The sequence below is a fragment of the Rhopalosiphum maidis genome, chromosome 4, assembly GCF_003676215.2.
Source record: "Rhopalosiphum maidis isolate BTI-1 chromosome 4, ASM367621v3, whole genome shotgun sequence".
Classification (NCBI taxonomy): domain Eukaryota; kingdom Metazoa; phylum Arthropoda; class Insecta; order Hemiptera; family Aphididae; genus Rhopalosiphum; species Rhopalosiphum maidis.
In genome coordinates, this window is record NC_040880.1 from 9,864,746 (window position 1) to 10,008,924 (window position 144,179).

The 144,179-nt window shown below is 26.9% G+C and overlaps 5 protein-coding genes across 10 annotated transcripts; 2 read left to right on the plus strand and 3 right to left on the minus strand.

Moving 5' to 3' along the window:
* Positions 1 to 43,374: 43,374 nt before the first annotated feature.
* Positions 43,375 to 52,326, minus strand: LOC113560301 (splicing factor 3B subunit 1). 3 transcript variants are annotated; one of them, XM_026966083.1, is made up of 17 exons: positions 51,870 to 52,058; positions 50,417 to 50,497; positions 50,210 to 50,351; positions 49,699 to 49,943; positions 49,280 to 49,514; positions 48,876 to 49,223; positions 48,194 to 48,807; positions 47,518 to 47,788; positions 47,214 to 47,446; positions 46,998 to 47,144; positions 46,811 to 46,936; positions 46,518 to 46,739; positions 46,254 to 46,436; positions 45,820 to 46,184; positions 45,445 to 45,717; positions 44,205 to 44,421; positions 43,375 to 43,700 (listed from the first exon to the last, which is right to left on the minus strand). In XM_026966083.1, the coding sequence occupies exons 1-17, from the start codon at positions 52,056 to 52,058 to the stop codon at positions 43,542 to 43,544; spliced, it is 4,050 nt and encodes a 1,349-aa protein (XP_026821884.1). In that variant the 3' UTR covers positions 43,375 to 43,541. The 3 variants fall into 3 exon arrangements, 1 of the variants encoding a protein (XP_026821884.1); XR_003406107.1 differs by lacking the exon at positions 43,375 to 43,700 and adding an exon at positions 44,504 to 44,640 and having other exon boundaries at positions 44,279 to 44,421; positions 51,870 to 52,325; XR_003406108.1 differs by lacking the exons at positions 43,375 to 43,700; positions 44,205 to 44,421 and having other exon boundaries at positions 45,576 to 45,717; positions 45,820 to 46,005; positions 46,091 to 46,184; positions 51,870 to 52,326.
* Positions 52,327 to 52,499: 173 nt separating this feature from the next.
* Positions 52,500 to 54,909, plus strand: LOC113549062 (etoposide-induced protein 2.4). Its single transcript, XM_026950211.1, has 7 exons — positions 52,500 to 52,783; positions 52,862 to 52,974; positions 53,642 to 53,888; positions 53,968 to 54,087; positions 54,143 to 54,366; positions 54,439 to 54,519; positions 54,604 to 54,909. Exons 1-7 carry the CDS (start codon positions 52,769 to 52,771, stop codon positions 54,719 to 54,721), a joined length of 918 nt encoding a protein of 305 aa, XP_026806012.1. The 5' UTR covers positions 52,500 to 52,768; the 3' UTR covers positions 54,722 to 54,909.
* A 3,993-nt stretch (positions 54,910 to 58,902) lies between these two features.
* LOC113548139 lies at positions 58,903 to 61,170 on the plus strand. The gene is made up of 5 exons (XM_026948859.1): positions 58,903 to 59,180; positions 59,341 to 59,983; positions 60,678 to 60,746; positions 60,823 to 60,915; positions 61,054 to 61,170. Exons 1-5 carry the CDS (start codon positions 58,903 to 58,905, stop codon positions 61,168 to 61,170), a joined length of 1,200 nt encoding a protein of 399 aa, XP_026804660.1.
* A 3,841-nt stretch (positions 61,171 to 65,011) lies between these two features.
* LOC113554006 (1-phosphatidylinositol 4,5-bisphosphate phosphodiesterase classes I and II) lies at positions 65,012 to 111,127 on the minus strand. Of its 4 annotated transcripts, none has more exons than XM_026957637.1 (18): positions 110,300 to 111,127; positions 84,423 to 84,500; positions 84,247 to 84,315; positions 83,927 to 84,064; positions 77,411 to 77,544; positions 75,767 to 75,851; positions 75,592 to 75,692; positions 71,955 to 72,286; positions 71,584 to 71,900; positions 71,285 to 71,498; positions 70,622 to 70,819; positions 68,897 to 69,426; positions 68,422 to 68,733; positions 68,098 to 68,323; positions 67,716 to 67,944; positions 67,264 to 67,611; positions 66,497 to 66,641; positions 65,012 to 66,156 (listed from the first exon to the last, which is right to left on the minus strand). In XM_026957637.1, the coding sequence occupies exons 1-18, from the start codon at positions 110,360 to 110,362 to the stop codon at positions 66,064 to 66,066; spliced, it is 3,612 nt and encodes a 1,203-aa protein (XP_026813438.1). In that variant the 5' UTR covers positions 110,363 to 111,127; the 3' UTR covers positions 65,012 to 66,063. The 4 variants fall into 4 exon arrangements, with proteins under 4 accessions (XP_026813438.1, XP_026813448.1, XP_026813457.1 ...); XM_026957647.1 differs by having other exon boundaries at positions 66,064 to 66,156; positions 67,719 to 67,944; positions 110,300 to 110,362; XM_026957656.1 differs by lacking the exons at positions 65,012 to 66,156; positions 66,497 to 66,641 and having other exon boundaries at positions 67,327 to 67,607; positions 67,719 to 67,944.
* An 18,997-nt stretch (positions 111,128 to 130,124) lies between these two features.
* Positions 130,125 to 137,872, minus strand: LOC113548145 (tubulin glycylase 3A-like). Its single transcript, XM_026948870.1, is given in 11 exon segments — positions 130,125 to 130,426; positions 131,946 to 132,199; positions 132,869 to 133,033; positions 133,223 to 133,313; positions 133,373 to 133,589; positions 134,589 to 134,786; positions 134,852 to 135,049; positions 136,507 to 136,724; positions 136,828 to 136,957; positions 137,439 to 137,731; positions 137,734 to 137,872. Coding segments are annotated over 11 exon segments (2,205 nt in total).
* Between the last annotated feature and the right edge of the window lie 6,307 nt (positions 137,873 to 144,179).

Here is a 144,179-nt window from a genome sequence, read left to right on the forward strand (position 1 = left end):
CCTACTCCCCCCCCCCCGGGCCGCTCGAGGACTTGTTCTTGCAGTCCGAACGTTCGAGATAACCGTACTATACCTACAACTGTTATTATAAATTACTTATTCAATCAGGCTTCCCGATTTCGCGTCCAGATAATCGCACACGCTCACGAATATGTATAGGTATTAATAGTTACCTATTTATACAACGTTACGACCGTCATGATATCGCGGCGAGACACGATTTTCGTTTCGAACGCGTATTATATTATTATTATTATTACTCCGCATCTACGGCAAAAAGTAAAAACGCATACTTTTCAAGTGTATATAACAATATATACATTTATATAAGAGGCGTTTCATAATTTCCACAGAAGGATAGATAGATTTAATATAATATTATCGTCTCGACTCCTCGCAGTCGCGCCGCCACCGCCACTTGTATACGTCTATATAGCCTTCCGTCGCCCCCTACCCCCCGAACGCGCCTCAGCCGCTTTCGTACCATCAGACGTGTAATTAATGATTTTTCTCTGTCACGTACAACTGTATTAGCTTACGATTATACTTAAATATAATATATATATATATGTATATATATACGCGCAGCGCCTATACTGCAACACGTGGATTTCGGACACGTCGCGGTCATCGCATAAATAATATTCTGAGCCGTACGACGACGATGACGGACTTGGCCCTCGGGAGAGCTATACCTACACGGCAGTCATCGTAAACACACGCGGTTATAATATTATGCCGCAGTCGATTGTCTGTGCCTCGGTGTCCGCGAAAACATGTACAATATCGGTGTAATTATTATTATTAATTGCGATTATTATGTCCCATGTTAATGGCTCTATTAAATCATGTTCGACGCGAGGCCATCACGCGCGAACCTATTACATATTGCGTAATGCAATATAAATATGTAATATTTATTATTATTATTAGTAGTAGTAGTAGTATTAGTATTTTCTCATAACACGCGGTTGTACGAACAGTTTTATGCGTCGCGTACGCGGACACTCCGTATTGTTCGTCATCGATATGCGACGACGTGTAGTCGTCGTCGGTCCGGTCCAAAATATAAATATACAATATAAATAAACTTTAGAGAATTTAAAATATAGGTCAGTCGCGTTATATTACGTTAAGTCCCGTTAGATGTAATTGATTAATATATGTACTAAAGTATATAATAATAGAGCCCGTAAAAGTTATAGGAACGCGACAACTATAACAATAAACGCTGGAAAATTATTGTTAGAAATAAATGACTAACTCTCGCTATGGAATATGGTTGGTTTTCAATACAGCGCGATGTTACTAATACCATTTAGGTTTGAGAGTGTTTTTTTTTTTTTTTGGAAATATTCCAAATAATATCAAGTAGAAATTGCAAAATCAATACATTTAAATTGTTCGGTCTGTTGCATTCGTCTTAAAGTCTTGCAAACTATAACAAATTTATAGGTCACTGGCGCCTATACTTTTCTGTACTCACTCCAAATTGTTAAGTCGTTTGAATATAGATCTGCTACAATAACTTTTATCATGATCGACTTTATAAACTCAATAATAGTTATTATTTATGCCCAAAATATATGTATAAATGTCAAGTAGACTGTCATTGCACTATATTGTAATATTATATAACATTGAGCGTAGGTTTGTTTTAAAATTATTTCATAGTTGAACACCTATAATATTAATAATAATACGTTTCGTTTTAAAGGAAGTGCAATAATAATTGTCTTTGTAGTATTTTCTATGATGCATCCATTACTATTTCAAAGCTCTTTGAATAAGATGATGATATTATTTATTTCGAACTTAGGTATCATAGGAAATAAAATACAACTGGACGTACATTTTTCGTTAGTAATTTTAGTTTTTAATCAAGACTTGAAGTTATAATTAAAATAGATACACAAGATACACGAATCATAATAAATATTTTTGAAAACATAAATAATAAATAATAATCACTTTTAAAGAATAAGAAAGGAATCTTGCTGGAGAAAGCAAAGATGGAATTAGATCCATTTATATTGTACATAAAAATACGTATCTGTGTTTTTTATTCGTAGGAGTATAGGTAATTAAAAATATAAATAGGTACTTGAATTTAAATACCTTCTCTGTTACATAATAAAATAGTAATAATACATATTAAAATCAAAATAATGAAATCAAAAATTTTAAATCAATAGCTTATTACAAGTCAAGAAACTCAATACAACTATAATTTTATTAAACAATTAATATAATACTAAAGCCGTAACCACACATTTAATTAAAATGTAAATCAATACAATTAATTTAATTTAGTCAAACCCACAATCACTATACTTTCGTAATTGTATATAACTGAAAACATAAAGAATAATAGACTGCGGTATAGTAATGGTTTTCAACGGGTAGTTATGGCGGTAATTTTATGTGAAAAACTACATAATGATTTATTGTAATTGCATATCTAGAATATCACGACGTATCGTAAGTCCTGGTATACGCAATGTTCGCGTGTTCTCTTGTTACAGTAATTGAAATTTAGAGGATTGCCAAGGGGCAATATAGATGAATTATTTCTCGGCAAATTGAAACTGAGGAATGCGGAAATGTCGTATATTCAACATTCGGGGCATATATTTAATTAAATTATTTGTTAATTTTTTATATTTTATATGTAATTTTGGTAATGAGTTAAATTTGAAAAAAAAAACAAATGTTCAGCATTTTATATGTATTTTGTAAATATTTGATAGTGTAATATATTAAGTCTCTTAAGCATGTATAGCATTATAATCTTCAAACAGAATCAGTTTTCGAATAAGTTCATATAAATTCATTTTTATTTTACTATGTCCAACAAGGAAAATTAAAACTAATGACCAAATGCCTTCAATTATTTTTTTTTAATATTTCGAGTTAAATCTATTTTCGTCCTGGAAATTGATTTCTAATATACAATATAATTATTACTCTATATTAAAATCAAGCACATAATAATAAATTGTATCTGTATGTTGTTTAATTATTATATTATAATATTTCTTAAATTAAGGTGATCAATAGTTTTTTTTTCCTTTATAAATAACTGAACAAGTACCTAACTTAAAAATATTTAGTTTTGTATAAAAAAATATATGATTTTAACAATTTTATTTTTGGTTGATTTTAAAAAAAACATTACCAAAAAAAAAAGAATTTGAAAAACATTGTCTTTAATAAATTATAATTGTCTTTAGTTTTTATCTTATAGTTGTTACCGTAGAAAAGTCTGATATCAATTTTGTTAAATGGAACACAGCTATATAATTACATTAAAATATTTAACACATTGAATTTTTTACAAATTATATCTATTGACGACAATTCTTAATATTTATATGTTTTTGATATAATATTTTCTATTCTTTACTTATATGTCAATATGTCATTAACCGCTTATTATGAAAGAATAATAAATGCTGATCAGTGATCTGTTCTGATTGAATTCATTATGTACCTATTTTGTTCCAATTATTATAATACACTTCAGTTAAATTATTTGATATGTGGTGTTTATAATAAAAAAAAAAAAAAAAATAGAGAAAGCAATTATATAATACGTCAGCTATACATCTATAAAAGTTATATTTCTTAGGGTTGTTGTGAAAACAATTTTTCTTTATAATATTATGTACACTATAAATATCATATTAATGTATTTCAATTGAAATACAAAATGTTTTTGGAATAATTTCAAACAATAAATAGTGTCAATGTTCGTTAAGAAAATAAAAATAAATTCAAGTGTAGCCCAAAATGTATTATTATCCTAATTTGTTATTAATTGTATGTAATAACAAATATTCGATATAATAATATGATGCAATTGAGTTATATAATGTTATGTTTACAATAGATTTAATTTTGATCCCATTTGACCTAAGATGCTACGCTTTCTAACTCACTAACTGGTTTAAATGAATGATTATGACTTAAAACTAATTCCGATAGTAATAATTACTATAATATGCAACCATTTAGAGCCAAGTCTTAATCCATGAAAAAAATATAAACATAATATATTGTATATTATAATCCGAAATGAAGACCAGTCATGACATTAACTGGCATGTAAAGACTTAAATACCTATGCGTGATGTGCGCATCCGGAAAACGCCGAGTGCATAATTAAGACTGTTTTATTGATCAATTAAATATTGTCTGAACTGCAACTTAACACGTATGACGTATGTATTATACACATTAAGCATGTTTCTGTGTATGTTTAAATGTTTAAACTTACGCATATCAACGTTTAAATAATACCTTAATTTATTGGGTGTATTCACTTTCTGTTTACGATATTATTATCCCGATGTATACTTGAAATCAAGGATTTTATATAAAACGGCTTTTTCACTGTTATAGGTACGTTTGTACGAATGAATCCAAAATCATAAACCGGTTTTTTATAACGTTATCACCTGTGCCCAGATATAACTGACATAAATCGAATTATGCGTAGATCATCGCATGCACTTATAAAATCACATAAGTACATGATATTATTATGTGTGGTGTGAATATCTTAACTAAAATATAATTTTTAAATGTTTACAAGTTCTGTTCCTTTAATTATTATATAACTTCATTTTAAACTTTTCGTACATCAATCTAATTAAATGTTTCGGTAGGAGGCAGATAGGTAAGTTTACTATAGTTTCTTTTACACGGTAAAGAAAAAAAAATGGAGGAAATAATTCGCAACGTGTAATTCCGTGATATATACTTCATCACCTAATATATATACCTGTTGCTATTCTTTTTAAATTTTTTTTTGTAAATATATTTTTACTTGAATTTTTATAATATAATTTATGTAATACAGCCTATAGTATATTTCTATAAAGCGACGTTTTCGTTGATTGATCAAAATGCAACGACATCAGTAAATCTATTTATATTGTGCGTCACATAAGATCGTATTGAACCGTTCAGAACCGCGTATCGCGGTAATAATATTACGTATCGACGAGCTTCGGGGATCGCGAAGTACACGTACGTATTATATTAACTATTATGTATACGTCGTGCATGTGTTATATATTATGTATATATGTACTTATTATAATCTAGCGAATTCGTTTCCTATATCGTTCGTCCCCGGAGGGCCTAAAAAATAGCAACCGCCGCATAACGCAGTCATGCACAGTGCAATTATTGTATCAATGCTGTGTTCCCGACGGTATATTATTATATATTTTGCCATATCGTTGGCCATCCACAATCCCCGGACACGTGTATCTCGATTCTCAACCACTGTAACACACACACACACACACACACACACACGCGCGCCTTTCGAGTGAAGATAATATTATTATTTATTTTTTTCGCCGTCGCCGCCGCCGCCGTCCATCTGGAGGCAAGCCATCGGGCATCGGTCGTGTGACCCCGCTGACCGCCGCATTTTACGTAAGTGCTGGCCCGTATAATTATTATCCGCCTTTCTATACATACGGCGAACAGACGCCGCCAACGCCGCTGCAACCGATGCCGTCTGTATATACAAAGATAACGAACGTAAAATATTAAATGTAAAATAAAAATAAAATTTTTTAAAATGAAAAAAAATGTACGATCCGTCCGACGGAAGTCGCACCCGGTCTCGTCGAGAGAAAGGGAACTTTTATTGCACGTTAGACGATACCGAATCATTACGCCGACGATAAATAATACAATTTTTTTTTCCTTTACTCTATACGAGATATATAGGTAGATGAAAAAGTGAAATTCTTGCAAGACGTTCTAAATTTATAAAATCTAACATTCATAATAATATATCGTGTCCGACATACATTTTTTGACTATCGCGGTAACCCGCAATCGACGTGTCGTAAATGATTTTCAAGACTTGGAAACTTAATTAAAATAACATCATAATACGAATTTCTGATTAACACAACATTGCGATGTTTGAAAATTGAATCGTTTCGTTTCTAAATTATTTCTACGACGTACAAAATATGAATTAATTATTTTGAGTCATAAATGTTCAAACTAAAATAGGTACCTACCTACCTATAATTTGTAACTAGGTTAGGATATATTGATTGAATTAAATTCTATGTAATCAACTTTAATCGTTTGATTAAATTAAATGATATGTAATCAATTTTAATAGATACAATTTCAAATAGGTGGCCATTAGAGTTAATAGTTAAGTAAATTAGGCATTTCATAACTTTCCTCATTTTGCACATTCACATATATACCTATCGTGTGAAATATCTTACTTGGGTTCACTTAAAAGTTAAATCATCAATGTTCAAGAATCTAGACAACAAAAGTTTGAATGGTCGTTAAGTAATAGAATTTTGCGTAATAGTATTCGTTCTTGATTTTTGTCCTAATATTTTTAGCTGAATCGTTCTATTAAAAGTTCTACAATTATGCATACATGAATAAAGCGTGATTATTTGTGAATATTCGAGAAATTTGCAGTGCAATATACAATTCATAATTCTCAGTATAATCTAACAAACTTTATTTAAGTAATTATGTATGAAATGATTCTAAAAATATTCCTCTCCAGTGAAAATTCCTTTTTGGTTTTTATATTATATTATATACTTTTACATTATAATATGACTTTTTGTATTTTGCAATAAAAATTATGATATTTGATATTGTACGATTTAGTTTTGTGATAATACTAAAATGTGTTTTTATTTTCCTTAATTTAAAAATAAGATGTTCAAATTAAACAGTTAAATAATGTATATTTTTATCCACCTATCGTTAAATAAACTTTTATAGATTGTATAAGCATAGGGACTTGTCAATTATCGACGGAGTATTACAACAGATACAAGAAATAAGATTAATCATATTCGATGTCAAATATTTTACATACATGATTTATTTATTTGTAAATTGCTTACAAAAACTTTCACGTTAAAATGAATAATATATTTTTTAAAGTTTTATACACATATGCACTCACGCCATAAGAATAAATATGTATACTTCTCTATGTTATAAGTTATACTACGTGCTGTTTTACATACATGAATAAATAAGCTAATAAAAGTACTTTCTGCTTTGTTTAAAAGTAATGTTTTCTTAGAAGAGGGTTTAAATTTTAATGATTATGCCTGTATAAAAATAAAAAAATATCAACCATAGAAAAAATATACAAAGATGTGAGTTTATTGTGGAAACAAATTTGAATAACGCCTATTGGCAAAAACAAAAGCGCAAATCTTTTAGAACTCTGGAATTCACGTTTACTCACATATAATTTACTATTAGTTATGCTGTTTATATAAGTCTACATTTAATTTAATGGTTCACATTATTTTTTAACAAAATATATAATTACGTGGTTAAGTTTTTCATATTTTATCAATTCAAACTCGTTGTCTATGGTTTAATTACTATATTTTCATTTTGTATTTTTTTTATAATGCGTCAATATTTCAAATAAAAACATAATATATACATAAGTATAGCCTCTAGCCATTACCTAGTGTATGTAATGTGCGTAACCAATTTTATCGATAATAATTTGTGAAAATCTAACGTTTATATTTTATTTTATGTGTGATTTAACAAATAATATACCTATAGAAAGTTTTTAAGATTCTGAGCGGAGCGATTAAGGTATTGATTTTACAATGATGTGTATTTTTTTTTTTTGGCTTCCGTCACAAATTTAATACAAGTTTCTCCATAATTTGTTTAAAACACTATGTAAAAATATTAAAGATAAATAAGCATGATTTTGTTATAAGCGTTTGGAATTAAAATATTGACAAAATTTGTCATAATTGTGAATATTTGCAAATAATTTTATAGCTAAAACAATATATCGACTTTTTAATTTTTATAGCTAACTAGCTATTGAACATGTAATACAAGGTTACTTATGAGGACTTCATACTGTAACCAATCTAATAAATCCAAACACAGTTTTTGTTTTTATATAAAAATATTGTTTGTGGGTACTTGAAACCTTTAAAATATTTTACGATCGTATTACATTTTATACATCCTATAAAATTTTAAAATATAATATTTTTGACCAGAGTTAATTTAACTTTCAATATTTCTAAACTATAGAAAAATAAATTACTTAAATCACAATATAAATATATCATAAAATATATTTAATAATATAGGCTGACAAATCGTATTCACTAAGAATGATTCTTGTGCAAATTATTCATCATTGGATTCAAATTTAACATACGCATTAACGCAGTGACTTACTTTTATCGAAGCACTTAAATTATTTTAGATCACCGATAAGTCTGAGTGCTTTCCTAAACTTGTTTTTTTGTTGATATATACTCGAATAAAATTACTTATTGTACTTTATGTGTATAGATTGTAAGTATTTTATTAAAATAAAAAGATCACCGATAACTAATTGATATTGTAGTTTATTTTATTCATTTATTTTTGTAGTTAATACGGATGTACTTGATTCGTCTCGATGTTTTCAATACATATTCACATAAAATATATGTATATATATATACACATATAAATATATATATATAAAATATAATATGTAATACATATTGTATATATTATGTGTCAACATTTTTTAACACTCGATAGTATTGGATAAAATAGTATATGTTTATTAAATAAAAAACGGATAAGTATTAAGAAATATATTTTTATTACTCGAATATGGTGTGTTTTTCATAAAACCTGAATAAATTTAACTTCTATTATAGTACGATATAATATAGATAGAATAATTTACATATTCTTTGATATCATGTATACATAATAAATGATAATATATAAAAAGATAATACGTCATTTTAAATGAAATATGACAGATCAAAATATAAACAATGAAAATTTAAATAATGTCTGACGAGCACACGTTATAATATTAAACGGTGTTTATTGTTTGCTCAAACCGTATAGTCGGTTTTCAAAATATTATACTATGTGAATTAAACACTATAATCGTTGACTTTTGTAACTTAGCTGGTTTTTACCGCATTATAAAAAAAAAAAATAAAATAAAAAATATTATTTTCAACAATTGTAAAAATTCTATGATAAATATTTCGTGTTACAATCACATATTAAATGAAACCAGATTATGCGTTTTAGTTTAAAACAATGAAAGTGTGAATATAATGCTTTGATTAGTTGCCTGTATATTTGCGTATCCAGTTACCTATATAATTTAATCATTTTATGCTTCATTTACAATATAATTAACTGACACGTCGACTGGTAATGTCTTATATTTTTATCTATTACAAGCCAAGCACAACGCTTATACGAAATAAAACCAATAGAAAAAATACTGAAGCAAAAATAACCTTAACTACTATTGGACAAAATATATGCAAAAATTTAAAAAAGTAATTATACGAGTAAATTAAATATTATTATACACGTATTACATTTTATTATCACTTATCTAATTTTACTTTTTACCAAGAAATTTTGGTGTAGCATAATTATTAGTGTTATATATTAAAAAACTTATTTTTTGATTTTAAAAATATACATTTTCTATTTGTATATAACCAACCACGACTTATTACTATTATGTACTTAACTATCCTTTTATTATAATTATAAAAAAAACACTTATTAACAATTATTGTTAATATGTGTGTAATTTTTCAATATTATATCTATATATTACCTAGTTTTTTAAAGAAACTTACTGCATTACAGATTTTTATCGTACAGAAATTGTTTTGGTGAAAATGAGTATTGGAGATGGAAAAAGGGAAGGTATACACATTTGGTGGAAACGTGTTATGCCCATTGCAAATTACAACACTGTAGTTTACACAGTGAACTTTACAGTACATAATATTGTACAATTTTATTTTTGATCACAATTAGTTTGTAAGTTATACTGCGATTTACTTACCAAATTTCTAACCTAAATAAGCTGTAGCAGTTTAAAAACCATAACAAAGACTTTATATACTTTGTTCATTCATTGGTGTTATTTCAATAAATTGAAATCGTTATTGTTCTTATTCACGTTATATCATTTACACCAAAAGTACATTCATTGTATATTTTGTAGGAAATTCATTCTAAATGTTCTTCTAAAATCGTACCAAGTTTTAAGCTCGCTATAAAGTAAAAGCTATTATTACCCATTATCTATGTCGTACATTTATTTATACAATTCTACAGTAGACTCTGAATAATTCGAAATTCAGGGGACCGAAAACTCGATGTAACTACTATGATACATTATGAGCGTTGAGCGCTATAAATTACGACGTCGTTGTGTGTGGACTAAAATCGCTGGATGTTGCACACGTCCCGGTCGCATTACTATATTATAATATAAGTATTAACAAATATTGTACAGAAGCATATACAAAGAAGTCAGTATTTTTTTTCTCTCGGTAATTCATGTTATTCGCCTTAAGTTATCTCGACCGCTGTCGTCAGATACCATGGTATAATAACAATCGTACATATATGTAACTATATAGACATATAATTGGTACTAAAATTTGATCGTAAATTGTAAACCTATTCACACGACGTTGGACAGGTTCGCGACGTCCGGTGGAAACATACCTATACTAATGCATTATTCACACGACCCCTTCGCCTCGATCGCGCAATTTCGCGAGGTAACAAAAACTCGTCGTAGGTATACCAATATATATTTCATTATGCCTATATGGTTTGAAACGCGTGATGTACACACACTGCTATACGCGTATATAATATAACATTATAATATTATGCAGGTATACAAAAAAAGTAGGTACGCAGAGAACAATAAAAAGTATTATTATTCGTAAGAAAAAAAATCACACCGTTTGTTGAATGTATATAGGTAGTTTTCTTAAAAATCGCTTACATAATTACGATATTACAATATTGTATAACCGCACTAACCGGAGTACTATACTATGACTAACTGGCGACTCGATGAGTATATTATTCAGCTACTATTCCGGTAGATTTGCGGTCATTGTTTCTGCAGATAGTACAATAAATACATAATAATAGAGAGTAATTCTTTTATCATTAAACATTTATTATTTCGTCAGATAAGGACTTTTATTGATTTTTTCAAAATATTTTGTTTCATGCTTTTCTCAAACTATGAAATTTTAATTGTTTTCACCCTTTTATTTAATAGTGAAACCACTTTCAATTTTTGATTTTCAAATAGCAGCCTATATTTAAAATTTACTAAATTAATATGGCTATTTTTTTTTTTATGAATTTTAACGTTTATATTATTATTTTTCATTAATATTTTAGCGAGATATAATTTTTCAAAGTTGGGCGGTTTTTAAGTGATACATATTATTTTCATAAGTGATAAATTCGCTATCGACTATCGATGAAGTGATGAACTTTTTACCTGTAGTTACCAATGCCTCACAGCCGTAATAACCTGTAGAACGAACATCTAAAAATCTATCTAAAACGATTAAATGAAAATTAACAACTTTAACGTTAAAATTCATAAAAAAAAATAGCCCTACTAAAACATATAGGTTTCCATTTGACATTTAAGAGTTGATGGTGATTTCACTATTAAATATAAAAGTGAAACATTTTTTTTAGAAAAGCGTGAAGCTAAAATTTTGAAAAAAAAAATTGAAAAAAGTAAACACTTTTTAAAATAATGGGTGTTTAATGATAATAAAATCACCTTGTATACACATTATATTATAATATGTACACTTGTATACACTTCACGAATTCGGTCAGATTTTCTCGTCAAATTTTCTGATCACTATAGTAATGATTTGTAATATGAACGAACTTCATATTGTCTATATAATATTACAGGTTGTCGCAATTCGGAAATACTTTATTTTTTTCAAACAAGAATTTACTACCCTTTTTAAATATATAATTTTAAAACCACTACATGGTGCTTAAAATTATAATCTGAGGAATGTGTTTTCGATTATATCATAAAAGGTTTTTCGGCGTAACCAAAGTCCAGTCTCACCTCTCACGAGTCTAAAATAGAATAAAATGTGATTAAATTAAAATGTCGAAAATACCTTTTTATTGTTTTGGAGGATAGCGAACAGTGGAGGAAAACGGAATCTCATTTTCTTCAGAAAATGGTCCCACCTTATTAATAGATGAAACGTTCACGACACAAGTACAGCGAATATGGTAAACAATTTTAATTGAGATTTTAAATACGTAATATACGTATTACACAGGTCGGGCACACTAAGAAACTTTGCAGTTAATTATGAAATAGTAAATCGGAGATGTTAATTTGATTAAAAATTACAGTTCTGATTATCTGCAGTATATATATATATATATTTATTCACTATAATAATATAATACGTATAACATTCAACATAATGAACATAATATATATAACATCTCATATACGTATAATATTGTTAACTTCTAGTTATCTCCGAGACGTATCGTTTCAAATTACTAGGTCGGCCAAGACATTCTCTACATAATATAGTATTATTACATTATCAAAATAAGTCCACGCCATATCAAACAATAAATTTCGGTTTATATTCACTTTTCTTGACGACGTATATCACAATAGAATAATAGACCATTACGGCGCTCATTATAATATTATATAAATAGTTTAGTTTTATTATTTCTTAGACATCGATTACAGAACTGAATTTTAATGTATTTTACAAGGCATTTATTTTAATTTTGCATCAAAAAAATAGATTATATTATTTAGAGCTTATGATTTGTTTTCTTTGAATTATATATTTTATTTATTAATTTATTAATTTCTCTAGTGAATTAAAAAGTAAAAAGTCAATTTCAATTATCTTTCAACTGTCAAAATATATGATATAACCCATGATGTACAACAAATCGATTTCTCGACGAGTAAGACTAGAGAACATTATTTCGATTATTAACAATTATAGTTATTGTTGTTATAACAAACAGTTGATGAACAATATTGCAAAAATCAACCGTAGAAATATTGTGCGGGCTTTAAGTACATGCGATACTTCGAGAGTTTAAACATATTAACATAAGGCTATTATGCCTGCGAGTACTGGATACGCATATAATAAGTTATAACTTGTTTGTCATGCGTGTATACACTGAAAGTGTACATTAAACGGTTACATCGACAACACAAACAAAATATGCGGAAGGATTGTTCTATCGTGCGTGTGAATTAATTTTGAAAATATTTTTCTACGATTTTATTAAAACATAAAAAGATCTATAAAGCACAACGTTAAAATTAGCAATAGCGCTAAAACTAAATAAAAGCATCTACGTAACGGGTAAATACGTATATATTATACTATTTGTGCATCGCGTTCGCCGTCGGGCATAATAGTATGATGTGATGCCCCACTGCATACACTTTGTTTGCATTTATGTACAAATAATATAACAAAATCTCTTCGGCTGTAGGTAATATACATAAAATATGTACGTATTTTCATTTTAACCGCAATGTTTTGTCGACTAATCCAGACAAATCACTCAATATATAAAACAAAAATGATTACTATTATTTAATATTTAAAAAAAAACAAGTCTCGATCAATTGGAAAAAAATAGTATTAACACTCATATAACTAAACTAACAGATATCATTTAATATTCCCCAAGTCAAACAATTAAAATACTGTTAGTATTTTAAAATTTAATATCTGCGGTTAATATTATTTTAGTTCTTGATGTGAAATTTGTAAAATTTGTAAAACTTAGAGTATAGGTATAAGCTTTAGATTGAGCCCAATTAAAGGAAATAATTCTTCCGGAAATAGTATCATTGAACTCTATATCATAAGCTAGAAATAAAATATAAAAATACATTTGAATGATAATTAATTTAATTGTATATGATTTGAATTTGAACTTCCAAAAGAGTTTTGATCATAATCTATAATCTCTATTGTCAATATTCATATTTTTAGATATTTTAGGATAATTTACTATGCATTTATTAGACATTTTCAAAAATTAGAATAGGGAATAATAGCAATTGCTTCGCAAACAGGCAATTTTATTATGGCATATTCACATTCATGACAGTGCCTAATAATTATCATAATTGCAAATAACATAAATATATATACTATATGCATTATGCGAATACACCACATAGCATACCTAATAGGTAATACCTGTACAATAGATTCAAATGGTTCCTGAAATTTCTTTTTAGAAGAAAATAAATTGTTTTTTTTATAGAATATTTCATGGTTATATATATATATATTTATATAATACATATACCTATATATTTATTAACGCCTGACCCTGATGACAAACTTTAATGTAAGCGTACAGACAATAATTATTATGTTTATAAATTTAATGAAAACGTTGAAAGATTTAAGTTACAACAACGTCAACAACATGACTAAACTTTGTTTTACATACATCTTCATTATCTATGTATACAATATATATTATAATTTGAAATATTATAAACTATTAAGCGTTACTATTAATTATTATACAATAGTTCTATTATGGCGTGTCGTTCATCAACCGTTGCTGGACGAGACCGACACGAACACAACGACGATGGTTTGCAACGAAATGATCAAATAACGCGGTATAATACGAAGAAAGCCGCCGATCTCGGTATGCTCGTAGATGTGTTTTAAAATTCGTGAATACCGCCGAACGTTTCCCATACACGTCACGGGACACTATTAAACACACTGTGCGCGCGGCGTGAGAAAGGCGTGCGGATCCGCGTATCCATATAATGTCAGGTACGTATATAATATGCATATAGCTAAAAATAGAAATTTGCAGCCGTACACGCGCGGCAGTGTTTTGCAGGCACATGCGTACTTCATACTTCCGAAGTTCATCGTCGCTGCAGAAGACGTGTGCATCATAATAGTACAGTATGTGTGTGTATTTTATACGTGTTGTGTGAATAATTAATTTATATTCGCGATTGAAAAAAAATAAAAATAAATTCATATAATAAACTCCATACACTACCGGGCGTTATACGATGACGAGATAAGTAATGATAATAACCCATTAGAAAGTCAACGAGGAATATAATAATACTATTATATACTATATGCGTATATATATATATATATATATATATATATGGTAGGTATTACACCGATCGACAATGATTCCGTTGAATGCCCCAAAGCGTGCGTATATGCACACACACTATAATATAATAATAATGCATGTGCGCATAGATAAGTATATATATACTCGTATATACTAACGCCGGAAATTCCGCGGCAGCGTATCGCGTGATGATTAAACATCGCGGTCGAGTCGACAAGACGTACTTACGCCACTTGAAGTAATAATAATAATATTATACGTCGCGATTCTGAAAGTGTCGAAAGCGCCGTTCGAGCGTTCGTCGCACGCGCGTACCCACTATATGCGCATACGACTGTACCATTGAATGTGCACGTGATGTGCTGCGGAGGATTTTCTGCGGTCGTGTGCCGTGCGACCGACGTGCGTGTGGGAAAAGAAAAACGAACAACGGTCGCGTAACAGGTGCAACAGGAGTGTCCCCTTATCGCGCTGGATCGGTCCACGTGGATCACGGCGGGCAGACCGAAGCGACCTGACGCTGCTTTCGGTCGTCGCTGCACCCGTTTATTATGTATTATAATATGTGCGCTTTCGATTCTCCGGAAAAAACTCGATTGTCTCGTGATCTTACATCGTTTTAAACGTCCGTGTAGTCGTTGATCTTACGATTGTCGAGTGTACCTCTAAACGGCATATTATTAAGTACTGTGGCAGTTATGACGGGCGCAGAGTGAAATCAATCGACGTCGAGGCGCCTTGCCCACCTTCGCCGCCGTAATGTTTACACGCGTTCAGTACCTATTGCAGGCAAGAGTACCTGCTTGAGAACGACCCGAACGAACTGTACTTTTGTATCTACGTCCGGTTATAGATCGATGAAAAAAAACCGTCTCTGTCGTGTACGATGTCCGTGCCTACAACGCCGACGCGCGAGTGACGACGAGTGGAATACTTTGCAGTTGGTTTAAGTTATAAATTTCTCGCACGCGTTACTACCCGTAAAATATTATGTTCAAATAGTGTAACTATATAATTACGTGTTTATTTAGTTTGACTATTCACAAACACGTTTACACATCGATCCTTGTGGATCTTTTTGAATTTTACTAAATCATTTCTAAATTATTCTTGAATGCAATAGAACAATATTAATATATATTATGATAATATCTATTACCTGCCTATAAGTTTACCTATGTGAGTGACACGTGAGTACGTGACAATATACGGCGCCTATTTAGAAAATACGCCAATAGAACGACTTAATAGGTTATACAATATAAAAAAGCTCGACATTTTCTACTCGAGGAAAAATTTGCATACATAAAATTGTGCTGCCTATACAACTAACGATTTCGCAAAGGTTAAGAAAGATCTACCAGCAAAATTACTGTAAAAAATTATCCATATTACGATTATTCAATTAACCTATAATATGAATCGCTATTTATACCTATTTCGTCGGAGCATTTGCGTATTTATAATATTATAGGTCATCGTGGTTGCGTCACGCGGTTACCTCAAACATAATATAATCTGTTGGGGATTTGTCGAAATAAAAATATCTGTTAAGAAATCACGTAGGAAACGTATTTAATTTTTGATCGCGTCAACCAAATAGAGCAGTGCGGTTTCCACTTACACAACGACGGACTACGGTTTTTATTCGTTTTTTTTTTTTTCTCTAACCCACCTGCAAGGACCAGCGACCGTTTTATTGCGTCGTCGCGGAACACTGTGATTTTTTTTAAGGACATACAATAAAAATAATCTAATCGACGCGCCGCTGTCCACGCATATACCTATCGGCTATCGTATCGCGTTATGAGGGTACCTGCAACTCGCGGGCGGCCGACGTAATATTATGCGCGCAATCGTTATGACTTATAACTTATAAAACAGACCACAATAAGCACCGCGCAGGGTCTGGTCACGAACTCGCACGCTCGCGAACGATCGTAAAAAGCGTAATATTATATATTGTGTGTTTGTTAATACAGTAACGCGTGGATGATATTACTGCGATGCAGTAGGACGCGTAACTTACGTTCGTTAAAACGATATTATATATATATATATAAATACAACGACGGTGTACCTTTATGCGTCGATTCTGTGACATAAGAAAATCCCCGTGGACCCAAGTAGGTATATATTACAATATTATAATTATACGACCTCGAGGCGCGTCGGTGGTCGGTGTAATAACTAATAATATACGATACGCGGTTAATATATATACATAATATTATTCGTATATATAATAGTAATAAAAAATATTACACGTGTTAGTACGACGACGACCATAGGCGGTGCTCCCTAGCTCCCTAGTGCAGACGTGCGGTTGCGTAACGTGAGCGGTGGTCGTGCCGCGGACACAACACGTTAATATAATAAAACTATGGAAAGGATTTCTATTAAATAATAAAACTATTTTATTGTTGTTTTAATATCGGAAAATTATCATTCGACGAGAAGCTGGTTAAGTGAACTTTTTAATGAATCGACCACAATTCAATTTATTTAATATGTGATATAATGGTTTTTTTTTGTTTTGTTTTTCTCGATTATTTTAAAAAAGGTACTACCCAGAAAAGATATCGAAACTCAAAATTAAAGCATTTCGCTAGGTACGCATATAAAAAAAACCGCACGTCATTGAAAAAATAATAATTTATTGTTCCGCTCAGAATCTAAAATAATGGCACTGCTAAAATAAATAAACTATAAGACGATTTTTATTAATTTTTAGTTTAAATATATTTCTATGATAAATTAATATAATATATTAAATAATAACTAATAAGCAAATATGTTTGCTAGCGATATTTATACTTTCACTGGCAGAAATATTAAATAAGTATGTACGAGTGTAGTCATCAAGACGTGTCGGAGGTGGTGGCAGCGGTCAGCTGTGGAATTGACGTGACGGCGATCATCATCATAATAATAATAATAATATAGTCACCGGAGCGTGCGGGTGGCTACCACGGATCCACGGAAACCGGTTTTTGCGGTTCGCGGACCGGAAACGGCCTCGAGGTGCTCCCAAAGGACGCGAGACAAGAGGTCTTCCAAGAATATTATTTTTTATAAAATCAGAAGGGCGGCTCTTTCCGATTCTCAACAGCCGGAGAAAGCTAGTCGTTGCGCTTACCGTATTAGTCGTGCACTTCGACGAGCCGCGTAGACGAGGTCACCCACAATTTTTTTACGTCATAATATTCTTCTAGCCGTTGGCCATATTTTTATACGGGGTATAAATATTTATCAGAAAACCGCTTCGCAGTCGACACATCCCGTTTCTATAATCTATTATAGGTTAGGTATAATAAGGTATGTTACGCCAGTACCACTAAATACAACTTTTTCGTAGTAATGGTATTATATTATATTTTATTTTCTATAAACAAAATAATTAATTATTCTGTTATTACCCGTTCCTCGTACTTTCAATTTACCTACTAGTTGTGATTGGCAACCTTACCCTGATGCCTCATTGTAACCATATTTTAAAGATACGAGTAGGTTTAGACCAAGACTTTAGCAAGCAATGTAATTCATTATATTTTGAATTGGTGTAAACCATAAAATATTATGAGAATTAAAATAACTCTGGGTCTCTTAAGTATTAATTTTCAAAAATTACGATTTAAAAATACTAATTGAAAAAAAATCTAAGTAATGAACATGTGGTTAAATTGCTCTTTCCCCTAAATAGACTAATAACTCATTAGCTGTATCCACGTCTACGTTCGTGAAATTAATAGGTATAATTTTTTTTATTAAATTCGTGTATGAATGAACTTCATAAAATTAAAAAAAAATTATTTACGATATACCTAAATATACAATAATAACTAGGTACAAATAGTACAATTAAATGTATAATTCACATACTAGGTGAAATATTTATACAATTATGATATTACTATAATGTAGCTAATAGTATTTCTAGTCTTAGAGATAAAAAATATTATATTACAATGATTAACGTTTAAAATGTAACAAAATAAATCATATTAAATGTACACAAATATTATCCAAATAAGCTCAAAATGGTCAGCTATAGCACGTAGTTGTCCTTATAGTGGAAAAAACTGCATAATTCTATAACTTATTATACAATATTTTATTGAATGGTAAATGGGCTTCCGTTTTGTTTCCGCGGACACTTCGGTGAAGTTACATTCATAAATCCTGATATATAACTGCGTACTATAAGACAAAACCACAAAATCCACTGGTATTAGTAAAAAAAAAAAATCACGCTTTACATTTATTTCGTCTCGCATTTCCGTTCTCCATCGTTAAACATTATATTATATGCGCAGGTTTACTGGGGATAACGAACGTTTTGAGACGGTGAGCGTGAGAGCTCCGCACGCCTTATTTCAAGTAGTACAAAATACATAGATAACGTAATAATGTATTCGAAATGCTATAAGGGAATTAAAGTCTCCGCTCTTCTATATTTCAGCGCACGACTGTTATTCAGCCTACAGGCACGTCCCCTAGGAAAAATAACTAGGCACTACATATTAATTAAACGCTTCAATACCAATCCGAAACAGCTTTTAAATAAAAACATGAAATGTTCCTTAAACATTTCGATACGATTTTGGTTAGGTTTATATCATTGGAATTTTACCGAAACATTTTTGTAAAAATAACACGACTGTTTGTAATATTTAGTACATTAGTTGAATAGAACGAAATGTAATTAAAATATTGAAATTAGGGAATAAAGTCAAGGTTGACAATAAAGGAAATTATAGGAGAGTTCTGAATAAGTTTAATATCGCGAGATAGATAAGTAAGTATAAGATAGGAAGCAGTTTTCTATAAACGCGACAGCAGAGGAAATACAAGAAGACATGAAAGAAATGTCATAGATGACTTCGTGCACGCATACAAAATGTAACGGTTATTGTTCGGAAACTTTGTTCGTTATTAGATCTATACGCAGAACAAAATTAATTTACTATGCTACTATTGAAATGAATAGTTTAGTAAACTGTATTACCGTCTTCAGAAATATTCACATAGTAATTGAAGATATTCAATACTTCGCAAATTAATTATTATAGTAATTATATTGTTCAAAAACTGCATTTTAACTACTTTCCAGTTTCAACTTTATTTAGAACCGAAAAATAACAATATATAGACTTAAAAAGTTGATTATTGTTTTAAACAGTTTACACATAAATACAAATACTATTTCACTATGCTTTTAATTAAATTCATATTATTTTCAGTGTTGTATTATTTTATTAACCTTATAGCATACTATGTTACTAATTTATTAGTATTATTAGATATGCTAAATTAATATATCATTAATATGGTTTCACAAAATAAATCAATGGATCACTTTATCAAATTGTAATTAATTTTTGACTAATGATTGTAATTTCTACTCAATTAAGTAATGAATATTTGATTATGTTCTACTAGTTGACTTATGGTAAATTTTTACACGTATGATTTTATAATTTTAACCAATAGAAATACGATCGTAGTACAGTAGTACAAAAAAAAAATTAACACATTTTCTTTTGTGGTGTACAGTGTACACCTATAAACCACGGGTTATTATAAAATGTCATTTTCAATAAGAGTATAAATTAGCTACTATAACTAGAAAAGGTTTTGTAAGTTAAGAGAATTATAGTTTAGAAGTTTTTAGCAATTCGATAGTCAGTGACTAAACAGTTGTAAATAAATTACCTATCAAACCGAAAAAATAACAATATTTACTATTTTAATAACTAATGGCCAATTATATGGATAAGGTTATGCAATATTGAAAGTAAATAAGTAGGTAATGCAATTTCGCACTAAATAATACATGAACAACAAGTCATAAATAGCCAAACGACTATTTGTATTCCCAATTTCATATTTAAAATTTAATCATCAATTTTTACATTATCTTTATATTACGCCATTATGTATAGCACATGCAGCCGTCTTGGTACCTATTATGTTGCAGTCAACAGCAGAAACGAAACCATACGTTAAGGTATATTAACTGGCCGCGTTCTTATCGTATAATACTATAATACATAATATAAACTATGAAATATATAATATATTATAATGTCATGATAATAAAAATAATACCAAATATTATAAATATGTCTGATCTCTGAGGATAATAATTAAAATAACGTTAATGCTAATTTACTGAAATATTCTATCACGGTTTTCCATTTCATAGGGACCAAATAGACGACGGATTCGCCGGCTATAGTTACCGCGATCTCTCGAGCGTGCATGAGCTGGTTTCTGGTCAGTTCACATAATTCGTCGGATTTAGCTTAGTTTTTTACCAGCAACCGGCTGGAAAAATTCGGTCACGTTATAGTGCTTGCAGTTCAGTACCTATTTTTAACCCAACAGTGAATATATAATCATGATTTAAATAGCAGTTACGATTTGTTGATAGATGTTACTGGGTAAACTTCAACTGTAGTCAACGCCAAAATATGTATCTTTTCGTTTTACATCACAAGTACGGATTAACATAGTACTTCATCACATACAGTACAATCTTAAAACGTGTTCATAGCTCACATGATAGAAAATACAGTATTTACTATAAACAATATTTGTCCCAATTAAAAACTAAAAACGATATTATACCACAGACAATAAGTTCGAACGAAATTCCGAGAAAAAAACTGCTAAAAACCACTGTATCCTGCCAATCATTATTTGTGCTGCAAAGGTGTACTGGATATGACGACTGATTTTGAGAGGATAGTAGATGATCAAATTTTAATCACGAATATCTTGAAAGAGACAACAGTTATCCCGTTTAAATGTAATTACTATACTGACATGATAGATTGTTATTTTTCTTGTATACGTGTATAAGCAACAAGAACATCAGACCTATATAATATATTGTAATGATTTATGTCTGCGTACCCGCTTTTTATTTTAAATTGGTTTGCATACTGTTTTCCGCCACACAATGATTTGTTATAGTTATTATTCAACAGGTCATTATAAAAAAAAAAAAAAAAAAGAAAACGAATCATTCGTTGGTATACCTACGCCTTTTGATTGTACGAGTGAAACAAGGTAATAAAGTTATATCGTTATTGGTGTATGTTGTATAATTTCTTGTACCCTTAAGTATTAAATAGAAAAACATCATCTGACAATATTTTATTACTAAAGAAATAGAAGATATTAATAAAAATTGAAAATCTATCGGTGCATATACGTGTAATGTAGAATGCATTTCAGCAACAAACCCAAAACTATAAATATCATCGGCTTACGACGATTAAAAAATGTGTAAGTATTATTAAAATGTACTGCGGTTATATTCAAAACTAATACAGACTAAAATCATTATGCATATAGTTATAAATAACGCGCTAATAATAATAATATAATGTATTACATATATTACGATATACCTATATGTATTTGTATTATTCGCGTACACGACATGAAACTGTTCAATATGTGGTAGGTGTACCGTACTTCGCGGGAAAAATTCATTCAGAAATACGTTTTAGAAACAAAAATAATTGGTTTTGAACACGAACTTTTATACTCGGGCCATAGTAGTATACGTAAGTATAATAATATCATATTATAATAATAACTGACGTCGTCCGCAGCCTTGAAAGGTTATTATTTTCCAAACGCGTATGTAAAGATCCACTCAGAATGACATAACATTTTAAGACTTACTATTTTTTTTTTTTTATATGGACGTGTGTTAAATAGTTTATAATGTTTAAGAGCAAAATAAAACAGGCGTAAAGCCATATTATTATAATATTTCGTTATACTGCGAACTATCGACGTCCCGCAAGAATTTACGAGAAAGCTGAAAAAGACAAACGTTTGACCTCTGACACTTCCACTAGGACCATGTTTACAACAAATCTTCACGTGTCACTGTGTCAGACAAAATTTATTAACGTTGTATAGGTAGTGTTTACGCCAACGCCTGCACCAGCCGTTATGTGCGAAAAAAAAACATAATTTATACGATTGCTGGATTTGCTTTCTAATTACTAACATTTAATTACAAATCGCAATATCTCATAGTATCCATCGTACATCATGTATAGTAGATATTATAATGTATATTAGTACATAATATAATATATTTGAATATTCATAGACATGCGCTGCACGGATGCATCGGTAATGCTTTCGCTGCGCCCGGGCGAACCGGCTCCACTTTTAACTTCAAAGATGGATTGGATTTAACCGATTTGGGCCCGATCTTCGGCCACCAGTTGAACGTGGTATATCGAATGCACGTGTAGTGTGAAATTGTTATGTTAGTGTACACATGCGAAATGGTAAATTCTTACAACTCAAAATACATAATTATGTAGTAACTGTTGTCAGTCAGATAGTTCAAACATAGCCAATTTTGATACGTACATAGGGTCACTCGTACGTACCGAGTAACGCTAACTAGGCATATTATATAGTCGTAATATTTTTACTTCATAAATAAGCATCGTAATATCTACAGTACAATCATATTGACATTTATAACGTGAAAAAACTAAAAAAATTCGAATTTAAAAAATTACTTCGATGCTATTTTCTTTATTTAGTGGTTGAAGGAATTTCAATGCACTATGAAAGGTCACAGGCTTGTTTAAAATAGTATACACTATCAAATCTAAGTGGTACTTATTATTTTATTCGTGTAACGTTGTATTAGTACCGTCACCACACCGTTCGAAAAAATCTTAATAACGAAATTTCGCTGTTATCTGTTCGAAACGTAGGAAAATATTAATTTTTGTTGTTATTACATAAGTTCAGGCAATCAACACGAGACAATAACGTGCGTCGTTATAATTAACAACACGTACCTACTATCGTCTCGGAATTTCTATTTTTTTTTCACTCTTAGTCATTATTCGTTTCCACGATTTCACGACCATATTGCATGATTTGCTTGTCCACCAATTTCTACCTAATATGCGCATAGATAGTTTTCAGAAAATTTTCTGCAAAAATATTTAACGGGCGGATTAATAAATTATTGTCTTTGTGACAGAAGTACAATAATATTATACTGTATTATATTAACATTTAATAACGACCCTATTGAATAACTTAAGACCGTATTAAGTTTGGACACCGTACGGTCGCGTATAAACGACCGATCCTAATATTATATAATGGTATGCACATCATGTTAATCAATCATAAACAAGAATTTAGTCAAATTATAGGAAGAGTAGGCTTTTTTTTTTAACTTAATAAGCTATTGTATTATCCCTTTGGAGAAAATTTCCGCGACGCGGTCGACACATCTGGTCGCGGTGGAGTCGTGTTTTCACAAATGTTTAAATGCCAAACATACTATATCGACGAATGTATAATGTCGACGTCATACTACAAACATTCAGTGATTAAACATTATATTGATTTATAATTACCATAAACGTTTAGGTACTTACCATTTTTAAGTTGAATTGTAACACTAATGGAAATCACATTTTTTTCGAACGGGTATTTTTAATTCAATAATCGAAACATATTTTTTTTTAGATTTCTATTTTCGAAATCGTGCACTTACTGAAAATTATTTTTCTAAACTAAATGTGGCTTAAATTATGTAATTAATATCAAATCGGGTCCTATGAATTGCGTAAACGTGTGTAATCTGCATTTGTAGACTATAATAAATTGCAGTAATTTATTATTTTCTCACAGTCAGATTATATTTACAAACAAAAGAGTATCGTAACATAACAAAACGTTATTTTAGTTTTAAAAATAAATGCAAACTCTTTGATAGTATTTCCGTTGTTTAGATTCACATTATATCACCATATTATAAAAAATAATTATTAGATTTTTTTTTTTACTTCATAAACACATTCTGGTTGAGTTTAACAATAATATAATAATACAGTAACGGATTGAAATCGTTTTATATTGAAAATATGATATTATTGCCCGTAATATATCACATGCACAGATGTGTCGAGCGTTAAGTTCTATAATGACAAATGTCATAAAAAAAATATGTATGAATTGTTTATGTATAAATAAGTATAGAATCTTCATTTTTCCAATTGCCTATTGTGAGAATCTGTTGGAACTAGAGGGGTCACGTCTGAATTTTGATTTTTATAAAGATTAACGACATAATAATATACGATGGTAGGAATTATCAAGTTGAATAACAGGAAATGTTCAAATTCGTGAAGTTGACTTATAATTTGCATGAAATGTACTCGAATAAAAATATGAAAATTTAATTTGAATAAGCAAACAAAATAATGCTGAACAATAACTTACTAAAAAATTAAAATTAAAATAATTCCAAAGTCACGGAAAAAGTAAAATTAAAGATGACCGAAAAGTTTAAGTTTATAAACGCATCATTTTAGTATGAAACCACCGTGTCCAATGTAGTAACCAAATGGTTCGTTTAAATTTGAACGCACCATTCGATTTTAAATTATAAAAAATATAGTTTTAAAGGCTTCTAACTTTCTAAAACACAATTATTCGACATTAATTTACAAATTCGTCTTAATTTCGCATAAAACGGAGAATTCAACACCCCTGAGAAAATATACAATAGATCGTTTAATGGTAAATCCAAGGTAAATTAAATTTAAGGTATAAATTTTTTAACAAACGTTTAATTCTATCAGCATAGACAATTTTTAACATCAGTGTCACAGACCACATGATTATGATAATAATAATAGTAATATTATAATATTAAATCGCTATATACACAATTGAAATACCTAGTTTAGCGGATACGTATTGTTATAATAATCAGCTGTACCAGTTTCAATCAATACTTTTCGCGCACATGAAACGTACTATTTAACAACCGATTTATTATTATTATTATTATTATTATTATTATTATTATTTTATGTAAGAAAGCATTTTTTTTTTTAATATTTCTGTTACGTATAACCCGAATATAAATAAAAAGCAAATGCCCAAAACTGCAAGTCATGATTATGTACATAAACTATAATATAATATATTAATTTACTTAGTCTTAAATTTTAAAAATTTGCGAGTGTTCAGGTAACCACTTACCTAATGGTAGACACACTATGATGCGTCACACGCTCACTTAGTACATTTCAGTATGTGTGTTATGTCTCGTGATAATACCCAAAGACGAATGATAATAATATATTATTATGTTACACGTGAACCTGTTCGAATGTCTCGAATGCCATTGCGATATCGGTATTTACTGCAGAAATCAACAACATAATATGCAAATCGATGTTGGTTATTAAGATACCGCACTAAATCGTATTATGTATAATATATTATTATGATGATTTGATATCGGATCTAATAATAATTGTTTATTAGATCCCGGTTAATTAGATCAAACGCACACGGCAGCGTTATTAAAATTCATTGTTATGTAGGTATAATACGTATTACTTAACTAATTTCTACACTGTGTACCTACTGTTTACGCGTACGCTGTTTCGGTTCGTGGGACCCCTAAGGCTAATACAACGAAATTTGTACTAAAATATAGTGTACCCGTAGTTTGGCCGTGTTTGTTCTCATACATTCCTATTCGCTTACTTATGACTAATATCCAACACATAATACGTAGCGGCTATATATACTTAATATGTCCCGTGACCAAAATTTAAAACACGGGCACAACTAGAGTTGCTAGCTAAACTACTGATTGGACAACTAGAGCACTTAGTAGATGAATTGAAATCTTGACTATTAAAATATATTCTATTCAAATTGCCTCTGTGTTGAGATCAGATTTTTATGTAACACGAAAACAAAATGCCTGTATACGTGTCGTTTCTTTTGTTTATGGGCATAACCGAAATATATTTGATATGTTAATAAACGTGACTTAACTGCAGTTGGTAAGTTGGTGTAGTACTTTTCAAAAATATTGATTAACAACAACATTGTTATTGAAAGAGACAATAGTTAAAAAGGATGATAGATCCTGCATAGCAATAATAATATACGTTATAAGATGTAAGTATAGTAGTACCTATATAATATAGATATGTGAAAGCCATAAATCTATAAATATGACAATATTTCGACGAAATCCAATAATATCCGTAATCGGGTCGTTCCTAACTCGGCTAAACCTTAACTGTTATTAATTCAGCTTAATACGTACGACACGAATGGGCATACAATTAAGTAGTACATTTATTATTCGTATTTTCATCGTCAAACGAGTACCTACTTGTATTTTTAACATTTTAAGCTCAAGGCTAATGAAAATCGACCATTCGTCTAAAAACGATAAAATATAATATTATAATGCACAGAGCATATACGCATAAGCATAATGTTTGCGTTTGATATAATCAAATCCGTTATGGGTAAACCAAGTTTGGAAAGAGCATAAATATGTATAATAATACGTAATATTTACGTACTCACACTTTAATATAAATTATAATATTATATACCTAGTTTTGTTACGTATTGCGTATGTTTGTAAACGCCTTGTGTTACACGCATCCTTCGCCAGCTACAGTATAATATATATGTATAGAATAGGCTGTACAAGTTTAAATATTTTCAACAGTAAAATAAAACGATCACGCGTAGTGGCATGGTGCTGTTATGTACTTGCTTTTATCTCTCAGATCGACAAAATTTGAGACGCCCACCAAAATGTATAATGAATAATGCATTTATTTTTAATAGTGAAATAATTTTCATAACTGATGGATTTTGCAAGATTTAAAGGATCGACGAATGTATGGGTCTTACAATGATATGTATTTTTGTGTGTCTATGTATCTGAACTCACGTTATGTACAATAGACAAAAATAATTCAATCTTCTATATCGACCGTGATGACGTATATCTATGTTATGAAATGGGATCTATGAGTCTCAAACAGTGAATACAACAATCTCCGCCTTTGCTATTATTAACCATAAAATAACAAACTAAAAACTTAAATAGGACTTAAGAATAATTTCAAAATGATTTACTCAGATGGGTTAGAAATAGTACTGAAGAACTATACGTCGTTGGCATTTGACTGACCATCACACTCTACTCTAGTCTACTCTATTATGGCTATTATCTAGCCACCGGGTACACCTTACTCAAATCACACTCGACCATAACAAAAACTATATTAATACGTAGTTATGATTATAAGTGTATCTAATGGAGTAGGCCAATAGGTTGGTATAATATTCGTACACATATTATACATTAAACACGTTCGGTTATTGTTTTGCATTTGGAAGAAACATCGATTTTAATGTGTTGTAATAATATTATATTATACAGTATACTTAACATACACGCGAAGCAATATACGCGATATCATTGAGAACAGATAATACTATTATAGTACGCTATATATATATATATATATTGTATATTATAGTCAATGGAATATATTATAAAAATGCGTGGCTATTGTTCTGTACGTCATGTCGTCGTGTTTTATGTACCCAGTTAATGGGTAATAAAACAAACGATAAAACTACAAATTATAATTACTATTAGACACCTATAAAAAATGCATCGTGTATTTTTCCATACGCAGTATTGATACATTTAAATAATAATAAACGGCTAAAGTATTATGCGTACAGCACAACGACGAAATTTTAACGAATCGTCAGCAGTATGGAGACTAGGTTAGATGTGATTATTTTTTATTTTAAGTATAAAATGTTTGGCTTTCAGAGTTTAAGACGTGTAGGTCCACAATATTTTTGTCATGATACCATAGCTGGTTTTTCTTTATTTTAATTCAAAATAAAATTTTTTTTTTTCAAATGTCTGTAGCGTTTAAAAAGATAAGGGTTAAATGCGATTTTATGTATAGTTATAATAAACACGATTAATTTAACTTTAACGTGTTTTAAGAAAATCCAGAATGCCGACCACTAGGTTTTCCTAAATATTTAAATAATGTAAAAATGAATAAATAATAACATAAATATTTTGACACTCTCAAAACAATAATTGTTTTCAGAAATCAAGTATAAAAAATTAGCTGGGAGAAAGTAATAAACTGGAAACATAACAAATTTCATAAATCGACATTGTTGATTATTTGTACACAGCCAGGTTCAGAAACAAGACGGATCAGAAGTTTAAAGGCGAGCCACTACATCGTTCGTACAATAATACCTATAATAATCATCGCGCCCGAATACGTAGGTATATACAGTAAAAGGAGCAATGTATGCACTATGCAGCCAACAATCGTCGTCAAAAATTAAAGATACCTACTCGAAGCGACAACCATTTATTGATGTCTTGTACAACTTTACAGTATACCAATATATAAAGGTATATCCTTGAAGGCACGACATTTATAAATTATTATTATATTCAATTATAACATTTTATTTTTGAATTTATTCAAATTCTGATTTTCGTAACATTTAACTATACTTGAGTATCATATTTTTAATTATTTATTTTTTATACCATTTGAGTTTTATGTGGCAAAACCAATTTATTATTTTCAAACCAACCTCTTTTTAAAATTTTTGAACAGATGATTCTTTTTGAACATTTTTATGTAATCAAATAAATTTTTTTATCGAATTCCTAGTTTCTGAGTTATTAATATATATATATTATACATGATTGTCCTTAAAAATAGTTTTTACAAAAATATTTATTATATTAGATTTCTTTTAGCCGTTAATAAGTTAGTTTACAACTTTTAACTTCATCTTCCGTTTTCACGATCTTCAGCAAGCCTCTTTAATCCAGCGTATCTGTTAATATATTGGATATAGTGTTTATTATAATACTAAATTACTAAGATAATATTTTTACAAATTATAAAAATTTAATACATTTATATTAATTAATAATAATAAGTCGTGATCATATGGGACCCATTATCCTTAGAAAACAAAGTTAAATACTAAAAAAAACTACTCGTTCAAATGTCTTTTTAAATGTCTTTTTGAAAAAATAAATTTATATCGCACAAAACACTTTTAAAATTTCATAAAATATCTAATTATTTGAAAATATTATATTCCTTAAGTAGGTATGCTTAAAACCTCTAAAAATCAGAATTGAAATAAATTAATTATTAAAAGACAAAATAGATGTGAATATGCGATCACTCTGTATAACTCCATTTATCTATCTAACGTTTTTTCTGCATATTATGCGATTAAAACTTGAAGTTGTTTGTTTGTTTTTTTTTTTATTTTAGAGCTTTTTGGAACAAACAGATCCACAATTAATAGTGTTTTAAAAAAAAAAGTAATGTATTGTATATAGGATGCAAGAGAGAAAAAAAACATAAAATGTATAATAAATATAACGGTTCTAATGATTATTATGGTAATTTACACAAGTATATTTATCAAAAGAATATTATAAAAATGATGGTCTGGTAATGTTTTTAAAGTCTTCTCAAGAATGTTTCTGATACGCGAGGTGGCCGACAAGAATTGACCCGTCGTAAAGACGTTCTACTTCTAATATTTTGTTTTGAATGGCATAAACTTATTCGCAACACTAAACTTTAGCTTAATTGGTTCAACTATAGAATAGTGAAGTAAAAAAGGTGTACAAAGGTGTGCAATTCATTAAATCTATTTTTTTTTTCATTTTTGATGAAAACTTATAATTATTTTAGTTTTTCTTAATATTGTCTATTTGTAATAAAATAAACGACACAAATATAAAACATTCATATGGTCTAATAATTATTGTCAATAGATAGTCAACATAGCTTTTTACAGAAGAAAACTATATTATGCTCTATCAGAAAAAAAACCCTAATCATGTTACTTGTCAATATAATGGAATCATTTATAGGTACATATTATATGTATATAAATTACGTATAATATCATTATACCGACGTCAAATCATACTCAAAATCTGACACAAAATGTTAAATATTATAAAGAAGTAAAGTACTATAACGAACGAGCTACTTCCATTATAGGTGTTTCTGTTATAGTAAATATCACGCGTGTTGGGTGTATTACGTTAAACCCGCGTTCCGTGAAAATGAAATGTAACTTTAAAATAAAATATCGTTGTGCTTATAAAGTTCGAAAACTTTTAGGAAAACTTATTGTGTTCATTTTTTTTCTTATTAACAAACAATAAAAAACAAATAATGTTGTGTTTTACTTTTAATTTTTTTATTTTTTTTTTACTTTATCTTACAGTCCTACACAGTGCATTATGTTTATTACAAAAAACCACTATTCTTACTCCACACTTATTTTCATGTTTATTGCTTTTTTTTTTTGTTTGTTTGATTGATTGATTGATTGATTGATGTTTGAAATCCATTAAAATATTTTGTAAGTAAAGGAATGAAAATATTTTAGCAAAACTAAATATTTTATTTGGTGTAACTATAAGGGGGGGAGGGTGATTTGGGTGATATACCCCCAGACTTTTTTTTTGTATATTGTGTTAACTGGTTAGTTATACCTACTGAAATTATTACTATCAAAATAAAAAAAAATCATTTTATGTATGAATTAATATAGGTACATAACAGGGTATAAATATTTGTTTGTTTTACTTTTTATAATTCGTCGCAAATATCCATATACATGCATATCGCTACTCACAAAATGGTCTTAGTTACACGGTTATACCAATACTATTATCTATCCTGTACATCAAAATAATGATATTTTAAAAAATAGATCACGATACAATATACGTCTATATACCTAAGCAATATCCATCAGCCAAATATTATTGTTTCTATAAACTCACAACTTACGTGAACGTAAGAATATATAACGTGTTATTCATAGGCGTGCGCACGGGTGTTGCAGGGTATGCCATAGCAACACCTGCGAGATGCAAATAGCAAATATAGTCACGGTTTTCAATTACAATTTTTGTTTTTTCTAACTAACTAGTAACTATTGTTAGAAGTTAGTATTGACAGTATTGTTAGTAGTTACAATTTACAAAATACAATGACATTACAAATCAAATTTATTAATAAATTATTTTAAAATATTTTACAATAAGTTTGTGTTTATTTATTTAGGAAAAAAATATTAACTCATGAGTAGGTAAGTATATTTGGTATCTAATATCTATACCTATTCAATAGTGTTTTATAATATACTCATAATATCCAGTATAATGTTTTATCAATTACATTTTCATAAACTACATTTTTTTTTTTTCAAGACTGAAGAAAAAGTCCTAGTATTACATTGTAAATGCTCTTTTCTTAAAGCTTAAACACATATAAATGAATAATTTTAAGCAACACCTACCAATAAGTCCCGCGCACGCCTATGGTGTTATTAATAATCAATTAAAAATGTACATGGTAAATTTTTTTGATTTTATAAGAATTCAATTATTTTTAACTTATTTTTATACTCAAAAGACATTCCATACAAAACTGTGATATTAGTTGCTTTTGTAAAAACGATTTCAATTCATTGAAAATCAAATATTATTAAATAATTGTAAATAGATACATGTTATAATTTTAACGTAGTGTAATTTCCGATCAAAAATGTCGAAAACGCTATGAACGTGAACGTCATGAACCTGTATAACTTGCGGTTGGCAACGGTGACGAATACAAAAATTATGCAGAGACGTGTATGCCCTGTGATCTGTGTATTGACGAATAATTGTCAATACGCGGCTACACGACATTAATTCCCCCGGACATATAATATTGTAATATGTATACGTCTTATAGTCGCCAGTAGGTTCTAAAATAGAGAAAAAATGTACCAATTATTGTATAATGTATATATACTATATATTTCGCATACGTCGTATACCTCTGGGGGATTTTAATTTTGGCTCGTAATCCTTACGGCAGAATAAAGACGTTTTCGTGGTAAGTAATTGTTGTTTATTCAGATTTGGTTTTAAAACAAAAGAAGAAAATACAATCTACAAAGAGACGATTTCTGTAATGTAAGTTACATTATTTCAAATATATTTTATGAAAAAAAAAAAATCGTTTATGACAAGATTTCGTTTATTACAAAAACGAGAAATAACGTAAAAATATACCATAAAATGCGTGTAATTGGTATAATAACAATATTATGTACGAATAGAACAACGACGACCATTATAATTTATAATAACATATTTTGTACTTTAAACAACAGCGCGGCAGTGCAATAACGTTGTGTGGACAACCGTTTTTATGAATGCAAAAATATCTTTATTCGAGAAAAACGTCTTTTATATTGTATAAGTCGACTAAAGCCGGGGAAAAAATACAGGGAGGAAGTCTCTGCAGCAGTAATCTGTGAATTACATGTATAACGTCAACAAATATTGAACATAGTTGAAAATTTAAACATTGCTTAACATACGATTTAGGTGTTTACTGAGCACGTATGTTATTTGTATATCGTGTGCAGCATCCACATCGCGTCAGTATATCCATTTCGTTAAATGGACGGCGTCTGCTGCGTCTATTCAGCAAAATTAAACCGCTCAACGGCGGCGGTTTACCCTGCACTTCGCGTAATTACACAATATACGAATAACATATTTGGACAAATGAATGCCTAAACTATTATACATATTACAGTGGAACTCTGCGTCATCTGGATGACCGTATATAGTGGAACTTTGCGATCCAGAAAAACCGAATAGACTATAAGGAGTATAATATATAGGTGCCCACATCTCACCGAACACCGCGTTAGTATACTTACTAGTTTTTTATACGGTGACAAAAGATTTTACTGCGGTAACCGACGGCTAACGTGCATATCAGAGTTACAATAGTAATGCGTTCTCGTATGAGTACATATTACAGAGAAGTTCCTATGATGTACACTCGCCCGTCTTATTCATAAATGAAACAATTTTAAGGTATCTATTTTATATGGACGTTAAGGCCGAGATGGCGAAGTGATATTAAAGTCCTTACTTTTTCCATCGTGCACTGTGCTACTTAACGGGCGACGCATGTGAATATTTGTATTTTGTATTTAATTTATGCGTATTTAGCGAGTTCGAGGGACGTAGAAGGGGCCGCCGAGCAAAATTCAATATTTCTAGTGGGCATGTATGATGTAGTGTAGTGTTATTTATTCACGTGGGTATGTTTGAAGGGTATATTGTACGTTGTGGTGTGTACCTGTGCTTAGTGCTCTGACGATGAAATAAAATGGTAAAAGTAATGGTGCATATTACATACGCATATACACTATGTGGTAATTATGTTTCTATATCAAGTATATAAATAATTAAATACCTTATGAAAAATTAATTTCACAAAAACAAAACATTAATAATCAAAAAACAGATGATGTCGTGTATTGTATTATTATAACACTCGTCTCGGTCGAGTTGCATCACGCGCCGACGACGGCAACGGCGTTAAAAGGAACCATCAACAACATTCGAACGGCACTACGAACGAACGTATACGAAGAAAAATGCTGGTGACCGTCACCGCGGCACCGCGTCGCGTGTCGTTTACACTGTTCATAGTGTTTTGGTTATCTAACAAACCGGCCTAGGTAGGTAGCCAAATGTCGGTAACACTACGTTAACTAAAATATCTTCAACTCGACACGACGTGGTATATATTGGCTTGACTTTGACGGAAAATACTGCGATTACCCGCGCTTTCGATTATACTGTGTGTGCGTACAATAAATTACAATATTGACCGCGTCGGTCACCGAATTTATACTTTGATCGATCGAGCGAAGACTGCCGTCATCGAATATATTTTGTAGCTGGTCAAGGTGACTGTGCCGTTAATTATAGTTTACGCAAAAGCGTCTTCACACTCACGTGAAAAAAAAATTGTCGTTCGCTGTAATCACGATTGGCTGAATCTTATGATTAGTAAGAACCCACGGTGTTTAAATTCCCATAGAATCTTACACATTTGAGGACGAATAATTCAATCCCACTTAATGCATAACACATTATATTAATCCAGTTATCAACAATATAACCACTTGAATCGTTTCACCGGAAAATAATACGGTTCCCGCTAACGAGGTCACAATAAGGTGTACGAATTAATTCACCCATTACGGGTGCGAGACGTAGGTACATACTGGTCTCGTCGTAACCGTACGATTTTACTATATTCGAATTGATCCCCGCGGATAAAAATATGTGGTGTTATTAACACCCGGTTACTGCGAGTTTCCATCAAAAATGTAGGCACAATATTGTCTTTTATACTATAGAACGAATTACATATATTTGGCAAACCGAATATGTTGATTCAGAATTTTATTTTTCCCGGTGCTCGTCCGTGTACATTTTTATAAACTGAAATAGAGAACCGATATGGAAAACATCTGAAACAAAGAACTACACTTAAAGCAAAGGAAAACAGCCAAAAAGGAAGAGTCAACTGATGAATAAAATAAATGAAAAAATTGAATGAACGCCAAATTTCGAGTTAACAAATCGTAAAATCTGTGTTATAGATGTGTATACATATACCAAGCGATTGTTATTTTATTTTTTATCAATATTTGTTTTGATTAAATCTGACTATTTTGGGTTGGACTATCATCATAAACATACCTTTTAAACAGCTCATATTGCTCATACGTCTCATGTATAGCTTATTTTTGATATTTGCAAGTTCTCCGGTCCACAGAGCTAATTTACAGTGTATATATATATATATATGTTATTACGTCACGCGTATATCAATTCACCGATCACCGACGACACCGTCAGTTATTGAAAAACCGCATACGCACGTGTACTCGTGCGTTATACTATAATTATACACTCGTCTTGTTAATTTACCAATCGCGGTTCGTTCGGACTGAACGCGTACACAGGTAGGTATATCTCTTGCACTGGCTCGTCTTGAAAACCTATAAAACGAAAATGTTGTACTCATGTACCTACCTATGTATATATAATGTATTGTAATGTAATGCGGTTTGCTAGTTCGGTCACGAAGAAATAAATACAATTATTAGGTATAGTCTACCAGCTATTATTATATGTAGGCAAAAAAATTACAATTCCTCCGGTCGGACTACGTGTCGTCGACGAGCGTATAAAGTAATTTCACGAACACTGTCGTTACCGTACATTATTATGTATAGGTGCCTACCTATGTATGCGCGCGTGTATATTACGCATACATTTCTTCAGTGGTGCGAATTATTCGATTAGTTCGGATTAAGCCGCCTGTGCGTACGGGGTCATACATTATAATATATTACATGCGTTTTACCCGTGGCACACGGTAATTTATGATGATGATATGCGATCAGACACGACGGAGCGCATACGCCGTATTAATATTACAAAAATATGACGACCCGACAGGCTATCCGATTGATTTGGTTTTTAGGTCCTATGCGCAGTATAATAGCGGTATATGGGTATTAAGTATGTGGTTGGGACGGTAATCTTATGAAATCGGGCGGTCGACCTGATGTACGAAGTCATTGGAATGACGGGGTTCCAAACGTGTTTTATTTTGTGTTAACCGTATTGGTGTAGGTATATTACGATCGTACACAGTACGCATATTAAATACGATTATAAATTATAATTGTTGTCAAGCCGTATAGGCGGCCATTTGAGTTGGATCGGAATGACATTAGACACGCATCGTACGCAGGCATACACACGTGGACGCGCGCACGGTGTACGGATTATTTTTTATGCAATACATGCACCATACTATACAATCGTTGTAGGCACACGTACAGAGTACAGATATAGCGAAATAGCCGGTCGCATTTTGCAGAATTATTTTTCAAAATGATTTTCGTGCTATTTTTAATGTGGTTTTTTTTTTTTATTTTACTGGTCTCTAATTTACTTTACGATGTGAGGAAGTATGAAATAGGACACATGACACGAGTCGGTTGTACTGTATAACGTAGACGAGAGAGAACGGATTTAAGAGACTTGTCGTACGAATAATGGAATATAAATACGAGAAAAAAAACATTGAGACGAAATATTTAAAATCATGCGAGGGATAAAAATAGTCCACTGCGTTACGGTTACATAATATCGGACACGCGTTTCTCTTATACACGCACCACGTTTAAAAACTGTGAGCCCGTCTAATTTGTATATTTTAATAACAACACTCGAGGCATGCGGGTATCGGAAGCAACCGATAACAACTTAAATCTACGATTTATAAAATAAGTCATTGATTACAGAGTGCGTTGATATATATTAATTAATTCGAACGCACGCGTGTTATCGCGTTACTCTTTCGATTTGAAATATTTTTAAATCCGAAATAGAATGTAACAAGAAATGGGACGTGTTTGATTCCACTGCAGATGACAACATTAATTGTCGGAGGCGGATCACTAATGTTATATTATGACATGTTTTCGTCCGTGAATTTTATTCCATAACATTATGCGTACCTGCCTAGATATTATTTTATTATATAATACGGACACAGTATATATTTAAGTTTTCGAATTTCAAATGCACAGGTACTTCATTACGAGAAAGGCGTCCAATCTGCTACCTATGTATATATTATTACTGTGGGTATATCGTTAATTCGCAACATCGTATATAATAGCTGGTTGCGAATAGTGCAAACGCAACGAAAAGTCGAATCGAGTGCACGATATGCGTTGCGTGTACCAAACTGCCAAATCACATGCACGGGCGCGGAGGTATACACGTTGATAGTCATTATCGTTCGGACATTATAAATTATAATAGTTCACGATAAACATTACTGACGTGCGAGTTCATACCTTGCGGGTACATCATCCTCGTCTTAGTAACGCGACCGTACGCATTTCCCGATGGAACTGTAAACCTATTTTCAATCACATTATTCGATACGCGTAATTATAAGATTTACAATAATTTACCTCACGACGTGGTAATGCTTACTCGAGAACATACAGTCTCGCCACCGCGGCTCGTCTGCAGCAGTCGAGATACTTAGGAGCGATTTGATCGTCATCGCCCAAGCGATGCTCATGCTACGACGACTGTACAACGGTCATGTGCGGGTTTCGGGTAAGGGACGAAGGAGTTCGTCGAGACCAATGCGATTCCGGTGGACAGTAGGGGTATAGCCAGACAGCCTGTTCGAGTACCTGTACTGCAAATCCCAGGAACAACGCCACGTCCGGGATTAAATGTCTTATTCGTGTGCATGCATAGTATATATTATGTTAATCTTGAAATACTGTTTAGATCAGTAAGTAACTTACAGAATTCAATATTTCATACGACGTGTAGATATATATTTAATATCATGCAAAAACATTCTATTTAACATCGATTTTCTTTTATAGCATTTTTGGAACACGAAACATTTTTACGATTTTCTCAATAGCTATAATTTAAAAAAAAAAATCGCAATCGAAATACCTACTGCCACAACGTAAAGTGAAATTTACAGCAAATCTTCCAGTTTTTTTTTTCTTTTTGTCTTTCACTAATCTCATAAGAACATAATGAAAAATCTTAACACCGAAAGTGGCAGACAATTTTCGGTCGTACTCGCACTCCACGCAACTACGCGATTCACACGCATGCACCACGGACGATTGCCATGTGATCGCGCCGATGAAAACACGCACAAATATAATGCGATATATCGACGAATCGAATCTAAATGTGTTCGATTACAGACATATTCCATAAACGCGTATATCCGTGTTTAATAGCATAAGTCACCTGCACACAAGTCTTATATTTTTCAATTCTCAGAAGGGAGATGATGAAAAGTGCTACGAAATACGAAACACAGAGCGTGACTTTCGTATAGTGAACTTTTAACGAACTAATAATATTATAATGTTTATTATAGGTATACTTACCCGCTGTTCGTTTAATTTAATGTTAAAATAATTTTTAACGCTAAATTATGTTGGTCTCGATATGATATCGAAACATTTGAAACTAAACGGGGTAAACTGAGGTGAGACACGTCTACCACCGTAATCGTTACAAACGTTGATGGATTTAAGTACCATCGGGTTTCTCAAAAAAATAAAAATAATTCGTTTTTTGTTGTCGACAAAAAAAAAAAACAGTGATTACGGCGATAATAACGGTCTAGAGTCAGATTGGCGGAAAACATTTACGCTCGCTGAAATAGGTAATATAACACGCGCTTGTGGTTTTATAGTTTTTATTGTGCGTCTGGTTTGAGTCGGTTTAATCGAACGTGATAATTTATGTATAGACTCGCCGCTGCTGACAATAAATTGGTCGGTAATTAATTATAATTAATCTCGTTCTGGCCACGCAAAGGGTCCATTGCGTCAATTATTATAATATTCGTTCACCAAACGACCTATATACGATCGGCCATCGGAGTCATAAGCACATAACCGTATTAAATATTGGCTGGCTTTCGTTGACACGGGCACACATGCATAATATATGGGTACTTATAGCACAATAGCTAAGGCGTAACTAAAATAGACCTTCAAGAAACTTAGAATGGTTCTGGCTATTTTTGACGGAGAACTAATAATAAGCCATTTTAATTACAAGACAATAAACCGTTTATTTGTTCCCGGACAGGAATTCGGGATTAAAGTCAAATACAAAAATATTATTTTAATTTTTCGCGATTTGATAAGAAATAAAAAAAAAAAATAACCACAAAATGTTGGTCTATTACGCAGTTTGTCTGAAATTTGAATAAGATTATACAATATATAGAAATAATCGGAATAATATTTTCTGATTCATTATACGAAATCAACATACCTATCGTGGTTGACAGTGAAAAAGTAAAAACTTAAAAAATGTTTAATTAACTCTGCGTTTTAGTACGTTTAGTTATATTCTTTGTAATCAATTATGTAAAAACAAAAAAAAAAAAATACCTGTACCTAGAATAGTCTATTAAGTGCCTACGTAATGGTTTTTGAAATAATGAATAAAAATGCACGAGTATATTGGATTGTAACTATTAACTAGTATTTGTTGCATCTACAAAAGCTAGTATACTATTCGATGTAATTTTTGGGGTATTTTTCTAAAATTATTGTGTAAGACTGGAAACCTATCAAATGCCGTAGCTAACTCATTTTTATTTTATTTTTCAAGTAACTGCACTTTTACTTAAAAGGACAGTATTATAGTAGTACAGTTTACGGCAACAAAATAAAGATCAAACCAACTAAAATCAAATTGTAATTAATTTTTAACCGAATACTAGATGTTTGGATCCCTACTATATTGTAGTGTTATGTTTATAAATATTGAAAGTTTTAAAATACATTAGGTATGCATAGTTTTTTTAATATACATTAATATTTAATATTGAATAAAAAAATTGATGAAACTGTATTAATATTCAGAAAAGAATGATTTTTCCCCTTACGATTTTAGTTCCTTTCTTGTACTTGTAATTGTTCGACACTCGACCAGGTAGTGCAACATAATAATAAATAATTTAAATTAGGTATAAGTAGAAGATTTGTGTTCAAATACAATAAAATAAAAATTAGATCAAATAAACTAATACTTAACTAAATATCATTTAATAACCTTAGAAGTTAAAATAGAGGCTTTATAGACTATTACCACTCCGAATAGAATTTTCGCAATGTTTATGTATTTATTTGTCATAGAATTCAAATTTAACATACACCTACGTGTTATAATGACTCGTGAAAAAGTAGATTCTAAACCTTCTGTACCACAGAGGGACTCCCCGATTGTAATTATATTGTTAATAAATTATGTATTTTTTAAGTAGTTTAACGGGGATGTGTGGGAGGGGAGTTTCAAACAGCTCTGAATAATTGTTTATGTGGGTAGGTACCTATTTGTTGGATATTACCGACTTTCTAGTAAAATTTAGTTCATGCCACTGGCTGGTATCAATCATTAACCAACACTTTCTCAATTATTAGACACGTTTGAAAATTAAATATTTCTAACAATAATGACATTCTCAAAATATAATTTAACAGGAGGTATACCAATATATATTTCAAAACAAATTAGATATTTATGTTATTTTATATATATTAATATTTTTGTTAATAAGTAGGTGAATATAAATCAATATAACGTCATTTTTGATAGATTTTTAGATTTTGGATGGAGTGATGTGTGTATTTTTTCTGTCTGTCGTCTCTTTTTAGGGCAGTAAACAATTTTGATTTTTAATTTTGAAGATGGTTTCTGCAGGTAGCAAATTAGATTTAAAAATTGTTCGGTACTTTTCTCAATAATCGAGGGAAAAAATTATACATAGTAGTATACATCAAAATAATTTGATTCTTTATGATTTATTTATAGACAACAATTGAAATTTTCAATTTTTTTTTGTATAAATGCTGATAAACAATTAACGAGTGAATACTTAAAAATGTATCACTAAGTTTCTAATAAGTTGTACATTTACCAAAATCGATTCTATCGAAAACTTCAATATAAGATTCCTCATTAGTTTTTCTACCTACATTAAAAATAAAAAATATTTTTTATATGTATTCAAAGTCCAAATTTATACAAAAAGTATTAAAATTACAACAATTTTGAAACTACAAATACATTATATTATAATAATAATATCCTAGAGTGCCGCAAAATTATTTGAAATATTTTTTTAGTCTATAGGCCATAGGGCGCTTTCGGATTTTTAGAAAATGACTAAGGATGCCGTGAGTTAAAAAAGGTTAGGAACCTCTGCATTATATTTGTTAATAATTAATGTATTTATTTTTATGATAAAAACAGTTAATCTGTTAAAAGTAAATTATTTAATATGATATCATTCATAAAGTGGATAGTAATAATACTATTTTGTTTAATCACGATAAAATTACGATTTAATACGAACTGAAACAGAATGATATTATTAATTTTTATAAGCAGTATATACTATAAAGGTACAATGTTTAGTGTTGAGTTATTGTGACAATTATTGTAAACAGCGATGAATGCCAAAGTTTTCTTAATAGTTAATAAACATAGTAAAAATTGGATAAAATATCTATTATGTACGGAAAATCAGCATTAATAAAAAATATCTTTGGTGGTCCCAAATTAATTTTTTTTTCTAATCAGCTGTAATGATGTTAAATAGTTTAACAGACAATATTATGCAATGTTGATACAATAATTATTGAGTCTGTGACAGTCAATATCATTCCTCACTATCAAAGGTAAAATTATTAATTATTAACATTCTTTGTACCAACATTATGCAATTATTTGTTTATTGTTTACATTATGTAATATTTACATTGTAACTCATATAAATATTTAAAAGGATGTAGACAATGGTTAGCGATAACGACAAACAAAATGTTTTATTTTCAAAAATAATTTTAATAATTAATTATATTGCATTTAAAATAAATGTAATAATTATACCCTGTCTCAAAAGAGAATTTATGTTCATTTCCACGCATCTTTCATTCAAAGACCCGTACTATTGGCCAGTCCCCAAATTAAATATAATAATGTTATTAATTAGGAATATTAGGCATTGTAATAAATGTTCGTACGTATAATCTTCGGAAAACATCGGTTAGCGAGGAGGGAGAAATTTGACGGGCGAATAGATATATACAATTTGGGCGAATTAGTATGAAAATTCTTATAATATACACTCAACAATTAATTAAACAAAAGCATGTCTGAATCGTAATTTTGTTTTCAATAATAGCAATTAACAATGATTATCAACTATATCTGTCACCAGGTTTTTACCTTGTATAGGTAAAAACAATTTCACTCACCCAAACGGACTATTATTTTTTTGGTTAAAATTATTACCATCGCCCAATTTGGCTGCTGTACTACCAGAGCGATTAGTGGGTAGGCGCGAAAAGTGATTATTCTCTTTTGAGACAGAGTATTAGTAAAATTGAGTAACCACGAAACAAAGAAATATAGATACTATACCTACAATAAGGACATTATTAGGTTAACGATGTAAATATGTCATTAGAAAAAATAACTCATAGGTACCATATTTTAAAATTAGAATACTTAATAGATCAAAGCTATATGTTTAGAATGAATATCAATAATTCATTTTACAAGAATGTTTTTTATCGATGAAACATTAAAAATAAAAATATTACCTACCTCAATATAACTATGCAAAAATAAAAGTTTCATGTCAATATAATATAATATTAAATAAAAACTATACATTATTAATAAATATGTAACGCTCATATTATCATTTATAACCCTTTTGTAATAAATAAATAATATCAGTGCTGTCCTATGAGATTATATTAATGTACCTATTTAACACAATATGAATAATGGACATTCATAAAAAAAACACTTATTGTGGACATTATTGTTGTCATAATATAGAACCCTAAACTATTCTACCCTCAAAATAAATTTATATACATAAATATATATATAATATGATGTAAGGTGAATATATAAGATATATTTAACTGAAATATTAATATTCCTTTCGTTTGTACATTGTAAAATATATAAAGGGATGATGGGGTTATAACACATTGAAATGGAATATTTACAAAAAAAAAAATATAATAATAATAATTATTTAAGAAATATTAATGCAACACATTTATAACGTATACATAAGTTCATATCGTACATATTGATTCTTAACATCATTTTCTATGTGTGGATATCCAGCAACTAAAGCATCTTGGGCACTAATGTAAAGTGAATTATAAATTTTCCAGTAAACATCACGTACCTTGCGAGCAGGATGAAAGAGTCCCTGAAAGAATAAAATAGTGAGTATCCAGCAACTAATGGTTGTATTCTTAATAAGGTTAATGTCATAGCTAATTATAGAGGTACTGAACCACATACTCAAATCCACTTCAGTTAATGTTTTAATAAATATAGGAATTATTTGAAACATTTTTTTGTTTCAAAAGAAAGGTTGTAACACATTTTAAAACAAAGTAGTTTGGTTTATTATTTGGCAATCAAATATCCAATTGATTTCTATGAAGTATATTTTACAACAGCTTTTGTGTATTATATTTTTATTTTAAGTAGAGAGGTTTTATTGAGAAAGGATAATTTTATGTCTTGTCTATCATAGTCTCACAGACTATGCAGATAAGATATTCTACACCACATATTTTATTATAATTATCTAATATTTAAAGATTGATTGTTTAATACTTAAAAGTATTACAAAATACAGGTTAAACACCTCTGAGATACAATAATATATTGAAAATTTAAAATATATTTTAATGTAGCTACTTACTTGAAGTGTATACTGTAAAATTTTTATGGGACCAAGAGCAACCCTTAAACCTTCAACAGCTTCCATAAAAGCTTGTACCAAGTGAGGGGATGTTTCAAAAATGTTAGGCCACACATAGTTCAACAAATGGATTAAGGCATCCTCACAACCAAAACCAAAAACTCCAAGTGCCATATGTTTAATAGCTGCGCATGCTGTTTGTCTGTGTACTAAATCTCTAAAAATGTCACATAAAAATTAATTTTAAAAAGATACATAATAAATGGATAATGGATGAAGATTATTTATATTGCATATACTCTGTCCAGTGAGAAAACCTGTCATGGTCTGGTGAAAATAGGATCTTCAGTACATCCCACACAACACCCTGTCATTATACAACAGATCTTAATAGCACAGTGACGTATGGATAAGTACAGAATGGTATATTTTCTCACTGAATAAATTATATAGTTATTTATAAAATTGAACATAATATATTTATATGATGAACAAATAACTATTCTTGATTATTGTATGTCCACACAAGTTTTGTTTATGTAATTACTAATTTCAGTAAAATAATTTATTCTAAATCTTTATAGTAAAACAGTGCTATTGTATTTTAAATACTAGTAAAAAAAAATTATATAGATATATTATATAAGTTAATCAGGTCGTGGTAGCACTTGTATAAACTAACATAAAAAAAAAAAATATTATTATTATTTTACCGTTTATGCGTAGATAATACAATAGAAATTGTTTAAAAAGATGTTCAAGGGACCAAGAAAAATAGGTCATAATAGTCTATAATCATAAATTATGACCCAAAACCAAAATAATTTAAAAAAATTATAAGTACATTGTATTATTATATTTAAATTACAAATCCTTATACCTATATAGACATATTATTAAAAAATAAAAAGTCAGTTTTGTTTATTAATTCATTATATATTAAAAAAATCTGTTATTTTGTTTGTAAGTAACATGCTTTTTTTTTTGAATTAAGCAGTATTGTTTGTATGATTATTAAGAATGTCATAACAACCAATACAAATAAGCATATACATAACATAAATTTGTTGGAAATTTTAATTTTAGTCATTAAACCTAATATATCATTATAACCATTAACCAGTATTATTAAAAAATGTCTACTGTATTGTAATATGATAACACTGATCAAAAATATATATAGTTTCAATTTGGATTAAATTAAAACATTTTTCTAATATAAATAATTAACTTATATTACCTGTCCATAAGGGCATCTTCTAAAAGAGGAGTGACAGCATAAATATAATCTTTGCCCATTTCACCAATGTATTGAAACAAAAATGATAGTGATTTAAGAACTCCATTTTGAACATTCAATTCGGGTACTCGATATTCATTCATTAATGCAGGTAATACAGTAAATGGAGAACACGTTTCAGCCACTATAGCAATGGCAACTGTTGTACAAACACGATTCTGTCGTTCTTGTACTTTTAAATTATTTAAAAGTGTAGCTAATACATCATGAGGTCTGTAGGCAAATAATAGTTAGTTTTTCAAAACAATAATTTAATTTATATTTCCATTCATAAAAATCAAGTAAATGATTTAATAATCAACTTTAAATGCTTACCCAATGGCTTTAGCAATATAACCAAAAGTATTTACTGTTGCTCTGCGGATAGCTTTTTTATGTGCTTTTAATAGTTCAAGTAGTTCGAAACATATTCGCATCCATTCTCTGGCAGGTACATACTCTGGTCCTCGATCAGCAATACGACCAACAAGATCGATACAATTTTCTTGGACTTTCTCGTGTCTGTTTTTCAAAATTGGCGTTAGCCGAGGTAACAAGTCTTTGATAGGCGGAGTCATTCTTGTCATGCCGATCACGTTTACAATACCTTTTAATGCTCCTAAAATGCTTCCCAACACTTCTGGATATTCTTCACCCAAGTATTCATACAACACTAAACCCAAATGTCCCATCAACTTTTCCTAAAACATACAATAATAATTATATCAAGTTCAGGTCAAAAACAATTAATAAAGCAATTAGGCATTTACTTCTTGGCAGATTTTCATAATACAAGCTATTCGAGCAATTAAATCTGCAGCTTGTTGTCTGATTTTAGCCGATTTGTTATTTAATCTCCATAAAATTGTACCACATATTTGAGGTAAATAAGGTTTAACACGTCGACCAAGTTGGTTAACGATCATACCAAAACCATTCAACATAACAACATCCTAAATAAAACAAAAATTAGAGTAATCAAATATGTACAATAATTATGCACTAAGTAGCATTTGAGAAATTTTAGTGCGTACTTCATTTGTTTGTTCTTGGAAAGCATAAAGAATACCATCAATAAGCTGTTCTTCAAGTCTAGAGTCAATGTCGGCCGCACCTAAATTACCAATTGTTTTTTCAATGGTTTCCATAACCATTTTACGATATTGTTCATTTTCATCTTTTAAATCGTCAACTATGCGATTAATAATTTCTGATGCTCCAACTTTATTTGCTATTTCCATAGTAGTATCAACCAACTAAATAATAATAATAAAAAAAACTCATTTAATATTTAACTTTCATAATTATTATATAATATAATATATACTTGTCTATAATTTCGTCTATCAAGAGCCATTCTGTGGTTCCAGAAGTGTCTAAAGAAATGAGGTAAAATGTCTTCACGAATATATTGTGGTTCCACACCATCTGTTCCACAACATTGTTTGACCACCTAATAATATAAATTACTAGTTAAGAATAAGTAAAAACATAAAAGAAACATTTATCAATACCTTCAATACAATCTTTTTCATTTCTTCATCAGGCGACTGAAACTCTCGAATCAAGATCAACATCACTTCTCTGGTATAATAATTAGCATACTCAGCGTCCATCAAAGGTATTAAATATCCAATAGCTTTTAAAAATGCAGCTAAACCCTAGGACAAAAATAAAAACTGTTAATAATGTTCTTAAAATATTATTATTATAATATTTATAAAGCTTACTTTTCCTCTATGAGTCCTTATACCCTTCCATAAAGGTTTAAGAACAGAATCAAAACTTTCAATACCATAAGGTGTTGCAGCTTCAGCTAACGCAGCTATAGCTAAAGCTGTGATAGTTCGCACTTTTTGTTGCTCATCTACCAAACCGTGCTCAATAATTTCCACCAAAGAGCGTAAATGAGGTAGAATAGCACATCCCATTAAGATTGCAATTTGTTGTACAATTTTTATACCTAGATTTTAATAAGATAAATCAAGGTATTAGATAAAAATGTTATTAATATAGCAATATGTAAATTATTACCTGTATGGCGAGCTTGCCATGATTTCTTGCTTTTACATACAGCTTTTAAAAAAGGTAAAAGTGATGGAATACCTAACGCTGAAGCAACAACAGCAAATGCACGAGCTGTAGTATTACGCACATATTCATCAATATTATCAATATCAGGTCTCATAGTAGATATCATAGTAGCTAAACCAGCTGCTTTAGCTAAATTTGAAATTATTTCACGTCCTTCAACACGAGCATAGTAATCTTCATCAATTAAAAGTGGTTCAATAACGACCAATATCTGGAGAAAAAAATTAATACTTTAATAATTTGTTCAGTATTTCATTTCTATTAACTGATATATTTAATAATTTAAATGAGTAGTTTTATAAATACTTTATTTTAATTATAAGAATATTCATACTAGGCAAAATGGTGATACCTGATTTAAAGTTAAAGGTAGTGACAAATGATATAAATAATTTGAGAAGAATACATGTTTTAAAAAATTGAAAAAAATAGATGAATTTAGTTTTGTCTATAACATTTATGAAACCAAAAACTTTAAAAATAAAATTAATTACCTAACATTCAAATTTTAAATATCGACATTTAGATAAGTTTTAAACATTTAGATGTATCTATTTTTTAAACAGTACTTGAATAACACACTCTAAAAATTAGTATAATATTAATTAAATCTTACTTTGTGGACATATGGTCGGACTAAGTCATCAAGTTTATACAAAATTCTGTCAATAACTTTAACTAATAAATGCCGTTCTTGGTCTTCAAGTGTAGGTGACATAAGTAAAGGCAAAATTTGATTAAATAATGGACCAGCGCCTAACTCTCTAGCCTTATCTGTTACTTGTCTCAAAGCAGCTTTTCTCATTGGTGGTGTACCATTTTTAATTTTTAAAAGCAATTTCATAATTTTTCTTTCTTTTTGTTCTTCCAATGTTAAACTTTCTTCATCCACATCCATCAACAATTTATCAAAATACTGGGCATCTTCTGGTTTTAACATAGGAAGATTACCAGGTGGTTGATTGTCAACTATTTGTGATTTAGTCGGACGATCAACAGATTCTTGCATGAAAAACCCTTGTGGTGTTCCAGCTATTGGTGTCGGTGTAGCAGTTAGTTTACGAGCTGGAGTTCGAATTGGTATATATCCAGCAGGTGGTTGAAGTACTTTATAACCAGGTGGAAACATTGCATCTAACTCATCATCAGTCAATGGACGATTGCGCTCATCAATTTCACGTTCCCACCTATAAGCCTGTAATTGTTCAGGGGTCATCGACAACAAATGACCTAAACAAATAATTAATTAAATATAGTATAAGGTATTAATATTTTATAATTATAGTTTTTGTGTATACCTGGAGTTGGTGTTGCCATACCCATGGCAGTATGTCCAATTGGTGTAGCGGCACTATTTGAAAGTACAGGAGTACGGGGTACCATTGGTGTCATAGGAGTAGCACCAGGTGTCATGCCACCAGGAGTAGGTGTCATAGAAGCTCCAGATGGTGTAACTCCTACTTTAGGAGTGGCTGCTCCAGGTGTAAGACTACCAGGTGTAGCTGATGGAGTCATTTGAGATGGTGTTTCATCCCAACGTGAACGTCTTTTACTCGCTGATGGTGTTGGAGTATCTTGAATTAAATCAATGCCTCCACGATCTGTGCGGGGAGTTTCAGCCCATCCACTATTATGGCCAGGTGTAGCTAAACAAATAAGTTTTAAAAAATGTTTCTTCTGATTAACCATAATTACAAAATACCTCTTTCTGTTTTAGGAGTTTCATCCCAACGATTTCTTCGCACTGATGTTTGTGTAGCTCCTATATGTCCTGGAGTATCACGGCCAGGGGTTGCAGCTCCTGCAGCTGGAGTAGTATGTCCCGGAGTTGCATCCCACATTCTAGTACTTTGACCAGGTGTAGCGCCAGGTGTTTCTGCTCCCATTTTAGTAGGTCCAGGAGTTTCATCCCAACGTGATAAGCCTCCCTTAGGTGTCTAAAATTAAATAAATTTATATTTAATTTGTAAAATCTTATATTATTATATTTACCAAAAGGGTGATTACCCGTTGATTTACAAAATAAATAAATACAATTTTAAATATATTTTGTATGAAAAAAAAAAAAAATAAAATTATAGATATTTGACATAAATAATGATAACAATAGTAGGTTCTTACTTCTTCCCAAGGGGTAGAATTTGTTTTCTTTTTCGCAGGCACTCCAGAAGAATCACCATTTTGCACAACTTGATCCCATCGTCCTCTTTTCCTGACTGTACCTTTGGCATCTCCATTAGTTTTAAGATTACCGTCTTTAGCTTTCTCTATAATTGTTTTTCGTACTTCACTCTCTTCACCCTTTAATTTTTGTTCTTGCATAATTTGTGAATATGTCCTGGATCCAACATCTGGAGTTTTCCCACCTAAGAAAAGACAATACAGCAAATTAAACAAAATGTATACAATCAATACATACTATTACTAATAAAAATAGTATATGAAAAATTGAAATGAAGCATACAATAATAATAATAAAAGGATAATAAATTGTAAACAATTAGAGAAAATGACACTTTTTATGTGAAAAATTTGTTTAAAATTATCCCTCTCCAACATAAGTATAATACTAAAATTTGAATTAAATGAGAATATTAAATTAATTTAGTTAAAAAAAAAAAATTAATATTACCTTCAGCAAACGGGTCAATACGTTCTGGCGATATAACCATAGGCCTACGAACTTGACGAGTATCATCATCTTTGTCTGTTGTTGCTTTTTGAAGACGTTTTCTTTCGGCAAAAGGATCATAGTCATCTTCATCATCTCTAGCCTAAAATAAATATAAAATATTTAAAATTTAAAAATAGATAAAGAATATTGAATTCAGTAGCTTACCTGTGCAATTTCTTTAAGAGCAGCTGCTGGTGCTGTTATAGGCTTTTTATTTCTGTAATGTTGATCATCAATATCTTCATCCTAAAATATTAAGTAATAATAGGTAGGTTAGTTAAAATCAATATGTGAGTAACTTATTAGTTGCCAATAATTTATAAAATATATATAACATCACTTATAGAGGTATCTGCATGATTAATATTTATTTTCAAAAAATATAATAATATGGGGTTATATTGATTGTATCTTTCAATAAAAATGATTTCTGAATTATAGCTAGTTTTTTTTTGAGATGTACCTCTTCTCTTATTGTGCTCTTTTTTTTTTTGTGTACATATTATAATTGTTTTTATAAATTTTAATTTTAATTAGCATGATACTGGAATATAATAATTATGTCAAATAGAATCATTGAATAATAAGGTTCTAAAAAATAAAATTTTAACATGTTGCCTATAAATGTATACAAGACTAGAAGAGAATAATTAATATAATAAATTAATAACTAAATGTTTAAATGACACATACATATTTTAAAATAGCATTGAACATAAATTTAAAAACAATGGTAGAAGAACCTAATAGATATTATATTTTGCTTGAGCAAAGTACCTAATCAAGTAAGTTCTAAACCCATAAGATAAAATTTTAGTAACATATTTTCTGAATAGTTTTGAGTTTATTAAAGTTTAAAGATAATAATGGTAGTTAATATTCTTCACCTCTTTACTACAGCCCAAAAATAAATTCCTTAATATTAAAATGCTACTAGCAAATGGATAATCTAAACATTTTAACTTTTAAAACTCAATTAATTCACACTTGTAACAATTAATTTGATAATTATCTACATACCATAAAGAACCTACTTTTGTAAAGGATTTGAACATTCTATTTTATTGAAGACATAATACAGTTAAGGTTCTCTTTTAGTTGGTATAATTTAATGAAATAATGACAAGAGATAAGAAGAATTATATGAATTAATAAAAAAAACTCATAACAATAACTTAACATACCAAATTAGGCCAATTATGATTATTGTATAATAAACAAGGTAACTATTAAGATAATTTTTTATGGAAATGTATAACCTAATTATACTACAATTACATTGTCTAATCAATTATCAAACCTCATTTGATCTTTAATTTCAGCTTGACATGTACCAATTACATGTAATATCTGTTAAAACTTGACTTTGACCACAAGTAATTTACACAGTAAATGCCTAGGTATAGACAATTCAAAAATATGTCATGGTGTGCTGAGAATAAGAGCTAACAGCAATAATCTCAGTTAGCTACAAAAACGCGGTCACGCTACAGAACACTCGGAATGTCGGTGGTCAGGCACAATGTTACACCCTTATATCCCGATAGATCTTGTACGTGGGAATTACATGTAGTTTCCTCATGCCGAGGTCTGTGTATCGTATAGTGTGCGTACTTACATCGTACTCGTCGTTGGGGGCGATAGACGTGACATAACCCTCGAACTTTCCACCACCGTTATAGATGTCTTGGTCGAAAAATCCGGATGCCCCGAGACCCACATCGCTGTCGTCTTCTTTCTGTTTCTCATCTTTTTTGCGCTGCTGTATCTCGCGTATTTGTGCTTCGATATCCGCGTGCGTGGTCATGGTGAACGGCCGCCGACAACAGATTTATACTAAATTCCCGGTATTTTTTTTTCTTAATGATTATTATTCGCTGTATGTACCTCCACGATACTATAAATTCGGTAACGGTAAGACGACAACAAACCGAACAAACAGCGGACACACGTTACGATTCGCAAGTCCAAGCGGTTACAAGCGTGAGGGCGAACTTGACGGTGATAAAGCCGAACTATGTTATTGTTATATATTATATTGTTATAATAAATATATTGTATTATTAAATAATAAACGCGTGAAAACGATTAAAAAACACGATTGACCAAACAACAACCGATGATATTTGATGGGATAGCCAACCACCCGCTGGGTTGGCAGTACCGGACTGGAATACGTAATTATTATCAGTATTGTGATTCGTGGTGATAAGTGATAACTGACTATGATTATTAATGATAACAAAAATATTGTCAAATGATCCATAAGAATTAAAACTAAAAAAGCAGAAAACAAATTGTAGTGAAAAATGAACTGAAATAATAAAATACTGAAAACTTTACCGCCAATGACAAGGTCGTTCATAATTTGTAAATAATAATGTCAATATTTCAATAATATATCAAAAATTCTTGCAACGCCTTTTTTTAAAAATTTTTTTGACGCTCCATTTATTATTATCTACAAATAATATCTTGTTTAAAAATTCGACCATTACCTAAAAATCTATTTTGAAGATGGATGATGTATTTGTAAGTTATTATTTGCTGTGTATATGTAAATTTATGTTGATACTACTTTGACGCCAATGGCACAATATTCATTTGCAGGTGTTATCCAAAACGGTGTGCAAAGGTGTTATGGATAGTTTTAAAGGTGTCACTGTATTGTTTGTTCCAAACAAGCGTCCAAAGAAAGTTGGCAGACCAGTTAACTTACCAAAGTATGTAAAATTTTTTATAAATTATAAGGCAATAAAGTATAAACTTCAGAAGTGCTCCATTGCTATTTGTTTATAAATTCAATTTTAAATACTATATAATTACTTAAATCTTGGTTGGGTTATTTTTAAAAATGTATTATTAGCAAATGGCTTGATCAATTGATTAGTCTCAAGAAATACCAAAATTATTTTGTTACATGATTATGATTTGATATTGAAACTAGATGGGAATTTATTATTTAATTTGTCAATATTATAAATTTTTACCAAATATATAGCAAGTTATTCATAAAGTTATTTAATTTTTGCACTTCCTAATATTATGAGCATAATATACTTCATATCGTATTGTTCCATATAATCCATAATGATATTTATTGATGGGCTTTAATAAGTTATATAAATTACAGAAAAAAAAATATAACTAAATACTAAATTAAAAATTATTAGTTAGTATAAATGAAATATGTTTCCTATTCATCTATAGTTTTTAATTTGGTATGTTAAAATGAACATTTAAAAATAAATATATTTTATTGATTGGATGAATAATAATAATTTATAATATTTTAAAAATATAATTATTTTGTATCATTTAATTAAAAAAATATATATAAATATATAGTATAATTTAATCTTAAATATGTTGGTTATTTTTTTTTTTCAGAGATCAAAAAATGTTACAACGAATAATTCAATGTTGTACATTAAATGGTGGCATATTTTGTTTAAGTATAGTTATTTTTGAATATGTTATTCTACCATCTTTAGGATCTATAATGTCGATTACATTCGGGCATTTTAATGAAAATATTTGGTTATGGACCCGATCATTATTATCATGGACATTTGGAGCTGTATGGGTCTTACCAATATTTTTATTAAGCAAAATAATAAATAGTCTATGGTTTCAAGTAATATATATTTATATATGAACATTTAAAATGATTTTATACATGGTTGTATATTCAACTATACTATAGGATTTTTTAGGATATCGCAGATATAGCGTATAAACAAAAAAAAGGTGATCCACAACAGTTGACACGTATAAGTAAAGTGATTGCAGACTTTTCTTTCAGTATAGTTGTTCAATTCTTATTTCTCATTCAAGTAAGTCAATATTTTTATTTTCAAGTTATCATCGTATGAATAATGTGTATTTTAGAGTTACTTAGTGAGTATGGTGCCATCAACAATTCTTAGCAATATTCTCAGTATTTTGCATTTATCGTTACTTTATTCACTTTACTCATTTGAATATAAGTGGTGCAATATGGGTATGGAACTAAACTCAAGGTTATCCATTATTGAGAACTGTTGGCCATATTTTCTTGGATTTGGACTACCACTAGCAGTTGTCACATCTTGGCCAGAATCATATATTATTAGGTAATAGTTCATTATTTCTATTTTCTTAAATAATTTTATATTTTAGTATTTTACATTTTGTTTTGTTTCCAGTGGTTGTCTGTTTTCAATTCTATTCCCTGTGTTTATCATCAGTGCTAATGAAGTCAGTCCATCTAAGATAAAAGTATTTAGGTGAAAGTTATTTTTATAAATATAAAAATATAAAATAAAATATACTATTATGAAATGTTATTTATGCTATTTCTTTACTTTTAGATTGAAATTATTTGCGCCGGTTTTATCTATAACAAGTACCATATTCAATCGCTCCATTGGTCCAGCTATAAAATCTTCAATGAGTACTGTTTCAAAAGCTCAAAAACTGCATAAATGAATAAACATGGTTATGTGTTAACATATTATATATATTTTTTAATACCTTTTTAATTTATAATTTGATTGGAAATTGATGCTTTTTTACACTTGAGGCTGTGTTACTAAAAATATACTGAAATATATTTATAGTTTATATGTTTACTCTTATGTTCTCAGGAATAAACTGTGCTTTTTATTTGTGAATAAATTTATTTAAAATTCAATTTAACAAATTGAATTGCATAAGAATTGTAACTAACAGACTTAAATAACATTATAATATATATAATATTTTATTTACATGTACAACTATTAAAATAAAATAAACATTTATATAAAATATGCTCATAGTATTTATTATTTTTTTAATAAGAATATAAATATATATATATATTCTTATTTTACAGATTAATAACATAAATGTTAGAAAAACAAATAATAGTTACCTACCAAAGTCACAATAACTTCATGAATAAGAAGCCAATCATAAGTGACTCTAGGCTCGGAGTTAACAGGTTAAATAATAAAATTAAAATTATATCACAATACTACTTTGAGTCTGAAAAAATAATTTTCAACGATGGGAAGGGTATAAATTGTTTATTAGTATTTTAATTGATTGATTATTGCAATCTTAGACATCAATATCTTTTCAAGTAGGAATGTGAATCTAATTTGGGAGTGAAAATATTTTGATTCTAAAGTAAAATGAAGGAAAAACTAAAAATTTTATACAAAACTAGTTTTTGATAAAATCGATTTTATTTTTGTAGTGTAATTCAAAAATGAATAACAGGAGATACTTAAACAATACTTTTGGTAAATATATGAACATGTTTTGTCAAAGTTAAAATATAATTATACTTATTATATGTATATAATTTCTAATTGTGTTTTTTGGTTTGAAATTTTTTTTTTTCACATTAATATTTGATTTATTAGAAAAATTAGTGTACAGAATGATTCAGAATATTCAGCTCTATCTTTTAACAATGGCTTAAATTAAATTTATGTAAAATTGTGGTGAATATAAGCATATGACTTATTAATTATTGTATCTGTACAAATACTAATGACTAATTAAATACTAATGAGAAGCTTTGTTTTATTAGTTTATTTTATTAATTTGTATGGGTAAAATAGATTAAATGAATTTTCTGTGGACTAAAAACATTATACAAGATCAAACATTTAACAGTGTAGTTAATAATATTTTTGTATTCGCTAGATGTTCCATTAATTGATAATTAAACTATACCTTTTTTTGCTGATAAATTTATTGGTAATACAATAGTTTAATATCCATTTACAATAAAACTCATAATGCTACTACGGAATTTTCTATTCATTAATCTATCAATTAAATATGAGGGAAAACAACTAAAATTAAAAATTAAATTATCCATTCTTCTTTATAGTAAATACAGCAATCATTTCCTATAATTTTTAATTAAAAAAAATAAATAAATAAAAATAGTTACTAGGTATTCATTTAATTGGTTTTATTTTTTATATGATATAAAAATATCACTCATGGAATTAAACATATAAAAATATTAAAAAATATATTATTTACGAATATTAAAATTCTAATAAAAAAATTATAAATAATTTACAAGAGGTTAACATAAAATAAATAAAAATTAGATTAGGTAGTTAAATTGTATATGGACAAAGTTCTTGGTGAATGAGGTCATCCATTTATGAAACTTAACTACGCGGAGACAGTGCAGTAGGATATGATGACTGATATGAGGGAATATGAGAATTTTATGTAGGTAATAATAATATTATTATTATTATTTACGATTAATAAATTATTCAATAAGTAATTATTTGCTGATTAACCACTGTTTTTCTTATGCACCTAAAAAAGCTTAGATTCTTGAATTACCTATTAAGCAAATATTTATGTTAGTATTAACTATAGGTACATTCTAGTATAATTTTAGTCTTTTTAAACTATTTATAGACACTTGAAATTTTCATTTGGTATGTTTTATGTATGCTTGCTGAATTAAAAAACTTAAAAATTGAATTCAATCTTACATACATTTTTCTACCCATAGGTTAGTTACTGGAAATTCATATATTATCTGTTTATGAATGTTTGAAGTTTTTAAATTTTTATGACATTATTCACTATTAAAATTATAATTTTCTACACACGTTAAAAAATATTTAAAATGTTTTTAGGTATTCTATAAAAAAAAATCAATTTATAGGTAGGCACAAGAAATTTTAATTTTTTTTTTCAATTATAAAATGTTTTTTGATTGGTCTGTAATAATATTGAAAACTTAATACAAAATCCCTTATAAGTTATTATAGTTTTTTAAAAATATTAAATATGCATTTTTATGATTGTTTTATAGGTAATGATTTTAAGTTATATTATAATTTTAGTACAAATAATTTATGTTTTAAAATTTACCTGATAAATGTTCAATATTCTATTTTTATGTCTAAAGATATATTATTTTCTCTTTGTGTATATGTACTTAATACTATGCCTAAGATTTATCATAACTAATTAACTTTAACTAATCTAAAAAATATTTAAACAATGTATTTTTTTATGTACAATTTAAGTTCAAATTCAAACACAATTAAATTTTTAATCAAAATTTCAAGTATTTATATTTATTTTAGTTTTTTGTTATAATTAAAAAACATTTTTTGCACGTAGTTATGACTTTTATATGTATATTATAAAGTTTACTACACGCAATGACAGTTTCAAAATATAAAGATAATGTATATATAATTTTATACCACGAATCCACGAACCCAATCACACTGTTTTATAGTGAAATGGTACTGACTCAAAAGTTAATATAAATAATTTAATATTGTACTTTTAACTAAATATTATTATTAAAATAATTAAATATTAATAATATCATAGTTGCAATGTTTTCAGCTAAAATTAAATTAACTTACCATAATTCAAATAGTTAAATAAATTACTTGATATCAATATCAAAATATATACTTAGCGATATAGGATGCAGATCGTCTACACTCAGAATCGTAAATCGTATAAGTACACATTAATATCATTAATCTTTAAACTTAAAAGTTAAGCCAATTAACTTCAGAAATAAACCCACATTTTATCTGTTAAATATTAACAATAAATATATGTTATATAGTCCCGCTAACATTTTAATGTATGCTGTTAATACTCTAATAAATTTTGATTTGTTCACTTGATAAGTTTTATAATTATTTAAATAATACTTACGTAAGTTTAATTGTATTACATTTTTACTTAAATGAGCGTATGTTAATTTATAATATTATATTATATTTAACTGTTTATCATTAAAAGAAATTAGCACGAAACTACATTTGTATTACTCTATAATCATTATACTCATAGGCGGAACTAGACATTTTCATTAGTCTGAGCCACTCATGACAGTCATTTTGCTCCTGTCATATCCAAAGGAAAGGGTGGCGATAGGGAACATCAATGTTTTTATTACAGTACAAATGTATAACATAAGTAATTTATTTTATTACATTTAAAGTTATACGTTCTTAGTAAATGTATACATTAATATGGAGCGATTTAGCCTAGGCCATGGCCCAGTTGATCCAGTCCGCCCATGATTATACTTCACAGAATATATATGTATTAAGTTGGAATTAATTTCATTAATAGTATTAGTATAAGTATTATTATTATTACTATCATCATCATTAATTCAAATTTAACATATCCATTACCTACACATTTAAATTCGACACTACAGTACTTACTTACTGTATACAAAGTGGTCCTTATCCAGTATCCACTAGCCTACCATTTTAAAATTAATTTCACTTAAATATTTATTATAATAGGGAATATTGTCCCCTATTATATAATTCATATAAATTACAAACACAATATAGTGTACACACTATTATTGATTATTTGGTAAAATAATTAAATTTCCTTACTTTCCTAAACAAAAAAAAAAAAAAAAATATTTACTATCAGATACATTATTTTATTATACCAGTATTGGCAGTATTTGAATAAATAAGAATATTATACATTTTATTTGTCTACGAACTACGACCTATCTAATTATTAAGTAAATAACCGTATATTATGCATGTAATAATTTTAATTTTCAAGTTTTAATTTTTAAAATCAATAGTTTCGCTTTCCTTTTGTGCTAGTTGCATAAAAAACTTATTACTAAAATGTCAACTGTTTTCAAAACAACGCTCGGGCCTATTTTAAGTTTAGGCAAGATTTTAGGATTAATTAATATTTCACATATTTTGGAATCTGATGGATTACTAATTAAAAATATAAATTCACAGTATTATACATTTCTTGAAGTTTCAAGAATGATCGTGTTGATAATATGTACATACATTGTTCATACAAATACATTTTATTACATAATTGAATTTCGATTAGTTAAATTTTGGTTCGTAGTTATTACAGGAAGGTTATCAGAAAAATGGACGATAAAGTGAGATTACTAAAAGTCTATAACTACTTTTTAGTTTGAATATTTCAATTTTCAGTCGTATACTAAAATATATATTTTTAATTATGTATACCGCTATTAAAATTTGATTTAAATACCTGTATAGTTATAATTTCGTTATAATCGTTTTTAATTTTTTTAGGTTGATTAATAGCATCATAGAATTTGATGAAAATATTTCATTACTCTCACCTGCAGTAATATTGAATGAACGCAAATGGTTTCTAAGTAAAACGAATTGGAATTATATTTTAATTTCATTTTTCGTATATTTTATTGGATTTGAAGTTTATGCTGTTTACATATGGCCACCGAAGGATGTCAACATTTACATTATTATCGTATACTTTTTTGGTGTACCATATATTACCGATTATGTGGTTTTTATAACAGTATTTTTTTATCTCGTCAACATCGCATATAGATTTCAAACAATAAATAATTATTGGAAATTCCTTCCGGCTGGGCTAGTCGCTACTTCCAGTGAATGGGCTCATCATGAAATAGTTATGTTGATAGAAAACATTAGAATGTTACACGCTAAACTATCTGAAATTTTAAAAATATTCAATTTGGGTTACGGTTTATTGCTTTTGCACTTCTTTGTATTCAATTTTATTGATATGATGTATTTATTTTATACAATGATTAAACATGAATTTCTATCACCAAATGTTAGTTTTATTGAAGGTATTATACATAATTTACCATTATACATTTTTAAATTACAAATAGTAATTTCTATTATGTTAATCATCGTTGCAACCTCTTGGATAAAAGAAAAGGTACGATGAACTTATTATTAATAATAATGACGATTTAAAATCATATTTTATTTTTAGAATTCGTATTTTATGAGTTAAAAATAAACTAAAATTTGGATAAATTAATAATTTATGAAATACGAATAGATGCACTTTATAGTATATTATATTGCATTTATGAATCAGTATCATTCAGTCATCGTGTAAGTACCTATAGGTGGTGTAGCGATTCAGAGAATTTTCCATTCAAAATTCGTTTGAATAATAATGATTGATAATTAAAAACAAAAAAACGTTTTATTATTATAAAAACAACATTAATTTAATAACACTTCATGGAGTAGGTATTAGTAATATTATGTATATTAAATTTAAATTCAATGATAAAACATATTACTGTTATTAACTTAGTCAATATATTGCGATTATACGTATAATGGCGTGAATGGTATAAATACCTAAAATTTCTTCTAAATATTTTGAAAAGTGTAAAGAAAATGATAATGTAATAGCAGAATGTTTTCATGGTTCATATTTTTTGAATCACAACAAAATAATTAAAACTGTTTGAACAGAAATTTTTCCCAAATATTCTATGTTATCAAAATTGTAATTTCTAACATATATAAAAATGAATGTGGCTTTACGTTTACGCTTAACTTTTTTTTTTAAATATTTTGCGTTATAATATTATTTTACTTAAAAAATGTTATAGAAAAATAAAATCGTATCATATTTACGATTAATTCAGATTTCAAATTTACCCGTTGACATTAAAATTCAAGTAAAATGGATTTATATTTCATAATATTTCATTTAAAATAAATAAAAAAATAAATAATTTGTTCTTCTTAAAATAGATTAAAATGTTTATGGTTCAAATATCAAATTCGGAATTGGATGAAATATCTGCATTTGGATTTTTTAACATAAATATGAATCTAGTAGTATCAGTGAGTATTAATAGTACTGTGAATAACTGACATTATTTATGTTTAACTTTAAAAATTAAGAACAATATTGATTATTTTTAATTAGACTTAACGATATTTAAATATAAAGTTACCTAAAATCTATAATATGTCTTGCAGATGCTTGTATTACTAATGACTGGAATAACAACATTAATACAGATGAAAAATCATCCCATTATTTCAGAAATGTTAAATAATACTGTTTGGTATCGTAAAAACTGGGTAAGAAACTAGTGAAAATCCTCATATAATAAACATGTGCATAGCTACTCATTACTTAGTTTATAAAATTAAACCTCTGGTCTAAAAGTATAATTTATTAAAACAAATATAATAGAAATACAACAAATAATATTATTTAAGTTCTTTTTTAATGTTACAGATTCAAGAATTACAATTATTTTTTAGGTACCTAAAATTCATTGTGATAAAGACAATAATTTAATAATAACTAATTAACTAAATTAACTTAATTAACCGATAAACAATAATAATACAGAAATACGAAATAATAAGATATAGTATAATAGGTTTGATCCAATAATTGAATTATAGAATCCATTTTAATAAAAATAAATTAAAAATTATTGTATTTTACCTCCATCATTCTAAGCGTATACGTAAAAATGAAAAAAAAAGACGAATATTATGATGAACTTTATAATTAATATAGAAGATAATACATTGCTATATAGTATGCATTTTAAAGTATATTTTAAATTTCAATTTAAAAACATTTGTTTCGAGTAATATTAATATAAAATGGAAACCCAGTACAATGGTCAATGCCCATAATGAATCATAAATAATTTACATTATTGTTAAATAGTTATTAATTTTTTTTCTAGGGAAATGTGTATAAAAATTAAGAAAGTTAAGCCATTAATATGCTATTTACAACATGTTGCTTAAATTTAAAAATAAACATACTTTTTTGAACATTTGTTCAATAAAAATAGGTATTATAGAGAGGTCTGTAATTTTAATACAACTAACTATGTGATGTATAATTGTCTAATAAAATAAGATCGTTTTAAATTATTGAACTTTTCTTTAAAATGTTAATCACAAATTTATTCAGATAGATATTATACAGACTAAGTATGAATAAAAAGTTTAATAACTTTGTTAAACTAAAGATTTATAATATGTATATTACAAAATATCGGATTTGTATTTAAATATTAGTATAATAAAAAATAAACCGTATATTTTTATACAAGATTAAAATACCTAACTAAATAAAATCTGCGAAGCTACGAAATTATAATATATATATATACATTAAAATAACAGTAACATACCTATTTATTTAATTTTAGCAAATTGTGTGTGTATAAAATGTAAAAAAGAATTTAAAAAATGTTCAATCGAAAAATCATTGATAACTTGAAATCTACTTCACAGTTGCACTAACACACGGCGTATAGTGAATGCAATAGTACTACAATGGTAGCATACATTTTTTTTTTAACTGCATAAATCAATTTATTTTGGCACTTATGTGGTTAATCACTTGGTGATATAGCTTATAACATATTTTATAAGAATATACTATAGATTAATGCAGCGATAGCTGCTTGAAATTGATAACATATTTCATAAACAATTTTCAATTATATAGGAAATAGGCACATAAAGTTTTCAATTTTTATCGCTCAAAAATATTATCTAGTAAAAAAATACTGAAAAAATTTACGCTAAAATTTTACTTTATAAATTAACCACAATTACATCTAAAAATAAATAGTTTATTAATACAGTTCTAATTCATCTATAATAGAAAATTAATTTGATTTAAAAAGACGGTTTCCCAAATTATAATCAACTAGTAACATAATGCCAAATATTATGACGGTTATTTATTAGTTATTATGGATACAGTGATTTTAATGTTTATATTATAATGAACAAGAGTACAAAAATAATGACAAAATAGAAAAAGTCTATTTGAATATTAATTCACGGTAAACCATATTTTTAAAAATGTATTGGTACATAAAATTATGATTGTTTGAATAGCATAGTAAAACGAATTCAAACAATTCGATTACTAATTATTATACAAACAAGAAACAATTTAGTTTTGTGTTCTTGTATTTGAGGTGGTACTATTGATTAAATAAATAATAAATTTGAAATAACTTACATTGTCTTTCGTGTAAAATAATTATTATTTCAATTATTCAAATATTTATCTTTATAACACAAATAACGATAGTCGATAATTATAATAATTTGCTGTTTAAAACCCTACTAGTGTATACTATTAAAAGAACCACTTTTTTAGAAAACAAACCTTAGCCCTATTTTAATTTTAGGGTTAATAAACATTTCATATAGCCATATAGGTAAATTTTAATTTGACATTCTTGTCATATGTACAAAATATCATAAACTCAGGATAACGTTAATTTCTTTAAGTTTTAAGAATGTTCGTATTGATAATATGTATTTACATTATTTTTCAACACTAAAATCACAAAATATTTTGATATTATTGCTTCATCATGGCAATGTGTATGAAAATGACAGGGTAGTTTCTATATAAAAAAAAAACATAAATAAAAATATCTTAAAAAAAATTTCTCTGATTTCTACCTTTTGGTATATTCATTTTCGTAAGCGTCGTTGTTTTATTATTCACTATTCAATTATAAGAAAATACGTATAAATCATGTGATGTACATAATGACTTTATCCGAAGTTACATCTTATGGGAGTTCACTGATTTGGTATTTTTTTTTTTTTTAACAGGGACATACGAAAGTGTATATTTCCCATATATTTTATATAATTCACTATTTTCAAAATAGTCTATTTCTTTTTGTATTTTTTATTAACATTTAAAAATATATTGAGTTGTTTTTATCGATAATAAATTATCACATATGGTTGTGAATAAAAGTGCTTGAGTTTGATTGAAGTTGGTCCTCCCGACATTATACAAACGATTCAAAAAATAAGCCAATATTTTGTAAATAATTTCCATATTACGTTTCGTACGTGAAGAAACGGTGATTATTATACACAGATCTCAGTAAAATATTTTATAATTGTTTATGTAAATAGTATTTTCGATCAAAAATTGTGTTCATTTTTTTCGTAAATGTTTTACGTCAGACTTGGATTAATTTAAGTGGCTTTTAAACGTTCATGCATACCTACCTGTGAAAATAAGCAGTATAACAATATTAAATACTATATTATTGTATTACACACAAAATTATTTTAATATGTTTCATATTACATTTTATATTAGTAATGGTGCAACATTAAAGTCGTATAATTATATGACTTTTGTTTTAAACTATATTTATCATTTTTTTATTTAATAATATTTTCATTTACCATATTGTTTTCTTGGATAACTTATACAGAATTAGTTTTAATATGGATAGTAGTAATTATTTTAGGTAAATTATTATTTTTAAACCATAGTTACGACAGTTATAATAAGAATAGTGATTAGGTAATATTATGGTAAATTATAGTAAAGAAGTAAGTAGCCACTATTGTATTGAAACATTTGAAAGCAAATGAAATAATAAATATACTGCTTACTTAAATTTGTTTGAGGCTAAAAACCAAGATATACGAGTGTCCGAATATAGAATATATAATTATTATATAATTATGTGCATAATGATTAATTACACTTCATGTATAAAGCGCTTACCTGTGTAAAAATGTGTGAAGTTGGTACAAAAAAGGTTTTGAAACTTTTTGGTTTTTTACATTTGTAAAATTCTTGTCTGATTTGAAATAAGGAATATAGTAAAAGAAACTGATAATATATTATTTGTAAGTTATACAAATTGAAATGTATTTGTTCACCACATATAAACAATAATATATGTTATATATTATATACTTAAACCAGGCTAATAAATATTATTTTGCAAAAAAATTGGAAAACAATTCCACTAAAATTTTTAACCAATGATCATTAAATTGCACTTTTTGGATAAACATTTTTTTGTTTCATCAACTTTTTTTTTAAAAAAAAAAAATAACGCGTAATATATTCATGATACATAACCATGCATTAATGGAATAAATTTACAAATATTAATATTAGCGTGTTTAAATTGTCTTTATTATATTATTAGTTTGTGTATTACAAAGCAATACATTAATTATGATCGACTACATAGTCAAACGTAACAGGATCTAAGGTTTTATTTCTGATTACAAACAATGATGTATATAAACGCCAGCGAGTACAATTTAACATATTTTTAAATAACAAAATTAAATTGTGTACAAGATAAAACAAATCAGACTAGACTGATGTAAAATTAATTATTGAAATCTATCCGGTACCAATATCTGGTAACCTGTATAATGTATTTAATAACAATAATTTAATAAAACGTATAGGTACACAACACATATAATCTAGGTAATAATATAATGAAAAATTCGACGTGAGTATAATAATAAAGTAGTGTAATAATTATTTGTATTATTGTAAACTATGCATCAGCCAGTTAATATAATAGGTAGGTACACTATAATATAGCCATATCATGGGTACACAAACATAGATAGGATAAGTCTAATCAAATCAATAGTAAAATAATAGGTATTCTATTGAAATTATTAGGAAAAAAAATGTAACTGAAAAAATAATGATTGTCAATGAATGTAAGTAATATAGTATACGATGTGAGGCTGCGTAACAAAATTATCACAAAATGTTTAACAAAATAAATATAGATATCACAATAAAAAAGGTTTTGTCGCCTTCAATAACAAAATAAATAAATAAATAAAACCAATATATTACAACATTACAATACACTACCACCGGTCGCTGTAAAATTTAATTCACAAAACTTGTACAGAACGAGAGAACAAATAATTAAAATTAAAAATAATTATAATAAATGGCAAAATGATTAATCAAATTAAACTACAATAACGAGTTAAATCGATCGGTCAGTCTTTAGGGATCGACATTGAAATCGGCGCAAGTGTTTCTAAACTTACTTTTCAAATGCATCACATGTATAATATTATTTATTGCCGCTGATTAGAACAATGTTTTTGTTTTTTGAATTTACTAGGTGCCTAGTGGCTATAGTACCTAACTACATAGCTAGTTGTACGACTTTATTCGTGTCATTGTTCAAATTCGGTCTTAGTGCTTGGCCCGACCCCGAATTCAACGTTTTGTAATTTGGCCTCGAATTCTTTGATCAATTCCGCTTTTGCCTGGAAAAAATAATTCAATCATATAAACCATGCACGGGACTTGATTTATATCACTTTTGCGCTAGAACCAGTGTAATTAAACCCACAGTACTGTATTTTATAAACATGTATAATTCTGGGGTGCTCGGGTAAAAAATTGAAAAATGGTAATTTAAAAAAAAAATTTTGAAATAAAATAAAAAAAAAATCTATGAAATACTCATAATAAATATAAAAATGGAGTAAATAATGAAATTTAAAAAATATTGTTACTTTTGTAATAAAAATTATTAAAATTTCAGAAATTATCCGATGTAATCCATTTTACTCGAGTAGAACAAGATTACGTGTATCTACTTACTTTTTTCTTGAGATCATTAAAATTTTGTCTGATTTCTTCGTGCTGTTTTTCTAGTTCCTCAGTCTTCTTCTCGTAGATCTGAGCTAAGCGCACCCGTTCATTTACACCCTTTTCCACCATTGAACTAGATACTTCTCGCTTGATCCTATACAAAAACAACAAAAAAGAATAGTGTCATATGAAAGTGTTTTTATTTGTAAAGTATAACATTTCTTTTGACATTGGTAAACTATCAAATCGTTAATAATTATTGTTATGTTTGAAAACAATAAAAAGTTGCTCATAATATAAGCTTTCAAATATTTTTGGGTGGAAATTTCGCGGTACATTTATGTTAAACATATAATATAATACGCGGTGTTTCCGAACTGCGTGCGAAAATCGTTATCTAGGTCGAGTTGCGTGTATAGTTTTTTCACGACTGAGTCTAGTAGCATGCGGAATTAATTGACCGACTAACTAAGTTAGTTCGGTCAGATTTCAAAAAATTTAAAATTGAGCAAAATTTCAGTAAGAAATTTACTTTATTACACAAAACACATATTATGAACAAACAAATAGATTATTTTGTTCAAATTATAATGAGTTATAGCTTTATAGGTTCCTATTTGTATGAGATATTGTTTTTATATTTTGAATAGGTGTTGTTAAATTATTTAAACGTTTATAATGTAACGAATGTATTTGAAATTTTCATCAAATGTTTATTTTATCGTTTTCTATACACGATAATTTAATTTGTTCTGTTTTTTTTTATACTATCATACCTTCCAATCTCGTCTTTGTCCTTGTGTATTTTTGCCAACGATTTCATTTCATGTCGTCGGCGGTCCTGCAGCTTTTTCATTACTTCCGCGGTCTCTTTGTCTAACAGTACGCGCAACATTTTCATCTGGTTCGATTGCGACAAACGCATCACTTTCTCCAACGACGAAAACACGATCTCGTGATATTTCTCACGGAGGTCCCGTTCTTGTATCACGTGGTCTTTGCTAATCGCCAACAACCGTTCGGATTGACTTCTCGACATTCTCGGCATCGAGCTAGTGGAATTGTCCGTGTCGCATTCGGAAGATTCGGACGCATCTTGGTTACTCTGCAGTATGCTCTCCTGGCTGGGGAACATGAAATTAATACAATAAAACTTTTTTGTTTCATATTTTTTATATATATATATATATAATATGTGACGTGCAAACGTGATCACAATAATTATTACTACATGTTTTTTATCGATAGCCGCTTGACAAATCGGGAACTCATTGAGAACTTGGACATTCGCTTCCGATCCGAATCGTGAGACGGTTTCAGATGCTGAACGCGATATCTGTCTTTTTCATATTTTCTCCGAAGAACTTCGATCTTTTTCTCCAGCTCCATTTTCTTATCCTTAACCAGTTTGTTTTCGTTAAGCTTCGAAAGAGATTCGGCGACTACGCCTTCGCTCACTGTACGCACAACAGTAAATAATATTATACATATGTTATATATATGTTTATGGTCGACGGGAGTTTATTATAATGCTGCAGTATCGATAATATTATGTTTGGTTTAATGTTTAATAATTGTCGTATTTAAGTGAAAACTCGAATTTAACTCACGAGAAGTAGTCAACAACGTCGGAAGATTCCTTTGAGCGACTTTCGGGCCCTTGCTAAAATCATCATTGACCGAATATTCCATCGTTGACACGGGATTAACGGTCACCGACTTTCGGTGCGATGCCGGCAACGTAACAGTCATCTGATGGCCGGTGGGCAAATCTGGGCAGCTGGTTTGGTGACGGGTAACTGGTTTTACGTCGCGTTCCGCCGGTGCAACACTCGCCTCGATTAATAACACACACGCCACAGATTAGATTATGATTAGGTATACTATTAAAATATAAATAAAACGAGACGATATAATTTGTTAATCATGCTTACTTCGTCGACAGATTGATCCAATTCGTCTGCAAAGACAGCTAATTGCTTGGTGCGTTTATCCAGATCAGATTGGAATTTAATAGGATTAGCCAGGGCTTCGGCAAAATCCGATAAGCCGTCTGGCACATAGTCTTTTACCGTGATTTTTAAGAACAACGTTCCACAAGGCAGGGGTTGACCCATTTCATTACGCAGTACAACGTGCCTGTATCCCGGGCAGAGGCCAACTACTGGAATGACACGATGGCCGATCAATTTCCCGGACTCCTCGAAAACAGCTAGACGCAGGGATGCGAGTTGAGGAAGGACCACCTGGAATTAGCACAAACATTTTTGTTATAAATTAAATGTTTTATTTAAGTGTATGTTATACCTAAATGATTTGTTAGTATTATGTATACAGGAATAGATCATTTAGCAAGGAATATGTACACATTATTATTATTATTATTGACAGTCAGAGAAGAAAACTTACTTTTTTGAAAACAAAAGGTTCATCGCCGTACACCGGATTAATGCCGTTATACGGTACCGTCCGAGTACGAAATTTTTTCCTGACCGTGTCGGCCGGCAAGCCGTACATCTCGATGTCCACGTAAGTTCCGACGCGCTTGTCTGTGAGCAATTGACCGGATATAACATCGACGGTCAATGTACCAGCAATGATTCCATCCACAGTGGATTCGGCGAACGGGTCGAACGTACGGTCGGCGCGTCTCATGAACTCCGGTTTCAACAAATAACCACTGCGCATATTGTACTCGAATATTCCTAAATTTAGCTGCATCGCCACGTCCATGGTTTGATAATTTAATGCAACTAGCTGACATCCTGCGTTCCAAAATACTTGCGGCATGAAGTTGGACGAGTCAAAGCGCGTTCCGGCCGGATAAACTCGACTCAATTGATTTTTATTATACTTGACAAACTCCATTGGCCTTTCTTTCAGTAGCGTCATGGCTTGTTTCTCGTCAAACGATGACATCTCATAGTGGCGGTTTTTTTCTTAAAACACATCATAATAACGATATAAAAATAAATATAAAATTATATACGCTCTGATTATAAGCGTGTCTAAGCATAAAAATAAAATTTAAACTTAAAATGTTTAATATTGATCATATATTTAGTGTTTAACAAAAACATATACAACGATTTTGATTTAAGTATAGTATATAATAATTGATTTCCATTAAGAGTTATTAAATAATAATATGACATCTTTAACACGAAAAAAACCCCATGTGCTAGAACATAATTTTTTTAAATATACAATAAAACTTTAAAATAATAAATTGTTATTACATGAAGAAATAAATTTCAAAATTTTAAAATTTTATTTTGGTCAAAATTTAATGTTGATGGAAATATTGTATAAATTGTCAATGTTTTGTCATTCTGAAGGTTTTATTATACATATTTTATGTTTTTTACAAAGCTTTAAAGTTACTGTATAATTTTAAATTCATAATTTTTTATTGGTGTAATATACATTTTTAATCACAGAAAATATTTCATAAATGATTTATAGTATAAAATATTTATAGGTATAATATAGCAGGTTTTATTTATAAGTTTCCATTAATCCTACAGTGAAGATAAGTAATAACACATAAGAGCTATTATCAAATTATTTTTTTTATTACGTATTTTTCAAAACCTCAAAATCATAAATTTGGCTCATAGATAGGAGAATTTTTTATGTCAATGAAAATGTTTTAAGAGGATTATGTGACACCCACATGTGTTGTCCCCGTCTAACAAGTCTATAAAATAGAAAATTTACGTTCAATAGTTCTAAACAAGTCCCGTTAATCTTCATTAGTTTTAGTATAAGAGTGAATTTACTTATAATTGGAGTTTACAACATCTATAATGAATTTTTTAGAATGTTTTTTTCAATATTTTAATCTGGAAGTGAGTTAAATATTACAAGTCTTAATATTAAAATTTAAAAATGTTTAAAACTCGTTTCAAAATTAAAACATCGAAAAACACTTGTAACAAAATATAAACATGTAATTGCCTTTATGTTTAATAATAAGTAAATCTTATTTTACGTAAAACTAACGAAGCAAACAGCAGAACGTATATTTTTTTCGTTACGCATTTATAAGGCAGGGGGAATAAAACGTATAGAGGAGATAATTTCTTAACATAAAACTTCAAAATTATATTATAAAATTATTATAAAACTTACTCTCCGCGTTTTCAAATGAGGTGAATTGCACTGATTGACAATAATTCACGAGAACTGAAATTTCTGTACCAGCTTCTGTCTCTTTGGTGTTGGATACTTTATCAACCAAAGGCTTACCTTGTAACACATGTTTTAAATCAACTGTTCTATCTATATCCTCTTCTTCACCGTCTGTATCACTACTGCTGTCATCGTCATCTACAATAATTGTTTTAACGTCGTTATTTATGCGTAGATTTAATATATTTTTATAATTTTTCACAGCTTTATAGCTGAATTGAATTTTAGGTCTGAAATTAGGTGAAATCATTATTTCTAATTCCAATTAATATTCTATAACAATATCAAAATTACTTTTTTTTTTGCAACAAAAATGCGCCCTTGTATTTTTTAATTACACACAACACATATTTATAAAATATAAATTATACACAGTTAGTGTTTTCAATTTTTATTTTTTTTCAGACCCGTGAATTTTGAAATGTATTAAAAATATTTTTTCTCATTCGTAAAAAGTTGATATAATATATAAAATAGTAAACAATAATAATTACACAAAACACATATTTATAAAAAGTAAATATACAAAAACATCGGTTCATTTTTTACGTTATAATATTTAGTTTCCTATTAATTTAATTATATTATAATTACTGTTTATACCTTCATCATCGTCTTGATTACTGTCCTTGCTAGATTGTCGAATAGGTCCTCGTGGTAAATCTCCATTACCCAACACCATAGTTGCAGCTGTAGCAGGCTCCAATACTACACTAGCTGTAGGCTTTTTATGATGATGGTGATGTTTTTTCTTATTTTTTATGATTATTTTGTTTTTCAGCATTGAAGGAGGTGGTAACGATATGCCAGGCTCAAGCTATAATAACGTATATTACAGCGTTAGAGGTAATTAGACACACGGGACAAAAAAAAAAAAAAATAGTTGTGTTTATAATTATTACTTTATGGCTGTCCAATGGTTCATATAACAACATATCACCAAAATATTCATGACAGTATTGGGCTATTTTCGCTTGTTGTTTAGTGTTGCAATGATTTTCAAATGATAATATGACTGGGTAATCCGACGATTTGAAAGCCGATTCAGCGATTGCCTCTATTACTTCTCGAGCTGACACTTCTGGTACAAATGTATATCCGTGCAGGATTACCGGTTCATTTGTCTTTCCATTCCACAAATCTAATTCAACGCATCGACATCCAGACAGTAGGCACTGTCTGTAAATCTCTACGGATGACTTACCAGTCAACTGGTGACCTAGTTAAAAATTAATTTTAGAAAACTATAAATACTATTGTGCATAATTGTTACCAGTCAAATAAGTATTATGTGACGAATTTATGAAATAATGTGGTAGCGGCTGATCCATGTCGTTGTTTAATTCAAACGTAGTAGACGATACTATAGGGTTGTCAGCGCTCATCAGATACTTGAGAAAACCGTCAAAACTCAACAAGCCTCGTTGAGCGCTTTGTTTATTAGGTTCAAATTCACGAATTAGATCTTTTGCTCTGTCTGAATTTGCATATGGATGAAGTATTTCATTTAAACGAGGATCTCTTTGAGTACGATTCAAGAAATCAACGAACTGATCAACTGTCATAAGTTTTTTCTTACCCGAAGCTCCGCGATCACTACAACATCTAAAAATAGCACAAGACACAGATGTATACATTTGTATGAACAAATGTTATTAAAATAATAATTAATATATTTTATTTATTATGATAATATAATAATAACTTGAATCGGCATTGGATTAAAAATAAAGGTTATATGATTTATGTACTTAAAATATTATATTCTCGCAAAATTAAGTGCTAGGTGTAACCAATTCGTCTGACAAAAATAACTAAAACTTTAAAGAAACATATGAATATTGCTATAAGTATTTAACATTTTAGGATACTAATGTATTAAATTCGTATTTATTTTAACTGAGAAAATAGCAGTGGATAAAATACATTATGAGTGATAAATATTTGATATTATATTGTTTTATGTTTTTCATAGAAAATTAATAAAATTATCCAACTGCATACAAATTATACTATTTCAAAATAAAAATTTATTTTAACACTATTTTCGAATCGACGCATATTGAACATATATTTTTTTATAAATTTCATTGTAAAGAATATTTTTTTTTTTAAATAATTAAGATTTTTCTAAACAGAAATATGTTTGGATATTTAAGTAAAATTAAATAAAATACATAAGGAAATTTACTCCTTGTAAATCTATTCAATCATGAACATTTTTTTTAAAAATATTTTTATTTAACTTTTTCACTGACAGACTATTTTATCCTTGTTACATTCGGCTTGAATTTTCATAAGAAATAAATGGATATTTTCAATTTTAACAACTCAAGTAATCCTGTCTAGTCCCTAGATACCACGAACAATATTACAAGGAAGTAGGAAATGTCCTAGATTTAAATAAAAAGCTCTAGTCAATACCAAAATTAAGTATATTTATACAAATGGAAAATAAATTAGTTCTATAATTTATACATATTTTTGCATTAATCAAAATTTTATTGGCTATGAATTATGATAATAATATATAAGATAAAATAAAAATTGTTAAATATTTTAAGATAAAAATTTGTAGGGTTTTTATCTATTGTGGAACTATATATAATAGAGGAACTATGTGATATATTATTAATATATTATAAATTAATTACCTATATAATATTAAAATACTAACCTGTTTGTTCAGTTTATGTTTTCTATTTAAAAACAACTATAATATAATAGTATTATGAGTATTTAATGTGATTGAAAATCATAGCGGGAATCCCCGTCTTTCATTATTTAAAATGTATTATTTAGCCTTTATAATTTTCATTAGTTGCTAAAAAACAATCTTTAACGATGCGACAAATTGATAACTATAACATACATTTTCATGTATATACACATAGTGTGTATACACACAATAATACACGTAAATATAATTAACAATATGCCAGAGTACATTTATAAGAAAAATCTAATTATGATGCCGTTGAAAGAAAGGTTGTTATGTTTTAAACATGAATTTAAACGTTAGAAAATAACAAACGTAAAATTTTTCGTCTTATTAAATTGTATTATTTCTTAAACTCTAAACTCTAAACTAATATTATAACTACATTTTCTAATCAATAATTATTTATGGTTTGTTTACAGTTATTATGTGGTGAGTTTATTGGAGTGATAAGACCCCCGGCCTATCTAATTTTATCATGCAAAAAAAACCTATCCAGTGTTGCGCATATTATATTGTATTTTAAATACAACAATGCGTACTATCTAAAATTAAAATTATTATTGCTTAGCGTCTAAGCCTTAGACAATTGTCATTGTAGTTTTTAAAGAAAAAAAATTATTATTTTATACATAATAAACATTATAGTTAAATTATATTAATTTTATTACTTTTTTTATTGATCTCGTAAAAGCATTGATTTTAAGGCTATTAATTTCAATTTAACTTCTTAACAGTGTTGATTAAATAATCATTACAGTATTCAATTTAATGTATAGTTATGAATGAAAAATACTAAATTATGATAAAAAATTAAAATTAATAAATTTTATTGTTAAATAAAATGGAAATTTTTTTATTGTTTCGTTATTTAACATCTTTGGTTTAATTATATTATAATACTATGTATTGGCGAGTGTTGAGTATCAATTATATGGTATAGAGGTCGAAGAAGTTTTAATATACATTTTGGAATAGGCCATATAAATTCATATAAATGGTGAATAATAGTTTGTTGAAGAAAAATCTAACTAATTTTCAAATTGAGGAAGTAAAGTATCAGTGTAACTAGAGAAGTTAGGGGTGCTTAAAAATGCAAAATTTAACAAATATTCTCTTTTAAAAATATATTATGTGTGTGGAATTATAAAATATAAAATAAGTTTACTATAAAATAAAAAATATAAATTTTTTTTTATTTTTTTTAAATTTTGGTTCTATGATTTATTTTAAACTTTTATTTTCTAAGAGTCAAGCTCTTTTAACAACAACAAATCCTAGTTAAGCCTTGTGTATTTTTTCACATATCAAAAATTCAGTTAATGAATCCGTTAAAGTAAAATAAATACTTAATTGCTTACATTAAATTGACTATAAAGACAATAGAGACATATTGGCTTTTTTTCAGTATTTTCGATATTATTCGAGTACCAGAATCGGAAAAATTTTAAAAACTAACATACAAATTCATACAGTTAGGTATGACCAAAAATTATTTAAATAAAAATGTTCAAGACATTTTTTGGTGGATCAGCAGGGGAAGTATGTATGAAATAAATTAGGTTTTAAATATCTTTATGAAATATGAATACAGAAAGATAAACTATAATACCATGTGGTATTTACGTATAATTTTTTTATAAATATGTTTTTAAATCAATCATAATTTTTAATTATTACATTTAAGAATATTTCCTTTAAAATTGTAGATTAATTTTCAATACAAATATTATTATAGGATAATGAAAGGATAATAAAAAATACATGGTGGTCTTATAAAAAAAAAAACACAAACCCAAAAGGTACAAATATCATTTTCCGGTCCTGTAAATATTGTTTAATTTTATGACCCTTTGATAATTCATTAGAATATACATAACCTATTCATTTCATTTACTAAAGGATAATAATAATAGTATAATATGATAATCATGTTTTATAGTTAAAATATACAATAAATTAACATCGTAACACAAAATACAAGAACGAGAACCAATACAAGGTACATTATCAATTAAATCAAAACTATATATCATATGAACTATAAGTCTATAAAGTATATTATTGTTATATATAGATATTATTAACTAACTTTTTGTACCATTTATGTACTGTATTAGTATATACATATTACCACTAATTTTATTAATGTTATAAATTGTAATTGATTTTAATGTTGAAATATACTCACATGTCATCAAATAATTGCGCAACTTCGGGTCGAGTCGTGAGATTTTTGTAGAAAGTGAAAAAGTCTTCGAATATAAACTTTGCCGGACTAACAAAATCATTCTGGATAATATAACATCAGTTACTATTGGTCTAATTAATACAATTTTAATATAACTTCTCATTGTATTTCGTACTTTATTCGATGGTAATCCAGATGACTCCAGGGCCTTTTCGATTTTCTTCCTATCATCTTTGTTTTGCGCGAACGTCTTGAGAATACTAAAATTATTACATATAAATATATAAAAACTAATGTCATAAAATATGTATACATAGATACAGAGCGCTTTGTGGTATTTTAATTTCGTATATTATATAATATTAAATAAGCTTATAGGCACTGATTAAGTTTGCAAGATATGATCAGTTAAAAAATACGCAAACGCTAAGATACCCAAAATAAAGAAATAAATAGTATACGTATTATACAAATAGAATCAATTTTTCGCGTTATTGATATTTTCTCTGACTATGTATATATAGTTTTATATCACGAATCCGGATAGATAAATATGCGTAGATTATAATGTTTTCAATACCCGGGATTATCGCCTTCATTTGATTAAACAAATTAAAAATATCAAAAGTAAATAAGTTTTAATAAAATTAATAGATAAATTAAAAATTGTACAACTCATTTAGATGTATCGATGATTATATACCCGGACATTCCATTAATCATAATTTTTTTAATCATATTTTACTCGACGTTAGTTTGACATGATCTCGGTAATAAATATAAAAAAGTGATGAATTGGGTATTGGAGGAGTCATATATGCTTATATTTTAAAGCAATAATAATTGCATACAAAAAACCGATTTAGAGCAGAAACCAAGTGTACTTAAAAACTAAAATAATTGCTTCCAAGCACAGTCTATAATCGACTTCTAATATATTATGATGTAGTGTTATAAAAGCACATAAAAAAATATTTATGTAATATAGATTAATTGGACATGATTTAACATCAATGCACTATTCTAGTAATTAATTAATTAAATTGAAATTTTTGTTGAGGTGTGTGCTCATTTGTTTTGAGCGATGTAATTAATAATTTATTGAATAATGAATGGTTTGTAGGTACATATTTATAATCGTATATTATACAAAGCACACAAGGGTTTTATCTAATACTTCATGAAATTAATGCAGATGAGTTCAAAGTGAAGTGCCTAAATATACATAAAGTCAAGTGAGACAAATCGTTTTACTTTGTAACTACTGTTTAAAAGAAATTATTCATTTTTGTATGTTTTATTAACTTGGAGTGTAACAATTATTTTTTGATGATAATAATTACGATAAAAATTATAGATACCTACACAAAACAAATAATTTATTTTAATAGAAGTTTCTATATATACATATATTAAATATCTCTTTCATAAAACTCTATTCGTTCGAATAAAAAATTGCGGAAGTCAATTCTGTTGTATAGTAGGATATCGCGAATAAATAAATAGCTAGGTCATTGTAAAAAACTTATTAGTTTTGAATTCAAAAAAATTATTGCATTTTACAAAAAAATTAATCATACATTTTCATAATTTTGATAAATTCTGTCAAAATTAAAACTTCAAATGCGTATATAAAAACATAATGCTTGTATATTTTCAATATTTATATATAACTAAAAAAAACTAATAAATCAAACTAACACATACCATCGATGTTTCAGATGTTTAATTTAATTCATGGACACAGTTTTAAAAATTCTGTTTAAATTATGCCATACAAATAAATGTAAATAAAATAATATAAAAATGTAATAATCACTTTTTTATTGGAATTTTTCCATTCTTGTCTACTAATAAATTCAATTTGGTATGCGTTTTGTGCAAAAACGCTATTGGTGACCAATTTAGCTGCGCCAAATTCAGAGCAAGCTTCAAAAGACCATCTGTCCATACCTAAATGGTGTAATAAATAACAATTAATGACATGGTAACAATGTTTTGCCTCTGTTAATTCTGCTAAATGAATACACAATATTAAAGACATCATAATTCACTGAAATGACACTGAAAAGGGTCAAGTACACTACAATATTGTCAAATAGATAATTGAAATCGATTAGTAACTCTACAGACCTGTATAAATTAACAGTTCCTGTGTAATTAAGTTTTTGTAAAATGATCGATTTTTCGTATCAATATATTTTACTGTGTACCTATACCTCAAATATAATTAGTTCAAATAAGTACATTATATATTACATTATTTAAATACTTCCAAATATTTTCACTATCAGGTTGAAATAAACCTAAAAGCCAAGTAAAGCGGCTTACACATATTATTTTGGAATAATCTAACTAAGTTATTTGAAGTTGATGTAACTGCTTAAGAAGACACACGAATAATATGAATTTTAATTAATTAGTTTCGTTTTACATGCACACATTACATATTATTATACATAAAAAAAAATAATTTACGTTCGTCATAATCAACACGATTTTGTTATCTTTAATACTAGAATTAAAGAATATTTTATCTAGGAAAATATAAAAAAATTATTGGTATTCTATCATCATTTCATGTTTTAAATAAAGATAAACAAATAAATAAAATACTAAAATTTAAATTTATGCTTACATACGTCACTCAAATTTTTTCGAAAAAATTGACGAAAAAAATATTTTCATAAAAACTTATGAATAAATAGGTAATATGAAATGTACAAGAAATATAATAAATCATTCGATTTTTAATGAAAAATGACTTTTAAAATTGTATGGGAAATTATAAAAAATTGACTAGAATATAGACATGGCTACAAGATAGTTATAAAATTAGTTTAACAGTAAATCGTAAATAAATTTCAAGTGGGTATTTATAATTTTAAAAACAAACAATAATATATTAACACATATACTACAAAGTACGTATAAATGTTTTAGTTTGTTTATTATCAACATTTAAATTGTCTTCATAAAATACTAAAAAAATTTAAAATCTGTTTATTAAATACTTATTAAATTATAAAAATAAAACATTATAAAAGGTTTCAGTAAATATAGAAACTCTGATAAAAATTTTGTAAAAATAATCGTAGTTTATTCGATAATAAAATAATACATAATTATTTCGTAGCAAATAGTTGTTCATAATTTCCCAGCATTACAATACGTAGACATTATTTGAACTTAAGAATTGTTATATTTGTAAAATTATCCCCGAGAGCAATGCTCAGCACCTCCGAATTTTATACTTGAATTCATTCAAATTTTGATGTTTTAATGTCTTTAATACGTACAATATTATAGAACCATATTCTTAAATAATTATCATTATTATACATTATAAAAAGTTTATGATGTAGCGATACAAACTTTTTTTATTTCTTCAAATGAGAACAACTTCTTTTGTTATAAACTATTAAGATGAATTTTTGAAAAAGTTGATGTTTATGTATAAAGCGTAAATAATTAACATTGTTATTGAAAATATTATTATTTTTATTTATTTTAAAATCTGAAAAATGTGAACCTTGCTAATAAGAAAGAAAAAAGGTCACCTTAAAATCGAAGTGATCCGTGACCTACCGAAAGTTCTCTAAGTAGTTCGTAGTGTCAAAAAGGTCGTAACACTATACTAGATGACTTAATACATTACATCAATTTTATATTTTATGTAAACCCATTATAAAGGACTATTATTCTTAATAATATTTTTATGTACCTATTACGCTAAGTTTAATAACATCGGAACTACTCGTTTTAGTTTCAAATACGTATGAAAAAATATATATATTTTTTTTAATGCGTTCAAATTTTCAAACAGGTCATCTTATTAAACATATATGTTGTACATTAAAAAATTGTGGTTTCCATTAAAAAAATATATATTTTTCTCGGCACCAGAATAGCAGATACTCTATAAATAGTATAAAATATATAAGTATTTGAAAATTTGATCTTAAAGTATACTTGAACATTATAAAAATTTGAGTTTTTCATAAATAATTAATTATTAAAGGATAAAAGGAGGTGATCATGCTTGGTGAATCATACAATATATAACATGATATATATTTATATATCCACATTTTTCTCATCGTGTATTAGGTGTTTTTTAAATGCATTTATTAATTATAATTTTAAATTAAATTAATTAAAATTACCTATTTAACTTAGTTATGATATATATATATATATATATATATACTGAAATTGTTAATGATACAATTTTAAATTTAATGTATTCATATTTTTTTGTTATTTTTAAATAATAACTGTTGATAGTAAGTTTTAAGTATCAAAAAAATGTAATAACCGTCTAGGTTAATTTTATAAAAAAATCAATATGAAATACCGATGCAATTATTTAATTTGGTCAAATAATATCCAATTTATTACTGCTGGGTATTAAAGTAATTTTTATTTTCACCATTTCAATGTGTTTCATATAAATATATTATAATCTGTAAGTATTTACTATCAAATACATAGCAATTTATTCGAAATGATTCTACATAAATAATAAAAAAAAACTTTTGTTTATATTTTTTTAATAAACGAAAAAATAAATACAAAGTCATTTTGAAAATTATTAATAAGTAAATGTACTTAAACTCTTTATATTTAAACTGATAGTTAACACGTAATATTTAAATAATAATTTGAAAGCTTAATTACACGAGTCCCATATATTAAAATAGTTTAAGTATGTTATTCATTTGAAAATTATTTTATTATAATGTTCACATTTATGCTTATTATTATAAGTACATATATCGTAATATACAATTTATTTTAAATTATCCTATTGCATAAATCTTAATTGAAAATAATGAATACACGTAATGTTGAATATTATACAAATTGATGACCACAATATTTTATTTATTTTTAAATAAATTCACGTTGGGATTAATACATATAAATTAAACATATTTTAAATTAGTTCAATTTAACTCAATTCCAGCGCTCGAACTGTAAATAGAGAATGTCCTCCCTCCATGTTTCAACTTTTATTTCTTTTCATTTTTTAATTAAAAAAAACAAAAGTGAATAAACATTTCAATTGAAATTTGATTTAGAATTTCACCTTTATAATAAAAATGTGTTTGATTTAAAATCAGATGTGACCAGTTAAATTAGAAACATATATTTAGATGAAAACAAAAAGCTTTTCTTGTAATATTATTTTTTGTATTTTAGCCAAGTCAGTTATTATTGCGTTTTTATAAATCCTTTTCAGAACGAAGATATCCCGCTGATATACAAAGATGTATTCCCACCCCAAGAGAAATCTTGGCCAAAATCCCGTCTTGTTTGAAACGAGCACAATACATCGATATACTTTAACATAGTTATTCTAGGGTCACACTCAGTATATATATTATAAAAGGAACATTACACAACCAAAAGGGGTTTCTAGTTTGAGTTGTTATTTTTAACGCATACACAAGGTTTTTTTAAAAAATTCACCATGAACATAATTTCTATTACTTAGGAATACAAAATATAAATTTATTTCACTCGTTATCATAAATATTACTACAGGTGATTATAATTTAGTTTATATTTTCAATTAAATTATAACCTTGAACTATATATTATTACCTCCTTAATCAACATCAGTGGACTCATGTAAAAAAATATTTTTAAATTTAAATAATTAATAATACATTCAAAATTTCCTCTTCAATACTATTGTACTTAAGTTATAATAATAATAGCAAGAATAATTAAATAATTAATATAATGCTAAACAGAAAGTTTCACACCGTAAAAGATAACTATAAATTATAATACTTTATATTTTAAGGAAAATCTTGAATCCAATGCTAAAAATAAACTAACATTAAATAATATGTGAATATGTGGACGACATAATATTATTATTTTGTATTAATGAAACATGTAAACAAACATTATAAACAATTTATCTTAACTAATATTTAATCCCTAAACTAATTTAAAATATTTATTCACATTCTCAGATTAATATTTTAAAAATGATGTTTAAACAATCGCATTAATCATAATCGTTTAATCCGCATTATAATTTTAGTTATTGTATTTAATTTTTTTCTAAATTATTTACACTATAATCGTGTACAAAACAATAGTTCTCAAACTTTTTCCTTTATGTTATATTATTAATATTTACTTTAAAATGATGTACCCTTACAATATAATTGCAGATTTTTTATTATTTTCAAAATTATTTTTGTAATTAAAATCAGGTAATGGATTAGTAGCATCGATGAATTTCTAACTAGTTCATTTCAGAACTAAGGGCTATGCTACACGAGAATATAGATAAAACTGATTTACAGAAGTTAAAGACGAACTATATAAGTAATAACTAATAAGAAGTAAAACAAGAGCAAAATTATTGTAATTTAGTAAACAATGACAAAGTCATTCAATTTGCAGATGCCTTTTCGGGTTGTTTTCATTTTTACATACCTAAACAAATAATCTAAGAATATACGTGTTTAACGTGTTTACTATTTAAGACAATTTTAAACACACTTCATTAACAAGCCAGTTAATAATTTATCTGCATAATTTTTCTATTGGTAACAACAAATTTGTAACATTATAACGTAATACTGGGACTGACCAACACGCCTCAAACCGTTATCTAGTCATCGTTTGTAATTATAATAATATGTTAGTTTGAAAATTTTAATTATAATTAAATATATGAATTTATACTTCTATGCATTAATTAGATGATTAATAGCTATTGTAGTGCACTACAACTAATTTATGATTACCTCTAATGTTCCTTATGTTTTTATTATTATTTATGATATAATAAAAATTTCAATTGAGATTTATTGAATATAATTTACACGTGATTAACTGAAATTAGTAATGCTTTTATTAAAAGTTATAAATACATAATCTTAATCGAAATAAACTAATTTTTATTTAAAGTCGAAATAAATATAATATATTTTATAAGTTCATAGCCTCATAGGTCATCAGTTTTTTAAATTAATATAATATGAAATTAATTTCAAATAGCAATACATATTATTATTATTTAAAAAAATTAATTTTATCAATTAAAATGAATAAGTTATATTTTAATACAATTTGGAGAAATATTTGTATACATTTTTTACCTTATACGATATTTATAATAGTTATTATACGGGTTTCTAAAGAAAAAACAAAGGGAAATCGTAAAAAAATATCAATTATTCATATACACTTGTAATAAATAATCAAATAACTTAATAGGTAATATTATTAAGTAAATAATTTATTTCTAATTTAAATTTCCCTTATCCTAAAGAACATAGTTATATTAGTAACAACTAATTACTTATGAAAGTACTTAGAAATTTAACAAACAAGTTTAATTTACTATATAAATGAAGGTAACTAGATATACAACGACCAATTAAAGTCAACCAAGGATTACCTAATTTCATATTTCTATCCTTATATACGTAGACTTTATCTTTTTTTGGTCGCTCAGTTTTAATTATAATAACTTAAAAGTACACGAAGTTTAAAATTATATTACATTATTAATAAAATATTAAAATACTCAAAAAAACAGTTTGTAAACAAATTTCAAATGTAAAAGAAGACAAATGTATAAATTAAAAATTGACTTAAAATACAAAAAAAGCTTTTAAACATAAAAGCTAGGACGTTTATTTTTGTATCATTTTGAAGCAGAAAATATTATTTTACAGTAAGTACAATAAAAATATTTAAATATTAAGTTAATTTTCAATGTCTTACAATTAAGGCCCAGCTGCAGATAAGTTTCATATATTTTACTACAATTGTGAAGTATGGACATGGAGTCCATAATACCTTTTCAAGTATATTTAAAATTATTGATCTATTATAATATTTTTTCCTTAAGGCAAATGCTTTAAAGTTTAAAAATATAGTTATTTTCTAAATCATACACATAATATAAATAGTGCTGAAAGTTTATTTAAAAAAATTCTCTCGTCACTTAATATTATGTATCGAGATAATAATTAGTGGTTACACGCATATAATAAATGCAAATTAATGCAATATTGGAATAATATCCTTTTCAAAACTGTATTTATTCCGAGAACTAATGAGTATACAAGGATTATATACATTTTAATTCATAAAATAATAAAAAGTAAGTAAATTTACTTTAAATGTTATTTTTATTTTTAGTGTTCAATGCTAATAATATTTCATATCTATGCGTCTATTTTTACATATTAATAAAAGTATTATTAATATTAAAGTATATTTATATTCTATTATTAAATTGGTCACGATATTGTGATAAAAAAATAATTATTATTATGCAATATATTATGCTTACTTGGGCCGTTTGCTTTTTATTGCAACAGAAATTAATGAACGACACGTTCACAAAATCCGTGGCCACGACGACGGTAATCGTTTTATCGCCCAATGGCTCTTGGGACCCCATACACACGACACTTCTCAATTTCGTGTCCTAAATAAAACCGAGGGACATAAAATCATTCATCAAATATCACCATACATACTCCTACATAGTACATGCGTGCGTAAAAATGCACATATACATTTATAATTATATACACACACACACAAACACACACACACACACACACACACACATAGATGCATATATTTATATATAATAAATAAAAATACTTTTGGGACCCTGGCGTATTTTCCTGTCCTAGTGTCTCGTATCGTCGACATGTCAATCACTTCACAGTCCTGACAAAAAAAAAAAAAAAAAAACAGCGAAAATAAATGGTAATAATAAACGCAGTCATTATAATATAGGTTAAGTCACAATAATATTCAGGAAGCAGTGCTTTTACTTTTTTTTGGTCCATCCAGTACAAGAAAAATCCCCGTTCGTCTACTTTGATAGTTACAGGTAGCCCGATTCCGCTCTCCTGTAAAAAAAAAAAAATACATTCCTTTATTAATTTAAATATTCGTACGTATAACAATATTTGCCAAAAAAATATTAACGGTTCCTATTGATTGAACATTTATATTAATATACACGATAGAATAATGTCAATAGCTTTCAACTTTGAATGTTACATCAGTAAATTACCATAAGTAAATATAAGTCTGGTAATATTATTATCTATAACCTATGATTAATAATCGTTCTAATAATTTGTACACACAAGTTTCACAGATATGGTTATAAACTAATAAAAGTAAATATCAAATGAATAACCAACATGATATTAATACATTTTATCATATGACCTATTATATTAATATTAGTAAGCATTTAATAGACTATTATATATTTACGTTGCCACAAACATTAAACATACTGTATATATATAGGCTTTATACTTTATAGGAAATTAAATATATTGGTAACGTTTGTGAACTGAAACATAATTGTAGTCTATAAGTACTTATGAACTATACATTTGTTAAAATATAAGCCCCGTTTAGCAAATCAATCGAGTTGAAAAAAATCAAAATCAATCGTGCAAAATTGACGTTACCATAAAGAAAAATACAAATGAAAAGAAACGAAGAGCTTTTATTATAACTGCATATTCTTTGAGTAATAAAAGCAACATCTTAAAAAAATGCAGTTAAGAACTTTCAAAATATTAACGGAAATAAACTAAAATAATTTTCATACAACAATAAAACATGAAAACAAAAATTGTCGTTTTTATCGAGGAAATAAAGCTATGTCAACTTTGAATATTATAACATTCCATCCCTTGAGCCTGGAATCATTATAATAAGAATTAACTATTCTAAAATAAATAATTTCCTAAAAACCCATCAATTTAAATACTGCTGAGCATTCAAACATAATATTTTATACTTATTATGCATCTATAATAATAATAATAATAATAATAATAACAATAATAATAATAATAGTAATAATCATAATAACAAATCAATTATTGTTGACTTGAGTGCAAAATTAATTAATAACTATAAAGACGGCCGACTTCAATACACTTTGAATTTAAATGTACCTACATTAATTTTAACACCAAACATTTTTTCTCCCAGTAAAAATAAAATTGAACAACTTTCATCGGGTTTAACCATGATTTTGAACTTCCCAAGTGCCTGTTCGCATTTCAATTGGAAGTTTATCTAGAGACAAAGTTTATACATTTTTAACTCGATTTTTAACTATATACACACTTCACACAACAGCCACGACGAGAACGTTAATTTCGATAAACGAACGTTGCCTGACTCCATAAACTTTAAATGGCCAAACGCTGATTATAATATTTACACTTCATTCCACTGTAGCATCAATTATATATATAAGTGTATACGTATAAAGTACTTAAATGTATTATATGTATAACTAATAAATTTAAAACTTAAATATAAACATGATCATACCTTGAAAATATTTTGAAAGCATTTCAAAACTCAAATACATGTATAAGCATCATTTCCAATGTATGAAATAAAGAACTCATCGATATGTTAGCTAATAAATCACACAAATGTAGGACGATAGTTAGGTACCATAGGTATATATGTATACAATATACATTCACCAAATAAACCGTGTAATTACAAGTTTCGTTATATCTTTGCCTGAGGACTAAGGCCCTTATTTCAGATAGATATGTAAAGTAGGTACATAATACATATAGGAGGATGTATATACAATTTATTATATTGATGAAATATCATTCATGTACGTACATATTATAGGTAATATTATTATGATATTAATTATTACAAGACAAATACTACATATGCTGATCCAGACATCCTTTTCACACAATAATTTAAAACAGATACAGAGTTACCAATAATTTAAAACTATATAAAACATTGTAGTATGTATTTATAATTCAGTAAGGTGATAATTTATAATAGAAAAAAAATTAATCAAAATATTAATTTGTAAGAAAACATAGTTCACGAAAAATAAATGCTCAATGCCTATTATTGTGTTAGGTGTACGTACATAAAACTATTATTATTATTATTGTTACCAAAATTCATAAGAATAAAAAAAAGTTTTTTAATATACTTTAAACAATTTATATAAATCAAGACGTATGTATCAAACGTTCTTATTTTTTTTGTATATTACAATTCCAGAAACATATTATTCCTATAATGACAACTGATAATCAATAACACAACTTCGATTACGCGACAACCACAACCGGTATCGACCAGTGACCAACTAAGTAATATTAACATTTATTTTCAATTATAAATCCTTGTTACAAAAAACTAAGCACGCAAATGTTCACAAACGAAATACAATTATTTATATATATGATCAATATCAGAGGTACATTGCATTGTTCTTATAAAAAATAAAATAAATATTACATTTATTTAACATGAGAATTATAAATTTTGTATCATAATTTATTAAAAATATAAAATGTAAAAAAAAATAGATTTATTTATATATCCGGAATAATTTACAGTTATAATAAACACATGGTTGAACCTTGACACTAAAATTCCCAACAGTGTAATTTATATAACTCAACCCTACTGTGTTTAACTACTACAACAAAACAATTATTGTTCCAAAAATCACAATATTCACGTTAACTGATTATTATTTATTGTTCATAACAATAATATAATATAATATATAGTTAGCGTATGTTACCATATACGCCAGTAAATATATGCATTCTAAAAAAGGATAAATAAAAATGATCAAAATAATGGACACTGAAATGTTAAGAAAAATATAACAATAATTTTTTTTTTTTTTGATTTTGAGATAAGATAAAATGTATATTTAACTGAATAGTATAATTTTTTAGTAAAAAACCTTAACTTATAATTGTTTTTTTTTTTTTTGAACACAATGATTTGTTGTTGCTTTTAAGTATAATGATATTTACAATCTACTCTGTAGTACAATGTAATTAAATTAAAAAGTCAGCCTATAGTGCTGAATTAGGTATTTTTAACTCTGTATAAAGTAGTATAATAGTAGTACGAAGTTTTGTGACCAGATTGCTCGTATTTATCGTCGACAAAAGTAAAATTTTTTAAGTAGATTAAATAAATATAATACCTGAATTTGTTAAATACTAGGTAATTTATTACTAATTATTATTATCAGCATTGACTGATTTTCTAATTAAATTATTTATATTATATTATATCGATTTAGTAGGTAAAATAAATAAACAGGATATTAAGCAACTATTCAAATATTAAATGATCTGAACCTAATGATAAAATTATCTTTCGGCCTCTGTTTTTTTATTAACAATTTTACAATAATAATAATCTCCATCAATCGCAATATGCATGGATTCTGTAAATGAGAATGTGCATGGAGTGCAGGTGTGGATTACTTAATAAGTTGCAGATATACTAAATATAGAAGAGTGTGTCATTGTATGTATTTAAATTTTGTTGAAATTGTTTGTGGCTTGTTGAAGTTAGGTCGGAGGTTATATATTTCCATCTTAAAGTATTTTCTAAAAGTGTCGAAACACAATATGCGCCGACTAATAGCGTTAATAATTACTTAAACGTCATTAGTCTCAGCAAATAGCATATTTTGAATGCTAATAAATAACTTGCATACCTACTATAGACACACGTAGTTATTCTAATAATTTGAGAGTTTTAGTTTTTTTTAGATGATCCATAAGAAAAAGATACTTTAAACAACCATTTACTTTGATTTTTTTTTTTCAAATATATTTAATGTATTTTTCATATTTTGTTGGCCATTTTACATAATTTACACAATTTATTTATTTATTCTACACATCTAACGTGACATATTTATGAGATATAACACCTCAAACAAGAGGTCACTTTGTTTTATAAGCATATATTATTATCATTAAAAGGAATATTTAAATTGAATTTGTTTTCCACGAAATATTCACATCGCACAATCGCTATTCACTAAACTCAAATACCTAATAATATGATAACTTAACGTCAAAGCCATACCGCAAGCTGTAGATAATGAAAACTACTGAATAACTTTATTTTGTATACTATAAATCTATAACTTACGAGTGATATATTATCATTGGAATTGAAAAAATTGTTCAATCAATGAATAGTGTTCTATCAAGTACGGTGCGTTTGTAAATCATTTCAACAGTTAATAATTCAAAAATTTTCAACCAAACAGTTATGGTTTTCCTTTCATAAACTAAAACACGGGGATGATATTCTGCGTCTTTTTTTTAGAAAGGGATAATGCCCTAGTCGTTGAAAAATTACCGGAAGGTTTTAACCGTTTATTCACATTATTCAATGTTATTCAAAGACACACACGAGGAATTTTTTTTTTATTTCAAAGGTGGTTCGTGAAGAAATTTATCTTCGTTAGACAATTTATATTCACCATTGTTGTGTCCGGGTTCGATTTGGGGTTGAAGTTTTTAATTTACCGTCCACGTTTGGATTATTACTAATGGTGATTAGTGTCGATTACTGCAGTTGCGCCGACGGCGTATGTAACAAATTGGTTATTTACATTAGCAAGAAATGCGTGGAAAATAAATTATACAAGTTTTTATGCCGACTTTTTTTTTACAAATATCTCGAGAACGTCTATTCATCTAGAAATAATACTTTTGCAATGTTTTTGGTTTTCTTTATAGTCATCGATATTTCGTCCATCAAACTTAGTGACTAATGTTATGAATTTTTTAAATTACATTTACAAAACTCTATATAGTTTTTTACATTTTGACATTCTTCGAAGAATCGCTGACGGGGTGTAGTTTTTCCAAAACTGCCAACTGATACATGGTATTCAAAATGGTCATGTGGACTGTTATTGCCTGATATTATGACCTGTTTTTTTTTAGTTCTAAATTGTCTGCAATGCACATAATATACCTAGAAACTGATTTTTAAATTACGGAGAAGCGTTCCAATTTAAAATAAATCTTATCTAATTACTCGTATCTTTGGATATTATTGGTATTGAATGAATTGTTTATTGACTAAAATATTGGCTTATTCGTTTTCGTCATGAATTACTAAGAATCTACATTTTTCCAAATAGGTGATTAGCTGAACCGTCAAGATTATTCTTTATCTAGTAAGTATACAATATTTTATTTTATAGATACTGTTAGAGTGTTAGGAAAATGTATATATTTTTTTTTTTTTTTACTTTCAATTTCGATTGTCAGTTATACATTGCTTTGATATTTAATTTGTAAGTTCAACATGATTAAAACTCATGTAGATGATTTTATATGCTTTTAGTGTAGTGTTTTAAATTTATTTATTCGAAAATTGCATAGCTATAAATATTCTGAATTGAATTCATCATTTAGCTATCCAAATTACTTTGAAATTTAGTTATTTTTATTTATATTTCAAATAATTTTATCATTGGCCGTTATTGGTACACGGTTACGCATTTATATTATTTATAGTAGGTTTAGAGTTTAGACGACGGTATTCTATTATTATTATTATCAGCATTGTTTCGTTTTCGCCATAATGAACCTAATTACGTTTGAGTGGATTTTCACCTAGGGACTGAGACATTCTTCATAGACTCTTGGTTGACAAAGTTATTAGGTATCATATATATAAGACAAATTTAATTTGTTTGAAACCGGGTTAAACAGGGATTATATAAAATAACAAGAACACGGTAAACTATAATGTGAGTACATGAATGCTTCGGCTAAAGGGTATCCAAGACGTCTGTAATAAATATAAAGACTTTTAAAAAGTTATTAAAAAAAAAATTAACTAAATATTATAATTGCATAAGTTAAAGGCATTTAATTTGATAGTACATTTTTATCATTGACTGCTTTTTACTCAATACACCATTTCCTGACAATTACCTTTCACTTAATATTTTTGATGATTTTCAAGTATTTTCAATTATTTTACAATGTTCCCACTTAAAGCTTTTACTTTTCATAGTTTTTGTTAATGATTTTTTCCTAGTTATTTGATAATATAGTTCAATTATTATTATTTACAGATTATGCTAAATTGTTCTGTTCAATTAAATCATTTTCAGATTCTGAGATATTACAAGAACAATTAAATACATTTTACACTTAAAACGTGAAGAATTTCCTTTAATTAAATACTAATAAATGTAAAGTTACTAATTAATTTACCCGTTCTAAAAATCCAACTGTATTTAATTATATACTTATTAACGAATCAAATAGAATAGAGAATCATTAGTTAAACAATTTTATATACACATTATGAATCAGATTTATCAAATTAAATTCAACTATAAAATAATTTTAAATAAATCTTGCAAATTCCAAATTAAAAAAAAACTTCTATAGCCAAGAACTTTATATTGTTTCTTTGTATAATTAATCTTAGATTTTGGATCCACAATTTGATGTTAAAACGCATCTGTACATAAAAGTTCTTGAGTTAATCAAAAGTATTTTTTTTTAAATATCACTTATGCTACACATAGAATTGAGTTCAAGTATTCTTATAAAACCATTCAGGTATAAATTGGTTAGAATTCGCTAAACCTAAAAAGAGAATTTTTTGTTTTTAATTAATTTAGGATTTACTAAATAGTCACATTGATGATCCCTATTTACTTTAATAGTAATCAGGGTTCTCTCATACTATTTTAGAATCAATAATATATTATTTATTCCACAATACCCAAAACGTTATAGTGCAGAATCTTTTTTTTCATCGAACATTACTTTTAGTTAATAAAATATACACTCCAATGAACTTTTTTAAAATCCAACCGTGGTTATTGTAAGTTTAATGTTATATTGTCGTTAAGGACACAATACTACGATTAATAAAAATATATTTCTATTTTATGTTTAAATTATACGAGTTTTTTTTATATATTTTAAATTTAAGTCTATTACCTACTTAATATTTTGTTAAGTTAATCTTGATATTTTTACGTTATGTTTTATTTGTCATTGTAATTATTTTAAGTGTAATTAAATCATATATTCAAAATGCTTTGTCCGTAAAACAAATTTATACATATATAATTAAATAAACTAATTTATTAATTTCCAAATTGGGTTTAATCAAAATGATCCGGTTAGGTTTGTAGAAGCGCTCAACAACAAACTTCGATGACCAAGAAGATAATGCACATCTTATTGTTGGCTTAATAGAACGATGCTATTCAAAATGGTGAAGATAATTTATTTTAATCTGATTGAATGTTAATGCTAGTAACCATTTTCAATTTGAGACTGCATATAGTTTATACACTTTGATATATCACTGTGTATAATGAAAATTGAGTAATTGTATCAACAATATATGAACGTTCTCTCATCGATATGACATAAAATGGAACATATATTTGTATGAAGAGCAGCGAGGAGAAATCTTGTTTGCACGATGTATTGTTTTATGTATTCCATAGTTTCAATATTACCTTAATAAGTTAATATGAGACTCATTAAACAATATTTTTTTCGGATTTAAATTTCGGCAATACATTTTTTAGATTTTGAACTGAGTAATGAATGTATATTGATTTTACAACGATGATGAATATTTCGTTTGTTTTGTTTTTGTCGGTCATACAATTTTGGAACAGTAAAACTACTTAAATTGTAAACTTTGAGAGTGGTTTTAATCGTTTTAGGTATATAGGTATAGTTGAATTTTGTTGTTACTACGTTCAGAATCGTTTTTCATCTTATTTACCGATTTATCGTTTAATTCAAATTGAACACACCCATTGCAGTAACTAACTCAATATAATAAAATACACTCAACAACTACTATTAGCAAAGCGACTTCTCCCATTTTTTTTTTTACTTTACATGATATTAATTTATTTTCGAAAAACTGAAATGAATAATAAAAAGGTGTTAAAATTATTAAACTTAATGTAAATATATGAAATTATATTTTACATCGGTATTATTATTATATAATTTAAATTTTTTTACCCCTAAAAATATCCAACTATAATTAAACCATAATATTTACTGTGTTTTTAAATCTATTAAAATAATTATAAATCGTGATTACTCGATTGCATTAGCAAACACTTGAAAATACCTACAGTTTTAGTATTCATAAACTTGAGTATGATAAAATAAAGTAGGTATACTTAAACTTTAGCGTATTCTTGTAAGTATACATTTTCAAAATAGACAAACAAAGAATACAAATACATTTTTAATTGATTTCATAGAATTAAATATATATTATCTGTACTAGATAGAACTTATAGTTCCTGAATAAAAATACTTTATAAATTTTAAATTTGCTAGAAAAAATGGTCAAACACACACATCCTAAGCTTTTGTTGAATGGTGACAGACCTAAAAAGGTTCAATGAATACTGATCGGTGCAAGATATAGGAGTTGAAACCACATTTTATGTACTATAACACTGAGGTAAAAAAGATAATCCCTTGAACGTATTATACTGACCTGACAGATAATATAAAACACGGAAAAAAGAATTTGTGGCTTTAAGAGTGGGTTTAAAATGTCCAAAATGAGCATTATATATTTGATATATGACCCTTATTATTATATCAATTAATTTATTAATCTTACAGTAAAATAATTTCAACTATTATACATTGTAAAGCGCGTACAGACATCATTCTTATACTGACATTTGAAATAATTGTTATCATATCTATCGATATACGATGGCATTCTCTACATTTTTGTAAACATTTATTGTTTTGTGCGAATTATGGAATAAAATATTCTTATCAACCGATGAAAAAACTAATGAAATCTTTTATAAAATTATTTATCTTAGTTTTTTAATTTATTAATTATAATACATTTTAATCAAAAAATTGAATTAAAGATAATAGAATCATGCAGTGAACGAACATTCTAATGTATAACTGCAAAGTGCAGATATTGTTAAAAGATTATTACAATATTACATTGTATTCAACAATAAATTATTTTGCTCACAATATTTATTTAAAAATAACTTATTACGTTAAAATTTTCAACAAGTTAAAATAAATAAAAAAAAGTACTTTGGTAGTTAACATTTTAATTTGATATCCTAATATCCTATTGAATTGATTTTATAAATATATCATTGCAATTTAAGGTTTTAATGTTTTATATATTTTAATTGGTTTTCAAATTATTTCTTTTTTAATTTAACTTGAGTTAAAAAAAAATGCATTAACAATTTTCTAATTACATGGTTAAAGTTATTATCTAGAAAATAAGTTTATTTACCAAGTTTTTCTAGAAAAATGTTTAGGAGTAAAGTTTTAACAGTTTATATTGCGAAATTGTCTAGCATTACAATTATAAATTACAATGGAATATAATAATTTAACGGCAAAATAATTTTTAATTATTTTTGGATATATTTTATGAATACTTTAAAATTATTTTTAATAATTACAATACATTTTAACACATATTTTATGGTTATGTAATTATGTAAGTAATATCAATTTTATTTTCATTATATTGAAATCTCAAATAATAATAAAATAGGTACTGACCATATCGTATCAGAAAATCCAGACAAAACAATAAGACAAGTTTCCAACTTCTATTCAATTCTCGTCAGTATACTATGCGCTTATTTATGGATAGAAAAAAATTAGAAAATTGCCATGCACTACCTCAATTGATCGAAAATTATACACAATTGTTTGTAATTAAAAAAAATTATTTTTTTCAGAAATAACTAAAATAAATGTTAAAATTAGCAACAATTTTAATATTAGCCTTGATTGGATAAAACGATTTAGCTAGGTTCCAAACGTTTTTTTTATTATTAATTTAAATGGTGATTACGGTGTTCTAACTAACTCTTGTAAGTATATTTTATTTATTTATTTTTATTCTTATTTCATTAAATGTACCATTATTTAAATTATAAATGTATGATATGTACCTATGTATTCAGGATAATTGTGATATTTAATAAGGACCTTAAAATATTATTTAATAACAAACAAATCACATAAAAGTTTTTTGTCTTAATATAGATTTTATACTATATGGTTTCAGTATGATCTACTTATGAGGAATATTTAAATAAATTTTTAAAACTTTGATATATAAAAAAAATATATTGCAAATTTGTAACTACATAGTAGTTTGCAACGGTTTCGTGATTTCGACGAATTGCATCAAAATTCTAGCTTCAAATGTGAATTTAAAAAAAATGTGCTTATATATTTTTAATATTTTTATATAGATATATAATTATATAATAATAATTTGCACATTCTAAAAATTTTTAAAAACTTTGTCGAAATTCTAACTTTAAACACTTATAAAAAAATATCGTGAATATAGATTTTTGATATTTACCCAAGAAATAATTTAAATAAAATTTATAGAATAATCGTTAAAAAAAATCGAAAATATCTTATTCGCATTAATAGCTGAAAAAGAGATGAAATATCTAGAAAAATTTATTTTAAATAGAAAGTAATAATAATAATAACATTTGGTGAAAATATCTAGTATCTTAGGTAATTTGTTTTCGAGCATAGGCGTAACTTGGACACTATTCACGTGGGGGAAAAATAATTTTCGCAAATCTCTAGACATTTTCATCATTTTATTTAAATTTAATTTTTATAATAAAACTGTTATCATTTTTACAACCATTTTTCATTTAACTCATTTTAAGACATTTTTTTATATATATTATAAGTTTTATATCAAACAATAATACAATTAACTAATTAACTAAAAGTAGGTATAGTTCAGTTGGTTTATATTTTCAAGTACCGTATACTAAAAAAATTAAATCGATTTTTTCAAAATGTTTCGTTTATAAATAAATGGACTGATAATTTCTAATTTTGACCTGTTCAAAGTACAAGCTGCATTTATTTTTTTTACTTAAAACCACCCTCAAAGTTGAAAATTGAAGCAATTTATCGAATACTTATGGAGTACACTAACATAAAAAAAAAAATAATAGATAAAACACACATACTTAACTATTGTAAAATCAGTACATTTATCACTCAGCTCAGAATCAGAAAAAAATAAATAATAAGAAAATCCCATTAATATAATGTTTTTTGTAACATATATTTTTCTATTTTATATAGTTAATTGGGAACAGTTAACTTTATGTTTATATATGATAAAGAAATACCAACTAAATATACCTACAGAATAATAATTGTAAGATTTTTTCCGTACAATAACTTTCAAGGATAGATTAAATCATATAAGCTGACCTAGACTTGGATAAACTTAAAATATATATACTCTCTCCAATTCAGAAAACAGTAAATTAACTCGTTACTATGGGTATATAATACGATTATAGTGTACCCAACCACACTCAACAATTAATACAATACATAAAGTAAATAAATTAAAACAAAAATACGATATATTTTTGAAGTATTAATTTCATAAAAATAATTTATTACACATTTAAACAGAACAATTTTTGATATTGATAATTAATAAAATATACAGTTTTAGATTTCTATATATACTACCAATATAATAAATAATGTATACACATTGTGTCCTTCGATACAACTTTTGTGCTCTTTTGTTCTTAAAAACTAACAATACTATTGTTGATAACATTTTATGTAACAAATAAAAATACATTTTAATTTTTGACATAAAACCCTTAAGAATCGAAATCTTAGTTGAGCTAATATATTATATCTTTGTATTGATGTCACTTTTATAAATTTATGTTGAAACATTAATTTTTGAATGCGAATATTTATCATTGCTTTTTATTTAGAACAATAAAATACTAATTATCTATAGTTTGTACCACAGTTAACGAAACGAGACATGAATCCATGCACGCTTGGTTTTATATTTTATATATGTTTTTATACACGATTCAAATATATCCTTTCGTACGATAAGTGAACAATTTGAATATTTGATCGTTTATTTTATATGCTTTAGTTGAATAAAACACACTGACGTTATGTTAATCTGAAAATATTTTGACTGAATCAGATATAAGATATCAAACACTCTTTAATTCACTATAATTATATTAACTATACTTGTGCTAGACTAAATAACTAAATATATATATCATTTCCGTCAGGGACTCTTCAAGGCGATTATTTATTACCTATCTATTTTTTTTTTCGATGATCTAAAAATGCATTCTTGTATTTCTTCAGTTAACTACTGTTAATTAACTCTTCAAGAGGAATTAAATATCTTATCTAATTGGTGTCAGACTTGGAGCATGAGCTTAAACATTAATAAATGCTGTTCAATTTGCTTCTACAAATCCTGTGAGCACATACAGTACTTATTGTATAAATAATACTAAACTTAATGCTGTGTCATCCGTTAAAGACCTAGATATAACTCTAACCCATAATTCAAATTTTCAGGAACATTATAGTGTGTATGGTAAAAAAATCTCTGCGTGTATTAAGCTTTATTAAATGCCATGCGTCTGATTTTAAGGACTTAAAATCATTTAAGTTACTCTATTGCGCTTCAGTTAGATCTGTCTTTGTGTATGGATCAACTATTTGGAGACCTTATATTAAATCTAATATTTGTATTATTGAAAGTGTTCAAAACCGATTTTTAAAGTTTATAGCTTTCGAATTTAACATAGTTATTAATCAGAACGACTTTACGTAAATAAGATCACTCTTGAACCTCCCATCCTAGCTTATAGAAGTGAATTATTGGATATTTCTTTTTTACCTTAATGCTTTTTATTCATTATAAAATATCCCATTTAATATTCCAGCTTATAATAACCGATCTACTCTCATGTCTTACTTGTCATTACACAGCACAAATTATTTGAAAAATTCTAAAAATATTATTGTATTGTTATTATCCAATATCTTATATATTACCTGTAATCCTGTACTGTTGGGCAATTGCCCGTTTTATTCATTCGAATAAATGATTATTATTAAATAATTGAAATTATCTTACATCAATAGAATATAAATTGCAAAAGTATATTTCTCTACAAATAATGTTCTATAGATATTATTGTGAAGTAATTTTTTTCGACCTAAGTTTAAAAAAAATACAAAGACATGTATTTTCAAAAATAAAATAAGTACATTAATATGATGGATAATTGTTTACAGTTTGATAAAAACTGTGTATAAGTGGTTTCTAATATAGTAATCAAACCAACTGCGGGTATCTATATAATCAATGAAAATTAATTTAAAAAAAATTCTTCCCGTTAACAAGACCTCCCATAATATACACTATTGTAGTACCTACCTATAACATACTCATTTGTGAACAAGGTCATAAAATCATAACTTAATATTTTAGATATACAATATATATTAAGTTTAATATACATAAAATGGAATTTAGTCAAATCGGTGAGATCAAAATTTCCATTTTTCTCCGGAATTGAATTATATACCAAATGAATATTTTTTAAACCCCGTCTAACATCTTATATTGAAAAATATAAAACAATATAAGTAATAACATTTTTGAATATTTTTGAAAAATCACTGTAAGTGACAATTAAACTAATAAATATATATAATTATCAATACTACAAATAAATTAAAATAAGTATTAACATATTATTAATACACTATTGCTGCGAGTCATACAAAAAAAGAGTAAATTTAATGATTCACTAAAATGTATTTAATCGATCATGAACCATTAAATCATGTTAAGGGACCATTAGTTCACTATTGATTCATTAAATGTTAAATGATTTTTATTGCAACCAGGAATAAATTTTTTTTATTTCTTTTAATTACTGAATGAGTTGTGTTTTATTACAACTAACCTAATTATATAAGTTTATTCAAATACCTACAAGTTTTCAGGAAAGCCTATATGTCGAGATTCTAGTAATTAATTAACAATCCAAGACCAACCATAGAGTTCACGAACTAAAGTATAAACTAGGAACTACATCATTATAATTTTAAAAATATAAATATTTAAATTTAAATTTAAAAATAATTTTTAACATCGAAGTTATAATACACGGCATATTAAAAATTATGATACAAGACTAATGATGCAATACCACATTATAATTATAATATTATGAAATATTTAAAAAAAATGTAATATATAAATTATTTAATAAAAACATGAAAATTTGTGTTGGAAAATAATCCATACATTAATCTTAACCAAGTATTTTTCGGACATGGCGAAAACATAAAAATATATTATACAAATGGAATTAGATGAAGTGATAGACGCATTAATTTATAGTCATTGTCTCCTAACAGTAATCCAGGGGACTTAGTGGAAACTCAAGAACTAAATCCAATCGCTGTAGAGTATTCGTTAAACAACCGGCCTGACAAATTGTCTAAAGGACAATTCTGAAATCTAATACACTACTAAACAAACTTTAATAACTTTGGCCGTGGCGTATATAGGTAAACACGTATGCAGTTATTCCGTACAAGCGAAATTACTAATTTTGGTTACAAGTTATAACTTTATAACACACGCAGAAGTTACTAAGATATTCACAACATAAATCCACACGAGAGGAGAAAATACTCAACAATTCGCTGCGTGTACTGTATAAAACACATTCTTAAGACGCCGAGACTTTTATATTACTTCGGTGACTTTCCAGAACTCAACGTGAGAATCCACTTTGTTGTCCTTGTCGCGTTATTAAACAGCATCGCCACAGTTTGTAGTAAATTAAAGCACTTTAAAACATTGGTTTTTTGGAAAAGTATAATATTCAGAAAAAAATATTAATACGATTAGCGAATACAGGACAAACGAAATCAATGAACATAAGACATTCGGAGAAAAATACAAGAAAATTAGTTTTGTTGAAGATGTGACAGGCAGTCGAGGAAAGAGGTTTGGCAAACTTCACTAAATCAAACTGACATGGTATTCATATTCTTAAAGATAGGGCTAGAATCTGAGGTATTTTTAAGAAACTATTGCAATTCTGTATTGGACAGTTTCACGGTCACTATCTGGTGTGTTCGATATTATATTCGTTCTGTTATGTATATAAGTCGTTTACACGTCATTTGTTTTATGAATTTTTACCCTCGAGTACGGCCTCTATATGTTCGACTAAAGTAATATCATCAAACTAAAAATCATAAAATCAAAACTTACTGTATAATCATCACCATGTTCACCAAATTACAAAGAAAAAACATGTTTCTACTCGCTCAATCGATTCACCGTGCTGTGGACCGATAAGAACAATACAGTTGAATTTGAAATCTCGTGTAAAATATTCAACGATCTTGCTCAAACTTTATCGAACAAGCAAATTGTCAACCCCTCTAGGCTTTGTCAATCTACACTAAAACCATTAATCTAAACTTTACAGTCCACATTCAAAACCATCACGTTAGTGTGGGACTCACTGATTTTAACAGTGTCTCGTGTAGTCGTGTAACTATGTAAGTCATGTTTTCATTTTTGATGAACCGTACTTACGGTTGTCTAAATTACAATGCCATTATGAATCATTTGGTCCAACAAACATCAGCTACCATTCATCTCTACCGCCATTATGACTTTATAGAATTATTATTATCAGAAAATTGTGAAATATAACCCTCAATTAGCCAATTCTGAAATTTCTGTGGCTCTATCAGACATCCACTTGCTATTTTTTTGGTCGACCTCAAATCTGGCAATATTAATAAGTATATTATCAACATATCTTTACTCCGCGATCAAAGATGAAATACTTTATATAACTAAGAGTGATCCACTAAAGTGCCGTATAACTGCCAATCTTATAGAATTACCTGCCTCAAATCACTGTCATCATCCTTTCCGCTGTGTCAAGTGCAGGGAAGACCACTTCTTAGACATCTGTATCAAGGATAAAAGCAGTTTAACCAAGTATCACCTACTTATGTAGAAGTGACCACACTTCTAATAAAAAATGATATAACATACAACATTATATTATATGTAAATATTTCCTTCATTACATGTGTATTACACAAAAATATATTATATTCTTTTTTGTAACTTTCAATTATTACTTAATAATATTATATAATAATTATACTTATTTGAATACGTTATTTCTACCTGTACATTTTTAATTTATATTTGATTTAATATTTATACTAATATCACACGTTTTATCTTATTATTACTATTATTATTTTTCACTATCATCACATATATATATCGTTGTGGTATCAACTATAATTGTTGAGTTGTATTATTATCGTGTTTTGTAATTATTAAGCTATAATAATTTTTTGATTAAAAGCTAGATGCAGAGAATAAAATATAATAGATCATTCTTTCTTCTGCAAATTACTAATATTATGATTTTAAATCATTTGTAATCTCATTGACTTATTGTGCAAATACATGTACAATAGTTGTATTCATTTAAATAACAATAATAATAAAACAATTATCACAACAATGCATATTTATTTAAATTAAATTGTTTAAGAATACCTATAATTAAAATATTAGCTATTACAAAATGTAATGATCGATACAAAGTTTAGCACATTATTATTCGTTCAATTTTAGGTTGTTAAATCAAACTGCACCAATCTATAACTCATGGCGCGTAAGTATATTTTAACGTGTATATTCACATGCATATTCAAATATTCAATCATTTCAAAATTCGACGTATAAACCAAATTTAAAAAAATTAAAATAATAATATGAAATAAAAACGGATTATATATAAATGTCTATACGATAAAACAGTAACGCGTGCATTAAATTATCTTAGAATATATGTATATAATAACCTTATTTAGATAAAAATATAACGATGTAGCTGTTCTAAATGTTCTAATACACATTACAACAATTTTCCACGCTTCAAACATTATATACATTTTCTAAACATGTGTAAAATATTATTTTTCAAATACATAAGATATATTTAGTTATTATTTCTATAAATAAAAAATTGCATAATTTATATTTTTAAAAGACAACAGTTTAAAATGTCAATAATAAATTCGTGTAATAAAAAAATACAAAAATCATATTTGTGTATTTTATTTATTTTAATAATAATCAAATATTATTCTACGTTGTTCTTTAATTAATATATTTTAAGAATTAGATATATATTAACAACTATCGACTTAAAAACGAGTAAGTCTTTTCTCGATCATCGAAAAAATAAAAATTATATTAATTAAACAAATCCATACATGATAGATTTTCTTATCAAACCGTTTTCACAAAGTTAGTTATACTTAATAAAACAATAGTCTTTTTTATAATTATAATTATAATTATTTATATTAGATTCCAGGCTTTTAATGAAGATTTTTTTAATAATTCTATAACATATATATATATAGGTTGTTTAGAATTCACAAAAATATCATATGTTACATTATATACAATATATATATAAATATTGAATGAAAACTAATAATTATTATCGTATGAGACAATATAATTTCCAATTTTTACCTACACATATTTAATTAAAAATGTTTAATTATTTAAATAATAAAGTATTAAATAAGTAAGTATATTGAAATAATTTATAAAACTGAGTCACAATAACATAAACAAGTAAATTAGACGTATTTAACTGTTATTATATATGCGTGTATAAACTAAAAAAAAAACGAATACGTTGTATTGTTACAGTTTTAAATAAGAATAATATATATTTTAAATTACTACAATATGTTACATTTTATTTTACCTATATTGTAGAAAAAAAAACATAAACAACAAATATTAATTAAACTAAAATTGGAAAATAATATAAACATTTGAATCGCTTATTTCAATGAAGACAGCGTTGTCATTAGGTACTATAAATTTTAAAACTGTGATGAAATTGTATTCGAAAAATCATCCTGGGCCAATATCAGTTTATTAATTATTATACATTTGTAAAATTGTAAACCTGTAAATATGTTATTTTTAAACGATAATCAGCAATCCTAAAAAAAGTTATAAGAAACACTTTAATTCATAAACTAATAAATTTAAGTAGATATATAAATAATATGAGGTACAAATATAATATAATATAGATAAACCTTGAATTAATATGTCAATACTTGACGTTTACACATTTCATCAAAAAATTTAAAAATAATGTCACCATGGTTTATTCATAAAATTAATAAATTTATAAACTTTAAATCATACAAAAAAATATGTAAATTAACAATATTTGATATTTTTAAATTACTGAATAACAGATTGGCATTGTATTAAAATTCAATGGTTAAGTGTTTGAAGTCAAATTATAAAGTTTCTAAAATCTATTATAAATCGTATTATTCTTTATGAGTTAATTTTATAAATTATTAGTTATTTATATTTTATACATAAATAATATAAAATGTCCAGATAAATTTTCCGTAAAATAATAATTTTAATAACATAATTTTAATCCGGTGATATATCACATAGGTGAGACATTCTACTAACTATAACATTCATAAAACAAAAGTTTTCAAAATATTAATATTATACCTGGTTGCAAAAGGTACTTTATAAAAATAATAATTAATATTATGATGAAACAAACATAACGAGTTTAAATAAATGCAAATAACATCACCAACGAATGTTGATGAGCTATTGATGTTTAAAAATGCTATTATTAACAAAATAACCCATAAATCATGTTTTCAGAACTGATATTCAATCGCCTAACATTCGTTTTGTGTAATAATAGATTTTAGTTATTTAACATTATGAAAATAACGAGAAAGTTAAAATGTAATAGTTGTAATCAAATATGTAGTTTAGGCCGCCCTTTATTTTGGAAAGAATAATAAATGTAAAATTATAAAACATTCAATACCTTAAACCACTGAACTTCCAACACAAATTGTACTTGATTTTTTTTTTTAAAGCTCAGTATTTTAAAGATACCTCTTAGAAACTACGTACATTTTTAGTAAAATGTATAATAATGGATCTATGGACCCAACATGCGCATAATAAATGATAGCTTAACTATATTTAAAATAACCAAGAAATATTACAGAAGGTACAACATTATAATAAAATAATATATAGGAACCTGAAATTACAAAAAAAAAATTAATATGTATTCAACAATGACACTGTAAAAGAAATAGTTTTATTTAGAATTTAAATACTTAGATATATTTACTTGTACTGGATATAGTGTTGGGGCTACATCATCAAATAATTTAAGTCGGTTATTATTTTTAGTTAGTACACTTCACTATAGTTTACTTTGTAAACAATTGTAAACGTAATAGTATCGTTAAAAGGTGATGCAAGTAAATACTTCATCAACAATTAAAAACATAAAAAGTAAATGTATGATGTTAAGATTATAATTAAACATTACAAAATCGTGTAATTTCATTTAAAATCTATGCTACAAAAACATGTTCTCATATAATTCTCTATATTTGTATCTGTACTTAGTTCTGTTAAAATTTAAAATTCAAATTTTTAAGTCTAAATCAAATCAATTTAATAGAATCTAAAATATTCTCACAGACAACGATTTTGTATACTCAAACAAATTTATCAAACACAACCCCTGTTTGATTTGAAAAAAATCAAATTCATGTATTTCTTACCCTACTACCCTAGCTATAATATAACATACAATGACGAATGAATAGTTTAACTAATAGCAATGCAGTAAGTACTTAAATTATTATAAAAAATAAATCAAAAGAATATTTTCGTGATTAAATTAAAATAAAATGTAATAAAATATATATAGGTAGACAAACTCAAACTAAACATGTACTATTTTAATTTATTTTGTAAAACAAAAATGTTAAATTGAAAAAAAAACATTATTAAATTATATTTTTGAAATTAATAATAAATTTAAAATTTAAAAATGTTGTCTGAAAAGATAAGTACAGACAAATTTCAAACATATTAAAATCTAAAACACCAAAACTTTGTTTAATAAATTAAAAATTACTAGCACAACCATATACTTATTTCTAATCAAGTAACCCAATACTTTTATTAGTAATATAACAATTTTATTGAACATGGTTTAACCTAATCTAACTTGGAAACGATTTTATTTTTAAATACTATCACGTATTGAATGTATCTAAAATGTATTGTTATTATTATATTAAATAAATATTATCATGTTATCAGACATTTATTTATTTTGTATTATGAATTGATAAAAAAAAAATAAGCATACGATATTATGATAGATTACACATTTTTTACTTCATATAACCTATAGGTATGGGTATGGTATATTTTAAGTACGTTAAATATTTATCAAAATTTAGGAACATAAAAAATCGTAATTGTAACCTAAGTCCCAATGATGATTATTCACTTTAAAATACTCTTTAAAAAAAAAAAACTATTAAAATGCTATTAAATGAAAATGAATAATGTGTGAAATGTATCCAATTTCAGAAAAGTACTTACTGCAGAAATGTATTATATCAACGACCATCTACGAGTAATAAAGTACTGTAAACCATGTCTTACCTTAAAGACAAGAGGCTTATTTTCTCACGGATAAGAAAAACGAAATTTTAATTTATAATAGCTACATAGGTTCTAATAAAAACTACTTATTAAAATCTAAAATAAAATATTATATAATTTATGAAGTTGATTAATTAGTAAAGAGGTATTTGAACTTTTGTTTAATTAAAATTAAAATTAATTTAATTTAGATCATAAATAATAAACATATACTTGTGTTATTTACTAAAATATCTTAAAGATATTTTATTTACATTCGACAGAAATATTAATAATACAAATATTAAGTAATATAAATGAACGTTTTACATCGATTTAATAGAAAAAATCTTTAACCAATTATATGTTTTCTGTAGATATTCAAAAGAGATTTAGTAATAGTAATGTAAATTCCGTTTTTATTTTATTTTTTTTAGTGGATACAATCAAGTTCTTTGATTGTATATTTAAGTAAATAAACCCTTAATATTAAAACGATAGTCGACATTACCGATATTAATAGTGTACTATTATGCTAAATTTAAAAGCAAAGTACTACATCACATAAAAAATAATTGGTTGGGTTAATTTTTATTTAGCAAAAAATAATATGTAAAATTAACCTTTTTGTTAAAACGTCAAATTATAATCGAAAAATACAGAAATCAAAACATTATAATATTAGGTTTTTACTGAAACGAAAATTCAAAAAAATAGCATTAAAAAATATACTTTCCATATTATAATTACATATTTTAAAACTAATAATTTTAATATTTTAATTTCTTAAAAATATTTTAAATAATAATCATATCGTCAAAATTGGAATTTTAAGTCTAAACAAAAATGTTGAAATGTATCCATTGGGAAAATTATTAAATTAGAATTATTTTTTTATATACTATACTTCCTTTGTTAACTTTTAATCATTTTTTTTTAGATATTTTCATCACATTATTGTATGATAAATGTATGAATAGTTTATGCAATTGAAAATTTTGAAAACAACAATTTGTAAAATTTTTAAATAAATTGAAAAAGAAGTTTAAACTGCAATTTATACTTAGTTTTACTATTAATTAAGTAAACAAAATGTACTTACCAAAGTGAATGTCATATTTTATATAATATTTATCGTATGACATTGTGACATAAGTACACCAACAAAAATAAACAATTATATTTAATTATTTTAAAATTTATTTCTGTGAAATATTAATTAACAAAACCAATAATTTGACATTTAAATATTTTTGGTATACAAGCATAAAAATAAATCATTGTTCTACTTACTTAATAAACATTTCATAATTTTTTGAATTTGTACATGTTTTCACCTAAATTCAATGTTAAATTTTATTTTGCAATTATTCATTTAATAGTTTTTGATGATGATTTATATATTTAACTACGTTTTAGGGAGTTTTCACTTTTCATTATACCTATGTATTGTTATTTAATTCTAGCGGGAAACATTTAAAGTATGAGCTAAACTTAATTTTTAATCGAAAGACAAGAATATTTTTTAAGTACTCCTTTGATAATTTAACTCTTCGCCTTCAAATATACAAAAACGTACCTACTGTTTAGAGCAGATATAGAAGGGCGTGGGCGTCACCCAATGCGGAACTTTTATAATATTAACAATTTTAACTTGGTTAGGAATATAATAAATATTGTTGTATAATTATAAAATATACGACAAGTTAAGTATTAGCCCTTACATGATAATATATTATTTTTTTATTATTTAAATTAGTACGATTGACTATAGCTAACTAGACTTACAAAGAACCTGTAAATAAAACAGTCGAAATGATGTGCGTGTTTTTTATTATGGAACCTAATCTTCGGAAAATGAGCGACGCGTTTCGTTGGATCGAAAATAATTGTAACATACGCAAACCACTTGTTCAGCTATAATACCATCGTACTAATACTGCATACAACTATGATTGTACGTAATAATGGACGAAAAACGGCTTGATTGAACGTGCCGATATACGTTGAGAAAAAGGCTGATGACGAGTAACTTACTACGTTCTCCTATGACTTAAGACGACGCCACGCCCATAATATATTATGCTATCTTCGTTTATAAACGTACACCATAATAGTCGGTTTAAAGTTTATAAAAATCCATTTTATTCTGTATTTTTTAAAATTAGAGTGAATTGACCTATTATAAAATTTAAACTTTAAAGATAAGATTATCTAAGGCATCTAGGAGTCTTTAATTGATATTTTAATTACGAAACGAGTTATGAGCATTTTAAAACTATAAACTGTACAGGAAGTGTCATCCTTTAAGTAACTTTATTTAGTAACCATCTAACCAACCACACAACGAAGGAAGTCATTGAATATTTTCAACTATTTCGTACATACGATTTTTTTTTTTTTTATAAGTGTAAAACGTCTTTTTAATAAATTTATTATGGATTCAAAATCGTTTTTCCACTAATAACAAGAGGATATCAATATTAGAGCGGATAAATAATATAATCTAAAGTATAGCTTATTAAAGTACATGGCATTATGTTACACGGCAAACTTCACTTGTTAACCAAATATTATATTATATAAATAATGTTAAAATGAAAATGGTAATAATTAAATTGAGGAGGTCACTCAATTTTACAAATGGTAAAAAAAGTCTGTAAACTTTTGCAGGTACCTATATTTACCAAGCTCTTATATTTACGAAAATAGCGTCTTTACTGCTGTTATTTAAAATTAATGATTGCAGTTGAACATTATGTGTATTGTCAAATTTTAACAAAACCTTGATATAATATTCGAGTAATCACTAAACGCAAAAACTTGAAAATATTATTTAAAAATAATATTATTAGATATGGATAAGTACTTAAACATTTTGAAAAATGTGTACTTGAATGAATCCACAGTTTAAGTACAATAAAGTATAAGCAGTTTGTACTTAAATGATTTTGTACCTCTCTGTGTATATAATATACACGGAGACCATTGATGTATTTATATTTTATTTTATTTATTTTTTTGGCGAGGTTGATTGCCGTGGATGATATTTTATTATATGGGCATATTTTTTATTACAAATTTTGTTAGAAAATCTTTATATTATTAATCTAGTTACTATTAATCGATCGTGGAACAACGAACTTTGTTCATGTTCTTTTTAGTACCGTGATTTGAGGCTGCTTTATTACTGTGATCATATTCCTCAATAATAAGGATAGAAAAATATTGTTAATTTTTCTTTGTTAAATTTATTTTTCTTATTTAATTATAAAAAATGTTTGGAATTAATTTTACTGTCAAAAATATACTTTAATATTTATTATGATTGGGCAAAAAATTAGTAATGACTGTTCCGAAACGTTAAAACTGAATTTACAAAAAATATATCATTGTTGAACTTAATTCGCATAAGCATAATATATTATACCATGGAAATTTCTCAAATTACAAACCTAATACAATAGATACCTAAGAATTATTTTAAGATGTAAATTTATAAATTTACAAAAAATATTTAAATATTCACATTTTTAATATGACTATGAACATATTTTTTGAGGTGAAAATTAGGTTACTTAATTGCTTACAGAAAAATTTACAGTAACTACTTATATATGATTTTTTAATAAACTTTAATTCAGCTAAATAGAAGATAAAATAAAATATATTAAGAAAAAATATGCTGAAAGATAGTAATCGTCTTCTGGAAATAAAGAAAAAAGTTAGGTTCCAGTTATAAAAAAGTTCACGTATTTCAAGGCCATTTTAATTTAATGATAGGATTCATCATGAAAAAAATAAATAAAAAAAAGGTTAAATATTTTTAGGCAATGGGATATGATATTTTGGTTCGACTTGCTCATTGATACTATTTTAATTGGATTTTATGTTTTTTATTATTTGTTTATACAATTTTTAAATTATACACACCCGCTGAAAACATCCTATGAAAGTCTCTACAGTCTGCACTAATACCAAACTAAATCAAATATATAATAATTATAATCCTCAAACCTAATATAGTAACACAAAATGTCGGACACCACGTCAACTTTAAGTGAAACAGAGCGTTTAAAAAGTTTTTCGAGAATATTTAAGTGTATAAGCATACATTTAAATACTGTCACCGGCTATTACGCCGCGGGCAACATATTAAATATTTATTTTTTTTATATTAAAATTGTTATAATTATGATAGACGTTATGATAGACTAAAATACAAAATTACATTCCACGTATTTTATGTAAAAAACAATATAAGAACTATATTAAATACGAAAATTTAGGTGTTTAAAAAGCAGTAAGCTCACCGCATACTCAATTAAATATATTTTGTGTGTTATGTATTTATATCATATCATCATATACTTATAACTTTATAATATATTGGTACATAGTACATATACCATATAATATGTAGCTATTTACATAAGTAGTATCGTTCTATTTCAAAAAACACTTTTTCGTGGATACAATTGTTCCTATACCCGCTCACTTTCACGCGTTGACTTAATTAATTGTGTATTCGTGTGAAATTATTATAATCATTTTTCACCATACCAATATGACCTATAGAACTATAAATGTCATCGGCGATGTGGTGTATAATAATAATAATAATAACATCGTAACATGTTTCGATATACTTTCTATTCTCTCGAATATCCTATTATCATCTCGTAACCGTTGCGTAAATAATTCCGTGTTCGGAAAACACTGCATTATTAATATATACAGTATACACATTTTACATTAACAACGGATTTACGCTATACAGTATAATACAGTTTACATTAATATAATACTGAGTACAAATTAAATACTACATACGGTATATATATATATATATATATATAGGTTTGTTGTTATAACACGAGTTACCCATCACTCTTACTACCTATACCTAATGAAAAGTTAAATCACCATATTATTACCAATATTGCTGTTTACTCAATTAGTAATAACAACGCTAATGTTATTATACTACTACTGTCTACTACGATACTGTTATTACTGCTACAAATGTAGCAATAAGTAATAACTGTTTCTTTGTGTATCGTTCTGACATGAAGGCACTACTTGTTGCTCGCACACCACCGACGCGTTATCAATAACGGGCTTCTACTCATGATAATACTATATACACAACATATCGTTACTGCTATTACAATAATATTTTTATAAAAAGATGACGTCAATCGGTCTATATACTATTGTATATATGTATAATTTACATACATTATATTAATATAGAAATATAATAACTCTTTGCCGGCGAACGTCATCGTACTCACGCATTATCAATAGTGATTAACGATTATAACGGGCACAGTTTTTATCGACTCTATTAGGTATGCGTTTTAAATGATGTACTCACATCGTCCCATTTCACCACTTTTTCGCCGTCCAACAATACCCGGGGCACGTCCAAAGGAGCCATCTCGCGTGCTCGGTGCCGAACTCGACGGCCGGGTGACTGCAACAACAATTTTAGTTTTCACGCTCCGTCAAACTGGTTCAAACCGGTCGTCTAGCCGGTGACGGCGGCAGCGGTGATTGCGGCTGCGGTGGCGTCGGTGGCGGCGTCGACATCGACATCGACATCGACCACGATGACCACGATGACCACGACGTTACCCACGTCCGTGCCGTCATCGCACGTTGTTCCGTACGGCGCCCGTGTCCGCCGCGGTTTACGAACACAAAAAAACTAAACGTAATTCACTGTACTATTTTTGTTGTTTTTAATTATTCCGTCTCGCTATCTCTCGTCCGTCCGTTCGCTCGCTCGCTCTCTCTCGCTCTCTCTCTCTTTTTCTCTCTATTCCGACTTAATCGCCACCGACACGACGGAAAGGCGTGAAAAAAATTTTAAATTAAAAACCTACCCGTATAACAATAATTTATAGCAACACTAGTGAAGCGGTAACGTGACACGGCCACGGACAAACAGCACAACACACACAATGCCACCACACGCGCGCAACACGCACGCACGCCGAGGACTGGACCGGACTCGGAGCGTTTACGGAACACGCCGACCGTGGCGGGTACTCGCGGTTTTATGTTATTATTGTTTCGAACATCGGCAGCCGGTAAAAGTCACTGTCGTCGTCGACCCGCAGACGTGTGTGCGTTACGATGTGACGAAACCGAAACGACCGTGCGGACTGGCGAACGGCGAGCGGCGAGCGGCGGCGGCGGCGGTATGCGAACGACTGACACGGCAGTGTGGTACTCGCGGCACTCGGCGGCGCACCGTGCCCGTGGTGCTTTGGTGGGGCGACGGTGGGCTACGTGTCTGCCGCCGCCACTTCCACCCCCACCCGCCGGTCGACAAAAACCGCCTCGCCGCGCGACCTTAGTCGCAAGTCGCAACCGGCCGCCACACCGCGAGAGCCGCGGCACCACGTCGCCCGCGCACCTCAGCGCGTGTTGCTGCCGCCCGTTGGACGGGGACTCGCCGGATGCTGGCGAACGACGACTACGACGGTGGCGGTGGCTGTAACGGTGACGCGCGCGCCGGCTCGCACGATCTGCCGCCACCGCCGCCGCCGCGTCCGGATGCTGGAGACCGGCGATAACGCCGTATAATAGCGTAACGTACACAACGGCGTGACGCGTCAACAAGACCGCTGCTGGAGATTTTCGCCGCCGCCGAGTATTTATTATTATTATTTTATTCCCGGTGACGTGTTATTATTATTATTATTATTATTATTATTATTACTATCGTCGTCGTCGTAATCGTATCGTCTGGCACCGACTACTATACTATTATAATTTATAATACGTAATATTATTATTATTGTTATGTACGTACGACACGACGAAATACGCGACTACAGACAATATAGCGCACCGAAACGCCCGCTATCTCTCTCTCGCTCTCTCTGTATAATATATTTAATAATAAATAATAATAATAATATTATGTACATGAGTACCTACACGACGTACTGATATGCTTCCCACCGCCGCCGCCGCCGACCGCATGAAATCATCCCGGACGATTGAAATTTAAATTAACAGTCCGTCCCATCCCACCCCTCCCTCGCGCAACATGAACCGCCGTGACAACGGTATTCGTGTAATAATAACCATATTATTATACCATCATAAATTCATAACACTCTGCGGCGGCAGAGACGGCTTTTAAACTCTCTGCTGCATGTGTACGGAACAGACTTACGGACGTCAATCCCAGTTATATAGTTAACACTATAATATTAGGTACTTACCTATATCATTATGAGGGTATTGAAAAAATATATAAATACATATATTTTATACTTATCGCGTTTAAAAAGTTAAATATGTTATTACGGGTTTGATAAATTGAAATTATCGTGTTATAGGTCCCGCATGAGTTCAATGAATTCGAAAAAAAATAATAATATACAATTGAACATTCGAAGGCTGTTTAGATCTACCGATCTGTTTAGGTCCGAGTTTGGGTTGCAGTCTCGCAAACATTAGTGACAATTACACTACTACTACAGGTAGAAGCATAGTAGTTGGGTTCTGAATATACGTACGTAGATAAGTAGTACATGGTTTATACGACGTCATTTGAACGCAATCAGTTCGATACAATAAAATTGGACCAATACGAAGTATAGGTTATTCTGTTATAGATACCTACTGATGTAAATAATCGCGTAATCTGGAAAATGTTCATAGTATTATACTATTTATAAAACTTTTCGACTGATCAATGTTTTATTTTGGATGCCACTCCGTGTTAATCATAATATTTAATATTCATGAAATCATGAACACACATAAGTGCCGCGGTAGGCAATGATTTTGTGTTCATAGTAAAAGTTCGGTAATTTTACTGCTAAACTCTCGTTAAATTCCTAGACCCAACTAGAATGCAGTTGTTTAGATATTCGAGATAAATATGTCGATAGGACAACACCTCCCACCAATCAACATCCACGCTCATATATATTATTTCAAAATCGGGCATTTTAATATTATAACTTATAAGTATCTATTGACTATCAATGTGTGCGGTGTGAAACAGGCGCATAATATTATAACAATAACACTACTTTATTATGCATATATCGTTATTTAGCAAATTTAAACGGTTTATTTACTGTCTTGTAAAATATATGATACGTAAGACCTATTCAGTATTCATGTATAATGACATGCCTAATATTTTTACAACACTGTATAACTTCAATGAGGTTCATTAATGTTGCTACCAAGCATTTTTTTAAGCCATTATTATTTTATGAAATTAATATTATTTTATATTAGATTAATTAAATGATTACTTATAATTATAATATACAGGCATGCAGCACTATCTAAAAAGTTTGGAAACCCTATATTTGGGTACGGGAGTCATAATAATTATTTTAATATTATAATAATATTGAAATTTAACAATGAAATCGTGAAGAATGACTTTAAAGATATAACCTTTATCAATAAATATTAAATAGAAGGTAAATATTTTAAAAGTAATCACTCATTTGTTCGATTCCAAACTTTAACCCACCTATTGATATAATTTTTTTGAACGAAAAAAAACTAAAAGGAACTCAACTGAATATTTAAAATAAAATAAATATTACATTATAAATGAATCTATGTTTGAATGTAATTGATGTAAATTATCATAATAACTGTAAACTGTTGGAATACGATAGCGAAACATTTTAAATGACAGCACACTAAATAATAGTATACATAATACATATACATTAAACTCATATATTATTAACTTAAATAATATCCATTTAAGACACTATGTATTAACGCGAATTTCGTATTTGTATGTGTTTTCATATTTGTAGCAGTAAAAATGCTTCAATATAAAGATGGTTTCTGATGAAAAATTTAAAGCGGTAAACAGTAATATTAACGTAACAATACAATATTCAACAAATTCGATTTTGTTATCTTTTTTTTGTTGTAGTTTGATTCAAAAAGCAATAATCGAATATACTTGAATGTTTTTTAAATATTTTTAAATATCTTAGATTTTAATTACAAGTATTTAGAGATAATTGAAAAATTCAACTTTTTTATTTTTTTTCGATTTATAGTGATAACAATTGTTGGTTAGTCAAAAATCTGAAAATGTAATAAAAGTGAGATTAATTGTTCATACACTTACATCAATTAAAAAGTTAAATATTTTTTTAATAAGCATTCAAGTTAAAATTTTTTTTTTTGAAATTCATCTATGCATTATAAATACTATTATTATATAATTTAGATTTAAGACAATTCAATTAAACAAATTTAAATAACAACATAGTTGCCTATATTTTCTGTATTTAAATCCAATACGATATATCAAAGGTTGCACTACACTAGTCGATCTTTTTAAGAAATATAGGTCGATTATTATAAAAATTAATTTAACCATTATTGATCGATCGCGATACAAAGATCGGATATGTATTCTCAGATAATTATTATTTGAAGCTTAAACCTTTTTTGCTCATCAAACAAATCTCTTTCTAGAGACCTAAATAGTAAATTCTCCTGGATATCGATCATCAGAGACTTAAAATTTATTATATATTAATATATTTTTGTTTTTTTTAATAAGTTATAGTAGTATTAGTATAAATTTAAAAAAAAAAGTTGTACAAAAAGCTAGATCTCTTCTCATGGTTTTAAATGAGCCACGTTTAACTGTAGACGTCATTTAAACTATTTATCTAGGTTTTAACATTTCAGCTATTGTTCGATAATACAATACGTATTATGACCTACGTATTTATATAAAAATTTTAAAATAAAATTTCAAGTACATATTTTGTTTCCAGGAACTCTAAAAATAAAAAAATTCCTAAAAAATTAACCTAAAAACTAAAAAAATTCAAAAAATGCGAAATAGACTTTCTTATTTTCGTTCAAAAGTACACGAAACAAATTTGTGACAATATGAGCATTGCACAATAAGATTTGGAAAATAATGTAAAGTGCATCAAAATCCCAACCTTATTTAAAAGCTTTTTACTCTATGATAAAACTATAATATATCAATATGGATAATTATATTAAATTCACCAATTAAATTATATAATGAATGCCTTTTAAATTAATAGTTTTGCTTTGCCCTCTGTGTATGTTTTAATATAATACTCATAAATGTGTATTACTTATTTAAATATTTATGTATTATTTAAATGTCATTTATCAAATAATCAATCTTAATTATTCAAATAGGAAAAAATTCTATTTTTTATTCTATTTTTAAAATACAAAATATAATAATAAAACCACATGAATACTCATAAAATATTCTTACAAATTAGACAAAAACAACTTAATAGTCAAAGATATAATTATTATTTAATGTAATACTATATACGTATACCTTCAGTTAATATTTAAAAAATATTTCTATATGTTTTTTTTTATTTATATAAACATATTTAAGTGATATTAGTTATTTTATTCATTTTATTATTTTAATAAAACTTCTTCTATTCATTTTTGGAATTTAATAAAAAAAAATCAATAAAGTCGTGCATAAATTAGCAATAGAAAATTGTTTATTAAATTATTTAAAAGGCGTGATATATAGTGCATAACAAACCATTGTTTATTTTAAGGCTATAGATGTTTTTTAACTGCTATTATAATATACACGAAATTGGGGTTCTTCAATATTTTATATATAAAAAAAAACCAAATCTCAAAATAATTAAATAAAAACAAACCTTTTAAATTTTGTGAAAACTAAGATATAGTCATTCAAAAAATATATATACAAGTATACTTGTAGTATTTATATATATAATATATACTAATAAACTAAATATATTATATATTCTATAGGAAATAGGTATTATTTTTAATAATATGATTAAGTTTTGATACCAAGCGTCTTATTACATTTTTATACTATTTATTTTTTATGATATTATGTATATTATTTTTTTTATAGGTATGGTTTTTTAAAAATTTTCTTTTAAATTTAAAACTAAAAAAAGACCTAAACTGTATAAAATTAAAAAAACTGTTTTAAACATAAAAAATTGTATAGATACAAAAATATAAAAATGTAAAAATAAAATGTAAAAATAAATAATAAAAATGCATTTATAGTAAAAAAAAAAAAACATTAAAACATGTAAAATAAAATTTAATGTAATTGCTTCTACATCATTCCAAACTGATTTATTATGTTTTATAAGGGTCCGCAGTGTGCATGACTAAAAGAAAAAATATGTAAAAGTCACAAACAATCATAAACCCTAGTTATTATTATCGTTTGTTCAAAAAATTTTCCTAATGGTTTGAATATTATAAAAAAAAAAATAATAATAATAAAAAAAGAGGGAAGTCATTCTATTATGTAAAAAGATATCCAATATACCTCGTCCCGTCATCATAGAGTAGATCACTGTAATGGGCATGTAAAATTAGAATTCGATAATAAATCATTGTATAAGAAAAATGATTCTGAACGGAGACGACATTATATCCATCTATATTTCTAAGCATATTTTATTATATTATATGATGTATATATTAATGTAAGAATTAATTTTTGTGTGTTTAAAGTATACAGCAGGTTTAACTATAATTTTTGTCAGAAACGATTAAACGAATCGCATATATTATAAAAATAATTATTATAATATCAGTAGCAATTATTAATAATTATGAAATGCAATGAAATGATGTAGGGGAAGAAATTGCACATATTATATACATTAATTTACTAGTTTTTCGACAAGGTCATTATTTACGATTTAATAACTTCATATTTTTTTTACATCCAATGTCGAGTTATTTAGATAGTAACAATATTTAAGAATAGTTGTTCATATTAATTTATATTTAATTTTTGATTGTATTGAATTGCAGTATTAAAGATAAATATTGTGTGAATATAGAAGGGTATTGGAGACAAAGCTTTTTTTTGAGAGAAACATTTTGGACTAAAAAAAATATATATTTTAAGACTCTATTTATATTTATGAATATAGAATTATAATATTATTTAATCATACGATTGGCCACCACCAAGGTATCAAATAATCTATATATTAAGTAGCCACTTAGATATATACAGGCTGATATTGAAATATTATACTAATCATTTTTTTTTAAAAATTACATTTGTAATAAGTAATCAGTTATAATTTTATAAGTCAAATATTTTAATCAATACAATGTTTTCATTTAAATACAAAAACATAATATATTAATTTATTATCTGATTGCCTAATTAGAACATAAAAATTATTTATAAGCATTTTTTTTATTATTCATTATTGGTTACACTCATACAATAATATTTTATATAATTAGTTATTAATAAAAGAATGTTAACCAAAAATACTATTAATAATAAATTAAATATTGTACACTTACAATTTTGACGTATTGCCTATTATCTACTAACAGTTTTTTTTTTTTTAATTAAATTATTATTATTTTGTTAATTTAATTTATCAATAAAATTATTTTGAACTAAGTACTTACATAAAATATGAATATAAATATATTTTTGTACTTATATTTATGATTAAATTTGGGAATGGAAGTTGCAGTTACGTTTGAATTTTTGTTTTATTATTATCATTTTTATTGCTAAGTACGCTAGTAATTAGTTTCAAGACACCAAGATAAAAATATTAAAAGGTTATAATGCATATATTAGCAAATTATTTTGTGTTTTTTTATAGCATTAAGAGAATATTTTTTAATTTTACAACAACTTAGAAAATATTTAATAATTAAAGAAAATACAATTTAATTATTGGTTAATAAAACCCGTGAGTGTCGTTATAATAGATAACTTCTCACTTAAAAGATTTCTATAAATATGTATTTATATTATCATAATGTGTAAATAATTAAATGTTATGTATATACTTATTCTTTTACCTCGTATTCATATTTTACCTTGTGGGTATAAATTGTATATTACAAACTAAAAAAAAAAAAAAGTTAAGTAAAATATATATACCTACAGTTATTTTGAGAGATCTCAGTTTTCACTTTATATTGTATAGCTTTTTTCAAATACCTTGATAGTATGAGAAAAAAAATTTTTTGATTTTCAATCTCAAATTTATAACTATATACTCGTACACATACGTCATACACACACACGTATATATCATATATATATGTAGTTGTGTGTATAAATTATTTAATTTTAATAATAAGAAGAACTTTATTAAAGCAATATTTTTAAAACTATTTATTATTGTTATTAAATTTAGCTTAGAAATTAGGTTTTAAAAATGTACAAATTCATAGGTATATATAACTATGAACGCACATTAAATGAAATTAACTTTCCTAAAACTATTAATTCTGGGTTTAAATTATTAAAGTTGTATTTTTTTAAATAATAAATTTGAAAAATATTTATGTACAAAAAATAAGTGCATATTTTTAAAGCATATTTGTACTTTTGAAGAGAATAAATACACGCATTTTTAGTACATTTAAGGTTATTAAGTTCCAAATACTATTTACAATAAATATTTGTACGTATATACAACATTTCAATAATAATAAGTATTTTGTGAATTTATATTTTATTCGACATATGTTAATACTTCACTTTTTTTTGTACCTATTGCCAATTGGCAATGATTACCTATATATCTAAATATTACATATCTGTAATATAAATATTGAAATTTTAAATTATAATATTTTTCTAAATTCTCGTGTACGTAGGTCGATTTAAATACAACGCAACTTCAACATATTAAACCCAATAATTTAAATATAATATTATTTTAATATTATCCTAAAAATTATTTTCTGAAAAATAAACGTATATTATATTGTAGAACCAATAGCTTCTCAATCTTCTTAGAATTTAAAATGTACAATCCTTTCTATTATAATTTATACAGTTTTTGTTAAAAGAACATCAATAACTCATACTGCATAATAGGTCAGTAAAATTCGATGACTCACTCTTTAGATTAATGTTTTTATGTTTTTATTGATCAATTCCTCTATATTTTATACATAATCTGATCTGATATTGAAGAGATAACGTATTTAAAACGTTTTTCACGCTATTTTATATTGGTTGATGAATGTTAGTTTTTATTTCTTTACAAAATTATTTTTTTAATGGATACACATTAATTCTTAGATGTATAAATGTTTTTAGACTTTATTTGACGGAATAGAATTGCTTAATTTTATTTAGATAAGACAAGAATAATAATTTCACAATCTTTTCATAATCATTACTTATAGATCTGATTTGTATTTTAAAAAGGAAACTCACTATACAAAGGAAATAATGAGTGATGTTGGTATTACTCACTACTCGAGTTCCATAAAGTAATTATAACTCAAGAATTGGTAGTATTTTCTATAGAAGTCAAAAGTGAATACCTACCCATCGAAATCATTGGTGATGACAGTTTGTTGAAAATTTCTATCACGTTTCCTTCTTTTTGTTTTGAAAATGTTGACAGTTGTAACTAACATTGTTTCAGACATCTGAAGATTGTGATGTTAGTTTATAATCATTTTCTATGATATTTGTAATTTCAAATTTTGATTCTAAATTATTTTATTTTATAATATTTTACGGGTCAATTATACACTATGAATATTTATACATTTAAAATATTAATACACAAAGCATATTTAGATAATAAGTATATTTATTAAATTCCTATGCGTACCTGGTTACTAAATAAACTGATGAATCCATATTTGCTATACGTAAATATCATACATATTAATCATATATCTAATATAATCCTAATTATTGATCGGCTCCCTAATAATTATAGTTGCTTTTAGGCATAATAAATATATATATATATATATATGACAAACATAGAAGGAACATAAAATTTGATCTTAAATGATAGTATACTAATAAAGGAAAATTAGTAAAATATTACATCTACTAATTATCTACTCGAGAAAAGGAAAAATTAGAATTTCGCCTTCTAATTCTAACCTCGAAAGTCTAAAGCATGGCTCCCCAAATGGCGGCCCGCGAACACATTTTATCCGGCCCGTAGACAAAGAAAATATAATACATATTATTACAACATTATATGGTATTATGTGTTATTGTTGTAAATTATTTATTTTGTTAAATATTATTGATTTTTACCGACAACATATGATATATCGGTTGCTATGGGTTGATCATTTTTCTCAGTGTATTGACAAAATTATATTAATAAATCAAAAAAAAATGTTTTCTCATTATACAGTTTTCTATTTTATTGTAATTACAATTAATTTTTATTTTAAATTTTTTTCAAATATTTGCAATATTAATTATATAATGCTTACAAACAATAGAAAATAATAAATAAAAAAAATAATGTTCTTATTACATCCAATTTTAAAATAATACCTTTTGTTCTATTATATATTAAAAATATGTACTTAGAATTTTGATGGCCCACGAAAAATTTTCAGATTCCTAATGTGGCCCTTCAAGAATATTAATTGTTGACCCCTGCTCTAAAGCAATCAAACCAAGGTGGGCCATAATTATTGGAAAATAATCATGAAAAATATTTTCTTTATTGAATATAAACGCTATAAACCTAAGGACATTTTGCTTAACACGTTACATTTCTTTTATACCGCAAGAAGTATAAGGATTAAGGATACTAAACGACAATTTTAACAAAGGCACTGCATGATGACTTTATAGAGGTTACTAGTTTTAACCATAGGCGTAAATAGGAGGGGCTTGGGTGGACTTCAGCCCCCGCAAAATTTTTGGTAAAATGTATGTGCCTATAAACTTATTAGTATTAACTTTATTTTTGGCCACAATGTAAAAAAATATGTTTCAAATAAACGAACAAGAACCAGTTGTAAACACCGATAGAAACAATAAATAATAATCTAATTTAAAACAAATTTTTATGAATATTTTTAGGAATCCAGTTCCCTTCCAATAACTAAAAGGACTAGTTACGCTTATGCTTTTAACTCGTTACATTTTTCTCTTTAAGCTTTCATTTTAGTGTCTTAAAACATAATTTATGTATATGAGAGTGGGAACCCAACTCACAATCAAACGTGATACCCAAATCCAAATTTATTATTATCTATTTGTAACAAGGGATTTTAGGAATATCATTGATTGAATACGAATTATCAAATCGTTCAAGATTTTCTAAATTTACAGAATCTATGAAGTTCTAAGAAATTGGTATCCAATCCATGTGCACAGTTTAACCAAAAATTTAAGTTTTTTTATCTGTCTCACAAATATAATTAACTCTTAAAAATAATTGTTGACCCACAGTGACCACAACGCAAAGAAGAAAAATGTTCTTTTAATATATTTCGGTTTATGGTAGTGTTACAAATGATTACTATGTGTTTAATAATTAATTAGATAATTATTTTTTTTTTTGTATACATGTTTCAGAGAAGAAATGATTTGGATCACTGTTCTATTAGCTATTCTCACTCAAGTGATTATTACGTCTTAATCTAATCTCTTCTAAGTAATCAATTTATTAAGGTCTATATATTTTAATACACATTAAATATTAAATAATCAAATTGTTAATTGTACATCATATTTATGTTCAACAGATACAACTATTGTATGGTGGTGAAGAGGGTATTGCCTACTCCCCTCACCAAAAAAAAAAAAAAATCCCCAATAATGCTTGCTTATATATTTTTCAGTTTTTTTTTTTAATTAACATTGTCCATTATTAAATTATTTTCAACTATTCTATGTTAAGTATTTTTGATCATTTTATAATATAAAATGTACACACAATATGATTAATATAAAAATGATTATGTGATTTAATTAATAATAGTTTGATACCTATGTGAATTGTTATTGTTTTTAACTTATCTAGAGCATTATAATCTATTTATAAATATTGAACATAATAACTCAATAAAAAAAATCTTCAATAATTCAATTTTATTGATTTTATGACCCCTAATATAAATCTACTGAATCTACGCCTGGTATATGACGAGACTGCGCATTGAACAGTCTATACTTTTAGAGTTGAGATTTCTTTTAAATGTCATAAAATAATGATTATATTTTTAAAAGTAAAATCTAAAATACCTAATCTGTACAGGAATTTCATTCATAGAGACACTAAAACACTTGATTATAATAATTTAGAACGTTTTGGTTAACCATATATAATCAATTATTCATTTAAACAATTTAATTAAACAATTTTCATTAAAGTGAAATATTTTGTAAAATATTGACATAACTTTAATTAATTTAGTATGTTCTGGTAAAATAAACATTAAAAAACTTAAAAAACAAAAATAAATATTTAGAACGGTAAACTTTTACTTAGTCATATACTAATATTTATGTTTGCTAATAAAATAAACGAGTAAAAAAAAATACCAAGTATACAAATTTGTCTTGTGTCAAGTGTACGAAACTCAAGTCCTTTATTATTATGTCAGCAAGTCATAAAAATACAGGCGTTATAAAAATCGTATGTTCGAAATTACGTTCCTAGTTTGTCATCATATAATTTTTTTTTTATAAAATACCAAATGGGTTATATTGTTTGAGGTTTCCATTATAATCACTTGAGTATTAACATTTTTTGATAAATCATAAAAATTGACTGATAAAATTGGTGTATTCCACTATTATTAATACATAAATTGTACATGTAAAAATTATAAATATATATAAACATTATTTACCTATTATATTATATGTATACAGTATACATTATATAGTATACATCAACATAATACACGTAATTGAAAATATTAAAAGTAAGCACTCCTTTTAAGATTATATCAAATAACATAACATATACAAATATTGATAATACGTTTCAGAATTCAATTAAATTGTATACATTTACAATATTGTATTATTTCAACTGAAATTTCTGTTGTTTTATATTTATTTAAGCGTAATAATTAACAAAAAAAAAAAAAACGACGAGAAAATTAGTTATCTTATGCGTAAATTTCTTATTTCAATAATATTTAAACATTGGTTTAAATTTTATTTTTTAATAATTTTGGTTTTTTTCAAATATTTTCAAAAATGCTGTACATTTTTATTTGTTCCTTACAAAAGTATCAACTAGAATACTAGATCTAAGTTTTTATCTAAACACTCCTTCAAGATTAAGAACGAAATATCATACAAAAAACAATTCTAAGTAAATAGTAATTAATAATATTATTATAATATTGTATTATTTTATCAATAATAATTCTTACCAACTAGAAACTAGATATAGATCCAACTAGTAGCTACCAAAAACGACAAAAACCACCTAAACGTTTAAAATAGAAACCGTTTGCTATTCGAAAATTTTATAACTGAAAAAATACAATCATCATATATAACACACTAAGAATCAAAAAATAGAGTCACCAAAACTTAATCAAAAAAAATATTGTTCAATGCGTCTTATAAAAACAATACTTTTTAAAGTAATATTAAAACTACAACATGAAGTAATATATCACACTAACATATTATCGTCTCACTATCTTTTTTCCTTATAAATAGTTGTTCCATTTCCATTAAAATTAATCTACATATTTTGAAAATTTCACTGTTTGTATAGTAAATTTATAATAAACATAAATATTGTAAGTCTCCATGAATAATGTCTTATGTTTATTAATTATAGCGAAAATATGAACATCACGATTATTCATCGTTTACAATTTTAAATGTATAATTTTGTTCAAATTGAAACTTCATAATATCTATAAAAATAATTGAGTTTATATATTTTATATTTTTTGGTTTTAATAAAAACTAATTAAAAACGTCCTTGCATTAATTTTTTTTTTAATATTACCTAAAAAAATTTTATTTTATAAATTGTTAACTATAAAAATAATACTTCTTGATTTTAAAAATTTGTCAAAATTTAAACAAAAAGTGCTTTAAAAAAAAAATATATAACTTTGTAATTTTAATATTTTTAAATAGTTATAATAACAACTTATAATGAAGTCAAAATTAAATTTTTAAATTTTTTGACTCAGTAAAAATTTTTTATAGATAATAATTGAAAAAATCGAAAATGTCTCCAGCTTATAAATTGTTTAAAAAGGGTTAAAATATTTTGAACATTTTATTTATTATTGTATGGAAAATGATAATATAAACATTTAGTTAGAATTTCAAATATCGACAGTTATTAGTTTTTGAATTACAATAAATGAAAACAAAATAAATTTTATGGAATACTGATTTTAGATAAAAATTCTTGTTTTTTTCAGTTATTTTAAAAATTGGTAGAGATATTTCACTTTAAAATTATAACCTATACAGTGCCCCGTGAGAATTTACTCATTACAATATCCCCTGAAACAATAGTGATATCATAATAATTATTTTTTATTGTAAAAGACTCACAGGGAGAAGAACTATAATTATTTCATATTTTAATTTAATATTTAGGGAAAAATTGGAAAAAAATAATTTTTTACTTAATTATTTTCAAAAAAATTGAAGATGGTCATCTTGTAGGGTTTATTTTTTGTTGATATTTCAATATTTTATTTTCATTAACATCATATTTTTAATATTTTTTTTTTTTTAGTTTTAAGAATATTTTTGTATTATTAATTATTATACGGGCACGAGCCCATTGACCATTTGGTCACATGTTTGATAATACTAGATGATACTACATGATATGGTATTAACTATTAAATAATTCACAATTTTTCTTAAAACTGGAAAAAATATTAAAAATCATAAGATTAATGAAAATAAAATGTCAACATTTTCCAAAAACAAACTATACAAAATGGCTATTTTCAGTTTTTTTGAAAATAATTAAATAAAAATAAATTTTTTTTAATTTTTACCAAAAAATTAAATTAATTTGAAATACAAAATAATTTTATTCCCTGTCCCTGCGAAAAAAAATATGATATCTTCATTATTTGATATATCGCAATGCGTAAATCCTCTCAGGACACTCTGTAGAACTTGATTAGTATTTTTAATTTATTAACAACATAATATTCGGTTTATCAGATTAATTAACTGATTAAATAACGCATTATTATTTCTATATGTTTTTAAGAACAATAATAATAATAATAATAATAATAATAATATTACGTGAAATTCTCTTCTCACACTAACACGGCAGCATGACTCATGACCTAATGATTATTTAACTCTCACTGATCCAAGTAATGAAGTTTCATCAATTAATGACTCCTTTTCCCATGTACTTGGTCTTTATAAAATTTAACTTATCTATTTTAATATATTGTACTTTATTTTATAATAAACCTTAAAAACATCTTTTGTGCATATTTTTTCTACGTATTATACAAATAATATTCATTGGCATTTGTATGTTTTTTTTTATTTAAAAATACGCCTCAACTATCAGGGTTATTGGCGTTTCCGAAATAATATATTACATTTTAAATTTTTTACGAATTATTACAAAAAAACAACAAAAAAAAGATGCATATAAGATAATTAATATGGTACAATAATAATAAATGTTCATGTTATATTTTTTGAAAAAGGTTCGTTTCTTTGAGGAGTTCCAGAAACGACGATGTTCTCTCTGTGTTTGGTACTAGTATTTCACAAAGATTGTTGGGGTATTTTTATATGTTTAAATACATATACATACACATATAATATGTGGTTCCATAAGTGATATTTCTATACAATGTAAGACCAATAAATGAACATCTATTTTTTTTTTTATAGAAAATAATAATAATTGTTATATTTACTAAAAAGGAAAAATGGTAAATTTAATTAAATCCTTCATTTTGGTTGTTTCTCATAGAAAATTCCGTAGCAGCGTTTTAAGTTTTATTGTGAATGGATGTTAAGCTATTTTATTACCAATTAATTTATTAGTGAACAAGTATAATTTATATTTGCCAATAAATGAAATGTATAGAAAGTATAAAAATATTATTTACTACTCTATTAAATGTTTGATCTAATATAATATTTTTAGTCCAGAAAAAATTCATATCATCTATTGTATAAAAATTAATAAAATAAAGTTCGGATATCTATTTTTAAAGATAAAATAACTCGTATTCTAAAATCTTAAATGTGCTATTTGACTTTTTAATTAATTGATTCAATAGTGACCATATTAATAAAATAGCATGATATATTTATTATGAATTAATAATTTTTATTCTTTAATCTTATCGTACTGTACATTAAACAACGACCACGGGCTCGAATGAAAAATATCAGTTAAATATTGATTTAATTTGAGTTAAGAATATAATATATTTGTGTTATAATTCTCATTTAATTCCAAAAAATAATTAATAATGCTATATACTAATATACTCAACACTTATGTCATAAGTCATACCTTATAAGTTTCCATCGAGTGCCAATGTATCTAATTTTGTCAGTAATTTGGAACCCTAGAGGCTTAGACGGTTTGCGAATTTAATTACTATCTCTTGAAATTCATCATGAATTCATGAACGATGTCTTTTGTGATTGCATTCATCCATCTGTGTACTTAAGACATTCATGTTTCTTAATAAATACCTAAATGAGTAAATTAATTGGTATTTATATTGTTATAATGTACTTATAGGTACTCATCTGTACACCACAGTTCTAGTCCTCGATATCGTTTTTAAATGTTTCATTTCTTTTACACAGATCATACTCAGCGTTATTTGTACATTTTTTATATGTTTTACTAACCTTACGAGTTATATTTCTAATCTTAAAAGTTATCATGAATAAAAACACGTCACAGCTAGTGAATTGATGCAGTACATAAGTGAAAACCCATAATACATTCGTTTCACTCGAGGGTCCTATACTCAAAATGCAAAAACATATACAACGTATATAGTATATACATTATATATATATATATACATAATAATATATAATATCGTAAATACGAACGCCATTTAAATACGTTCTATACACATGTAATATTATTGAGTACAGAATACAGTATATACGGATATACTCAATGGTAATATACACACACTGTTTGCCATTTGTATGTATAGGAAATATTTCTAGAACAGCTAGAGCTCTGTAATCTATGGACTTCAAAACAACAGCGACTATGTTATTTAACTTTTTTTGTTTTATAAACATTTAAAAACAGATACTATCGAAAATAATTCAATAATAACACCTTCCAATCGTATAATAAGTAAGGCGTGATGATTATTACACCAAAAATATTCAACTTGATTATAAAATAGACATCATAAAATGACCAATATTATTTTATTACTGGTACTATAGTGTAATTTAATAATGTAGTAGTGTTGTATAAATAATGGAACTTGCATAACTGCCAAAGTATATCGGCTTTTTTTTATTATTATTCAGTGACCACTTAGCTAATTAGATTATATTATTTTACGACTTGGCAATCAGTACAATAGGTATAATACGGTATATATTATGGTACACAAATGCTCGATCTCCAAGCTAATGTATATTTTCTGTGTATATGTAAAGTATAGTATAATATACAATATACTATATACTCTACATTTTACGTGTTATATAAAAGTCTGCAGATTTCTTTTGTACGATATATTTAATGAAGATTAGATCTAAATGTGAATGTTCGATTAAATCACAAGTATATAACAACAATAATATGTATTTATTTTTTTTTTTTGGGGGGGGGGAGGGTTTAATACTTGATATTTTTTGACGAAAATCAACATATTATTATGACTAATTAATATTTAAAATAACAAAAATTTTAAAAAAATAAGTTAGAACACCAAATATAATTAATAGTCGTATCCGTCTAGGACCTAGGTGAATACTTTAATTAATAAAATAAAATAAAATAATTATAATTAATATTAAATTATTGTTATAATTATTAATTTATAATTGTATATATTAATTGTACATTTAGAATAATGTGGGTAAATATTTTCAGCTATTTATTAGGTACACAATTTAGTGTAGCTAACTTAAATGATAAGCCATACTATAAATAAATATATTATAGTATTGTTATCTATACTATAATATCGATCGTCAAATTATACGATAAAAATGTCTCTAGTATCCCTTAGGGCCTAGCTACTACAATACTACTGCAGTGATCGGTAAACAACAGTGAATGTTTATAATAATGTTCTCGAAATATGAGAATTTGACATACGACACATCTAATCTAATATGCACAATAAAACATAAAAGTATTATATACGTATTTTGGTGTCTAATATTATGTATGTTTCAATAAAATAGCATATATTTAGTTCCATTTAAACAAAATGTAGCTCGGTGTAGGTACATACGTTATCTAATCCCAAACGTGCAAGTGTATTTTGCAGAATAACATAATGTTAAATTTATTAGGTATGAAATTAATGATAAGTCAAGATTTATGTTAATTATTATTAATAATTTTAGGTTCGTGATAAAGATAATATACTATTTTGTTTATCATATTGTAATGTTTAACAGTCACGTATTCGTTTGCGGTATATGGATCAGAAAAACATAAAATATTAGGTTGTAAAACAATATAAACTTTTCTAATGTAATAACATAACAAAGGCACGTAATGAAAAATAATTAGACTTGATCGTCGGCGTATATGTCAGGAACACGAATAATAACCTCAATATTTATGATAAAAAAATTGAACGTCAACATGGGGCTGTTTGTCGAAAATGTTTCAAGATACCAGAAAAGTGCGAAAAACCTGACGTCATGATCACGGTGGACAGCAAAAATACATTCAAGTCATCAGTGTTTATAATACATAATAATATATGTAAGAAAAGAAGTTTGAATTATACGAAGCAATACGAAAATTCGATAATGTTTTTAAAAATGTAAAGCTAAAAACGCGTACCAATTTCTCAAAAATTCTGCTATTTAGATACAAATTTTACAAACTTACAAATATATATATATATTAGTATTTAAGTACATAAAACTGGTTTTTGAGCAAAAATTACAGATTTTTCATAATCTTCCAATGAATTAAAAAAATTACCGGGAATTACTTTAGACTACTTAAAGTACAAACTATATGTATATGCAATTTACTACCAGGAACTATTCTTAAACATCATGATTAAAGCAATTGTATTGCTTCTAAAAGTGACAAAATATTTACCTGTACTCTGTATGTATTGTACAGAGTACAGGTAAATACATTACTTCAAAAAGAAACGAAATTTTAATTATATATTTTCTTATCAAATCATATAAAAAAAAAAAAAAATGGTATTTAAAAATATATTGTTTACGATGTATTACGATGTATACAACTTATAAATTAATTAGTAAAATAATTTTTTAGAATATCTATGACATAAGAAATATTTTTTTTTGGTTTATATAATAGTAATAAAAAAGTAAAAAATAAAATTTTTGAAATAAAATGTATGTTTATTTAGGTATTCATTAAAATTTATAATTTCGTATATGAAACACAATTCTAAATTAGGTTTCATTTAAACATTATTTATACCTACTTAAATATTAATACAAATTTTCAATTGTATAATATTTACTTATAGACTCCACGAGGAAATACCCTTTGTCCATAGCACGTAGTCCTCTTTCAAAGAACCACAAAAAACTTAATATTTTAGACGATTAATTATATCTGATACATAAATCTCTTCTAATTGTTGTCGGGTTTGAGTTTTTCGGGACAGTTGTGCCGAGAATGGAACGTTCATTTTTCTACAGTATCACATATTATTCTGTTTCCCAATTACTATACTATGTGGACATCTGGTTCAAGTGGCGCGTGTACCCAAAATACCGGAGAATAATGATTTACTAGAAAAGTCAACACAGTTCTTCTTTAGAAATTTTTTGGAAAGTTAGTAGACTTTCATATACCAGTATAAATCTCTTGGTTTCAATTAAAGCGTTTGATGGACTATCTGACGAGTCTGCTTGAATTAATCATGATGATAGTTCGGCGTACGATTCGTCAAGCTGGTCTGATGACTATTTAAAATATCGAGCAAATTACAAAGAAACGATATTATTCATTTGTTCATACATTTTTTTTTTATAGATATTATGTACTGTTATAGGATTTTAATAAAATGTATTCACGCTTTACTCCCATATAATGATTGAACGTATAGCCCGTTGCCACAATCTCTTCATTTTAAATGCCCAACAAACTAAAGTGACGTGATTTTTGTCCAATACACAAAACCTTTTTAATTTTTCCGGAGAATCCAAAATGACCGTCGACCATTATATTGTATTATATTAAGTCCCTGGTACCCAATAAAAGTTCGCGGTTTACACCGACGTAACGTTGTGCATCTCGTTTAATCTTCCGGGCGATCATCTGTTGTCGCATTTCGGCCAGATTCTTTTGCACGTTGGCCATCCGCCGATTGTAACCGGTCGTCAGTTCTGCTGGTCCCACGGCAAAGACCACGGACGAGTCGAAGGTACAACGGTTATTCACTACAACTGCAGCGGCTGGTTTCCACATTTCCGGCACAACCTTTACAAACAGCCCCGTGTCGGCGTTTGAGTTTTTATCGTAATCCACCGTTACTGCCCAAATAATCAGATGACAAAAAAACCATGTTAAAAGTGTTAAGACTAGAAAAATATTATAATGTACCCACATAGATAAATTATATTAGTCAGTTGTCAGTACTTTTGTCGGTAAACATATCAACACTCCAATAATTAATCGGAATAATATAAAAATATTAAACTCATCCTAGAGTTGGACCAGTGAAATGGTTTAATAATAGACAACTAAGTCAGTAATGAAACTAAATCGGTTATCCACTACGGCACTACTGAGTACAAAGTATCTACTATAATTTACTTTTATATTATATCAAAAAAAAAAAAAATAAATAAATGCATAGGTAACATAGGTAAATATACTGCACATTTTATAGACACATTGGTATAATTTAAAAGGGGATGCTTCTTTATAATGTGTTTAACGTGATATACGTGATATCTAAAAACTTTTTATAGAAATTGAACGTGATTTTGTCACGGTAAGTGGATTTAAAATTGTTGACTTACTTTAGTTTTCTTTCGATTTATATATAATACAACTAATGTTTCTAAGTAAAAAAAGCTTAAAAATGTGATACTAATTATTCATACTATACTTAAAAAATATTAAAAATAAAAAAGACGATTTTTATAAGCGTTTAAGTATAAATTTTTACGAAATTCGTCAAAAATCATGGATATTTGCAAATTATTTTGTAAGTAAATATTCATAAAATGTGTAATTTTACACCTGAGAATTGCAAATTTAATAAAAGAATTCTCATTCATTTTTTTACGAGCTATACGGAGTGTAATTTTAAGTAAAATGGATATTATAACTTATAATAAAGATTTATTCCCCATAATAATAAAATAAGTCTTGTTATTTTGTAATTTATCAAAAAATACTAATGGTAGAAACTTGAGATCTTCCACTACTATTTAATTATAATTTTCTACAATAGTGACATTTTAAAATATTTATTAGTAAACATTTAAAATTTTAGAATTTCTTTAGTTATTTTTTTTTATTGTTAATAACTAATTTAAAGGTTAGATCAAAAAGGTTGAAAATTTAATAAAAGATCCAAGGGAAATTATTTTTATAAAGATTTAAAAATACATTAGCTATACAATTTTAAGTTAAAATCATTGATAAACTTGGATATTTAAATAAAAAACAATTATTTTAGTTATTTGTTATAGTTGAAATGCTTATTTATATTACTCTATATAGTGAGTTGGTATTAAACTTTTGAATTAATAGTTAATAAATAGTAAGAAGTTAATTTATTGTTTTTACTGAATTGCACAATATTTTTATTTTACCAATAAAAGGTAAGAAATCGTTAACAAATTCATTTGCCATTATCAAATCGTATTGAAAATATTATTATGGACAACAGAACTACAGTCATATTAAAAATATGTACCCACTATATTTTTTTTAAAAAAAAAGCAATGAACAAATTATACCGTGTATACATTTGCGAAAATCAGTATTGCTTTATAGGTATTCAAACAATTTACACCACTATGTATAAAAACGATGTACCTTTCACGATATCATTAAGGAGCATGGGAGTCAAGTTGGCAATAACGCTCGTTGACGGATTTAGTCCAGGAGTGGAATTAATCTCGATCAAATACGGAATAAAGTTTTCCGTTATCAAGAAATCGGCTCCGAACAATTGAAAAGTTTTGTCACGGTAATTCGTAGTGTCCGTAGCGGCATTTAATACAGCGTATATACTCTCGCTCATTCCAGGAAATATCAATTCGTCCCACACGTATTCTTGTCCAATTTTTCTAAAACACGAAATCGTTATAAATACGGTTATAGGGAGATACTAACAAAATGATATTATAATGTCATTTAATTTAGCATATACATAAAAATCGTTAAAATAATACAATTTTTTATTGTTGAAATTAGTATTTTCATATTTTTGTTTTGAATAACTTAACTTAAAGAAAAAAATTCAAAGTCATCAAATTCGAAAAAATGTTATCTCTATAGTTATTATTAAGAAGTTTCACGATTACTAAAATTCTAAGGAACATGTCATAGGCAACTTCATTTGCATTTGGCTGTTGACCACGTCGTTGTGTTCGTCAAAAATTATCAGTAGTGCGAAAATAATATGGATATAAATAATAATAATATAGTAATATTTTAAGTTATTTATAGTCGATTAAATATTTTAACTTGATTTTTTGAAACGTATAATGCATAATTTATTAGCTTTTACATTTCAAAATACCGTAATCAAAAATATGGCTTCGTCAATATCTCGAACATGTTGCGATAAAGAGTGAGTAACTTTTTTTTTTTAATGCAAATCCGGCTTTGCGTTGCAAGTTTGCTACTTACTATACGTGCTATCAACATACTGTTGGAATTTAAGTAAGTAGTTTTTAACTAAAATTTAGGTAGTTATGATGACTATTTAATTTGTATGATACAGTGCCATATACCTCAAATGGCTTTGTAGGTCTCTGTAATTCCACATACACTCTTCCGGTACTTGTGGATTCCTAATTTTTCGATATTTCATTTGCAGTCTGACATTGCTAAGATGAATGGATTCGTCCATTTTATTCATGGAGAAACTATTTGCACAAAATCGTACGTAACCCTCTCTGTAAAAAAAAAACTGATCATTGAACCATTACTTATAATAGCCGTCGTACATGTATTTCCCTAATCATGTTCTATTATAAACAATAATTGTACACTATATTGGATTATACAACATTATTAAATATAATAAGGTAACTCTAATTCTATTGAAACACCATGAAACACGTACTCTAACTTTGTATACTAACTTGTACATCCACACGACTACTGGATTCATATTGGTCACTAAAAACCATTGTCTCAAGTCAATCTTACATGTATACACCAAGAGTGGTCTTTCTAAAAATTAGTTTAGTAGTTGTATGTTTTTAATTTGAAATTTAATGGATTGTTTTTACCTATATATTTCTGTAAAATATATTTATTTCTAAAGACATTTGTTACATTAATTTTTTGTTTTATGGCGTGCAAGTCTCTAGATAACATAATTCCGTGACCAGAACAATTTGATGTGGGTTTTATAATCCATGTATTGGTAATCCCGTCTATAAAGTGTTGTGGACAATATTTTTTTACTTCTTCGAGTAAATATTTACATTTGGCGTAAACATCTAACTACAGCATAATACAATATAATAATTATTACAACATCGAAAACCACAACTTTACTGGCAATAATTGATGGAGACAGTGTACGTATCTCTGTTAATTTGTTGTAGATATTCTAAAGTGTTATAGAAAAATGTCTAAGTCCATGTCTTTTTATAAATTGCCCCAAATTGTATTGGTCTTAGAAAGTTGATCATTATCGTTTAAGTGGTATAATGATGTAAGACTGTATGCTCTATTAGTATAAGTTGAATGTAAAAGGTGTCAATATCGTTAGGTTCAATTCGTCAATTGATTACTGATTGATGATTAATTTAAATTTTGTGGATTACTGACGCTTTATAATAAACTACACCAATATCAAGAAATTTAACACATAATATTGGTGTTGTTAAATATTATATCATATACCTACCAGTGTAATATGATCATAGTTATCCTTAAACTTATAATAAATAGATAATATGATATACATTTTTTTTAATTATTATTAGTACTATTAATACATATGCTAGTTAATGTACCTAATATTAAATTTACGAATCTTATGATGAAAAATGGAAAACATAAATCAAAGGCATGTACTCAGCATATTATAATTACAACTATCAGATCATATTTTAGAAAAATATCTCAGACGAATATAATAATAATGCTATTTTTTTTATAAATAAAAATAAATAAATATTATTATTAAGAAAATTATTTAATGACATTATACAATTTAGAATATTGTTATAAAATATAGATGTAAAGATAATTCAATGATTTCAAAATGACTTAATTTAAAGTAAACAACTAGCGGTGTTACTTATATGATTTTTATTTCTAAAATTTGATCTAATTTTTGTTGTTGTTTTATTATACAAGAAGAAAAAATTTGAAATATAATATTTATAATATTGATCCCGGTGCATTTCTAATCTCTGTATTTATGTATATTCTCAGTTATTTTGGACACCAAAGCCCAAAAGATTTTACGTTTTACTTCAAACTTTGATTTACTTCTAATTCATATGTATACTCGCTGTCAAATTTGGCATTGGTATCGATAATCAGTTTTGAGTAATAAATCATAAATTCATTCCATACTTTTTTTTGATTTTTAAACTTCCATATATCTGTTTCTGTATTACAAGTTTTTTGTTTATTCAAAAATTTGAATATACAAAGTTTCACAAAATCAATAATAGTGTATGGTATCTAGTGTAGAAAACAATATAATTAGTTGTGTATACACGTACAGTTAGTATAAAATTGAAACTTACATTGCCATTTGCTGTGAAAATCATCTTATTATTCTCAATAGCTTGTACAATAATCTTCAGTGTACTTACTAATGCTGTTGTAATGTAATCTTCCACAAATGCTTCAATATCTACTTTCGATCTATTGTAATGACATCTCGGAAACATCAAATTTGTCTTAGAATTTTTGTAATATTCCAAGCATTGTGCTAATCCGTCCTGTGTTTCAAAATAAATATTTAAGCCATATAATCACCACACAATTATATTACATTCGAGTACATAAAATATAATTAATTGGTTACAATTTAAAATAGGTGTACTTATAATTTGGGTTTTGAACAAAATTGGAAATTATTTATTATATAAACAAAACACTACGGTTTTAGTTATTTTGTAGTAATTTAAAAAATGTTCATAGGGGCTTGAAACTTTTTATCACTACATATATAATCATTATTATTATTTATTTGCTATATACAGTTCAATTTTTAAAATATTTTGATTAATTTTAAGCTGTTTATTATACTATAATGTTCTACGGTATTTTATAAATTGACTAAATTGAGCTAGTAATATGATTATATAAAATAATACTCAATATTAATAATTATTATATAGGTACCTAATATAATGGGCGATTTGTTTTTAGCAAATATTATTTCAATATACCGTATTAATAGAAATAAAAATATATTATAAAATATTCCTAATTATTTAGGTATCTATATAGGCAACTGACCGTCATCTCCGCTCAGAATATTTTTTGTATGCAATTTATCATTTTCAAATTTAACACATCCATTACAGTGAACTCCTACTCAATGACGACGTATATTCGACACCTATTGTACAGTAAAGTGAACTCTCTGGTTTTTATAAAAGTGGAATTGATATGGTATCTTTTTAAAAATTTATTGCGAGTATAATAATTCGAAATACCTAATATAGATTAACGTATGTGTATCCAAAAGTTCAACAAATCATCAATATCGAACATCGCGAAAATAATGTAATTTATCAATATTACTATTCAACATGGAAACAAGTATGACGATAGTATTGCCGAGACTTGTGCGTTTGTATGAAATAACAGGTTCAAAAGTTTTAAAAATTAGCTAGCTTGAAACAATCAATTTATTAGAGAATAATAATAGGTACAGATTATCTAAAAAAAACTTTAAATTTGATTTTATAGTTCGTACGTTTATTTTTAATCTTCACTTAACTTTCAAGGTATGTCAAATTATTTTATCGTAATAGTTAAAATAAAAACAAAATACAAACATAAAAATACCTATGATAAATTGTATAATTTATTATTATTAATATTATTGTCCGTTGCCTCCTAACCAGTCCATTAAATAAATGATTTTTATTAATATTAAATGGCAAAAGAGTTATTAAGATAGTAAATTTATTTTAAAAATATTTTTTTATATAAGAGACTTGTTTTGAAAGTGTCTATTATTGTATTATATTCAAATGTTTAATTTCATTGTAATTTATTTATTTATACTTGTGATCGAATATTTCTTATCCAAAAAGTATCTTCAAGGAAGAATTAATAGCTTTAAAAATTAAAAACGAATAAAATAGATAAATTTATATAACTCAATATCATTTATTAATAATTAAATATTAGCTTAATATTAGGTAAAATATAAGTAAATTACTTTGGTGCAAAATATATGTCTTGGCATCTGACTAACGGTTGTAAATTTACTTAAAGTTGACCAATTAATTAACTGTTTTCTAGTAACGAAAATAAAATCAGATTTTTTATTCTTAAGAATATTCCACGATTGCATGGTTTTCAGACGCTCCATGACGACATCATTTTTATTAATTGACGGTATTAGCGGAGATGATTCAATCCAATTGACCATGTATGCTTAAAATATGAATTTTTCATGATATATAATATATAAATTATTAGAATAACAGAATAAGGTATTAAATTATTCTAGGCACATGTATGTTGTTAAAATATTTACGTGCTGATTTTAAATAATGCGAATAATTTATTGGTGGTCTGTCCGGGTCTCGTTTTTCTACCCAACCTCGGTTTTTCAGTTCTAAAGAAATCATTGGAAAATATCCTAATACCGAAAATATTTTTTGATCCTGCAAAATCAATAACAATCTAAACGATAAATATTTATTTTTTATTTATTATTTAGACTAGTAATATTATACAGAATGCACATTTCAATCATTGATGTATACAGGAATTAATTTCAGGAGTGAGCTGATCAATTTTTATAAAATACAATTTAAGATTTTTGTTGCGATTTTCATAGACCACTAAAAATTAAAATAATTTTTACATTTTCTTAATATTTGGGGGGAAGAGTTATCCCCCTCAGCTTCCCCCCTTACTACGCCACTGGATAATTATATTATTATGTTAATTTTCCAGGCAAGTTCGCAATGTGTGCAACGTGTGCCACACCAACAATACATTTCGAAGGAAGGGGTTAAACCTCTAACCCACTCTCTGTATACGCCACTGATTTCAATACAATTAATCATTAACCAGTCGTTCATTATTATTCTATTTATGCATTTTTATGAACATTTTTAGTTTTTATCTATTTTTAAGTACCTTTATAGCTTTCAAAGTTTGATTAGTGACACTCGTCAACGATTCAAAATCTAATGTTAGGTTTAATGAATTCAGATTTAATAAATTATAATTGCACTCTTCTATCAATGCATTATGCAGTTCTTGAATATAGTTTTTAAAATTTAGTTGGTATCTGGTGTTGAAGCTATTTATTTTTGATAGTTCTGGGATTTGACATTCTTCCTTTAATTCCTGATTTTTATCAAAATCATCTTGTTTATCATTTATTCTAGTATTGTTTGTGGTTGAATATTGTTTCACCTCATTATTAATTCAGTGTTCAGAACAGAAGCAATTTTAATAGGTTTTTTAATTGTATATAATTTAGTTTTATCTTTTTGATTTAGAAATGTTTTTTTTTCATACAAACGCAAGAACATCTTTTTTTTGTAGGTGTTATTGTTAGAATTCATTATGTGTTTGTTTAATTTCCGGGCTGTGTTGATTATAAATTTTTATAAATGTGCTACAAATTATGTAAATAATATAAAATTAATTTTGTGTTAAGTTATTATATAAATTTAATATTAAAGTTCAAATTTAAATGTTTATATCCATGGTAATGAAAATTTACATTTTCAATTTACCATAACTGATATTGTATCATACTATAATATATGATGTATTATTTTTTGAGTAAAAATTTATGCATTAATATAAACATCTATACTTTTGAATAACAACTATTAATAAGTTTGCTAAAGAAAATTATTTACATAAACAATAGAATTTATGTTTTTTATCATAATTTATAATTTGCCAATAAACTTTTGAAAAATCGTATTTTTTTTTAATATTTTGAACAAGTCGTTTAATTCGAACTTCAAGTATAAACTCAAAATATTTGTACTTAAATTATTTTTAGTGAGTTCGGTAGTTATTAAATGTTATACTCTTTCTGATAACGAAAAAATATTATTATTTTTTTTCTTTTTTAAATTGTACTATTATAATGTATGACTGTATGTGTGACTACCTACCTACGTTCTACATTTTAATGAGATCAATAAATAATAATTATGTCGGGAAGAATTGATGCACTAACTAATAACACTTCTATTTTAATATCTTAGAATTAGAAATGCTAGAAAACGTTAATTATAATAATATATGCTACACCGAAGTGGGTGTGGTAAAGTTACGATATACCAGTGACGAAATTCAGTACTTTATATTTTACTAGAGCGCACCGAAGAGTGAATTATTGCTCATTAATGCAAGTGGTGAATATTATATTCTAATCCTGATTATAAAATCATAATACTGATGTTATAATATAATTTAGTATGTACACATATGTATGATACATAATTACCGAATTATTTAGTCATGTCGTGCATTTTTTTACATCTAAGTTAGAGCTTAAGATAAGTATAATCTTGTTAATCATAATTAAAACTTAAAATGTATTTCAGTCAAATATTATAACAACCAGCTTGTTAAAAAAAAATACAGCAAAAATATAGAATAGATTTAAACTATATCCTAAATATGCATGTACTTATTAAGAGTTTAAAATTGGAAAAAAAACTTATTTGGTACAATTGAATTAATTATATTTACGATTTATGATTTATGAATTACGAATATAAATTTATAGTCTGTTGATCATTCATGTAAACTATAAATAAACAAAATACAATATTTAATTAACAATATCACTGTTCAATACATATAATTATGTGTCATCGTTATGACGTGCGTACGGGTAATTATTGAATTTGAATAGGAAATTTGTGAAATGCAAATATAATATATAATTTCAAAACTACATACTTATTCAATAGGTAAATACATTATTTAGAATTTAACCATGAAATATAAATAATAATACGAAATTTCTTGGTTATAAATTTAAATTCAAATATTATAAATAGTACCTATAACAAAGTACACAATAATAATATGTCTACATCATATAATGCATCGTTACCCACATCATAAGTATAATAATATTATGTATGATGTATAAAAGCATTTAAAAGTGAATCAATTTGTCCTGTGAAATGTGAACACATCACTCAACTTCTTGGGGAAAGTAATTCTTCTCACGTCTAGAAACCTAACCAAAAGAGATTTACATATACCAAAGTACCTAACTGAGAATAAATTCACGTGAAACTTATGGTGAGTTATATTGTAGGTAACGTAAAGAATCTTGCTGCAGACGATCATCTATTTTAAAAATCTTTGTACGTGAATGGGAACCAAAATTATAAATGTTCATCGTTTAAAGACGGTAGGGGGAAACTATAAAAGAAACCTTTGACGTTGGTTTTACGGTCTGTTCGCTAATTTGTCGTTATTGTTTTAGTTGGTACAAAGTTAGAAAACCTTTTGTTTTGCATAACTATGGCTCGCGATACAAAACAAAATATTAAAACGTTCCAAAACTACATAGAACAAGAGGAATATCTGCTACCTAGTGCCTTTTACATTGTTACCCTGCTTAAAACAAACTACTATCCTATATGCTTGGACTATTGAATTATTGTGGTTTTTCAATTAAGTTTGCACTGTTTGCAGCGTGCGAAATAGTTAATTTTGTTATCTATATGTGCAGCTAAGTAATCAAATTAAATTAATTTATTCATTCCAAGCTAGTTTTACAAGCGTGTTTATTTTGGTTGTATATACTTGAATTATATGTACAATGTATACCATAAAAAAGAGTAATTTAAATCAAATATCCTAAAACGGTCTACGAAACGATTAAAAAACGAAATAATTTTTTTTTTCATTTTTGATCACGCTAAATATAAAGTTTTAATTGTATTATTTAAACTAATTTTCAACTGCAACGTTTCTTTATATATACAACCATACCTATACTATAACTATTGTTATTAATTTAAATAACATTAAATATAAAATAAATTATTTAGAACTAATTATTTAATACTATACCACCTTATAAGTTATAAGCACCAAGTTAGTTTCATAAGACAGAAAAATATTTTCCTTTTAAATATTTTGTTTAATTTAAGTACTGTTATAGTACTACTAATATTTTATATTTGTTAATATACAAATATAATAATTATAATAATTAAATTAAAGGTATCGACTCATAAGTAATTTTTAGCGTTTTTCAAATGTCTTAATATTAAAATCCTTATAGAACAATAATAATATAAAAAAAAAATAAGTATAAATAATATAAAATTATACGTTTTATACTGAGCACTAAGCTTTCGGGTTTATTTATTTTTAGAAAGAAACACGAATAAAAGTAATTGTCAATAATTACTTTAATGAGCTTACAGATTTTTAAAATATTAATTACCTTTTAAGAAAGGATTAATAACAATAAGTATATATATATATATTAACTCGAAATTACCGTAAATAAATTTAATCCAGTCACTTCATTATATTTAAATTAATTTAATTTAACATTAATTTAAACAAGATTTAAAAAAAAATTGAAATAACTATATATATCCATTAATTTCTATAGACTTATTATAGGTATACTGGTAAATAGAAAATAGTTATTTGTATTCGGTGTGTTCTGATAGTTAAGTGCGATTATGGTGTAATATTTAGATATTTATTCTAACAGCGATCCACAACGTCATAGATTCAAAAAAATGTCATCATTAATTTAATTATAAATATACTTAAAGTATTATCATAATCCAGTATTCCAGTAGTAGTATTCGACACACTATACAAATGTGCTTCGTTCTGATTAACGATGGGATAGAGTAGGTAAGTACTATACAGGGTTAAAAAACACAATATGTGTTATTGCTTTGAATGCTCTGATTTAAATGCTATTATTGCGTGTTGTATCAAAAATGACGAAAATATATGTTCAGTATTAAGGTAAATATTTACATATTGTTCCACGATTTACAACCGTAAATTTAACATATTATATAATATCTAATCTATGTCTATTTCATGACTAAAATAGTAAACACCGATATATATATATATATATATGGTAAGGCTAGGCTAACCAAAGCTAGCTGGCTTATGTGGATTTGCGTCTGTACAAGTACGATAGTGGTTCTTAAATCCGACTTTAAAAAAAGCAACGCCTTACTACGTATGCTTTTGTCCATTACCAACTTACACTCGCTTTAAATTGTACAGAGTTGCGAGACTCCTTATTAATATCCGGTTTATGTATTTATAACGTATAAAGTTGGAATAATAATTGAAATGTTCAAATAGTGTACTTACTACAATAAGTAGTTACGTTGATTGATCACACACAACACGCTAACAATAATATTATATTGTGGGAATGTGGCTGGAATTGTAAAGGAAAAAATAATGCAGTTGAATACAATAGGTGCGGTGTGGCAGCGATTTTGCCTTTCAATAACAACACGAATGCCGCAGTAGCTTCAATACCATTGTTTTGACCTATAGGTACAATATAGTCTATATTAAAATAATAACTAAAACAATATACCTATATGGAACAATAGGTTTGTAAATATTTTTTTTAATAACACCACGTTCGTTTAGAATGAGTAATCGACAATCATTGTATTATTAATATCAATAAATTAAAATATTGTAGATACTGCTTATCAACAAAAGTCGATAAATCTTTAGTAATTACTCCAATCGTTTTTTTTCTCACTTTGATTTTTTAAATGTCAATTGCTCATACGTATTACATTAATTATTTATATTATACAGCGAAACCTCTATTAATGGACACCTCTCTATAGTGGACCCTTCCTAATAGTAGACACTTTTAAATTCCCTAGCAAAAATTTATGCTAATAATAGGAGTTATAACCTTTTAATAGTGGACACTCCTAATAATGGACGTCGACACTAAAAACTGGAACTAAAATTAAAATTTACTTCTCATAAATGGACACAATATATGTGCATATCGAAAATATTTAAGCAATTAAAATACTATATTTATATTTTATACATTTTGTTCATATTTCATCTTATCTTAATGGTTTTCCTATTCGAATAATGACAAATGATTCAGTTATATGTTTGGTAAGATCGTAAGAAGATGAGATCGTATTATCAATGGACGCCAATTTGCAAATTCATTGTGAAGAACAGAAAAAAAAATTATATTTTTTTAATTGTACATAAACATAAAACATTTTTATACTATACGTCTATTCCCACTTTTTACTACATACAATAAACATATTATATATATAATAAATTAATTAATATTTCAATATATACCAATTTCAATGTATATATATATATATATATATGTATAACCAATTCTCTCAAGTGTCTCTCTATAAAAGACATTTAGTAATTTTTCGCAAATGTCCACAATGTAGAAGTTTTCTCAATAGTGGACAACTCCCTATAGTGGACATTTTTTAATTCCCCGTGGCTGTTCATTATATAAAGGTTTCACTGTATTAATATTCCACTTTTCACGATGAAAAGTAATTTATATTTTATTAATAATTCTAATAACAATTTTTTTCAATATTTGACTGTTGACTGTTTTTTTTTTTTAAATTGTATAGATTTATTCGGTACTTTTTTTTTCGTTCAGTGTTTGTTCTAGTGAAGATTGAGTGTTGAAGATTTTACGTGGTTTGTGTATTTAGGGCAGTTGATCACTATTTATTTGAGTGTAAGGATTTCTTTGCACACGTCACATGCTGATGCCGGTTCATTGCTGATAACTGATAGATTAGATGAGAGTGATTTAAATGTGCAATTCTCACTCAAGTGGTTATTAATTCTCTCTTCTGTTGCAGGCCAATAACTATAATTAATATATTGATTATTTTAGTACACGCTAAATATAAATATTAAATAATTAAATCATACTAATATTATACAACATGTACCCATAACAGCAAGAGTCGAGAACGTCTAAAGGTATTTTTGACTGCTAATAATAGTATAATTAAAATAAAATATATAATAGGTAGTCTTGTTTTAAAAAGGACAATAAAAAAAAAAATACTTTACTTCACAAAATGATCTAACACAAAAATTCTATTACTTTAATGCGTTTAAAGTAAAAAAAATATATATACATATATATATAGTTTACTTTATAATATTTAATACATTAAAAAATTATTCACTGTGTTACATCTTACTTAATATAAATAAAATTACATATCTTTTAAAAATATATTTTGTTATGGTAATTCTAAATGTTGTTGTTTTGAACTAAATAATTTAAAAATAGTTTAACCACATATTTTGAAGTCTGAGAGGATTTTAAAGAACGTCGCATTTTTTGGTAATGGTGATTGATTATATCGGCACAATTTTATGAAAGGTATAAATAATCCATAATATTACTAATAAAATACAAAAAACCTATCCTAGGAAATTATTATTATTATTTACAAGGAACACTTACGCCATATTTATTTAGCTTAATTCATTGAAATTCGTGAAACACTGAGGATGACGGCATAATTAGATAGAAAGCACGATAACATTCAAATGAATAACCTGGACGTATCGTAGTAGTAGATCTTCAAAATGATTAGAGTGAAGAACTCGTTGTTATTTTAATACAAAAACTACAAACATTGCTTCGTACAAAAAAAAACAATATCGAGACTATATATCGAGTAAACTTTTTGATTTTATCCATTTTCATACCAATGTAACAACGTTTTTCGTTTGCTCGTATTACTGTTAGAAATCATTATGTCATTTTTAGTTATCGTTGTATATTTTGAAAATAATATTTTTTTATATTTTTTTTTTTTTAAATTAATAATTATTAACATT

What these genes read in the sequence shown, in the direction of transcription:
- LOC113560301 (XM_026966083.1), bottom strand. Translation starts at nt 52,058, where the DNA reads ATGACCACGCACGCGGATATCGAAGCACAAATACGCGAGATACAGCAG. An exon ending in CTCTTAAAGAAATTGCACAG is followed by an intron (nt 50,352 to 50,416) that starts GTAAGCTACTGA and finishes TATTTATTTTAG; the next exon opens with GCTAGAGATGATGAAGATGA. An exon ending in AACTCCTAAAACAGAAAGAG is followed by an intron (nt 49,224 to 49,279) that starts GTATTTTGTAAT and finishes TTATTTGTTTAG; the next exon opens with CTACACCTGGCCATAATAGT.
- LOC113549062 (XM_026950211.1), top strand. An exon ending in AATTCTTATTTCTCATTCAA is followed by an intron (nt 54,088 to 54,142) that starts GTAAGTCAATAT and finishes TGTGTATTTTAG; the next exon opens with AGTTACTTAGTGAGTATGGT. An exon ending in CCAGAATCATATATTATTAG is followed by an intron (nt 54,367 to 54,438) that starts GTAATAGTTCAT and finishes TTTTGTTTCCAG; the next exon opens with TGGTTGTCTGTTTTCAATTC.
- LOC113548139 (XM_026948859.1), top strand. Translation starts at nt 58,903, where the DNA reads ATGTCAACTGTTTTCAAAACAACGCTCGGGCCTATTTTAAGTTTAGGC. An exon ending in CCTCTTGGATAAAAGAAAAG is followed by an intron (nt 59,984 to 60,677) that starts GTACGATGAACT and finishes AAAATGTTATAG; the next exon opens with AAAAATAAAATCGTATCATA. An exon ending in CCGTTGACATTAAAATTCAA is followed by an intron (nt 60,747 to 60,822) that starts GTAAAATGGATT and finishes TTCTTAAAATAG; the next exon opens with ATTAAAATGTTTATGGTTCA.
- LOC113554006 (XM_026957637.1), bottom strand. Translation starts at nt 110,362, where the DNA reads ATGGCTCCTTTGGACGTGCCCCGGGTATTGTTGGACGGCGAAAAAGTG. An exon ending in AAGTGGTGAAATGGGACGAT is followed by an intron (nt 84,501 to 110,299) that starts GTGAGTACATCA and finishes TTTTTTTTACAG; the next exon opens with GAGAGCGGAATCGGGCTACC. An exon ending in CTCATTTGAAAACGCGGAGA is followed by an intron (nt 69,427 to 70,621) that starts GTAAGTTTTATA and finishes ATGTGTTTTAAG; the next exon opens with AAAAAAACCGCCACTATGAG.